The 144,179-nt window shown below is 38.6% G+C and overlaps 1 protein-coding gene and 1 pseudogene across 1 annotated transcript; both read left to right on the forward strand.

Moving 5' to 3' along the window:
• Positions 1-27,888: 27,888 nt before the first annotated feature.
• LOC127413793 (cytosolic 5'-nucleotidase 1A-like) lies at positions 27,889-101,115 on the forward strand. Its single transcript, XM_051651211.1, has 8 exons — positions 27,889-27,976; positions 30,934-30,987; positions 93,749-93,798; positions 93,965-94,069; positions 94,485-94,605; positions 95,281-95,406; positions 99,583-99,764; positions 100,603-101,115. The coding sequence occupies exons 1-8, from the start codon at positions 27,889-27,891 to the stop codon at positions 100,903-100,905; spliced, it is 1,029 nt and encodes a 342-aa protein (XP_051507171.1). The 3' UTR covers positions 100,906-101,115.
• Positions 101,116-105,624: 4,509 nt separating this feature from the next.
• On the forward strand, positions 105,625-113,601 carry LOC127413794 (retinol dehydrogenase 14-like; annotated as a pseudogene).
• Positions 113,602-144,179: the final 30,578 nt, after the last annotated feature.

Raw genomic sequence — 144,179 nt, forward strand, 5'->3', positions numbered from 1 at the left:
TTTTATTTTTTATTTTTTATTTTATTTTTTATTGTCAGTCTTTAGTATGCTAGCTATTGACAGGTTCATCAGAATTTTATGCACCACTTCCTTATCCCATAGGGTACTTACAGTACCAAGACTAAATTTGTAAGACTATATGAGCCTGTGTTAAAATGCAGCAAAGTATATCTACAGAGCAAGAAGCTGAATCAACTGAGATTGAGGTGAGCTTACAAAGAGAATAGTTATCCTACTGAGGCAGTGCCAAAAACATATAGGCTTGTTTGGTCTATTGTAAGGAATATTTAAACATTCTTCTCATAGTTAGACTTAAAATTTGGTTTGTAGGGGTAACCCTTTTCAATAAGGTTGTATACAAAAGGTTGTCTTAATTTTATTTAACCAAATAGTGAACATGAATTAACAATGAGCAATATTTTTTTAGCATATATTAATACTTGTGTTTAAAATATTGATGTTAATTTCCACACCTTTGTAATTTTAAAAGATGTTAACATGTTAACATCAGCTAATGTATTAAATGTACTAACATTTAATAATTGTATTACCTATAGATTAACATTTAACCTTAATTAAAATGGATGGTTCATTGTTAGTTCATTATTTCTAATGCATAAACTAATGCTTACTTTTTTTAAACATATTGTAAAGTTACCATTGTATGTTTTTGAATGTTTGTCTCTGGGTTTAGAGGAAAGATAGACAGCAGACAGGACAGAAGCCAGGGTCAGAAATCTCAGGAGTGAAAACACTCTGTACACAATAGAAACACAGGAATATGTGAAGCCAAACCAGCCAGATCCAAAGTGTATCCCTGTGCAAAGCTTACAAAGAAAGACACTCCACTTCCAGAATAGGTGGTACAAAGACTACACATGGCTCCATTGCAGCCCTGAAGTAAATGGGGTGCTGTGCTTCTATTGTGTCAGAGCATTTGTAATAGTAATCCCCTTTGGCCAATAAGGCTGATAGAGCCTTTATCAGCGAGGGCTTCAACAATTGGCGAAAAGCAATAGTGAAATTGACTCGGCAGGCAAGAAGTCAGGCACATATGCAGGTTGTCACAATTAATGCATATGAAGCAAGACCTATATGCACACGGTTGTCTAATGCAGATCTTGAACAACAGCAAGTTGCTAGACATCCTCTCATAAAAATTGCAGTACAGATGTACAGTATCTTGCATGACAGGGAATAGCCTTCAGAGGTCACTTGTCAGATGAGGGACATTTTTACCAACTTCTGAAGTTTGAGGCACAGAGTGATCCCATTCTTTCTAAGTGGCTTTTCAATAGCCATGATAATATCAGCCTCCAAGTACATAATGAGATTCTGCAAATTCTGGGCAACACAATTATAAGGAACATTGCTGCAGCAATCAAGTCTGTACCTGTGCTTAAATTCAGCATAATAATTGATGGAACACAGGATATATCTGGGAAAGAGCAGGAGTCCATCTTCTTGAGATACGTAGATCATGATTTGCTACCACGAGAAGAATTCACTAGTCTCTACAAAACACCATCAACCACTGGAGAAAGCATTTATATGGTTGAATTAGATGTACTCATAAGACAAGGCCTACCACTATCAGGGCTGAGAGGACAGACATATGATGGGGCAGCTAACATGCCAGGATGCTATTCAGGAGCACAAGCAAATCTCAAAAAACATCAACCATTAGCACTCTATCTTCATTGTGGTGCACACTGTGTCAATTTATTCACATAGGTAGCCTGCACCTCTTGGCCTGTGGTTCGTGACTAATTGCAGTGGGTGCATGAACTTGGTTCACTCTTTGATCAGTCAGGTAAAATCCAAACACTTTTTGAGAGTATAGCAAAAATGGATAAGACTTCTTTTAGAGTGCTCAGACCTCCATACACTCACAGGTGGACTGTTCGCCACAACGCCATCAGTGCTGTCATGAGTCAGTACAGCTCCATACTGACAAGTCTAGAAGAAATGTTTACAGGCTCATCAGACACAGCAGCAAGAGCTAATGTCCTCTTCGAAAAGTTTAGCCAAGGGAAGACCGTCTTAGGCCTTTTGCTAGCATCTGAGGTTATGGGAGAGCTGGAATGCTTGAATACATCACTCCAACACAGGGCACACACAGTTTATGGAATGTGTGCTGCTGTGAAATGCGTACAAGGTACACTTCAGCAAAATAGAACTGATGACATGTATCAAGCCAAATATGAAGCAGCAGCAAAGATGGTGACCTAATTGAAAATTGAGGAAATAAAAATACCTCCCGTCTAAAAGCCCCCTAGATGCCTTGGTGGTGGAACAGACATGTATATTGCAAATTCACCATGTGAATACTTCAGAGAACAGTATTTTCAGTTATTGAACTCAGTAGATACACAGCTGATGAATCGATTTAATCAAGAGAGCATTGTTGTGCTTGAAAATCTTGAGAAAGTTCTTCTCATGACAAGGTAGTTGACACATATCCAGAGTTAAACATGGGTGCACTCAAGATTGAGTTGCCCATGTTTCATTCAAAATACTCATTCAAGTCCTCTGCAGAGGCTGCAGAAATTCTAAGACAAATGCCAGTGGAGGTCAGGGGCCTACTTATGTTGAAGCCCTGGTGAGGTTGCTGCTGGTCATCTTAACTTCCTCTGCTGAAGCTGAGAGAAGTTTTAGTACCCTTTGGAGGATAAACGCATGGCTGCATTCCACAATGTCGCAAAGTAGGCTTAACAATGCAGCTGTTTTTCATGTGCACAAGAATGAACTTGATCTTTTAGATAAAAAGATGGTTTGTGGGGAATTTGTTGTATCCAATGATAGGTGTAAATGTGTTTGGATCGTTAGGCTATTATATGTTTGTTTCAAAGATTGATAGCGATACCTATTAGAACACCATTGTGATAACACTATAATGAGTTGTATGACAAGAGTGAAGTGAGTTTTTATCTGAACTGTTAAGACACTACAGTACAGTCATTTTAAGTGTTCACTTTATGTCAAAAATAACCATTAAATAACAAAGTCCTAATGCAGTATTTATATGCAATATAGCAAAACGGCCCATGTTAATATGATGTAGCTTATGAGGCTACATGTCTCATAAGTGTGTCCCCCACAAAATTCAAATGAAACCTACGCCACTTCGTGTACGTGAGTATGTATGTGTTCATGTGTGCACGCATGTGTGTGTGTGTGTAAGTGTGTGTTAGTGCGCATGTGTGTGTATGTGCGCATGCACAGATCCGAGGCCTTTATGTTTGCAAACACACATGCACATGTGTACACGAACATGTAAAAAAGCATGTAATACTCAAAGAGTTTGTGTGTGTACGTGAGCATGTGTTTGTTCATCTGTGCACGCATGTGTGTGTGTGTTAGTATTCATGTGTGTATGTATGTGCGCATGCACAGATCTGAGGCCTTTATGTTTGCAAGCACACATGCACATACAGTATGTGAACATCAACATTTAAGAAATCATGTAATACTCAAAGAGTTTGTGTGTATACGTGAGCGTGTGTGTTCATGTGTGTGCGCGTGTAATGGGAGCCAGCTGATAGATAGCTGTGCAATGTGTATAAACCTCACTCTCCTGACCTCAAGAGGTGTACTAGCGACTGACGATGAAGGGTGAGTGGAGACACATAGAGAGAGAGAGAGAGAGAGAGAGAGAGAGAGAGAGAGGAGAGAGAGAGAAGAACTTGCTCGCCGGCTCCCAGACGCGCTGTTGCCCGGTCCTCAACCGCTCCTCCACCTTCTGGCGGACGCCAGCTCGCGCCTTCCCCAGCGGACGGCAGCGAGTCCTCCGGCCCCTGGTGGAGGGAACCGCTCCTCCCCTTCTAGGCAGACAGCCGTGGTTCTTCCGGCTCTTGGCGGCTGGCAGTGACCCCCCTGTCCCCAGGCAGACGTCCACGGCTGCTCCCCTGGTGGATGGCAGGGGCGAGGACTCCGCGACAGTGTATCCCTCCTCCCTTTCAGGTTTCGGCACCACTGTAACACATGAAGGATGGGAAAGGAACCGGCTGAACAGTAAACATAAACTTTAATGGTAAACTTAAAACCAACATATACAAACGTGCAGCGCGGCCGCGTGTATCTCTCTCTCTCTCTCTCGAATCAGCATCTCCGGCCACCCCTTATCTCGTTCTCCCACTGATCAGCTGATTCAGTGCCAGCCGTGCTCCATCACTGCCCAGCCATGCCCTCCTCCTTATCACACGGTAAATGCTGTTATGTGTATTTTTTGTTTCATGAATCAATTATGTGTATTTCCACTTTGTTTACACACAAAATTTCACTCAAAGCTTCAGCTCCATACTGGAAAAAATAACATAACATAAAATTAGCATTTAGCTCTGATTCATGAAAATTGTTAGGTTTTCCCACACTCTTAAGTAGTCTTCAAAGCCAAAGGACAACTGGCTCTAACAAGGACAGAAAGAGATGTGGAAGGCCAGATATACAAGACTAAACAAGAGGATAAGTACATAAGAGTCTTGAGTTTGAGAAATAGACGGCTCACATGTCCTCAGCTGACAGCTTCATTGAATTCTACCCGCTCAACACCAGTTTCATTTACAACAGTAAAGAGAAGTCTCAGGGGTGCATGCCTTATGAGAAGAATTGCAAAGAAAAAGCCAATTTTGAAACATAAAAAAAAGAGAAAAGGTTAAACTGGGCAAAGAAACACAGACATTGGACAACAGATAATTGGAAAAAAGTGTTATGGATCATAACCCCATTGAGCTTTTGTGGGATCAGCTAGACTGTAGGTGCGTGAGAAGTGCCCGACAAGACAGCCACATCTATGGCAAGTGCTACAGGAAGCATGAGGTGAAATGTCACCTGAGTATCTGGACATACTGACAGCTAGAATGCCAAGGATCTTCAAAGCTGTCATTGTTGCATGTGGAGGATTTTTTGATGAGAACACTTTGAAGTAGTTTAAAAAGTTCTGAATTTTTTTTTCAAATTGTAATAGTAATTTTTTCACGTTATTAATGTCCTGACTATACATTGTGATCAGCTGAATGCCACTTTGGTGAATTAAAGTACCAATTTCTTTCCATAAGAGCAAAATCTGTACATTAATCTGAAACGAATATATATATATATATATATATATATATATATATATATTCATTTCTTGGTGTTCTCCACAGCTACAATTCACAATGTAATGTAGGCAGACTTATGTAACTGGTCACAAAGAATTTGAGTCGGCATTCCGTGTTTTGGAGCATGTGAAAATATTCCAAAGACATACTATATCAAACAGCACACCATTTGATGTTTTGTTCAGTTGATGTTTGCTCGCCATTTTTTCTCCTCCATTAGAAAATAAGTTAAATCCAACATGAAGAGAGGAATGTGCTGGGTGCTTACAGGAAGACTTTAAAAAATTTTAACAATGGCTGTCAAATATGTCACCATCAAACTTCTAACCAGGCTCTTCTACGTTTATTTGTCTTCTGTCACTCAGGTAGCTCAAAGAATCTTGTTAAGATGGATTGTGATGGAGCAGACGCTGATAATATTTAGTTTCCATAGGTCACCCCTGAGTAAAAAAATGTCGACCCTCCAAAAATACAAATTGTGTGGGTTTCCACTATTTTTTTTCCCCCTAACAAGTAAGTCAAGTAAAATGAATTTAGAAATTTTCCTTTTTCACATTTAGAGAGATTGTTTTTGCTAATTGGCAGCATTAATTTAACATTTTCTATCCAGAAAAATACCTACATTGGGAAGGATACTATAAATGTATAGATATTTTTCCTCATATAGTGCAGAAATACGTCATCAACTGATAAATGTGATGTATAGCTGAATGATAAAAAAAAAAAAAAAAAAAAAAAAAAAAAGAAAGAAAAAAAAACTAGAAGCAGTAGGGGTTCTGTTTATTAAACTTCTGTTTGCTTGTAACATATCCGCACTATTTCTGTTAACACTCTGTACACTGAAGTAACCCCCACTTAGTTTTCTGCTTTATGCTCTTAAGCCCACCAACCAGAGGCCAATGCAACTTCTGCAGGTTGTGAAATCTTTGTATGTGTGTGTTTATTATGTCTCTTAGGGATCTAGTGTGTGCTTGACCGGTATGCAAAGGTTAAGGATACACAATGGTAAGAATCCAATTTATCAGTTCAAAATGGCACGTACTAAAGCCCCCTGACAGAAGTGTGTGAGAGCATGTGTGTGTGTGTGTGTGTGTTTACACAGTAGGATCAATCAGAGCAAGAGAGGGAGTGGATGGTCGGCAGGAGGATTTACTAATTGACCTCTGACAAAAGTAAGCCAGAATCAACCAATCGAGTGTAGCCAAAAAAACACACAAAAACACAAGCTCACACACACACATACCAACATACAATCACCCAGACAACTACACATCACACATGTGTTAACACAGACTCACTTGCACATGCACAAACCACAACTTAAAGTAATTCCCCAAAAGTATTTGGACACTTAAACCACACTTAAAATGTGTGAATGCCTTGAATTAGAAAACAAAATATTGGAACATGTGGCATTTATTTTAAAGAACGATAGCACAAGCATTAATTTCAAGAAGAACATTTTTAAAAAAAAATACGTTTGTTAGGTTTCAAATGATAAAACAACAGTTTTGTAGTATCTGGATACTTTCTGATAGCTACACTTTGTAGAACGTGCATGTGATGAACTACTATTAGTTCTATGCTAGGACACCTGTGTGAACATCCACTAAAAAACACCTTGAGACCAATTGGTTAATAATAATAATAATAATAATAATAATAATAATAAATAGCTGAGAAATATAAATCAGTTCTGAGAAAAGGCCTAACATCTACTATTTGCAGATACATTTTAAATGTGGCATAAGTGTCCAAATAATTTTTGGGGGCACTGTACATAAAAATCACAACACAAGCATACCACAAGCAGACAAACACTGATTAAGATTCACACAAAGAAATTCACACCAAACTCCATTAACGAACACCAGCAAACAAAAACATCCTGCACAGTCATCAGATTCAGTCTCCGACATAAACCTGGCACCGTTTATTCATTTTTTAAATGAAGAAAGCAGTTGAGCAGTAACATGGAGTGGCTTAAACTTTTCCACATGTAAAAATGAGCAGGGTCAGTATTTCTACTTCTGAAGGCACTGATTCTTGCACAGTAGCATGAATGAAACAGTGATTCAAAAGAATGAGGACTAGCTTTATTGTTTTCAGAGCAGTTCACATCCTAGCTCATCTTTTTCCTTGTCCATCAGAGAAATGCACCGAAGACAATGCTCTCATCTAGACAATCATTAAGATTACAGGAATCAGTCAAATATTTTGGGTAGAATTAGCTAAGAATGAATTGCACCTGCTGATAGCATCATTTATTTGCACATGTTGTCTGCCTTGTTTTAGCACCCAATTCACTAAAGGAATTGTGCAAATCGGCTAATGGTGCAAATCTTGCTAGTCAATCTTGAGGATCACTGGTAGGCAAATGGAGTTTTGTTATTAAAATACAATCTTTAATAGGCCTAATCTATATACAGGAGGGCGTGTTTGCACTGAAAACAAATACAATTACTTAATTTAAATATGGCACAGCACTGTTTTAGACCATTTAACTCCTAATTAAAATGAATTGTGTGTTGTTAGTGAATAAGACTATGTGTAAAAGTGGCTGAACTGTCTAATGAATTTGCCTCTATGTCTCTCATTCTATTCTGTTTCTTGTTCCCATGTACAATCGCTTTGTCCCATATCTTTCTCTGTTTGTGTTATTTGTACTATTTGCACTGTGGTAATCTCTCCAGTTTCATTACTGAACTTCACTTTAAACTGAGCGCCTGAAAACTACACAAGCTGATTAGAGTTCTTTAGGTTGCTTAAACACAATTTCTTCTGTTAATAGTCAAAAGAAAATATTTGTGTCTGTGGAGCATTGAAATGCCTTTAACGGTTTAGCTTTGTGCCAAAAACGTCTTGCTTATGCGTGGTATTTCATTATAATAACTAAATTGGCCCACAGTTATCAAAGTGGAATTATTATTTGAACGTATGCCATACTATTTCAATTTGTTAACCATATTTGCTGGTCTGGCCAGGCTGGTCAGCATAACTACTGCAGCTTGCTGTTTTGGAACACTAAATTGACAAATGCTTCTTTGAAAATATTACTCTGACTGCACTAGACTTCCAGAAACATAAGCCAATGCAAACACAACATTTCAAATGTGAAAAATATGAAGATAACAATTATTTATCCTGTTAAATGGGTAGGATAAGAGAGAGAGAGAGAGAGAGAGAGAGAGAGAGAGAGGGAGAGAGAATGAACAAAAAGGGGAGTGCTGAACATCCCTTCTATTTTTTCAAACTCACTGTTACCCTTGGTAGAAGTATAAAAAAATTTAAAAAAAATGTAAGGAGCCAAACATAAACTGTGAGAAAAAGACCTCAATGTATCCCTTACATTTCATGAATTAGCAAGAGGATTCATCTCCTGGCCTATCTCTGGCAGAAATATTTGTGTTTTACAACTGCATCTACCCGAACGCTCATGGAACCAGTGTGTCATCCAGAATGTTTGGCTGCAGACAATTCTGGAGCTAGTGAGTGCTGTCGCATAAGTCACATTACAGAGAGAGATGTGGGAAGCACTGCCGTTTTAGTCCATCTACTGCTGTAAGAAACATTTGATAGAGTGAGTTTACATAAACAGAAACTCTACGTTATACCTGACAGCCATGGTGGTGACATCCAAATACAACACACATAAACAAGGAAGACTTGAGATGAGAGATGACAAATGAGTGGTCAACTGCTTTTTTGCACACTGTAAACACTGGCAACAATAGTTCAAGGGCTATGAGTAATTCCTGTATCCAGAGTATAGCCTCAATAAAATCTACCTACTGTAAATAACATTCTCCTCTCAGTGCTAAGGAGACAACACAACACATAAGAACACAACTGTCAATGGAATTAAAATTTTGTTCCAGAATTCCAAACTTAAAGGGATAGTTCACCCAAAAATGAAAATTATCTCATGATTTACTCACCCTCCTGGCATCCCAGATGTGTATGACTTTCTTTCGTCTGCAGAACACAAATTAAGATTTTTAGAAGTATATTTCTGCTCTTACAATGCAAGTGAATGGGTGCCAAAATACTGAAGCTCCAAAATCCACATAAAGGGAGCATAAAACTAATCCTTATGACACTAGTGGTTAAATCCACATGTTCACGCACGATATGATCAGTGTGGGTGAGAAACAGATCAATATTTAAGTAATTTTTATCATAAATTCTCCTCCCTGCCCAGTACGGTGCGATAAGCGCGAAGAATGGCAATCACCAAAAACAAAAGAAGGAGAAAATGAAAGTGTAGGAAAAGGGACTTAAATATTGATCTGTTTTGCTTCAAATGAGCAATCTACCCTGACTACATAACTCGGATGTCCAACTTTGGGCAGCGTTCCAGTTCAAGTAGGAGGTGGGAATATTCAAAGTTCCGAGTTGTCTGGAACTCACTAATACATTTTCATTTTAGAGCGCATTTGATTGGACAAAAATCTGTTATACAAGATGAGTCATCGATATTTTTGTTCCGTTTTGTTGAAAGAAAAAGACTGCAAATTTTAAGCATGTACTGTATATCTGCAAAAACTTAAAATCTAGAATCTTAAAATCTAACATATAGATTACTCAAAAATTCTGGAATCCAACAACACGCAGTAAACAAATTTTATTTGAATTAAAAAGTAATAAAATAAACCAACATGTTTCGGCATGTAGGCCTTCATCAGTTTTAGAATAAAAGTATAAAACATACAGTAGACTACACATATAAAACAGTTCTGACAAATTACCAATAAAATAGCTCACTTAGACAACCAATCAATTTGAGCCCTGGAATTAAAAAGAGCTGACAGGGACTCCCCTAGTGAATAGGCCCATTTGAGATGAGCAAGTTCTGCGTAGAACCGATCACCGGTGATCACCGGCAGATGCATGCTGGTTAGAAATCTGTGTGACTTGCTGTTATGTCATGGCGATATATGTCAAAAACACTCTCACGAGAGTGAGGTGGCTGCAATTTTATAGCAAGTCGGCGCAGTTGCTATCTACCAGCTGCGCAAACTGCAAGCACAGCGGGAAACGACTTGCTGACGACACAGCTTAATGCATCTATTTCTTCAAAAAAAAAAAAAAAAAAATTTAGTTTTTTTTTTTAACTCTGATATCATGTTTTAATGATGTGTATAGATTATGTGAGAATATTCTCAACATTCTGACAGTGTGACCTCTGTTTGGGATATGTGATTGTTATCATATTTCTATAATATCTAAAATGTGTCTTTCTTAAACTAAAAATGGATGTAAAAGACAGCTTTTGGAGGAAATTATATAACAGGTACATTAGGGTGACTACTTCATCTTATTCATTTAAAAACAACAGAATTTTAAATACATTATCTGCAACAAAGCATATGAACATGAATCACACAATATCTTCCTTTGATCTCGTAGGTGGCTGATCCATTACGAGAAGTGAGAACTGTCTGACTTGACACCAAAAATTTCACTCAAGATGATGTGTTTGGAATCTCAAAAGGGCGTATTATTCATTAATTAATTCAACCAGAAAATCAATCAGACAACCAATCCCAGCATCAAAAATGGTGCTCCAATTAGTCTTTACTTCACAAGTGTACTTCAATAATAGGTAGCAATACAAAAATAGTCACAATAGTAGTCACACCAGAACAATCACACAGTTTTCTGGAATTCTTAACATTCATATACAGTAGCAGAACATTTTAAAACATTCTGGAACATTTCTACAAATCCAGAGCCACACTATCCCCACACTAATCCGTTTGTGTTTGATGACTCTGATTACTTTCAATATACCAACACCACTCTTTTTTAAAGAATGCAGTAATAGAACATTTTCAGAAGTCTCCATTTTCTGTGGAGGAAAACACTGTTCTAGTGTGGATTAGAGGCCTAAACATCGCAAAATTAATGCGTTTTCAAACTAAAATGGATTAGTTTAGATTTAGCCAAGGTATTTCAAATTTTGTCGTTTTGAGAATTTCTGTGGAGACCAGGTTAAGAACAGAAGGGAGAGAGCAAAGGAATGAGAGAAAAAAGAAAGGAACAGAGCACTAAGCTGAACTGAAAACAGGGAAAGCTGGTTTGCTTCACTCAGAAACACCAAAGGTTTTAAACAAAGCAGTAAAAATAATATATATATTCCCATGAGTAGCATCCCTAAACTAGCCCATGTTCATTTCAAAACAAACAGTCAACCATCACAGGCAGTATTGCTAATTGTTTCATATCATGAGCTTGGAGGAGTGTCAGAGGACAACACTCAGGGTGGCATTGGACTCCGTCTCCTATTCTCAAGGCATCTGCCTTTCACAGTTACGCACTTTATTCCCCTCAGTAAAAATTGCCACAGAGCAGAAAGAGAACAATTTTACTTTGGACCTGAATGGATGCTGGAAAGTTCTCGGAATCTCCCCAAATATTTCTTTCTCTGACACAGTCCATCACATATTGGGGTAGGAGTAGGGAGCACAGGGTTGCCAGATCCTGCGATCTATGACAATGAGCCAGATTTACTAAGGCACTTACATTTATTTAGCTTTATGTTTATGTTCTTGGCAGACAACGTCTAACCAAAGTGACTCTTAAGAGAGTGCATGTAATATACATGACAATTACCTAAGCAGGTTGCTAAGGACACAAGTCAAAAGAATTAAGGCCACATCTGAAGTTCCGGTAAGAATGGGAATATAATTGCAAATTCCTAATATTATTACTTCACTATTTTTATTTTTATAATTAATTAAAAAATAATAATTTGTTCAATCAAGACCAGTTTGAATGGACATATTTCAGAACAATACATGTTACTGACTTCTTGTTATTGGCGTCAGTCATAGTTCATGTCCTTTAAAATTGCATTTCAGTGTTTCTCTACAGGAATAGTTCACCAAAAATGAAAATACTGCATAATTTGACCACCATCATCTCATTCCAAACCCGTACGACTTTCTTTCTTCCGTGGAACACAAAAAGAGAAATGTTCTGGCCATTACTTTTCATATAAATAAAGTGAATGGGGATCCACCACTCGAGCTAAAAATGACCACAAAAAATGCACCAAAATAGTTGAATGAAAGTAGTCCATAAGACTCATGAACTTTTGTTTAACTGGAAAAGAATGTACTTTTTTTTTTTTTTTTTTTTTTTTTTTTTACCATTTCTCCTTTTATGTTCCATGTTAGAAAGAAAGTCGAGCAATACGAAAATCAAGTTTGGAGCGACAAGAGGGTGAGTAGGCTAAATTATGACAGAACAGTGTTTGGGTGAACTATTCCTTAAATGGCTGAGATCAGGCGTGGTTTCACACATATTTATTGTAAGGACTGTCCAACATTAATAATCCTGAAATGGAAAAAAACTAAAAACAAATCACATAAACACTATAATACAACATACAATAGGTCTACAAAGTAGTGCACTTATCCAGCAAGCATCTGGTGGTAAACCACCTTGAATGCATACACATAAACACACACACACTGCTTCTCTTTCTCTCTTTGCTCCAGGGTTAAATGCAGCACTGATTGATAAATGCTACAGATTAGATATCTTCTCCAATCTGTTTCCCCCAACTCTTGTTCTCAAGGTCAAGAGATCATAAAGGTCAAGGGTCATTACGAGGCCCACCATCCACTGGACTAGTAGAGCTCAGAAAGAGGATATCCTACAATTATATGATTAAGGCCAATGGCTTTAAATGCTCCTGGAATACCCACATTTTGCCCTCTGTTCTCTCTCTCTTGCTTGTTTCCTTCTTTGCTTTCTCACGAGTGACACATAAGCTACAGTAATGAGTTTGTCTTGTTTGCCTGTATGCTTTTGTTGTACTTTTTCACAGATCATTATCATTCAAACATTTACAGGTGAATCTTGAGCAGGGCATTTACAGCAATTGTACTGTAGCACCACAACAAGTTGTTTTTAAATCTGTTCCTCTCTCTGCCTTTAATGAACAGACCTATGTTCTTCACAAAAAAAAAAAGAAAGAAAGAAAGAAAGAAGAAAAAAAAAGGAACACAGGTGCTTCAATTAGATCCTTAAAGGCTAAATTGTTCCACATTTATTGGTGGTCTTTACTGGTCTTTTTTCCACATAGTTTTTGAACTATTAGTGTGTACTGTCTGCCTAAATGCTACACTGCAGTTGTGCTTAGTGCGGAGCCATCTAGAGGCCACCCACTAAAGTTCATTTATTGCCCAGAAAAATCCTCCTGTGGAAAAGCATGGATCATATACAAAGGGTGATACAAATTTTGAATGCATAATTTGATTTATCATAATTTTTCACAACTCTTGTCAAAACAAAGCAAATACCTCACACCTTGGGTTCAAAGTCATTCATCTTTTCTAAAGTTGGCATGAACCGATCTGACTCCCAATGTGCATATTCACTGATTCAGCAAACACACAGCATGTTAACCCAGAACTGAAAATTATGTCATTATTTTCTCACCCTCATGTTATTCCAAACCCATATGACTTTCTTTTGTGGAACAAATACATTTTTAAGAATGTTAATGCTGCTCTTTCCCATGCAATGAAAGTTGAACAGTGACTGAGACTGTCAGTATCTAACATTATGCATTACATTTACTTTTGTTTTCCACAGAAGAAAGTCTTGCAGGTTTGAAACAGCATGAGGTTGAGTAAATGATGACAGAATTTTCATTATTTTTCTGTCTCTCCTGTTGTCTACTGCTCACTGTCTCTCAACTTGCCATTGAATTTGATCAGTTATTGAACCCATGAATTTAACCAAATATTCCATGGCAGAGGACCAAATGTAAAGACATTTAATGACCTACTGTATAATCTGAATATTGGGGAGGACATGTCCACCTCAGTGTTTATGGAGGTTGGAGCCCTGATTGAGCCAATGAGATTGCAAGCTTTATAATTTCACAGCTACGGCCCACATTTCTTTCTCCTGTACACTCTCTAGATTTTCTAGTCCCATAAAACTGCAGTGTTAATCAGTGTGGCTGCCTGGGGACGCATCAGCCACTAAACCCCTGCTGCTGGGCCCTAAAACACAGTGCCGAAGGACCCCCAGAACACATGTTTAATGGGCTTCATTAAAAACCAGTGAAGCGTTCACATTAGCATAGTTATGGACTGTTGGGTTTTATGCACAGGCTACCTGAGTATGAGCTAGGGCCACAGCAGATCGAGGGAGACACAAATATGAAAAAAAAAAAAAACTAGTCATACCACAGTTTAGACCATCAGAAATTAAAGGTTCATTCTGTATTTTTTCAGGATTATTAGGATTTGATTACAAATCCTCTCGGAATCCATAAATATTGAATTTGTGGAGTTAATCCATATATTTTATTGTATATACTGTATATATAAATACACTGTATATATACCCTCAGTGACCACTATATTAGGTACACCTGTACACCTACTTATTCATGTGACTATCTAATCAGCCAGTCGTGTGGCAGCAGTGCAGTGCATAAAATAATGCAGATATGGGTCTGGAGCTTCAGTTAATGTTCACATCAACCATCAGAATGGGGGGGGGGGGTTGGGGGAAATTGATCTCAGTGATTTGGACCGTGGCATGATTATTGGTGCCAGATGGGCTGGTTTGAGTATTTCTGGAACTGCTGATCTCCTGGGATTTTCACACACAACAGCCTCTAGAATTTACTCAGAATTGTGCCAAAACAAAAAACATCCAATATGGGGCAGTTCTGTGGACGGAAATGCCTTGTTGATGCTAGAGGTCAACAGAGAATGGCCAGACTGTTTCAAACTGGCAAAGTCTAAAGTAACTCAGTGTATCAAAGTTTCAGGTTGGGCAGATAAAGGAGGAAGCATGAACTGGTTTCCACAGTTCACGAGTCCGTTTTATTCACAAATAACCAGAAATCGCTGTACAGCTTCACTCAAAACATAAGATGGCATTTCAGCGTCACTCAAATAGACAGTCCGCTTTCAACTTCACACAACACAAGACTCTCTCTCAGGGGTCAGACACGAAGACTCTGGTCTGACTGTCTCTTTCTCTCTCTGTGAACTGGGCGTCTTTTTATCTTCCCCCGACTCACTGTGCACATAGAGATGGTAATTAGTCACAATTCATCTCAGGTGGACACACACACACACACACACACACACAATACACACACACAGAGAGGGTGAGAGAGAGAGAGAGAGAGAGAGAGAGAGAGAGAGAGAGAGAGAGAGAGAGAGAGGGAGGGAGGGAGGGAGTGACTATAATGTAACTGAAATTACATTACATGTACATTTATCTGCGGTTGTGATGAAGTGATGAAGTATTAAAATTTAGTGGTAGGGTTTGGGTTTAGAGATCTAAAATATCTATAAAATAGTAAAAATGTGACTTTACAAATATATTTATAATTTAAAGTATTCATAAATATTTTTACATTTCTAAGCTGAACATACGTAAAAAAAAAAAAAAATGTAAAAAAAAGAAACTTTAAAAAAAAATTTTAATGCTGTAAATACATCTATTTTGTACATTTCAGCGTCTATCCAAACATACAAAAAGGTATGTTAAAATGTTACGTACAAATAGCAACACATAATAATCAGATCAGGCTGGAAGTATACATCCAAAACAACTGGCATGTCGACCAGTGCCTATTTTTCACTCAAAGAAACCTGTCAGACACACATCCACTGTGTGAAATTACACATATTCCTCCTGAATGATTGCTGAAGCTGAGTGTAATTGAAATGAATTTAATGGGGGGTCACATTCCAGGGTGTTTGGACTGATGAAAGGGAAAACTAATGCATGCAACTGTTTTCTTCACAGCAAAACACAGAGGGAGAGAGAGAAAAGAGAGACATCTTAATTAGATCCCTGTGATTCAGACTTGTTTGCATGGGTCAGGGCTGAGGGAACTGCAGTTGAGGGAAATGATGAGAATAGTCTGGCCACTTTGGAACAGCACAGCTACTGACAGAGTGATTAAACAGAGCAAAAAGAACACAGACAGCCATAGAGGTCACTGTGTGTTATCAATAGCCCTCCACTACTGCCTTAATTAACTTTTAGTGCTCACTTGGATGTTACCACAGACAGCAGTGACCTTAACAGTTGAAGGGCAGCAACTAAACACAAGAAAATTAAGGGGATAGATCACTCAAAAAAGGACAATTCTGTTAACATTTACAAGTCCTCATGTAACATGTAACAGAACACAAAAGGAGATGTTATAGGCAAAAATTTGCTTTAGTCATCATTCACTTTCATTGTATAGAAAATAGATGCAATTAAAGGCAATGGTGACTGAAGCTAACATTCTACCAAACATCTAATTTTGTGTTCCATGGAAGAAAGCAATTCCTATGGGTTTGAAACAACATGAGGGTGAGTAAATGATGACATATTTTCATTTTTGGGTGAACTATCTCTTTAATATCAAGTGACTTACATTTTAGATGTAAGTTATGTTATCTATTTTGTGCTGTGAGACTAAATATCATCACTTGTCCAGTCAGGAACTAATGGTTGTTTTACAGTCAATATATAATTTATCAATAACTAAAATATACTATAGGAGATGTTGTGGGCAGGGTTTTCAGTTCCAGATGTGAAGTCTATCCACACATCCTATAAAGAAAGTTTAGTTATTGCGCTGGTTTCATTGGTGCTGGCTGAGGGCGCACACATTAGTGTTCCGTCTGGAAGACATCAAATCCTGATATATGTAGTCATCCTGGATAACATTATAGATGGTGTGAAAGAGAAAATGTGATGTTTTTTTGTGTTTTAACAGAATTTCCTGTTGTTAAGCTTTGAGAACAATTGAGCACAAAGCAGGGGGTGATATGCAAAGAAGAATGTGAATCACCAAGAAAGGTTTCCAAACTTCTCTTCTTATTGACAAATTCATCCAGATCTGACAAGAGCCCTTAAAGGGATAGTTCACCCAAAAATTAAAATTATTTCATTATTTAATCACCCTCATGCCATCCCAGATGTGTATGACTTTCTTTCATCTGCTGAACTCAAATTAAGATTTTTTGAAGAATTTCTCAGCTCTTTTGGTCCATACAATGCAAATGAATTGGTGCCAACATTTTAAAGCTAAAATAAATCACATAAGTCAGCATAAAAGTTATCCATAAGACTCCAGTTGTTAAATCAATATCTTCAGAAGCAATGTGATAGGTGTGGATGAGAAACAGATCGCTTTGACATTTATTACGGTGAAAACGTGAACAATGCAGGGACATTATATATAATGCCAACTATTTCATAGCTTTTAGTTGTTAGTTCAGTGTAGTTACAGTTTTCAGTGTCGAAATAATTTAGATCATTAGTTCTGTACACAGTACCTCCGCTCCCTAAACGCAGAGTACGCAGCCTGCGTAGGGCACCACGTGCAGAAATGTCTGTTCGCGCTCCAGTTGTCAATTGCATGTTCGGCAGAGCAAAAGGCATTTACACTTAAGGTGGATGTTTAAATGAATTTATACAGTTAACCAGCCCTAAGTAGCTGCAATAGTTCCCATTACTCCTGCAAGGGCGCGGAGTAAATCCGTAAATACTACTCGTGACATGCGGGACGTGGGACAAAGCGCACTGATATATTGCTGCACTGATTTAAAAATGTACACTTAAAAACTGATGTCTCAAGAGCCCAAATTTACAGAATCACCCTGAAAATGACCATCACCATGACACAGAAAAGCCTCTGTTATCATTAGAGCCACAACTTACCTCAGAGTGCTGCCTTAAGTTGGAGCTACAATTTTAATCTTGAAATATCCACTTGTCTTGGTGTTAAATGAAGGCATTGCATGACGAAACTATTATTTTTTCAATGTGCAGAGCGAAGAAAGTGTTTCACATAGTTTGAAGAGCTTGATGCTGCAGCAGTGATGGACTCGGCTTGAGTGACAGTCTGTGACAGCGCACGCAGCTGTGTGGACTTCTGCTGTCGTAAAAGTCCCATTCAATAATCTCTCAATAAATTACGCATTAAATAAAATTAAACCCAGTAATGTAACAACAGGAATGCCACCCATTGTAATGAAGTAAATTTCATTAGAAATGTACTTGAGTGAGAATAAAAAAGTATCCACTTTTTTTCAAAAAAAGTTACTCAAGTAAATGTAATGGAGTAAATGTAGCGTGTTACTACCCACCTCTTACAGCCAGTTTCAATGTGAATAGCAAGGAAGCAAAACACCAATCTTAATCAGAGCACTCTGAATTATTCTGCTGACATATGATTCAATCAGTGTCTAATTAATCTCAATTAATTCCTTCTCGTCACTGCTGCGTTTTTTAATTTTATATATATATATATATATATATATATATATAAAACGACTGCAGTTCATCACACATGGGGCTGGTCAAATACTGTACTGTGTGTTTACAGCCGGATGATCTCCTCTAAAACATGAGGCCATCAGATGAGAAGAACAGAACATCAGGTACATCACCCCACTGTTTTCAGCCCTACCATGCCTTTCATTGGGCTCTGACAAGTTGGGGTAATGGTAGAAGAGAAGCTCAAGAAACAACAAGATGGTTGCTCACTCAAACATCTGCCTGTAGCCTTTTTTTTTTCCTTTGTGATGTCTATAGCACAGAGGAATTTTAAATTAAATACAGTCCTACCCAGCCTGGCAATACACTGCTCTTTGTTTTTGTTTTGTTTTTTGTTTTGTTTTTTTCTTGAATGCAAAATAAGGCCATACATTTTGATTAATATTTGATCAATTGTTGAAATTATCCAAAACTTTTGCATGTCTCGCATTCAGCAAATCCAGATAAAATATTTTTAAGATCTGATGATACGGTTCTATGCAATGACTTCATAATCATGCAAAAGTACTTTTCCAGCTTTATTCTCAATGGCCAAAAACCAAGTCACTGCTGACCTCATAGGTTTCCAATGAGAAATGTACAAAAAACTTTATGATTGATGAGAAAATTTGACATAATTCAGTCCTTGTTTTTCAGCATCTGATTGGATAAGCTGAGCACCTGCGAGATGACTCTTTCACCCAATCGCCATAATTTTGTCTGAACGTGTGGATGACATCACAATGACCCCTGAAATATGTGCTGTTCTTAAAATGCACGATCACTATCAAGATAAATATCTCATTAAAAACACAGTAAAATGTGTTTGAAGTTGGATTTGTTTTAGGCAGGAATGGGGGTTGCGAGCACGTGTGAGTGTGTGTGGTGTTTTCAGGACCAATAGGCTGACATGCTTTCTTTTAACATGTTTCTCGTCCTGTTAAAGGCTCTGCTCTGCCATTTGCATGCCAGAGACACAAACCAAACAAATGACTCCTAGTCATAAAGCATTTGTGCCCAACTATCGCTGCATTCTGTCTGAAATGTATGTTTTCTTTTATCTTTCTTTCTTCTCTCTGTTTTAAAATGTTCATCTACTTGTGTTGTGATGCTGCAATATCCTGTTTTTGTCAAATGCTGATGTTTACGATTACGATTCAAAGGTATGAGCTCGTTTTTTTATTTCTATTAAAGTGTACACTGAAGTCCTTTCGCAGGCTAAAAGTTTTATATATATATATATATATATATATATATATATATATATATATATATATATATATATATATATATATATTCTGACATAATATAAGGAAAAGGATTTGTTTATGAACCTCGGGCTGCAGTACATAGGAGTACACAAGTGTAAATACTGTATATATATATATATATATATATATATATATATATATATATATATATATATATATATATATATGCTTTATATTAGGAATGTCAAAAAAATAGATACAGTGATTGCTGATCAGCATGTTATCTTCTTGGTATGATTCTGAGGCATCGATATGTTAACATTTGCTGACATTTAAATTAGAAGCCTAATTTGTGTGCTTTCCAATTCACTGTCAGTTGGCCTTCCATTTAATGTAGTCTGCCATAATAGCTTTGAGAGATCACAAGTGGTTGATATAACATTTACTGTACTTAAAGGGATAGTTCACCCAAAAATGAGAATTCTCTGATAATTTACTCAGCCTCCTGGCATCCCAGATGTGAATGACTTTGTTTCTTCTGCAGAACACAAATTAAGATTTTTAGAAGAATATTTCAGCTGTGGGTCCTCACAAATAAAATGTGAATGGGTGCCAACATTTTGAAGCTCCAAAATCCTCAAATGATGAGAGAATTTAAATTTTTTGGGTGAACTAACCCTTTAATACTGAAGAACACGTCAATGCGGTGCAGGTGGCAGTCCAGGGTTTGCAATTAACTTTTTGGCTCACCTGCAACTGTGACTAGTAGTTTCCAAGGTAACTAGCCACTCAGCTTTTTTCGCTAGCCAAATAAAAGTGATAAAGTTAACTGGAGACTGTAACTGCATGCATTTTTTTGGACATATTATTTGAACAAGAATGATATTAGTTTAGCAGGACACAGGCTTAATGATTAAAGTCACCTATAGGATATGTGAATGCAAACATGGCCAGTTAGAACAGGAGTAGGATAGAACAGGTCAATAATTTGGCCATAATTCATGGAATCTTTAACCCCTTCATTAAATTTACCATTGTTCTACTCTTGTTTAACAGTGGCATTTGTAAGGCCATTAACACAGGTAAGACCATGGATGGCTCCACATTACTGTGGTTAGGTCAATGTTTATAGCCTTTTCTAAAAAAATAAACTTTAGTATTTGTAATAATATTATTATTTTTCTTTTTTAAATGCTAACAGCCTAAACACATTTAGAAACCATTAACTACAGCTTTCACAGTTGTTATAAAAATAAAAGTCAAATAGTTTTACCCTGATAGATTTAATAAGAATCTGTACAAGTTACCAGTTAGTGTTACAGCAGAAAAAATAAAAATAAATCAACAAAAAAACTTTAGTAAAGATGATGATGTATATTTTAAAAACTGATGATGTGTATCTGTCTCCTCTTTACCTCGTCAGTTCTGCTGATAATGTAGGGGCTGCCTATCAGTTTGAGAGGTTTGACTTTCTCCACATAGAGATTTAGACTAGAATGTTCTCAGTAGAATTCAAATGTGTCACATAAGTTTTGTGGTCTCCGCCTGCCGCTGCAATATTAATTGAAGCCCGACTGAATCACGCAAGTTTCGCTCTGTGCTATCCCAGAGCTCTAGCTCAATCTCTGGAGCACACTTTTGTGCGCTGCGGCTGTCATGTGAAAGCACGCTTCATTCGCCCCACACAGATGCTCATGTAAGTTATGAGAGGCATGAATCCCATTATTTTTGCTTCGGCAGCACGGTTCCAAGTCACTCGTATTTCATAGAAATTTCAATACAGGAAAAACCCTCAAGACGTCACCCGCCAAAGTGGCTAGTAAGAATGATGGAGTAACACGCCACTGCCTATTTGTACCTGCATTTGGCGGGCTGGTGGGTGTTAATTTCAAAACCTGTGGCAGTCCAATGTTGCAAATCTAGTCACCATACACAAAAGGTTACGAAGGTTTTTGTACTTCTTCAAGAATGAATGAAGTGATGATGATCTTTCAGCTTAGTGCATGAATCTGGTGTAACTGTGCAAACTGAACGATTAGAAATGGTGACGTTTATTATGCAATTATTCTGTAGGTAGCCTTGAACAAGTTTCATTTAACCTGTCAACCCTCAAAAAGACATTCTTGCAATTGAGAACACAATATCATCCAGTGATGGTTAGAGTAAATAATCTACGGTATGTCCTTTAATAATGATTTGAGTTGAATTTAATGGAAAACTATGTTAGATGCTCTCCATGGCACTGCAGAATTTTGAGCAGCCTTCGGAGTCGTAGCTGGGCGACCCCAAGGTTTCTACCTTAATAGAAAATTGTATTTACTATTTGAGAAGCCCGGACACATTTCTGATTAAATTAAATAATTAATAGGACAGTTTTGTATTTATAAAGACACTGGCCCCATGGACCTCACATACCTACCCCCCCCCCCATTAATAGCAGGGTTCACTGACCACCGCAGCTCACCGGGTGACTGAGCACTCCAGCATGTGGAATACATTTCCTGACAAACGCCCTCTTTTCCTTCACTAACTTTCTCCTTATTCTACTTTCTCCTTCCTATTCCTTTCTCTATTTAGCTCCTTGTAACAGAAGACCAGGATAATCATGTCTTTGTTTATTAACTAAACAGACAAGCAATTAGTGTAACAGTGTATCAAGAAAAAAACTAAAGTGAAGTCAAAATGAGGTGAGGCAGGGAAAGAACGTACAAGACTCAGGTTGGGTTTAGCGGTAGATGTTCATTGTAATCACCAGCTTCAGGCAGGCAGGGCGGTCTTTCTCTTTCTTTCAACCATGCTCGAACATGTATAGACCTCCTTCCATTAACACTCAGTCAGTTCTTGGCTGTTCTCTGCTGTCTTAACTGTCACAAGCTGTGAGAGATGACAAAAACGTTTGTTTATAAACACAGGAGGAAGTAAGTACACTATTCTGCTCTCTCAAATCTACTCTCAAAGATTTTATAGCTACAGCTACTTACATTACTGTAAGACAGAGATCACCACTAAGCAGACTGCAGGCCAGAACTGGACTGGTGAATTATTTCTCATGGATAAACAAATATACAGTATACTGTAGGCTATAGCAAACAGAAAACAAGAAACACGATGATGGACCCTTTTCACAGACTGTGATGAGGCATTTCCGCCTTTCTTGGTAATGTAAATCTGGCCAATTGTACTTTTTTCCTTTTTTGTAAATTTAGATCTTTATTGTTTGTTATTTTGCCCTGGCATTAATTAACAAAAAAATAAATAAAATAAAAAAAAAAGTAAGAAAGAAAGAAAGAAAAAGAAAGAAAATAAAAACTTGTCACCACTGTTCCAAGTGGGTTTCAAATACAAATACAGCTGCTGAGGGAGTGTCTGTCAGCATACGTCAGAAAGACCCAAGGATACGGTGAAGGAAATAAGTTCAGTTTATTGACAAGCACACAGGGCAAAACAGAATTAATCCACACGAAGATGGCAAGAGGGGAAACAAACAGTCAGTATGAAGATAAAGGTGATGATGCAGATCAACGTGGGCAGGAGTGATGGCTGCTGGAACCAGGAAATTAATCCACAGGTAAACACAGTTCAAATAATAATCCACAAGGTAAAATCCACAGGGTGGAGGTCCACACACTGGTATCTGTGGTGGGAACACACTGGGCAGAGGAAACACAGGTAGAAACAAACTTACAGGACCAACAGGTTGGCAAGAGTGGGATGCGAAACAAATGAACAATCTGGCACAGAGTACGGGAAACACAAGGGTATAAATAGGCAAGAAAACAAGTGTCAGCTGGTGATGATTAACTCATGAGTGGTGCAAATGAGTGTTCCCAAGGAAACGCTAATCACACCACTCACGCGTTGAAGGGAAACACACTTGGAAATACATAAACATGTATACACGCAGGAAAACACCAGGCAGACACATCAGAACCATGACAGATCTTGAGATGATAACCAGACCTTCTGACCACACACGTAAACTGGGGGTTTAAAATGGTGACGGTCCGTCAACGCTTTGTTCCCATTGCCAGCCCTAAGTAAGACTTCTCTGGCGACCCTCCAGGTGTGACTGCATCTCTGGAGGAAGGTGTGCACAGACAGAACAACAGTGTCAGGTTCATGGGAGGGGAACAGAGGGGGCCGGTAGCCTAAATAGCAATGGAAGGGCAACAGACCCGTAGATGACACTGGCAAGGATTTATGTGCATACTCGACCCAGGTGAGTTTGGAACTCCAAGCCGATGGTTCTCGGGCAGCCACGCAGTGTAGAACTTGCTCCAGATCCTGGTTAGCTTGCTCAGCCTGTCCGTTGGTTTGGGGATGGAACCCAGAGGACAAGCTTACAGTCACACCCAGTTGCTGGCAGAAATCTGCCCAAAATCTGTAGACACCCTAGGGTCCCCTATCAGAGACCACGTCTGTTGGGATCCCATGAATGCAAAAGATGTGATCTATGACAGTAGCCACTGTCTCCCATGCTGATGGTAATTTGGGGAGGGGAATAAAATGGACCGCCTTCGAGAACCAGTCCACCACAGTCAGAATGACTATTTTGCCATTAGACGGGGGTAAACCTGTGAAAAAATCCAAGGCAATGTGAAACCAGGGTCTCGAAGAGACCGGCAGCAGCTGAAGGAGCCCTGCAGGAGGCCGACTGGAAGACTTGCTGCAGGCACAAACCAAAAAGGCCAAAACAAACTCACGGACATCCCGCGCCAGTGAAGGCCACTAGAACCACTGCTTAACTAACGCCTGAGTCCTGGGTGGCAGGCAAGATTTGAGGAATGACCCCACTGGAGGGCGTGCGTTCGGACCGACTCAGGAACAAACAACAGGTTCACTGGGCACTCCGTGAGAATTTTGGCATTATGCTTTAGCCTTGACCTCCCAAGATATTACTGCAACCACCATGGAGGATGGGAGAGGACAAGGTGCTCTCGGTTTCAAAAGAGCGTAAAAGTGCGTTGGGGTTACTATTCTTCGAGCCGGGATGATAATATATTTTCTATCAGGAAGACTCGCAGACTTGAGTGAAAATTAAGATGACATTTATTTGATAAATATAAAACAAAAATGTAATGTATCTCTTTGGCCTAAGCCCCGTTTGGCGGTCCAAAGAAATTGTACTCAGAACCGTCATATCCTGTCGGAGATAGGAGGCAGGGGCGAGGAGCCTACCTCCATGCAGGACAGGACTCAACTGGTGATGGTGGGGTGGTGGAGGTTGCCGTGTTAGCACACTGAAACAGCAATGTGATAGATTGTGAGTAGACTTATAAAGCATTGGCTTATATGTGATTGGCTAGGAGTTACCTGGCTAATGGTGCGATGATGTACAGCTGCTAATCTTCCCGCTAGAACTACATTGCGCTTACATGTAAAATCGAACCTTCCAAAGAACAGCATCCAACGAGCCTGCCTGGAATGTAATCGATTCATGGTTTTTATGTATTCAAGGTTATTGTGGTCGGTCCAAACCACGAAGGGAACCCCTGACCCCTCCAACCAATGATGCCACTCCCCCAATGCCAACCTGACAGCCAGCAACTCATGATTACCAATGTCATAATTTCATTCCGCTGGAGAAAGGCAATGAGAAAAGCACAGGGGTGCAACCTCCCATCCGAGGGAGACAAACGCACCCAACCCCGACCTCCGACACGTCAACCTCAGCAACGAACTGGTGAAATGGATCAGGATTAATCAGAATGGGTGCTGAAACGAAGCAGCGCTTAAGTTTTAGAAACACAGCTTGAGCCTGTGTAGACCAAGCGAATTTAGTTTTTGTGGAGGTAAGGCTCGTCAGAGGTGTGGCTATCTGTCTGAAGTTCCAAATTAACTGCCGATAGAAATGGGCGAACCCCAGAAACCACTTGACTGCCTTGCAGGAATCCGGGGTTGGCCAATGCATCACAGCCTTAACATTATCGGGGTCCATTCAGATACCGTCAGGCGAGAGGATGAATTTGGATACTGTCAGGCGAGAGGATGAACCCCAGGAATGAAACCAACTGCCCGTGGAACTTGCACTTCTCCTCCTTGACGAACAGTCGATTCTCTAACAGCCGCTGAAGCACTCGCCTGACATGCTGAACATGGTCATTGATGTTGTGCAAGAATATCAAAATATCTTCTAAATAGATGAACATATCCCGGAGCATGTCATTGATGAGTGCTTGAAAGACGGCCGGGGTGTTGGACAGACCAAAAGGCATGATAAAATACTCTAAGTGCCCAGTGGGTGTGTTGAAGGCCATCTTCCATTTGTCCCCCTCTCTTATCCGAACCAGGTGGTAAGCACTGAGCAGGTCCAACTTCGTGAAGGTGGCCCCCTGCACGAGTTCGAAGGCTGAAGACATCAATGGCAAAGGATAAAGGTTCTTTACCGTGATGTCATTCAGCCCCTGATAATCTATGCAGGGTCTTAAGGAGCCATCCTTCTTCCCACTAAGAAGAATCCCACCAGAGATGAAGAGGGACAAATGTTACCTGCTGCCAGAGAAAAACTGATGTACTTCTCCATGGCCTGCCTCTTAGGTACCGAGAGCGAACAGAGACGGCCTCAAGGTGGAGATGTGCCAGGAAGCAGGTCAATCGTGCAGTCTTACTGGCAGTGCGGAGGCAGAAAAGCAGCCAGGGACTTGCTGAACACCGCCCTCAGGTCGTGGTAAACCTTGGGGAATCCAGTGAGGTCTGCCTCCTGTGACACGGAACAAGACAAGTCAGAGGAGAGAGCAGAGACAAGACATTGTATGAAGAAATAAGGGCTCCAAGACAAAAAAGTATTCTCTGCCCATTTCAAATGTGGATTATACCAACCAAGGGTGCCCAAGCACTATTGGAGCCGAAGGTGACCTGATGACCAGAAAACCTGACCTCTTCCCTGTGATTCCCTGAGATGGTGAGGACGAAGGGAGTGGTGGTGTGCGTGAAAATGGTGAGAGATGTTCCACAGAGGGTGTTGGCAGAGATGGGTTCTTTGAGTGGAGTGAGAGGAATAGACCATTTGGAAACCAGTACAAAGTCCAGGAAATTACCTTTAGCTCCAGAGTCGATTAGGGCAAACACAGAATGGACTTCCCTGTTGAACTGCAGTTGAGCAGGGTGTAAGGTCTTACTTTCTGGGGATTTTACCAAAGATGTTCCGCTCACCAGAAACCCCTCATCTACTGTTGAGCGCAGTCTGTTAACGGACAGGAGTTTACTCTGTGACCAGGTTGAACGCAGTACAGGCAGAGGCCATTTACGAGTCGTTTATGGCATTCTTAGACAGATAGTCAAGCTCTCCCAACCTGCATGGGCCCTTCAGCTGACATGGGTTCAGGTGGACTGGACAGAGAAGGTGCCCAGGCTCACAAAACAGGAACTTCTCTGGAAGAGATCGCCTTGCGAGGCAGACGCCTCACAGCAAGACGGTTGTCCACCCGAATCGCCAAATCCACCAACCCGTCAAGGCTCTTGGGGAGGTCATGAGTGTAGATCTTGTCCTTCACAGAATCCGAGAGCCCATTCAAGAACTGATCCCACTGTGCCTGCTCGTTCCAACCAAACAAGGCTGCCAGGGTACGGAATTCAATGGAATAATTTGTCACAGACAGGTTCCCTTGACACAGTTCTGGCAGCTTTCTGGCTGCTTCCATACCGGTGGCAGCTAGATAAAACACCTTACAAAGTTCTTCAGAGAAAGTGCGGAAGGACGAGCAGTACTGATGTTTATTATCCCAGACCGCCATTCCCCATTCACAAGCATTCCCCCGAGAGGAGAGATACCACATAAACTACTTTGGCCTCCTCATTGGGGAATGAGGTTGGTTGGAGAGAAAATGCCAGTGAGCATTGGGATATAAAGGAGCGGCAGGACTAAGACTCACCAGAATATGGTGTCGGAGGGTTCAGACGGGGCTCATGAAACCTGGCTGGAGTAACAGCTGATGGAGGAATGGCTGTAGGAGGAACGACGGAGGTGGAAGTCATGTTGGTGGGACCAGTGCTGGGAGAGATGTGCAGATGTTGTAGTAGTGAAGTTATCTCAGCTATCCATTCCGCCATTTCCTCTAAAGCATGACTCGTCTGGTTTAGCTGACTCTGTTGATGTCCAAGAATCGCCCTGTTTGATGACAGAATCGTGCAGCAAGATATTCTCAGCTGGGTCCATTTCTGGCCAGATTGTTCTGTCAGCATACGTCAGAAAGACCCAAGGATGCGGTGAATGAAATAAGTTCAGTTTAGTGACAAGCACACAGGGCAAAACAGAATTAATCCACACAAAAATGGTGAGAGGGGGAGCAAACAGTCAATATGAAGATAAAGGTGACAATGCCGATCAATGTGGGCAGGAGCGATGGCAGCTGGAACCAGGTAATTAATCCAAGGGTAAACACAGTTCATATAATAATCCACAAGGTTAAATCCACAGGCAGGAGGTCCACACACCGGTATCTGCGGTGGGAACACACTGGGTAGAGGAAACGCAGGTAGAAATAAACTTACAGGACCAACAGGCTGGTGAGACTGTGATGCGAAACAAATTAACAATCTGGCACAGTGTACGGGAAATGCATGGGTATAAATAGGCAAGGAAAACAAGTGTCAGCTGGTGATGATTAACTCGTGAGCGACGTGAATGAGCGTTCCCAAGGAAACGCTAATCACACCACTCACGCATTAAAGGGAAACACACTAGGAAATACATAAACATGTATACACGCAGGAAAACACCAGGCAGACTCACCAGAACCATGACAGTGACAGAAAATTTAGCATATTTCTCTCTTCTGCCTTAATCCACTGATCTCTATTGTTTTCCCCCTCTCTTAGACAACCATGGAAATGTAATAGTGGATTTTTTTCTAGTGCTGTTGGAGCAATGGGAACACAATGTACCTCCACAGTAGTTTACTCTACTACAGTTTAATTCTGTGTCCAAACCTGGAAATGTGAAAAGGGTCTATTGTCATGACAACCGAGAGCCACTGACACAGTGTTTGCACTGATACAGAATTATGCACCCATTGAAAAAAGCTCCTATAAGTAACAACTGTATCTTTTTACTTTTTACAGTGTATACAGGTCAAAGCAGCAGTTTTGGAGAGACTATTTTGACTATTTAGGATTTATTACATCTTACTTTTACAAAGTAAGAACTATTGCTGCCAACTTGGAAATGTAAAGTATTCCTGAAATGCGCATTTCATTATGTTTATTTAATTTCATGGACATACATACCATATTAGCTACTTGAACAGCGTAGGTTATGATCATCTGGACATTTGCCGAGAAAGAAATGCACTGTAGAGAGTGGGCTTCTTGGAACTTTAAAGAGATGGCTTAACAAATTGTTTTATTTATTTAATAGTTTACTCACCCTCATGTTGTTCTAAACCCATTTAACTCTCTTTGTTGAACAAAAAAGATGTAAGGTAGAATGTTAGCCTCAGTCCCCATTCGCTTTCACTGTATGGAACAAACATGCAATAAAAGTGAATGGGGACTGATGCTAACATTCTGTCTACTGTCTTCTTTTTTTCTTTTTCTTTTTTTTTTAGATAGATAGAGAGAGAGAGAGAGAGAGAGAGAGAGAGAGAGAGAGAGAGAGAGAGAGAGAGAGAGGTGAACCATTCCTTTATTAGAAAACCCTTGTTATAGGATGATATTTTATATCTGGTTTATTTGCCCTAAACACATGCATACTCACTCAAGTCCTGTAACTGCAGTAGGGCTGAACCTCTGAGGTTTGTAAAAGGGCCTGTGTTTGCTGTCTGGATGCCCTCTGCCCTAGCATGGCATAACGAGGGTCTCCTGGGGGTCTTAAAGTGCTCTAAAGTGAGGCCTGTCTCTATTTCTCTCATGCACTCCACACCACTTTAAGACACTGTGTTGAGGAGGAGGGCGTGGCCGTGAGGATGCACACCTGGCGCTGAATTGCCCCAATCAGCAGGAGAGAGTTATAAGGAGGAGCCGAAGACACCAGAGAGAGAGAGAGAGGGAGACACACAGAGCTGTGTGCGTGTGTGTCTATCGATGTGTGTTTTGGTTATGCTGAAAAGCAGTTTTATGTTGTGTTTGGTTTATTAAAAGTATTTTTGGTTGATAACCCAGTTCCCGCTTCCTCCTTTCTGATGAACAAGAGGCTTTTGTCTGCCACAGACACCAGCAAGGAAAAGCACATTTATGACTTTTTTGGCCATTACTATGGTTCAAGATACGTAGGTCTGTTCCCTGTCACGAATACACAGTGTACTCATCAACAGAGAGTACCCACATAATCGTTTGTTATGACTAAAGGAATAGTTCATACAAAAATGAAAATTCTGTAATTATTTACTCCCCTAATCTTATTCCAAACCCATATGACTTTATTTCTTCTGTGAAACACAAAAGAAGATATTTTAAAGAATGCCACGGTCGCCGGTTTACATAAAATAGCAAAAATCAATTATATCATGTCGATAGCATTTAACCTCAATGGAGCATATTGGTTTGGAACAACATGATGGTGAGTAAATGATGATATAATTTTAATTTTTGTGTGAACTTTTCCTTAGCAGATGCTTCTAATAAAAAGTGACTTATCTGTTGACAAGCATTGCTTCATCTGCTGTCTCACCCAGCCGATAAAATATGAATCTAACAACAAATCTGGCCTTGCAATAACTTTCACCTTAGAAACACCAAATGGAATATGTTGTACAGAAGATGAGGCTACATGCAATGGGTCATGGATGGATGACTAAACTAATTCAGCATGCATGTTGTTAAATGGACAACAGTTACACTCACTAGGGTTTCAAAACCACCAGTCAAAGAGGCAAAAATGTCATGTTAAATGAATGCCTAATTAAAAACAAATCACCACAACAGCTGAATTGTGACTCAAACACTTCCTAGAGCCCACAGTTCTCAGCATATGATAGTCTTTTTGGGCTAGGGTCTCACAAAACTTGCCGATCATGTCGCGTTTGGCTTGTACAGTTCATCATGAGGTTCTCCGGGCTGTGGTTGGTTTATGCACACTTTGTAATGGTCAGAAGTGCATTAGTGATGTTTCTGGACAGAGGCAAAGAGACTGTAAGAGTGCAATACAGCTGTTTCTGCTTGGTTTGTTATGTTTGAAGTCTTTATGGCTGGCATTTCTGCCTGGGTTACTGTCAGTGAGATCTGTCAGCCACTGGCCTCGTTGTCCCTGACAACAAAGACTTGTAAACACTCGAGAACCCACCCACACTCTTCTTGAAAGAAAAAAAGAGCAAAGAACAAAGAGAGTTTAGCTCTGTTTTCTGTTACGACCTACTCTTTCTTTTCCATTCTTTGCTCAGGGTTCTCAGAGAGGGGTAATATAAACTTTGGAGGACAGCTTGTTGTCAAGCCAGGTGAGAGAGAGCTTTGTGCTCCAAGAGCTGTTTGTTGGACATTTAAAAAAATTGTAGAGATCTGAGTCCACATCCACACAAATCTGTTTTAGTTTGAAAACACGTTTTCAGTTTTCTAATGTCATTGCTTTACAAAGTATTAACCTTTACAAAAGGCAAATGCCAATCCAGTGTGGACGAGAGGATTAAACGTAGCAAAATCTATATGTTTTCATAGGGAAACCGATTGGGGAAGATCACACTGAACACGCTTTTAAGTTTTCCTATATAATCATGCGCTATATGGGCATCTTCCACTATTGCGTTAAACCTTGCTGTTTTTTCATCATCTCGCACAAGGAATGCCGTGGTTTTTTAGTTCAGTTTTCTGTGGAGGAAAATACTGTTCCAGCATTGATGAAAGGTATACTGTACATGTAGCAAAATCTTATTAGCGGCCATTCACAACGAGCGCATTTTTTTATTTCCGCTTGCTCTATTTTTTTATTGATTTCCTAAGTAAACATGCACTAGTTGGAAGTTTTGGACTGTTGCATCACAGTTTGTTTGTTTTTTTACGCAACCCATGCAGTAGCAGCATCTTTATCTAGAAGCAGTGGCAAGTTTAAAAGAACTTCAGCTGTTAAAAACACACTTTGAGTAACTTTGTTCTGCTTTCATGGTGCTGTGTCTAGCTTTTTAAGCGCAAGGACGTGTTCGGTGTGAATGGTCCCTCTGTGTGGATGTGGCCTGAGTGGACCTTGTTCATGTTGGAAACCTAATGGTGGACAAATGTTCTAATATCCTTCAAGCTGAATGCAAATATGCCATTAGTGGTTCAAGTAAATTTACAATACATTTTGCATTTGGCAGATTCTTTCATCCAATTAAGGGCATACGTTTTTACTCAGTATTTGTGTTTCATGGGAATCGATCCCATGACCTTGCTGCAGCTAGCACCATGCTCGACCAGTTACAGGAACTCATGCAGAGAGTAGATTATGCAATAACAAAAGGTCCAATGGCTGCAAATGCTCTTTATTGTCCTAAAACTGCAAACCAGTGCTGTGAGAAGCAGCACTCCACACTGATCAAGAAAAATGCTTGCAAATTAAGTATGATCATTAGCAGACAGTCTACAGAAGCAATATGCTGCCACTCCATACATTTTATTCACTTTTTTCTCCCTTTCTGAAACCCTTCTATTTCCACAAAAATGGACTATAGTACAGTAGCCTTTAATGAAACTTTTGTCTGCCAATGGATCAAATGAACATCATATGTAAACAAGGACATCATTAATGGTAACAAAAAAGCTCTAATGGAAGAAGAACAGACTAAACAAAAGTGTTCAGATAAATATACACCACTTATGTTGGCTCCTGGCAGACAATGGTCACAAATACCGGTCCCCTGAAAACAAACTTCAACCTCAAGCAAAAGACACAGCTACACTATTGATTCGGAATATGTCGAAGATTTATTTGGCATTGGTTAAGTGGGGTAGACAGATGTTTGCTATTGCAGTGTATGATGCTGCTGAAAGATTTGTCAAGTGTTGAGTTAGTGGTCTGTGTTTGGCTCAGAGTGCCATGTTTACAGTCCAGCATTATTGGTTCTGTTGTCTGGGACTGTAGAAATGTTTCTCGAATCATCCATCAACATGCAGGCCAGAGATTTATGTGAAAGTCTACAGATGCACATCAGGCAATGCCACAAACTGCTCTTGCCAAAAAGTCAATTTTACTGATAAACAAATACAAAATCCATAACGATGGCAACAATGACAGCTTTCTTGTAACATCAGACTCAGAGGGTCTGAAGTTGAGGATCTAAATGCAGCTTCAATATTTTTTTAATCCCCAAATCCCCAAAAACCATGAAACTTAAAACAATGACAATGACTCACCAAACATTTCAGCCAACAAAGAACAAGTATTGGCAAAGACAAAGAGTTTATAGAAAGGTGCTGGGCTGGTTGAAAGCATAGACTCGGGACAGATTATGGTGGTAAATTGGCAACTGGAGCAGATCACGGTGGTGGCTATTGTTTTTTTGCACCAATCACACGAGTCGTAAATGCCATGTGAATACTTACTCTGAAATGGAATTGGGAACCAAGACCTGTCCTTTTTTTTATTTTTTTTTTATATATATATATATATATATATATATATATATATATATATATATATATATATATATATATATATATATATGAGAACCAAATGATTTTCATGACTTTCGGTTTTGTTAGCGGTTCTTGAACATGCATTCTTCTGGACAGGAAACAATGCTAAAATAATCCAACAGGGTTTTTTTAAAAAACATTATTATACCATTCTGTGGCACTGCAACACCAGTATTGAATCAGCAGCATGATGAAGCCAGTTCTTCTGAATCTACACTACAAAACACATTGCCCCACCACCTGAATGAATGACTCTTGTCAGCCAGTTCTTTTTAGCAAATGAAAAACTTACTGAACAACAAGTCATTCATTCGCTATGTCCGAATTGAAAAAAGAATTATTGTGAATTATTATATTTTATGCGTTCTTATGGCTTGTGAGACTTAAATCACAGTAATTACCAGATGGTTGTTGATGTGACAGTGTGTTGTTGATACACACTCTGAGATTTGTTGTAATTAGCGGCATTTGATTAAAAATAATGAATTAATAAAATATCTTAATTAAAAAAGTCTGTGTAAGCATACCTTTAGGAAAAATCTGTTCTGCTAAAATATGAAATTAACTCCTAATTTGGTAAAAGGCTGCTGAGGGCAGTAAATCTAATAATAATTGCATTTCTTATTTCCAAATATTTCATTCTGGTAAGTACTAAAAGAATTATAAATGGAACTATTAAGTTACCAGAATCATTAAATTCCTTACAATTCCAATCCTACATCCTTAGGTCCCGAGGACACTGATAGGCTGATGGAACACAGTCCCAAGTCCTTCAATAGCTCAGACAGGGTATATTTGAATCTTTTAAGAGGCAAAAAGGTCACTGGCACAGCAGTTACTATAATATAATAAAATATTTGCAATTTAAATGTACCTTGCAACAACAACAACAAAATGTCATAATACATGGTTACCTTTGAATGATCATTATCAGTCAAACCCTGACTGCTTGGCTCCAGGATGGATTATGGGAGATTATTTGGCTCAAAGGCATTTGTGGGCCATGACCTGGATGGTGGCTCCAGCTCAGGGGCAGACCTGGATTTAATCGATTTTGCCAAACCAAAATGATAGATTGGCCAATCTTTCCCCAGTCAAAGCAAGTTGGCCAGTTCACAAAATAGTCTGGTGTGTTCCTCTATAAAGTAAGCGCATTGAAAGTTACATTTCCACTGCTTTCAAAGCACTCTGTAACATTGGACTTTGAGAGCAATGATGATTATCTAAATGGAGCTTTCGTATTTATTTTAAAACAAGTTATGAGAACCAAAAAACCATGAAACGTACAAAATGACATTACCTCACCAAACATTACAGCCAACCAAGGACAAGGCCCGACAAAGCCAAGGGCAAATAAGACAGCTATACTGTACATACTGTACAAATATAAGAGTAATTAACAAACAAGAAACACCTGGGTGAAATCAACGGAGGGATCAAGGATGAGACAAAACAAGAACATGGAATCAAGAACTTCAAAATAAGAGCCATTAAATTAAACAGAACAAGAGAAACATGAAAACATTGTAATATGTATTTACTATAAACATGGATAAATCACTCAAGCAAAAGGTTTAAGCAAAACTGACAGAAGTAATCCTCCCTGTATCTGCTCTCCAGAATTCCATTTTTTATTATTATTTCTTTTAAACTCTTCTTTATATATATATATACTTGGGGAAAATGTTGCATGGTGAGGATATCTTCAAAAATAATGCCATAAATAGTTTTCATTTATCAATTAACATCATACAAAGTCCAAATTTAGGCTGTCTCAATTGCTTCTGTCTCTTCTTGTAATCCCAGACTGACTCAATATTCAGTGGGGGACTCTGTGGGGACCATGCCATCTGTTGCAGGGCTCCCTTTCTTCTATTCTATTCTATTCTATTTGCAAAAGAAATATTTGGGAGTCTAAAAAGTATATTTCCTATTGACACACTAAAGCTGGAAATATAAAAAACCATCTTAAGACAAATGTTTTTGTGAAGCATCTTATGTGCCAATGACTTTTGCACAGTACTGTATATATATATACACAGTACTCTGCAAAAGTTTTAGGCACTTGGGGAAAATGTTGCATGGTGAGGATGTCTTCAAAAATACACACTATTTTTTTTTTCTTCACATTTTAGAATAATAGTAAAGTCATCAAAACTATGGAATAACATAAATGGAACTATGGGAATTATGTTGTGACTAAACAAAATCCAAAATAAATCAAACCTGTGTTATATTTTAGCATCTTCAAAGTAGTCACCCTTTGCCTAGAATTTGCAGACATGTACTCTTGACATTTTCTCAACAAACTTCTTGAGGTATCTCCCTGGGATGCTTTTTAAACAGTATTGAAGGAGTTCCCATCTATGTTGGGCACTAATTGGCTGCTTTTCTTTATTATTTGGTCCAAGTCATCAATTTCAATCAAATTTTTTTTATTTTTTCTTTATTAAATTTTAGCTTTATAATGAAATAAATTAATATGATGGCACAAATATATTTATGTCTACAAAATTAATTTCAAACATTTAAGCATACGCCTTCAGATCAAAAGATTTTTAAGATCATGAGAAACATTTCAGTGAAGTGTTTCAAAACTGTTGACCGGTAGTATATATATATTGTAATGAAGAGTCAACGGAGTTGAGATCCATGTGCAGCTTTTAATAATAATAAACGTAATAATACAGACAGGCAGGGGTCAATTATCAGCGGCAGTAATATCAAAGGCAGTCCAGAGGGGTATACAATAAACAGGCAAGCGGTCGGGGCAGGCGACAGACAATCACAGGTTATTTCCAGGTAAACAAGGCAGTAATAGTAGGCATTCAGCAACGGATGGAAAACAGGGTGAAACAGTCCAGGATAATACACAGAAAATACAATAACCTCAGAAAATGCTCATAAATGTCAGCCAGGGCAAAACAAGACTTCGCAATGATAGAGAGTGAGAGTGAGACTTAAATAGCTGAGTAGATGAGAAACAGCTGAGTAGGTAATCAGTGACAGGTTCGGGGATTATGGGAAATGGAGTCCAGAGAGTTGAAGTCAATCCCCAGGTGATGGAGCCCTCTGGGGGTGAGAGGGAGGAACAACAAAGGTGGGATTCATGACAGAGACCCCGCCCCCCCCGCGAGCAGCTCCTGAAGGGAGGAGGCAGGTGACGCCGGGGTCCAAAGAAACCAGGGCAGATCAGGTAGATGACCAGGGAACCCAGAGCAGATCAGGCAGATGGCCAGGAGACCAAGGGAGCCAGATCAGATCAGGCAGACAGCCAGGAGACCAAGGGAGCCAGAGCAGACCAGGCAGATGGCCATGAGACCAGGGATACCAGAGCAGGTCAGGTGGATAGCCAGGAAACCAAGGGAGCCAGAGCAGACCAGGTGGACGGCCATGAGACCAGGGATACCAGAGCAAGTCAGGTGGACGGCCAGGAGACCAAGGGAGCCAGAGCAGACCAGGTGGATGGCCATGAGACCAGGGATACCAGAGCAGGTCAGGTGGACAGCCAGGAAACCAAGGGAGCCAGAGCAGACCAGGCAGATGGCCATGAGACCAGGGATACCAGAGCAGGTCAGGCAGACTGCCAGGAGTCCCAGGAGACCAGAGCAGATCAAGCAGATGGCCAGAAGATCCAGAAGACCAGAACAGATCAAGCGGATGGCCAGGAGACCCAGAAGACCAGAGCGGATCAGGCGGATGGCCATGAGACCAAGGGGACCAGAGCAAATCAGGCAGACGGCCAGGAGACCCAGAAGACCAGAGCAGATCACGTGGACGACCAGGAAACCCAGAAGACCAGAGCGGATCAGGCGGTTGGCCAGGAAACCCAGGAGGCCATCTCAGGGTAGGGAATGGATCAGAAGACCTGGTTGACGACAACAGAGCTGAAAAAGGGTCAGAAGCCCTAGGTGGTGACCCCAGATTGGAGACTGAAGCCATGGAAGACTCTAAGTACTAGCCTCACATATACCTCCCACGTGTAGTCTCCGGAGTCTGGCAATTCCCTCCACTGGCGTGCTGTGAGTCCGATCCAGTATATGGATTTCAGAGCAGCATCATCAAAACCAGTGTGGGTGGCAACGGTGGAAAAGAAATGGGAGTTCACTTGTTTATTGATAAGTTCACCTGGCTTAGTTGAACGAAGAATGCTGCTAGATCCATGGTGTGGTGAATTGTTCTTGATGAGGCCGGGTGTGCCGCTGGGTTCGATGAAGGAGTTGAGACCTCATTGGTTAGCTGAAAAAGCCGCTGGATCAGTTTGTGGTGAAGTCTTCTGTAATGAAGAGTCAACGGAGTTGAGATCCATGTGCAGCTTTTAATAATAATAAACGTAGTAATACAGACAGGCAGGGGTCAATCATCAGTAGTAGTAATATCAAAGGCAGTCCAGAGGGGTATACAATAAACAGGCAAGTGGTCGGAGCAGGCGGCAGACAATGACAGGTTATTTCCAGGTAAACAAGGCAGTAATAGTAGGCAGGAAGCAATGGATCGAAAACAGGGTGAAACAATCCAGGATAATACACAGAAAATACAATAACTTCAGAAAACGCTCAGAAATGTCAGCCAGGGCAAAACAAGACTTCGCAATGATAGAGAGTGAGAGTGAAACTTAAATAGCTGAGTAGATGAGAAACAGCTGAGCAGGTAATCAGTGACAGGTATGGGGATTATGGGAAATGGAGTCCAGAGAGTTAAAGTCAATCCCCAGGTGATGGAGCCCTCTGGTGGTGAGTGGGAGGAACAACAAAGGCGGGATTCATGACATATATATATATATATATATATATATATATATATATATATATATATATATATATATATATATATACACTATATTGCCAAAAGTATTCGCTCACCCATCCAAATAATTGAATTCAGGTGTTCCAATCACTTCCATGGCCACAGGTGTATAAAATGAAGCACCTAGGCATGCAGACTGCTTCTACAAACATTTGTGAAAGAATGGGCCGCTCTCAGGATCTCAGTGAATTCCAGCGTGGTACTGTGATAGGATGCCACCTGTGCTACAAGTCCAGTCGTGAAATTTCCTCGCTACTAAATATTCCACAGTCAACTGTCAGTGGTATTATAACAAAGTGGAAGCGATTGGGAATGACAGCAACTCAGCCACGAAGTGGTAGGCCACGTAAAATTACAGAGCGGGGTCAGCGGATGCTGAGGCGCATAGTGCGCAGAGGTCGCCAACTTTCTGCAGAGTCAATCGCTACAGACCTCCAAAGTTCAAGTGGCCTTCAGATTAGCTCAAGAACAGTGAGTAGAGAGCTTCATGGAATGGGTTTCCATGGCCGAGCAGCTGCATCCAAGCCATACATCACCAAGTGCAATGCAAAGCGTCGGATGCAGTGGTGTAAAGCACGCCGCCACTGGACTCTAGAGCAGTGGAGACGCGTTCTCTGGAGTGACGAATCACACTTCTCCATCTGGCAATCTGATGGACGAGTCTGGGTTTGGCAGTTGCCAGGAGAACGGTACTTGTCTGACTGCATTGTGCCAACTGTGAAGTTTGGTGGAGAGGGGATTATGGTGTGGGGTTGTTTTCAGGAGCTGGGCTTAGCCCCTTAGTTCCAGTGAAAGGAACTCTGAATGCTTCAGCATACCAAGAGATTTTGGACAATTCCATGCTCCCAACTTTGTGGGAACAGTTTGGGGATGGCCCCTTCCTGTTCCAACATGACTGTGCACCAGTGCACAAAGCAAGGTCCATAAAGACATGGATGAGCGAGTTTGGTGTGGAAGAACTTGACTGGCCTGCACAGAGTCCTGACCTCAACCCGATAGAGCAACTTTGGGATGAATTAGAGCGAAGACTGCGAGCCAGGCCTTCTCGTCCAACATCAGTGTCTGACCTCACAAATGCACTTCTGGAAGAATGGTCAAAAATTCCCATAAACACACTCCTAAACCTTGTGGAAAGCCTTTCCAGAAGAGTTGAAGCTGTTATAGGTGCAAAGGGTGGGCCGATGTCATATTAAACCCTATGGATTAAGAATGGGATGTCACTTAAGTTCATATGCGTCTAAAGGCAGATGAGCGAATACTTTTGGCAATATAGTGTATATATGATCATTTTTTGTTTACTTGATTGCAACTTGATCTCAATGCACATGAACAGTTTGCACACATACAGGGAACCTGAGTATTTGGCAGGCATCTAAACATTAATACTGAGTTTTGAAGAAATATTTTCAAAAATATGATGAATCCAAAAGAACAAAAGTAGTTTGTTCCTCAACAAATCTAAACCCATGATGAATAGATCATCTGTTACTCAGAGAAGGCAGAAAGCTTCTGAGCTATGTAAACCTTCCCTCGAAGGCAGCACTTTACTGACAAGAAGAAATTAAGATAAATTACTAAATTAACATTCTAAAAAATAATCACACTATTCTGAAATCCTCAGCAAAAATAAATGAAACAACTGACTACATTCGAAGCTTTTCTCCTTGCAATTTCATCAGGAAAATTGAAAGTGCTTCGTAAATGATGAGAGATCCAATTCCTCGAGCATTTAATCATGGATTAACAGGAAATATTTTCTTCATTTATCATTTTCGGCCGAGGAAAATAAAGGTGCATCTTTGAGGTGAAGGAGGAGAATGCGCTCTCTCCTGAAAACATGCAGTCACTGACAGATGAGCATGCTTCAATTCACATTTCTCTGATCTCGTCAAGCTGTTGATGTGAAACTTTAGACAGCCCGACAGTGTTTTAACGTAATCACCACACTTAGAGAGGTGTAAGTGGCCCCCTCCTCCGCCACTATCCATCAGTCCAAATCTCTCCATCCGTCTCTCTCCTGGGAGGTCGTCCCTACTCCTCTTTCTCTGCTGCCTCCCTACACTCTCTCGTCACCTCATCCATCTCTCTCAGGTAAGCTGATCGCACACTGCCCTGCTCATCTCTCCAGAGTGATGGGGGAGATTGGGGGGGCGTTGAAGGCATATGTTTTTTTTTCTCTTCATATTCATACGGAGGCCACAGCAAGCTGGGCTATTTTCTTAACGCTCCCTTTCAACACTATAAGGATTTACAGTGACACATACACAGTAATTTAGAGAGAGAGCGAGAGAGAGAGAAGAGAAAATGAGTGACATAACGAAAGAGAGAGATTAGGATATGAAATAAAGAGAAAAGAATAAGAGAAAATGCACAAATAGAGCAGAACGCAGGTGTCTCGAGATGCGTTTTTAACAGCTGAAGTTCTTTTTAACTTGACACTGCTTATAAAACATTGTGGTGCTCCTGTGTGAGATGCTGAAGAAACAGTGTGGCATGGCACAACGTTCAAAGACGTCCATCTAGCGCATGTTTACATAGGAAAACAATTGAAAAACAGCCTGAACGTGTAAAAAAAAAAAAAAAATGTCTCGTCTCTGTTCCCATTGTATTATTTGTGTCTGAACCACATTGAACCACAGCTATCCAAAACATACTTTGTGTGCCAAGATGCGAAGAATGAGAGCTGATTTAAGACAAGAGTTTGGAAAACCACTTTCACACCAGCCAAACACACCAAACTATGACATTTAAATGAACTAGGCCACACCAAAAGTTCTAGTGTGAAAAGTCCTTTATAATAACAGGAATCAGGAAAGACATGTTCTGACTGTGTAGAGGAATCATGATGAACGAAAAACATCTAAACTAATCAATTCTTCAGAAAAAAGTTTAATTTAAACTTTCATTACTGAAAGCTATGTTCCAGGTAAAGCAGTTGCCACTGTAACTTTTCCATCAGAATGCAACAGATTTATATATACTTCTTATCTGGGGCTCATGTCTGTTTCATAAACAACAAAAACATTGTCTGTTGTAGATAATACTCTGAATTATTGTATGTTACACATTTATGAGTTTTTGTTTTTATAAAATGGTTTAATTACTCCATGAGATAAGATTATTCCCTGAGGACACAGTAATTTGCAGTAATTGATGGTTTCTCAAACTATGGGAAAGGATGCCCTCAGCTGGTGGTTGGAAAGGACGTGTTCTTAGCACTGCAGCCCACTGTGCACTTACATCAACATCATCAGTTACTTTTAAGCTTTGCACAAAACTAAAAAGGCAAAGCTGGGATGAATAGCCTGATTATACATTTGGTGTTGAAGTTTGATTGATGATAATGACATAAAATGACAGGGAGCAGATTTATAGTGCTGTTAAGATGCTATACCATTGAAAATGCACCACTACGTAGTTGACCTTGACTAACAGGGTGCAGGGGACTCCACACATCCAGCTTTCTCTCTGCATAAATAACTGTTGGCAGCCTGATTTCCTCTATAGATATTAGGGGATTCCAAATATTTGAAGGTGAAGTTTGTGCCGAAATCCCACTCAGCTTCACATAAAAAGAACTTCTATGTTAACTTTGATCTCATCATATCAAAATGGCAAGAACAACATTAAGCGACCATGCCAAGACATACAGGAGTGTGGTCAGTGAAGAGCATGGCCTTCTGTACCAACTTCGACTGGTCATCTACCACCTGTAGGACGCGTTGCCCTCGCGTTGGTCCACGACACTGGAAGCATTTTCCATCCCAACATTCATCTGGTTGATGCCAGGCTCTCTTGGGGTCCATTACAAGCTACATTAACATGCTCATTCACACGGCACCAGCCGCAAGCCTCCACTGAGCCACTGATGCAAGGGAATGCATTAAAAAGAGATACTCATTAAAGAAGCATTACCCCACAACCAGAAGCCTGAAATACCATTGAGAGAGAAAAAGAAAAATGGAGAGAAAGAGTGAGATTGAAAGAAAGAACGAAAGCATGCTACATGCTTCTGTGTGGTGGATACCAGGCGCTGGGGCTCATGCCAGACTGCAAATTTATTAAGATGTTTTAAATGTTTAGGTAAGGGGTGGTGATTCTCCTTGCCCATGCCTCCTTGTTTTTGTCTCCAGTGCCTAGTGTCCAATTTGAGTGCTATTTCAAATACAGGAAAATGTCTACAAGCAATACGAAAAAGAAAATTCTCTCATTATTTACTCACTCTCATGTTATTCCAAATTTTGCTTTCTGTAATCTTGAAGAATCTTCACACAGGTTTTTTTTTTTTTTTTTAGGGCTGTGTATCGATAACAAAAATAACTAATTAACTGTACAGTTTTCTGTGATTAATCGCGATTAATCACGATTAAATTATGCTATATGATACATTACAACAAACATAAAAAAAAAAATCATCAAAAATATATTTGCTTTATACTTTGTCACAAAGAACTTGCATGAAATTGGTTATTTGTTATTTATTTTAATTCTTTAAATATGTACAGGTTTTTTTGAGGTTAGAGTTAATTAGAGAAGAATTATTATACAGTATATGCCATAAAATCAGTGGACATGCTGTAATTACAATTTGGGCAAAATCTTCTGCCGTTTTACAGTGGAATTATTTTTAATAATAGCATCAAATGGGCAGATTCAATTAATATAAAACTTTATTGGCAAGAACTTAAGTGTACGTTGCCAATGCATTATTAGACACTATACATACTGTAAATAATATTATATATATATATAAACCAAAAACATATGAAATGCTGAAGTTTGTTTGCTGAAGTTTAAAATCTCAAAACTATTATTTTCTTTGGCTGCCTTTCAGTCTCTTCAAGTATACTGGCTGCAGCTTGCTGAACGGTCCTGCTCAGTCTCCATAGCACACACACTGGGTCTCTCTTTCGTGGTGTCGCTTTTGACACTGGTTAAGATGAAAGTGAGCATGCTCTTTCGGGCAATGCAATGAGATATGGAAGCTTGCCCATGTCTCTCGCAGGCCTGGTTCGCCGCTTGCGGGTAAAGTCTCCATTCTCTGTACAGTAAATCCGCTCCCGTGTTTATTATGCCTGGGACGCACGTTGCGCGTGATGAAATTTTGAGAGAGAAGAGCCACTTGATTTTGGTCTGTTCCTCACACAAAGCTATGGTATTGTTCAGAAGTCCAGTGTTTACATTTTCAGAAGTGTGACTAGTTAAGCTATTTTCACAATAGGGTTGCTTTTCCAGTAACAACCTACATTTTCCAATGAGTAGTGCTGTGGCATCACAAAACGCTACAACTGTCACATTGTACAGACCATTTCAAGGACGTAAACTATAAAAAAGGAAAAAGAATGCTAATGCACATGTCTTGCTTTGAATCATTTCAGGTAGCGGCATTTTTATAACCCAGAACTGTCAAAATATCATGACTAACGCATACTTTTAGAGTCTAGCTAAAACAGAACAGGAGATATTTGCAAAACTGAAAATAAACAATGTGGTGTCATTACTTTGTCAACAAATTTTCAAGAACATCAAGAAATCAGGGATTGGGCAAAAGCGAGTAAAATAGTATCGCAACCAGACAATGTTTATAAGGTGAATATTAGATGGAGGTTTTATGAGTAAAATGTACATGCCTAACATAAAACTTCAACCTAAACCTAACCCATAGTGTCCAAAAACAAAATGTGAAATGAACAGCACATTTTCTGAAGCAACCACATAATCTTGTATCACTTCTATGACGCTCTCATCTGCATGACGATTCTGTTCCATTGAAATAATAACATAACATATTGGTCTAGAATGATGTACGGGTGAGTAAATAATGACAGAATTTTCATTTTTGGGTGAACTATACTCAAATATATGCCAATCAGAGCCTTCCTCTGACCCGAGTCATACTGAACTTCACAGACTGCTCCTCATCTTCAACATCACTTTTTGAAAAACATGTGAAACACTGTGCTGAAGCCCCTGTTGAACTGGGGACACTTCATATGCCCATCGGGGGCCACAGCTTTTGAAAACACAGCTGCCTAAGAGGACAGACACATGTGGCGTGTGTGTCTCCACAGATTCCCAGGAGACAGAATTCAGCTGCCACACACAGCCCCAGACGGCAACATTGTTTGTGCTGTTTGCTTGCCGATCACAAGGATTCCACATACTGAGACTTCAGAGGACACAACCGAATCGTCTGCTTCTCTGGATCAGCAGATGGGAGAAGCATTTCTTTATTTGCTTACTTTTTTTAATCTGTTCAAGGATGGCATAGTGGGGGGTTTCAAGCCAGCGTCACATGATTGGAATTATCAGAATGGAGGTTGTTGGATCACCAGTCCTGCATTTTCTCCTTCTTTAAAGGGATGGTTTAACCAAAAATGAAAATTCTGTCATCTTTCATTCACTCTCATGTTGTTTCAAATCGGTATGGCTTTCTTTATTCTGTGGAACACAAAAAGGAGATGTTAGGCAGTATGTCTCAGTCACCATTCACTTTCATTGCATCTTTTTCCATTCAATAAAAGGAAATGGTGATTGAAGCTGTTATTCTGCCTAACATCTACTTTTGTGCTCCACAGAAGAAAGTCATACTGTACGGTTTCTGAACATTCCTGAATTTACATTTTTGGGTGAACTATCCTTATAAAGGTAAAGTGTCTAAAATAATTTCTGAGCCATTAGCGTCACCAAATAGAACTGCAAAAATAATGACTCCCATGTCTTTCATTGTTTGGACAAATAGGTAGCCTCCCTACAAACTTACAGCATTGGTTCAGCCAGTGTTGTTAAATCCGGTTCAGTTGGGTCATAAAAACAAATTCAGTTTTATGACGCTAATGGTACAGAAATTGCACACTTCACCTTTAACACTGACTGCCCCTTAAAAACTCAGAATCAACATACCTAACAAATGAACGGTGAAATAAGCAGGGCACGGTTAAGCAAGCACAATGTTCCGGGGAACATGGCAAAGAACCGTTAAAACACACCTGCACTAAGTCATTAATTATGATCCACGTTACTTGATGATCTTTGCTAACTGGCTGTCAGGCTCAAAATCACTCATGATAAATGCATCCCTAGAGCTTCAGTTCTGAAGTCAGGCTATTAGCCATCACACCAGGCGTAAGCTCTAGACTATCAATCAGGGATTTTGTGAGAGAAAAAAAAGCACTTCAGTCAAGGTACATTCTAGTTCAAGTTCATGTTCACAAATGGCTGCAAGAACCCAGCACACACTGAGGTCTATGCAGGAGCAAAAGCCTCCCAGCAGATAATATTAACAAACACAGAGCTGACCCTGTTGACCTCTATGCCCCATGTCACTTCCCTTAGGGAGCAGGAAGTAATTTTTTCCTAATTCATTTACTCACCTGCTTCTGCCTCAACTACGTGATGGCTGTTTTTTTCATTCAACTGAAACAGCAAAGCCAACTCTTAAAACATAAAGTTTATGTTTATTCAGCTTCCCTTCATCGTAGTCGGCCCATGTGAAGTTGCTGTGGCAGTGGGCCACATGATGCCTGAGGCAGAGTGGCACTCAAAGAGGCCCACAGCTGCCAGAGCCCATACCAACCCCCGAACAGGCCCTGCTGGAACGGCAGAGAAAACAACGGTTCCATGGAGAGCAAGGATTAAGAAAACATACACAGAAGATCTTTGAAGTAGTGCGAGTCCTTGCCGATGGGTAGCTATAAGAAAAGAGAGGGAAACATTGTGAAACACATAAAAGACAGTGATGAGTCTAAAAAGTTACATGCATATGGCATGTGGCCTCCAGAGGCACTGCCATCGAATTCAAAAACTTCGCCATTCTCTTTAATCAACAAAACTGAATCAGGAGCCGTCATCACATTTTAGAAAATTCACAACAGAGCCATGCTACATGTGGATGTGAATAATGGACCCAAGAAACTAAATTTGTACCCCATTCTCTATATGATTACGGCAAATAAATGCTGAATTAAGAACTTCTTGAAAAAGCGCATACTGCCATGAAAAGGCAACATAGTAACTACACAATTTGTTGAAATTGGGTTATGAAATTGAAATCGGGTCTCTTAGATTATGATCTGTTTTGTGACAGACGGGTTTGGCTTAAAGGAATATTCTGGGTTCAATACAAGTTGGTTTTGTGTTGATAAATTATTTTGATAATCAAATCATACAAAGGAAATGAACTGTGCAATATTTGGAGGGTTTAAATGCAGAAATGTGAAGCTTACATTAATTTTCTATAAAATCTTGTGTATTATTTGAGCTGTTAAATTGTTTAAATAGATGTTTTTAAGGTCGTTTTAGGGTTTAAAGTTTATAGAATTACGCCATCATGGCAACAAAGGTGTAAAAATGTATATACTGTAGCTTTACACAGAAAGGGTCAATAAGTGATATTATTACAATAAAATAAAAATAGTTTTTTTTTTTCTCAGTTTCAGTTTTGGCGTAGTTTAAGCACTTTCACTTGGTAGTATAGTAAGATATCTCTGTATCAGCAAACAGTATGGGTATTCAAGAGTATTTTCATTTTAGATCCTCACACAGATCACATAATCATAATCAAAAATACCCATGAGTGTCATGCATGGGCCTGTCCATCTCAAAGCCAACACATATTATTCTGTTCAGCAGCCGCTACTGCTAATTTGACTTCCACAAGATGCCCAAGAGAAGTAGGTTGAAATGGTATATGCGTTATAATTTTCCTATATGAATATGAAATATCTTACATGTTCTCTTGCTTTTGTGAAGTTTGTGGTCTCGGTGTGTGTAATGAGCTCTATTAGAGATGATGGATGTTTTGTTTTCGCAGTGTGTTCGTATTTTCCTCGATCAGATCAGGCGTTTTAATTGCCTGCAGTATGTTGTGTGCGGAGGAAATGAATGGAAATATCTGAATGTGGCTGGTTCTGTGTAGATGTCATGGCAACCAGCTGTTTCCAGTTGATCATAATTTGTTCGCTGTTTTGAGTAAGGCTTTGCAAGTTCAGCCTACACCAAAAAATATTTGTTGGGTTGGTGTTTTCAGAGTAAATATAACTTCTTGTAAAGGAGACCATTTCGTTGTTGGAAGTCTCATATGCATGTGTCTTTTGCTCTTTTTTTTTTTTTTTTTTTTTTTTTTTGCTGATGCCTGCCTGTGTGTGCCAAACTCGTTTCCTCTGTAGTTTTAATTGTTCTCAGTTGTGAAATGGTGAACTGGTGGAATAAATGCCTTACATAAACACCACCACACTTTAGTTTGACTTATGGTGGAAAAGATGGTTTGAGATTGTCAGTATTAGAGATGTACCAATATATCGGTTTTGCCGATTAATCGGCACTGATAACAGATTTCTGGAACTTTCAGTTATCAGCAAAAATCCACACCGATAGTTTTCCCCCATTGTGTCTGGTGCTGTAGCGGCTGGGAAGGGTCCGCTGTCATCATACAGTATGAGAGCGCCCTCTAGAGGCGAAATAATAATTTAACTGATTCACTGGTGTTTGTTTTGGCACGTGAGACTACACATTGCATGGAGCGGAAACACTTCAGATGCGGATTTAAAACATCAACAATGAAAAGGTATGTATACAGTACACTACAGTACACATTGTCATTTCATTATAAAGTAATTAATTTTTTGACTAGAAGCTGCATTAGTAGAGAACAGCAGTATGTTTGCCAACAAGGCTGAGAGGACGCTAACATTAAAACTAACCTCAAGCGTTAAGAACAATGTGACAACAATACAGGCAAGTCCTACCCAAATGTTTAAATGTCACGATTGTTACCATCTATTTCCATCTATTTGCATTAGTTTATATCTAGCTGGTCACGTTTATGCATTCGTTAGCCAGCTAAGTTGCATATTTAAAGCTAGTGACGTGAGAAAGCAAATTAATATCTTCATGCAGCCGAGAGAAACAAATCAGAAACGCATCTGATTTCAATTAATTTATTTTATCCTCACTGTACTACGATGACTTCAGATCGATCACATTCTTGTGCTAAAAAAGGCTAGACACAGTGCAACAAATACAGTTTAACAGAAAGCAGGTGACTCAATATAATTTTAAAGTTATTTTTAATTAGAAACAGCATCTAAAAAACAGCGCTCCAGCACGAGATGCTGAATAAACAAAATGAAAGGGAAACAAAGACATTCGTCTAGCACGTGTTTACATAGAAAAACAAATGGATGGTTGCAAAAGGGTTCAGTGTGAACAGCCCCTAACAGATGGTGGAGGTCTTTGGCCATTGCATCTAGCTCTCTTATAAGCGTTTCTCAGATTAAATAATGAGTTGTTTAAATGCTTTGTCAGGAAAGATGTTCAACTTGTAAGATGTCTATTGAAGCGTTTACCCCCCTCATTTTACTTTTGACTTAACATTTGAGAATATGGACCGACTAAAACATTTTATTTATTTATTTTATTCACATTAGTTGAAAATTAAATGCTATTTTTTAACAGCCAGGATAGAAATGTTCTATGCAATAATATAACGGTGCTGAATGGTTTATGTATTTATTGTGCCCTCTTGTGGACTAAGGAAACAACGTCAATTTAAAAATCAGCATATTTTAAAATTAGAATATTAGTTCCTATATATTAATATTTATATATTTACATTTTCATGGTTCAGTCAGTACTGTTTATTTTTGTAATAAAGTTCAGCACTATTTTACTTTGAGTGTTATTCTTTCATTCAGTATCAATTTTAAAAACTATCGGTTGATTAATCTGTTATCGGCAGGTACTGCCCAATTTAGTTATTGGTAAAATCCACTATCAGTTGAACTCTAGTCAATATCCCCAAGAGACCTGAACAAAACACATCAGAGTGCACTCCTAGATAAACACATCTCCCTTGTTCTCACTCAGAGGCAAAGTCATATTTTTGTGAGAGTACTGTCCTAAAAAAATCTGCCAATATTTTCCCATAACTCTACATAAAACTTGAATCAATCAATCCATCCATCCATCCGTCTATTCTTTCCATCCATCTGTCTATTCTTTCCATCACATCTATCTATCTATCTATCTATCTATCTATCTATCTATCTATCTGTCTATCTGTCTATCTGTCTATGTACAGTTGAAGTCAGAAGTTTACATACTCCACAGATTTAATATTAGCAAACTATAGTTTTGGCAAGTCGTTTAGGACATCTACTTTGTGCATGACACGAGTAATTTTTCCAACAATTGTTTACAGACAGATTGTTTCACTTTTAATTGACTATATCACAATTCCAGTGGGTCAGACGTTTACATACACTAAGTTAACTGTGCCTTTAAGCAGCTTGGAAAAATCCAGACAATTATGTCAAGCCTCTATACAATTAGCCAATTAGCCTCTGATAGGAGGTGTACCTGTGGATGTATTTTAAGGCCTACCTTCAGTGCCTCTTTGCTTGACATAATGGGAAAATCAAAAGAAATCAGCCAAGACCTTAGAAAACAAATTAAAAAATAAAAATAACTTGTGGACCTCCACAAGTCCCAGTTTCCAAATGCCTGAAGGTACCACGTACATCTGTACAAACAATAGTACGCAAGTATAAACACCATGGTACCACGCAGCCATCATACTGCTCAGGAGGGAGTCGAATTCTGTCTCCTAGAGATGAACGTAGTTTGGTTTGAAAAGTGCAAATCAATCCCAGAACAACAGCAAAGGATCTTGTGAAATAGGTAGACAAGTACCTATATCCACAGTAAACCAAGTCTTATATCGACATAAACTGAAAGGCTGCTCAGCAAGGAAGAAGCCACTGCTCCAAAACTGCCATAAAAATGCCAGACTACAGTTTGCAAGTGCACATGGGGACAAAGATCTTACTTTTTGGAGAAATGTCCTCTGGTCTAATGAAACAAAAATGTAACTGTTTGGCCATAATGACCATTGTTATGTTTAGAGGACAAAGGGTATGGCTTGCAAGCCAAAGAACACCAACCAACCGTGAAGCATGGGGGGTGGCAGCATCATGTTGTGGGGGTGCTTTGCTGCAGGAGGGACTGGTGCACTTCACAAAATAGATGGCATCATGAGGAAATGACTTTGACATGGGCACTGAACCATGAGACAGAGGCTCATCAGATGCGACATTACACATTAGAAACTAATACAGGCCTCCCAAACCACAGGGCAGCTTGGCTTGACCCGCAGAATGATCACTTTCTCTAAACTCGATCGAGGCAGATTGAGTTGAATGGACTCATTTGGTCGCAATACAGTCTAGGAGCTGAGCAATTAAGAAACCTATGCAGAATAGCAGCATGATCGTTTCAATCAAACTTCTAAAAAAAAAAATAATAATGGCTATTACAAATATTAAACAGTATTGTTTTTTTTATGACAGTTTTAGAGTTAGAATGAATGGCAGCATAAATAGTGTCAAATTAACTAAAACACCACTTCATTTTCTTTATTTGTGGATGGGTAATCTATTTCCCCATTTCCCATCTTTAATAGCAATCAATTGCCCCTACCAAACCTTCAGCTACACAGAAGCTGTAATTATGGGGTATTTGTGGCTGACATGGCCACTGTGTGCCAGCTTTGCCTGATTTGAGAGACAGTTTCACAGAGTATCGCTAAGGAGTGATGGCTTACTAGTTGAACTCTTTACAGTTTTATAGGATCTCAGATGTGCTAAATGAGTTTCAGATGTGAGTTGGTCTCAATCAGAGTCCATCATTGTCACTCTCTCCCTCTGACTTGCAGAGGAAGGGTGATTTTGTTCTGACAGTCTCAGTCCCTGGTATTATGTTCACTTCTTGGAGACACTTTGATGGGGGATGTCAGTTGAGTCTTAAGACTACATATAACAGTCTATCTTGGCTTTGTGCTTCCTGTCTGCAGTTTAGCAGAGATATAAATTCCCTGTAGATCTGTTAGAAAAGCCCAGGGCTTTCTCTGCATTATGTTGTCTGGCTACTTTTGCTTGGATCTGTTAATTTAATTGGACAGTTCAACCTGATTTGTCACCTATTACTTGATTACCACTAGCTATCAAGGACATACTGTAGGTTTAGACAAATATAAGATACAGAAATATGTGGCGCTTAAAACATTAATGCGTCCAGTCTGAAACTTTGTCGCATTACAGAATGACTGAAAAAAAAAATTATTATACATTTTGCTGCTTTTACAAAAATCACGAAAAAAAGAAAAAAAAAACACATTTCAGGCAGGAAGCGCTATTTGTAGAGTACACAAACTATAACAGTCTATATCAAAGACTATAAAAATTGCAAATGGACCTTTTAACTGAAAGGCAGGACTTCCATTCTTAGCCACCATATTTCTTTCTTCCATTAATTTTTGTACGAGTTGTCCGCCTTCCCCTTACATTGTCGCTGGTATTGTCTTGTCATGTGAAACAAGATTTCAACAACATTTGAGACTGTTAGTGAATTGGCCTTTTAGAGGCCCAGGAGTAATTTTGGTCTATATCTCCTTACACAAATAGAGGATTACAAGAAAACGTCTAACTGCTTTTGGAGGCCAAAGTAATCCCTGGCAACAACATATAAAGTGTGAGATTCCACTGTATCAGCTGAAAGAATTCCTAATTCCCTAGACTTAAAGGATCAGGGGAAGACCTCTTCCACCAGCACTCTCTAAACATCCACAGCGTTTACATGAACTCAGAGGACTCAATGAAAAATGTGGTGGCTCCTCTCATGAATCGTGAGGCTGAAATGAGTGGGAACAGTCTGGCTGATGTAAACAGGTTGAGGACGAGGGAGCTCATCAGCAGCGGTAGCAGCACAGTTGTTTTTAATATCACTGACGCATGTTATTACATGTCCAAGCTGTTGCAGTGGACTTCTTCTGAACAGTAGCCAGGCAACGTTATACACCAATATCTCACTTTTCCTCCTCTTACCCCAATCTAGTGCCTGATTTTTTTCTTTTCTTTTTTTTTTCTTTTCTGTTTTTGAAAGGTAAAGTATATTCAATATTTCATAAGTGTAACTCTCCGCAGAATAAAGCATATCTTCTACAGTATGTCATCATACCTCTTCCATCCACATTTTTCCCCAAACTTTCCCCAAACTACATTTTCCAAAATTATACATCTGCAGTTTGAAAGAAACTCATTTTCTCCATCACAAATATGTTCCATGGCATTGATAAATTCTTCCATGTTAGGTGCTTTGGGCAGTAACCATTTCTTTGTAAAAGTTTTAATTTTTTTTATTTATTTTTTACATGCAGTCAACAATATCCTAAATACAGATTTTATTTTGTATTTTCAACTATATATATATATATATATATATGAATACAGGTGCATCTCAATAAATTAGAATGTCGTGGAAAAGTTCATTTATTTCAGTAATTCAACTCAAAATGTGAAACTCGTGTATTAAATAAATTCAATGCACACAGACTGAAGTAGTTTAAGTCTTTGGTTCTTTTAATTGTGATGATTTTGGCTCACATTTAACAAAAACCCACCAATTCACTATCTCAAAAAATTAGAATACATCATAAGACCAATAAAAAAAACATTTTTAGTGAATTGTTGGCCTTCTGGAAGTATGTTCATTTACTGTATATGTACTCAATACTTGGTAGGGGCTCATTTTATTTTAATTACAGCCTCAATTCAGCGTGGCATGGAGGTGATCAGTTTGTGGCACTGCTGAGGTGGTATGGAAGCCCAGGTTTCTTTGACAGTGGCCTTCAGCTCATCTGCATTTTTTGGTCTCTTGTTTCTCATTTTCCTCTTGACAATACCCCATTGATTCTCTATGGGGTTCAGGTCTGGTGAGTTTGCTGGCCAGTCAAGCACACCAACACCATGGACATTTAACCAACTTTTGGTGCTTTTGGCAGTGTGGGCAGGTGCCAAATCCTGCTGGAAAATGAAATCAGCATCTTTAAAAAGCTGGTCAGCAGAAGGAAGCATGAAGTGCTCCAAAATTTCTTGGTAAACGGGTGCAGTGACTTTGGTTTTCAAAAAACACAATGGACCAACACCAGCAGATGACATTGCACCCCAAATCATCACAGACTGTGGAAACTTAACACTGGACTTCAAGCAACTTGGGCTATGAGCTTCTCCACTCTTCCTCCAGACTCTAGGACCTTGGTTTCCAAATGAAATACAAAACTTGCTCTCATCTGAAAAGAGGACTTTGGACCACTGGGCAACAGTCCAGTTCTTCTTCTCCTTAGCCCAAGTAAGACGCCTCTGACATTGTCTGTGGTTCAGGAGTGGCTTAACAAGAGGAATACGACAACTGTAGCCAAATTCCTTGACACGTCTGTGTGTGGTGGCTCTTGATGCCTTGACCCCAGCCTCAGTCCATTCCTTGTGAAGTTCACCCAAATTCTTGAATCGATTTTGCTTGACAATCCTCATAAGGCTGCGGTTCTCTCAGTTGGTTGTGCATCTTTTTCTTCCACTCAACTTTCTGTTAACATGCTTGGATACAGCACTCTGTGAACAGCCAGCTTCTTTGGCAATGAATGTTTGTGGCTTACCCTCCTTGTGAAGGGTGTCAATGATTGTCTTCTGGACAACTGTCAGATCAGCAGTCTTCCCCATGATTGTGTAGCCTAGTGAACCAAACTGAGAGACCATTTTGAAGGCTCAGGAAAGCTTTGCAGGTGTTTTGAGTTGATTAGCTGATTGACATGTCACCATATTCTAATTTTTTGAGATAGTGAATTGGTGGGTTTTTGTTAAATGTGAGCCAAAATCATCACAATTAAAAGAACCAAAGACTTAAACTACTTCAGTCTGTGTGCATTGAATTTATTTAATACACGAGTTTCACAATTTGAGTTGAATTACTGAAATAAATGAACTTTTCCACGACATTCTAATTTATTGAGATGCACCTGTATATACACACACACTGGCGGCCAAAAGTTTGGAATAATGTACAGATTTTGCTGTTTCGGAAGGAAATTGGTAATTGAATACTTAAAATGTAATGTATATATATATATATATATATATATATATATATATATATATATATATATATATATATATATATATATTATATATATAATTATTTATTTGTATAGAATTTTCCAATATTTTTTTTTTTTTTTTTATTGGCATCCAGACTGGCCTTTTTTTTTTTTTTTTTTTTTTTTTTTTTTTATAAAACAGTATTATTTCCAGACAACATCAGCAAATAGTAAATGCCTACAGCTCAAAACTTAATTTGTTTTCCATTCTAGACTGACTGTCTCAAGTCAAGTTGCTGTTCATGCAATGCAAAAATGTCTTTTTACACTTTCAGGCCTCCATCGAAGAATCAGATAAGAGTTATCAGCAAATTTGTCTTAAACATAGAAACAGTAAAAGATGTGATCAACCATGCAAAGTGGTGGTTTCCATGAATGAACCCTACAAGAGATGGTTGAATTCTGGTTAATCTCAAGTCAATCTAGGTGGCAAGATTACAACACCTCAACACATTTACAGTGCTGAGACAGAGGCAGCTGAAATATCACTCCATCTCCAAACAGCCTGCAAGCAATTAAATGATGGCTATTTTTTAATTTTGCAATTACAGCGATTGTATTTTTCTAAAGCCGCAAAATTGCAATTACCTAGAACAACACCACAACAGTCGTAGAAGAGTTATGTATTCTCTTTTTTTTTCTCTCTCTGAATTGGTGAAGCAATTCCTTGCTCGCTGCCAAGAAAATGAGAAACATTTGTGCTGAGAGGTGGACAGAAACTTAATGCTATAGAAGTCTGAGTAGTACAGCCAAGCTGAATATCCATCTTAGCAGATTCATTTATGTGCATACGTTCCCTCTCAAATGTATGCTTTATGGAAACAAAAACAGCAACAATCACCCCTCCGGTCAGATGAGAATCTCAACTGTGACAGAATCTCAATTCATTTACACACGCCGGCTCTCAGTGTACATAAACAACATCACTCTTTCTAATGTTCTTTCCACTTGGAGCTTGGTAAACCTTGTCTTTGGTGTGCTTGCTAAACTTGCTCCTTGGTTACATATGATTTATGTGTCTTTCGGTCCAAAATGACTATAAAAGTCTATGATTTAAAGCATTTACAGTCTTCTAACTGCGTGCTCGGATCCATGTAAGATCTTGTCATCTCCTAGACATTCTTTTTATTTAAACCAAATTTAATTCCACTCTTTGACCGTGTCACTGTACACAGACTAATATCGTCCAATTGTTCAATCTTGTATCATGAACTTATGTAAGAGTGAACTAACTTGACCCTGAATTATTACAAAATGTACATCCTTTTATGAAATTATTTTATATTTTTTTTGTAAAAATTGCATCTACCCTGCTGAAGAAAAAAAAACTGCTTAGACCAGCATGAATTTCCTTGCTAGTCTAATCTGTTTAATGCTAGTTACATTGAAAAAAATGTTGTTTTTTCTTTACACTATTCAGAATAGAAAGGTTGAGGACAACTAAAGAGGTGTGAGCATAATAACTAAAAACAAATGGATGAGATACAGGGGGTGGAATGAGGGGTGGAATTCTTCACAAAAGACCCAAAGTATGCATTATAGGGTTTATCATAAATCTAACAAAATTTAAAGTCTTACTATCTCACACAATCTTGCTTTTTAAGCAAAAGTACAGTACCTTATTTTAAGAATGTTTCTATAATTTAACAGGAAAAAAAGTCAAAAACACTAAGACCATTATTTTTTGCAGCAGAGTGTGGGTTGGTACTGGTCTAGCTTGTTAACCATCTTAGCCAAGATGTTCCTCTTAGCTTGTTTAGCTGGTCAACCAGCTTAATCCTTCTCATGAAGCTGGTTGATTAAGGAAGCATTGCTGGTTATGCTTGTTACGAAGCCTGGTGAGGGCACCAGCATCCAAAACAAAACATACTGGATGCTGGTGACCAGCAAAGCAAGCCTGCTGCTCACTTTTACTGAGAACAGATAGTTCATGTCAACAGTTAATGTATACCGAGCACTCCAGTTCACATCCATACATCTAAACACAGAGGACATTATTATAGGGAAGAGTAGCTCAAGTTATGAACCAGATGGCCTCCATCTGTCCTACACCTTTGGATGGATGACCAGCAGTCGAGATTTTCTCTCACACTTCAGATGCCTCAGGGCTAATGGTAGTGGTTTGGTTTGAAGTGGATACATTTAGCCTCAATGTGCTTTCACACACTCCCACAAACACCTTTCCATACGGCAAACTCTTATCAAGTTTCCCGCCAGGCACTTCAAACACTCTGTATATTTTTAGTGGGGTGAGAGGAATCGCCTTCAGTTCTTTGGTTCAGAGTTCAGAGTCAGAGCGCTTTATTTATGTTTAGACGAGATTCTTGTTGTAAAGTGATGAATTTGTCACACTAGATGTATGCCGTTGTAACGAGCTTTGCGATGAGTGTGTTAAAAGTGATAGGGCCTACAGTTGTTTTGGGCCTGTTAAGTTGTTAAAGGATTAGTTCTTCCAAAAATTAATTCACTCACCCTAATGTTGTTCCAAACTCATATGACTTTATATCTTTTGAGAAACAAAATCAAAATTTTTCATGCAATCATAATGAATTTATCTATTAGAGCTTTCAAGCTTCAAAGTGAAAGAAAAAGCATAATACACATCATAAAAGTAGTCCATTCGATTTGTGGGCTATATTCCAAGTCTTCTGTAGTCATATGATATTGTTGTGTGACAAACACACTGAAATTAAATTCATTATTCAATAATAGTCATCCTTCGAGAGTGAGCTCTGTGACTGCATCATAGAGTAAGCGAATTGAATAATTGAAATGAATCATACAGAGCAGTTTTGTGAACTGATCAACCGATTAATTGATCAAATCAAAAGAACTGACTCAACAGAACGATTTGTTTGCGAATTGAACATTGCTACTTCTCTCATTAACTCTCATGAAGGCTCCAAGGAGAGCTAAGATTTTCAGTGAATAATGACATAATGATGGAATACAGCGTATAAGTTGAATGGACTTTTGTATGGTACTTTGAAGTTTGAAAGCCTCAGTTCATATTCATTGTGATTGCATAAAAAGTGTCTTTTACCGTACAATTCTTCAAAATCTTCAGTTTGTGTTCCACTGAAGAAAGTCATATGGATTTTTCACAATATTAGGGCTCATACATAATGACAGAACTATTTCTTTAAAAGACTCTTTTACAAAACCAGATTCATCTTTTCAGTTCCAAAACCAGAAGGATTCACAGAATCCACTCATCACACCACAGGCTTGTCCCATCTGGGGAAAGCCCAGAGCTTGGGGAATTGGGGAATTGGCCCAGAGTATCAAGGTTAGAATGAGTCACTGTGTGAGAGAGACAAACGGAGGGCCTCCCTGCTTGGCTGTCATGATGGGGAGATGGAAAAGAAGAATCGGAGAGCTGAGCCACGGTCTGTCAGATCCCGTTCAGGAACGATCTTGATGGGTTCACTCAGAGTGCCATGGCAGGATCATTTGCTTCAGCTTCCCGTTTCTGTTCCTACCAGGCCAAAACCAAAAGCAAAATGGTAGATACGGTACTGCGCTGCACATACAATACCTTTTTATTCCACAGTGTCTCCAAAACCCCCACTATAGACTCTATTTGTCAAATGAACTTCACATTTTAATAATGTAAAGCCCATTTCAAAAATTAAAAGGAAAAAGACATCTTAAAGGTTGGGTTTGATTTCAGCATTGTCTTCCAGCTAATGTGGAGAGTCTTGATTGAGATGTACTCTATGTGAAATGGCCAGGAATGAATACCCTGAAAATGAAGCAAAAGCTATTTTCTCAAGTGCAATGTTTCATTCACTCGATTTTCATTCCACGGTTTTCCAAAAATATAATGTAATGTAATGTAAAGCTGTTGTGAGGTCAAAAGTGGCCACAACAGGAAAACAATATAAACTTTCAGCATATACCCAAAAATATATGGACACTTAAGCCTAGTGGTCGACCAATATGTTTTTTTCAGGGCCAATACCAATAACGATTATTAGTAATCAAGGAGATTGATAACCGATATTTGGGGCCGATGTACATTTGCAGTAAAAATGAAAATCTTAGTGTCAAAATTTTCACTAACACAAACTCCAACACAAAATGTCCTTTAAATGCCTATGAACATGTGTTTAATGAAATACTGCAAAACAGAACATTTCAATATTATCTTTTGAAAAATACTGGAAAACAACATATCAACATTATTTAATTTAAAAAATAAAGTGGAGGGAGCTCCTAGCAGCATTTCTTTTGAACGAAACTTTAAATATAGGAATGTTATGAATGATTCAATTCTATTAATGTTATGTATTAACATTTTTATATTTTTCTTAAAATGCAAATCTACCAAAAACAAACAATGTACATCAAAATAGTGCAGTTTATAAATTATCCTTGCTACAGTTAAGTATAAATGGGCTGATTATCAAATAATGGAAATGTTTTTTTCTGCATATCGCTGCCCCCTTCGGCATATCGCAACGCCATTTTGTGGCCCGTTCTGCATAACATGGCAGATCATTTCAGCTTATCGTGGCCCGTTCGGCCCATTTCGCGGCTGGCCCACCGGCCTGCCCGGTTCTCCCAATGGCCAGTCCACCAATGATCGGCCCCAAAGTGTGTCGGCCCACCAGGAAAATGCCCGGTATGCCAGATTACCAATCCAGCCCTGTCACAGGCCGGGGGAGAATGGCAACGTGTGGAGTGTGAAAGGGCATTAATGAAGCGTGTTCGGTGCTAGAGAAAAATATTCAAGGATATAGTGCTGAAAGATCAGTGCTATCTACGCCCCGGAGCGCTTGCAGTGTACACAGCTCCGTTGTTTTGTCGCGCTGCTAATCTAAAGTGTAGAAACGGTGACCTGGTCTGTGGTCTGCTAATTGGTGATCGCTGACAGAGAATTGTGATGTTTATTGCAACTTCAGTATCTGCATTCTTAACTTTGAAAACAGCTTGTCCTCTCAGTGATACATCTTTCTCTTGCTGCTTTCTGCTTTCCTCTTTGAAAAATTATTATTATCAGATCCGATTATCGGCCAGGCTGATAATTGGTCGGCCCCTACTTAAGTCACATTTTGAAATGTACTAATGTCTTTGCCCTGGTTTTATATTTTATTATATAATGCATTTACGTTAAAGAAAGATGGCACAAGAACACTTTTTAAGCAAAATATTTCTCAAAAAGAAATTTGTTATGTTTAAAATTATAAAAAGTAAATGTATTGATCAAAATTAACATGATAACAATAAAACAAGAACATAGGCAATTACTAGAAAATTATAAGCTCTCCATATCTTTATACTACATATGGTATTTTCCTACCTGAAGCTCTTTCATCCATTCAACCAATAGTATCAGTTCTTGCTGGATATCAGTTCTTGCTGGATCTTCCGTGATCTTTCCCCACTGTCAAGTGAAACATCCAATGTTTCGTCTCTCACAGCCCACTCTCCCATTTATTTGGCCATGAGGTGATAAAATATGGTAGAGGCTGTGTCCACTATAATACAGAACACAATTCTAATCCCTTATATACTGGATGATACAGATGGTTGGCAACTCTTATGTGACACCTGACTGAAAGTTTATTAATCGATATACGGACCTGCCAGCCCAAATTTTGAGCGGTCCACTGGGAATTCTCCTGGTCTTCCCAATTAGCCACTCCGGCCCTGCCTTTAGACCAGCTGGTTAAAAGCAATTACAAAAATGGCTGTTAGTTAATTCCAGAAAAAAAAAATGGTCTAGCATCATTTGTTTGCTGGTGCCACTTGCTTTGATATTTTTTTGTTTTTGTTTTTGTTTTTTTATTTCTAAGTGTGGTTTAAATGTCCAAATACTTTTTAGGGCTGCTGTTCCATTATAAAAAAACTTTAACATACAGCATAAGTTTAAGACAATGACCAAAGCCATTTGAGGGGTATAGAAGAAACTATTCTTTATGCACTTCTATATTTATAATTTTCAATTACCATCTCAAAATTGCAGTAGCATATGCTGTAGCACATATGCCTAAATCAAAGTACAAAAGAAACCAACAATTACAACTGAAGGGAAGAAAAAGTTCTGATTTGAAGCAAAGGAAAAAGTGCTCCTTGGGAGGTAATATTTACATGGCCAAAAGTATTCTCAAGATTTCTCAACATTCTAATTAATAAAGTGACTAATTTGCAAATTAATAATGAAGACTTAATGAAGGATAGTGAGATGAATGCATTGCTAATTACAAATTGTGCAAGGCACTCCAGATGATGAACTTCTGATGGGACAGATGGGTAGAGGCTAAGAACACCCTTACCAGATGTAGCTTTGGGAGCTGGAAACTGCTCACAACTAATTCAAATATCTGAAGGCTTTCTTTACGCTGAATACATGTCCAACTGGCAGAGGAAGAAAAGACAGGACAAATATAAAGGAAAAGAGAGCATGTGTGTTTGATACAGATGTGATCTGTTCGGTTTTGCCTTTGTCTGTGTTAATAAGAGGAAATGGACTCCTTAAAGCTCTGACCCTTGGAGAGTAGGACCTGTGTTACTGTTTAGTTTTTGCTAGAGACACTTGTTTGAGGTAGTAACTCAAAGGCAATGGCGTCAATGTGAATGCACCTTGGTGTGGTCTGCAGCTGGTGACCTCCCAGTCTCCGCATCAGGGAGGCAGAAGAAATCAAACAACACTGCATTTAGGCGCAACACAGCTGCCTATGCATGTGTGTGAGAGACATTTCAGTTTTTCATTTCCTTTATGAGTATATTCCTTGAGTTAATAACATTTGCTGGATATTTGTAGTAAGTAACAGAATTCAGAATGTAAAATGAGACTTAACCATAAATAAAAGTCAGAAAATGAAAAATAAAAAATAGGAAATCTGCTGTCAAAGCTTTTATATGAAGTGCATTCTTAGATGATTATTATCATTATTTGCTCATCCTTATATCATTCCAAAACCTGCATACTGTTATGTTTTCAGTAGGACACAAAAGTAGAGATTTTTTAAGAATCATTACGCAGGGGGGCCTGGGTAGCTCAGCGAGTATTGATGCTGACTACCACCCCTGGAGTCGTGAGTTAGTATCCAGGGCATGCTGAGTGACTCCAGCCAGGTCTCCTAAGTAACCAAATTGGGAGGGTAGAGTCACATGGGGTAACCTCCTCGTGGTCGCGATTAGTGGTTCTCGCCCCCAATGGGATGCGTGGTAAGTTGTGCGTGGATCGCAGAGAATAGCATGAGCCTCCACATGCTGTGAGTCTCCGCGGTGTCATGCACGATGAGCCACGTGATAAGATGCGCGGATTGACTGTCTCAGAAGCGGAGGCAACAGAGACTTGTAACCGCACCACCACGAGGACCTACTAAGTAGTGGTCATTTAGATACTATGAAAATGACCTAGTTTACTTAATATAGCAGATGTTGTCAAGACCATCTTACTGAACACTATTTGAAAATGCCTTGCTCTAAGACACAAAGATGACAGAATAGAAATGGTATCAAAAAATTATGGGTCAACAACTTCATTGCACTTCTGTGCAGTCAGTCAAGCCATTACCTTAACCAATAGACACCCAGTAATTGTTCACTTTTTACACGACCTGCAGTGTCACTTAAAGGAATAGTTCACCCAAAACTAAAATTCTCTCATCATTTACTCACCCTGATGCCATCCCAGATGTGTATGAATTTCTTTCTTCTGCTGAACACTAAGATTTTTAGAAGAATATTTCAGCTCTGTTGGTCCATACAATGCAAGTCATCAGGGTCCAAAACTTTGAAGCTCAAAAAAGCATATAAGGGCAACATAAAAGTAATCCATACTACTCTAGCGGTTAAATCCATGTCTTCAGAAGTAATATGATAGGTGTGGGTGAGAAACAGAGCAATATTTAAGTCCTTTTTTACTATAAATTCTCCTCCCTGCCCAGTAGGTGAGGATATGCACGAAGAATGTGAATCGCCAAAAACAAAAGAAGTAGAACTCTTAGGAGAGATAAGCCCTTAGGATGGCTATATGAAAGGGGAGATTTATACTTAAAAAAGGACAGCCACACCTACCATATCGCTCCTTAATACATGGATTTAACTAGAGTCATATTGATTACTTTTATGCTGCTTTAATATGCTTTTTAAACTTCAAAGTTTTGGACCCTGTTGAGTTGCATTGAACGGACCAACAAAGATGAGATATTCTTCTAAAAATCTGTGTTTGTATTCAGCAGAAAAAAAAGTAATGCATGTCTGGGATGGCTTGAGGGTGACTAAATGATGAGAGAATCTTAATTTTTGGGTGAACTATTCCTTTAATGTGGCACTGCTGGTAAATTAACATTAAATGCTTTGTACGTAATTAAACAGATCATGAGGTAAAAATCTTACACCCCCCCACCCCCCCCATTTGTTCATACCTTTTTTCGCCATCCATTCTGCTTTTTTCAACTTAAAATATGCACTCCTTTTTTTCTTTCTTTCTCTTTGTTATCTTTCATCAAACGAGTTACGACAACAAAAATTTGTGCACTCTATCTGAACTGAGCCTCAATCAAAGAGAGTCTGAGGAAAACATAAACTACGCCATCGCTGTCAAAGGTCAACTTTCAACCCCACATTACATCTCAGAATGGCCGACCTCTACCTGACCTCTTTACCTTTAATCACAACCACAGGGAAAACCATTACACGACTCTCAGCTCACAAATATCTATAATATCTCTGTAATTGTGTGAAACCGTTCAAACAGACTGATGGGCATGCAAAAGAGTGGAATGTGGAGTATTTTCATTGTTTGAAGCACTTGCTCAAGTTTGCCTCTGACTCTTGTGGTTGAACATGCCTTAATGTGCAATAATGTCTCTCTCTTAAGTCTATTTCTGGTAGATTTGAGATGGAGGGCCATATATCAGTGTGCCCAGCACTGAGGTAGCAATGCTTATTTGGCAATGGCTCCCGCTGTCTGTGTGTGTATGATATTTAGCCCTCCTGCACGACCTAGGACTTTCAAACATATTTCAAAGGGATTTACACACCCGATAACAACCCTCTGTCATGTTACACTGAAAAGCAAATATGAAAACTGACACAGTGGCTTGTGAATGCTGTTGTTTTAACGGTGCATTCCACCTCTGTGTTTTTAGAGCAAACATACTTTGCAGGTTCTCAAGCTATTTAGGTGGGCAAAAGGAAAATACATTATACGCGTTTAGCAGGGTTTGTTCAAATGCCATTTTGCTGAGTTGTATTGCGCTGTTCACAGAAAATCTGAGTCCTTCAGGCGGACTTTCCAGAACCTTGGCCCCCACAGAAATAAGCAAATAGTCCAAATTGATGCTGTTGTTCCTTAAACAAGTGTGATTTATCATGTTAAATGTTTCCATTTCTCGAACAGGTTGCCTTGTGGATGCCTCCGTTGCCTTGGCGATGGAGGTGATGACATGTCACATCTTTGCTCGTCACTTAAAAAAAAGCAACGGGTCCGGAAATGCAGGAAGGAAACACTGAGTGTGTTTAAGATGTCTGGGCAGTAAAACAGCTCTGAGTGGGCCAGCAGGACCATCTGCATCAGATCAAAGCCAGATCCTGTGTGTTCTCCACTCTTTCCCTAAACCTGGCACACACACCTACCACCAGACGGACACAAGCGGTTTCTGAACCCTCGCTGCATGCATGGAGTGGGGATTGGATAACAGAGATGTGTGTTTGTGTGGACAGTGGAAAACAGGAAAAGACAAGGGTATTGTTGCAGTAAACGAAGCCTGCGGTCTGAGGTTTAGCATGGAGATTCTCTGTTGCAGTTAGAAGGTGTGTTCAAACCAGTGGGTGGGTAGATGGTCTGTGTTTGAGTGTTTATGGCACACTTTCACAAGCGAGACGGGCTTTGATTAAGATGGGCTGCACGCTCCACTGGACAGAGCTGCATAATGTCCAGCTTTATCAAACATAGAACTTCCGCGCAATTTTGTATTTGAACATATTTATCAGTTTCCAGAGTACTTGCTAATGAATTTAAAGGGATAGTTCATCTGAAAATATCAATTGTCATCATTTACTCATCCTTATGTAGTTTCAAACCCATTTAACTTTGCTTTCCCACAGAACACAGGAAGAGAAATTTAGAAGAATGTTCTGTTGAAGCTGCTCTTTTTTTTTTTTCTTTTCTCCATACAATGAAAGTGAATGGGGACTGAGGCTGTCAGCCTATAACATTCTGCCTAACATCTCATTTTGTCTTCAACGGAAGAAAAATCACACAATAAATTAAGTAAATAATGGGGCCTGGGTAGCTCAGCGAGTACTGACGCTGACTACCACCCCTGGAGTCGCGAGTTCAAATCCAGGGCGTGCTGAGTGAATCCAGCCAGGTCTCCTAAACAACCAAATTGGCCCAGTTGCTAGGGAGGGTAGAGTCACATGGGGTATGGTCGTGATTAGTGGTTCTCTCTCTCAATGGGGCACATGGTAAGTTGTGCGTGGATCGCAGAGAATAGCATGAGCCTCCACATTCTGTGAGTCTCCGCAGTGTCATGCACAACAAGCCACATGATAAGATGCATGGATTGGTGGTCTCAGAAGCAGAGGCAACTGAGACTTGTCCTCTGCCACCCGGATTGAGGTGAGTAACCGCGCCACTACAAGGACCTACTAATTAGTGGACAATGGACATTCCAAATTGGGAGAGAAGGGGATAAAAAAAACAAAAACATAATGAGTAAATAATAACAGAATAAAAATTGTGGTGAATTATTCCTTTAAGAAGTATAAAAAGCTGCTTTCACACATCCAACCAAAAGTGTCTAGGTGAACTTTCAGAAGCAGTAACTAAAAGAGTTTGTCAACACATTTTTTACTCACAACAGTGAGCTTTTTCAGGTTAATTAATTTTCCAACACACCAGCCTGATAGAAAGTTAAGATCAGGTCTGATACATTCAGGGTGGTAATAAGGAGGGTGAGCAGATAGAGATCTATCCATGGCTTTTCAGAGTAAATTTTACACACTGCCTGGTGGGATTTCCTTCCATTGAGAACAAGCAAGCACGAAACCGTGACTAATCATAACATTTCTTTAAACTCCAGCAGTAATAATGTGAAAGCTGGTTATGAGGAAACGGCAGACGCCAGAGTGGTTCACGGTACATTTTTATCCAGCTTAGATTAAAGGTACAGTTCAACAGCCACCCACTGCAGGAATAATTGTGAAATGCATGAGTTTTGAGTTGGTGGCTAAAGGGGGCCCCACAGAATTTACATGGTCTCAGAATAGTTTATATTTATGCCTTTGTCATGGTCAACTCTAGGGGGCAGCAATGTAAAATTATTCAAGATCTCATAGTTGTCTCTCTGTAGGGTTCCTTTGAAAAATTTTCCTGTTTAGTTTTCCCTTTTCAATAAAGCCCACACGAGTAAAAAAACAGAATGCCACATCTCAAGTTTTGGATCACCCTTATGTTGTGACAAGGCCTGTACGTAAACCCTCAGCCTCACTCTTCTTATGGCCCATTCCTTACTCCAGTCAGGCCAAAGACCTTTTTCAACCTGAAATTCTAAGCAGAACTGATAATTTTTGTATTGTATTACTGGCAAACACTGAAGCACTGTTCATCTATAATGATTTTACACTTAAGGCTGAAACATACTGTAGTGTAAGGCCTGGGTGGACGTGGAAATGAAGAGGAGACTGAGCGTTGCATGTTTGCTGATTCAAGAACAGCACTTTATTTTACACAACTTAAAGAATAGTCTTACCATTCAACAAGCCAGGCCCCAGCTAAACCAAACACCCCAGTATTCTCAGTCATGGAACCCACCCCCGAAAATAAAAACACCTCTTTTCAACCCCAGTATAACAGAACATAAAACATATCCCTATTTACTGAATTTCTTCCTAAACACACCTTATTTAACAATTAACTGTTTACTTTAACACATTTCAGCCCTACGCTGAGCATTCTGGGAAATGGAAATCCCCCGCACAAATTCAAACACACACCACACATTACGTCACAGTACTTTATGCAAGTATGTGAACGCAGAGGCTTGTAGGTAAGCAAACTTGATTTAATGCATTGTTGTGTTCCAAAATGTGTCAGATGGCAAATCATAAGTTAACATAACCCAAGTACGCATTATGCAAGTACGCACTGCCTTCTCAACATTGCTGCAAGGGGCAATATAGAAGACATTAGTGTGAACTATTCTCTTCAACAGTGAATTTTCTCTCTCAAGTCAACTAGGCAGTGGTGGCTCAGTGGATAAGGCTCTGGGTTACTGATCAGAAGTTCGGGGGTTCAAGCCCCAGCACTGCCAAGATGCCACTTGGGCCCTTGAGCAAGGCCCTTGACCCTATCTGCTCCAGGGGTGCTGTATCATGGCTGACCCTGCACTCTGACCCCAGCTTAGCTGGGATATGTGAAAAAAATGTTTTTACTGTATATGTATAATGTGTGAAAAATAAATATAATTATTATTATTCATGGCGTACCAACAGTTTGAAGAGAATATTGCTGAGCAAGTAGGTTAAAGTAAATGTATTTGTAACAACTTTCCTGAATAATAAGTTTAATGGCACAGACTTGTGAAGGTAACTCTATCATCCTATTGAGTACTAAAATTTGTTACTGCCACAGTAATACAGAGGTTCAGGTAAGTTTTTCAAGCATCACTTTGCGTCAGGTCGGTTTTGGGTATTGCGCATTAATGCATGGGCTTACAAGGGCTGAAGCCTAGGGGCCCACAACTCCCAGGTGGAGTGGCATCCACCACCCCATTCTCCCCCGTCAACGTTCGCAGGAGGAGCGCATCTAAACACTTTCAGCGGGACACGTTGTTGTAAACACAGAGACGGCACGCAACCACGAAAGTTGTCCATGTAGCGTATGTTCTTAGAACAGCAGTTCCCCACCCTACCCCCCGCTCAGCGACTGTCAGGGGGGCCCCGTGGAACAGAGAGCCCATGGGCCCAGAGGTACCTTAATGTGCCCCTGTTCGTGTCTGTAAATAACGGAAAAAAAATAGGCCTACCTAACTTAGGTGGTTTTCACACTAGGCACGTTTGCTGCGATCCGAATCCATGAGCAATTGTTCCCTGCGGCACCCCTGCCCCACCCCCACAGCGTTGATCTGGTTTCAGACTCCCCTATGATTCTGTCAAACCCTGGTGCTTTTCTGTCATTAACTTGTGTCATCACAAACATGCACATAATGGAGAACACAACATAGGTCACTTTGCGAGCTCCGACATAACATTGTAGTTTTTTGTTTGTTTTGTTTACAATTCTTATGTTTTTTGTCTTGGATGTTGTCTGCCTTATTGTCTATGACAGACAAACACTTTTGGACATTGGTTCTGCAACTACACACCATAAACCAGACTTCAAATTCCTCAATGCCGACCCGCTGTTTACAAACACTCCGGAGCCCTTTTTCTGGGCAGCCCGGCCACGGAAACGCAAAAGAAAAAGGGGAAACAGAGCCGGCATTCTCATCAGAGTAAGACGTCGCGCAAATCGACCCCCACTATCCAGTATTCTACTGGCAAATGTTCAGTCTCTGGATAACAAGCTCTGCGAGCTGAGAGTGTGGATCTCTTTCCAACGAGAGACGAGGGACTGCTGCATTATCTGCCTTACAGAAACTTGGATGTCTGCGGAGATTCCAGACTCAGCCATTGAACCTGCGGGGTTCTCCATGCACTGAGTGGACAGAGCGAAAGACCTCTCAGGTAAAAGCAGAGGTGGTGGTGTATGTTTTATGATCAACAAATCCTGGTGTGATCAGAAGAATGTATATTCTATCAAGTCTTTCTGCTCTCCTGATCTGGAATTTCTCATGCTTCTGTGTCGACCATTCTGGCTACCGAGGGAATTCACAGTGGTCATTATCACTGCTGTGTACATCCCGCCACAAGCCGACACAGACCAGGCACTCAAGGAACTGTACAGGATTATAAGCAAGCAGGAAACCGCGCACCCTGAGGCCGTGTTCATTGTGACCGGGGACTTTAACAAAGCCAATCTCAAATCAGTCGCACCAAAATACCACCAACACATTAGTTTTAACACACGAGGGGACCGGGTTTTGGACCATTGCTACTTTCCCTTCTGGGATGGCTACAAATCCCTCCCCTGCCCACCTTTTGGCAAATCTGACCACTCTTCCATTCTGCTTCTGCCCGCTTACAGGCAGAAACTGAAACAGGAAGCACCCACCCTCAGAACAATCAGCCTCTGATGATGACATCGAGCTTTACACTGATAGCGTAACGTGTTTCATCAGAAAGTGCGTAGAGGACGTTGTTCCGACCAAAACAATACGGATCTACCCGAACCAGAAACCTTGGATTAATAGCGATGTTCGCGCGGCATTTGATGCACGGATCTCCGCTTTTAATTCCGGGAATGCGGAGGAGCATAAACAAGCCAGTTATGCCCTCCGAAAATCAGAACAGCAAAACGTCAGTACAGGAACAAGATTGAAGGACAGTTCAACACCACCAACTCTAGAAGCATGTGGCAGGGACTTAACATCATCACGGACTTTAAAGGGAATAAAAACTCCGCCGTGAACACCGCTGCCTCTCTCCCGGATGAGCTAAATACTTTTTATATTCGTTTCGAGGGAAATAACACACGCCCTCGCGGAGAGAGCTCTCGCAGCCGAAGCTACAGAGGTTAGTGCACTCTCCGTTTCTGTAGCGGATGTAACCCGATCCTTCCGACGGGTGAATATCCGCAAAGCCGCGGGTCCAGACGGCATTCCGTGCCATGTCATCAGAGCGTGTGCGAACCAACTGTCTGGTGTTTTTATGGACATTTTCAACCTTTCCCTCTCCTCGTCTGTGGTCCCCACATGCTTTAAAACGTCCACCATTGTGCCTGTTCCAAAGCAATCAAAAATAACTTGCTTAAATGACTGGCGTCCTGATGCTCTGACCCCCATCATCAGCAAATGCTTTGAGAGACTAATCAGAGATTACATCTGCTCTGTGCTGCCTCCATCACTGGACCCATTGCAGTTTGCTTACCGCAACAACCGCTCCACTGATGATGCCATTGCATCCACAATACACACTGCTCTCTCCCATCTGGAAAAAAAGAACACTTATGTGAGAATGTTGTTTGTAGACTACAGCTCAGCATTCAACACCATAGTGCCCACCAAGCTTTATGTGAAACTCCGGGCTCTGGGCTTAAACAGCTCGCTGTGCAGGATCCTGGACTTCCTGTCAAGCAGATGCCAGGTGGTTAGAATGGGCAGCAACATCTCCTCATCACTGACGCTCAACACTGGAGTCCTGCAAGGCTGTGTTCTCAGCCCACTCCTGTATTCTCTGTACACACATGACTGTGTGGCAACACACAGCTCCAATGCCATCATTAAGTTTGCTGATGATACGAAGGTGGTAGGTCTGATCACTGACAATGATGAAACAGCCTACAGAGAGGAGGTGCACACTCTGACACACTGGTGATGGTATATGTCTCATCACTGTCACGACTACTATGTTGCTCGGAACTGCACCCAAGAATTTCACACACTATTGCACTTGTGTATATGGTTGTGTGACAATAAAAGTGATTTGATTTGATTTTGATTTGTGTTTTTTATTAATTTAGTGTCATTATGAACACCAGAGTTAACAACACTTGCGCATCGTATGCCTTAATTCAGCAGATATGCGTGTCCAGGAGAAGCGACTATATTTGATGCTCCCAAGCAATTTTTTTTTAGGACGCAGCTGTTTGCACGTTCACTCACGCATATATATATATATATATATATATATATATATAAAAAAATGCACCTCACCTCCTCTGTGTCCCACAGTGATCCTCTGCCACTTATGATGCACGTCTGTGTTTGTTTTTGTGCAACTGATGATGTCATCATATTTAAATCGGCAAAAACGCATGCACAAGTTATTTTACTACCTGAACAAGTGCGGACCCGTGTACAGGTTGTTTTCTCACTCATGGGAACCATGCCACAGTTCCATTACAACCGAGCTCAAACAAACTGTGTATGTTTACTGCTACGAATGTTGCCTATGATTTTTACATAAAATACAGCCTTTTACAACAAATTTACTCACTTGGGGAAGAAATTATAATGAGAGTGAGCAATTTTGGGTTTAGGCTTAAAATCTGACAGGACTGGTCAGGTCACACGGTTTCAGGTATATTTTCAGGCCCGTGCAGGCATCTACTGTAATGCAAGAACACACATTAAGCATGTTCAACCAGACCATGCACTGGCAATGTGTTGGCCAACCGCTCACATATGCGTACATGTACTTGCACAAAATATGTTTCTGGCTTTACAGTGCCTTGCTTTTGGGCATCAACTACTGTAGGCCTCTCAGCTCGAGGTCCCTAGAGGTCAGAGGTTTTGGGGCACTGTCCCCCACTGGCTTGGTCCATAGTCCATACTTGTTACCAAATCTTTATTCAGCTCAACACGCACTCAGGTTTCAAATTCTATGCCTGTATGTATGACCAAAACATTGCCAAAGCATCAACCTGGACAGTAAAGCAGCTCAAACTGAATAAACATGGTCCCATAATTTGGTTGTTTTAGACTCTGAGCCATTAAATCATGTACTTAATTCCTCAGAAGGTTTGGCAAGCAGAATGACATGAAGAACGCGAGGGAGCATTTGTCTGGGTCAACTGAATGGGTCTTGCTCCAAGGAAAACAAATACACAGCAAGGTGAATCTACTCACAGGGAAATAAATGGTGTCTGCTTATTTCACCTCAGAAATCCTTTGAGCCCTGGCATCTGCCCAAGGATTTCACGAAGACATGGCACAAACTAACTCTGCACAAAGGTTGTGCACAGCAGGGCTCCGATGCCCATCTGCCCATCACAACGTTTTAAATGAATTACTTAATACAAGGGTTCAGAGTTATTGTGTAGTCATTCTTGACAAAACATAAATGTATATTTGTCTTTACATTTAAATGGTAGGTGAAAAATGAAATTTCTATCATCATTTAATAACCATCACGTCATTCCAAACCACTTTCTTTTCTTCTGTGATGGAATTTAAAAGGATGGAGTTTTAAAGTAAGTCTCATACGAAGATTTCAATACATTGGCAGTTGATAGTGACTCATTTTAAAGGCTAAAAAAGGATCCAAATGTGTCATGAAAATCTTGAGTGAAAAGCAAAAGCAATAAGCATTGTTTTTGCTTTCACTTTTTACTCATGAATGTGCAAAGGAGAGTTACAGGTGGAAGTCAAGATTTCCACAGTAAAATAACACATTTAAGGCTTCTTAAATAACATAGCAAATTTCATGCCTTCAGAAGACTTGGTATATGATGCATGAATCACATGGACTACTTTTGAGTCCTTTTTTAAGAAACAAATTGAGTTACTATCAACCAGTGTTGGGGAGTAGCTAACTACAAGTAGTGACGCTACTAACTTATCTACATTTTTCAGTAGCTTGACAGTAGCTAAGCTGCTTTTAAAACAGTGTAGCTTTTCCAGAAGCAAACTACTTTTTCCAGCAAGTAGCTGTGTAGTGCAACCAAACACTACATCATGTTTTGGTTTGATTCTAACTAATAGCCTTCTTTATTTCATAGAAACCAAACTTCTACTGGCAAAACGTCTGACGAACTTGAAGCATATTCTGGCTGCTGCTCAGAATCAGACAGCGTTTTTCTTCTTCTTCTTTTGTTACTGCAGATCACAAACTAAAATAGTGCATTACCACCACCTACTGGCAGCTTATTAGGGCTCGCGATAAAAAGAGATTGATGATTATGTAAAGCGACCCACCACAGTTTGTTACTTTTACAAGGTGTACAGTGGCAGATAAATCTGAAAATGATAAAAGAACATGATTCTATTCTATGAAACAAAGAAAGACACTTTTAACAGCAAATTTACTTACACTTTTTTAAATAAAATAATTAAAAATGATTATTTTTATTAAAGTTATTATTGCATTTTGAGGGATTTTTTTTCCTGTTCTGAATGTTTATTTTGCTTCTCATTGCTTCTCCCGTTATTGGGAGTAGCGAGAGAAATAATTCCTATTATGTTTCTCCATTACTTAGCATTAACTATTATTTTCATGTAAAGAAATATAATTTTTGGTAAAATAAATAATTTACAATGGCATGTATTATTATGTGACAATCTGTTATAGGGTGACCTCTTTTTCCTGAACATGTCCTCTTTTTTTTGGACCTGAATAAAATGTCCTGCCGAGATTTCAAAATTGCCTCTAAATGTCCAGGAGATTTTTGTAGAGCAACCTCTGTATGTGACCTGTAAAGCTGGCACTTGTGCATCAATGGCAAAAAAGTCAGAAAATACAATTAACATGCACACAGGTGACTGGAGAAACAATCCCTTAGTCTCTATGCACATATTATCCATACTCAATATTATGTGATAAGCACAAAACGTCAGAGTTTGTCATAAAAATTTGATCTTTAGGGAAGTAGGCTACACCTGAGCACAGCAAGAGTACTGAAAAGTGTGAAGTGTAGTATTAAAAATATTTTTTTACTGCTGTCTGATCTTTTCTGTTTATATTTTATGGCCATTATTAACTGTATTAATGTTACTATTCATTAAATGAATTAAATACTGTAAACTTAATGTATTTAAATATATTAAATGTATTTAATTAATACATGTATTAATAAATAAATGTTATTAGTGTAAATTTAGTTGTTAATATTATTGGTTTGATAGAAACATTGTAAAAAATATATATATTACCTCATTAAGTAGCTTCAATGTAGCTAGCTACTTTTTGATAGTAACTTGTAGTGTATCTAACTACTTTTTCAAATGGGTAGCTTGACTGTAGCTTAACTACTTTAAATTATCAGTTTGTTGCTTGTCAAACTACATTTCAAAGTAGCTTCCCCAACACCTGGCATGGTATTGACATCAGCAAACGGGACATCCTATAAAATTCTCCCTTGTATGCTTTGCAGAGGAAAAGTCATACAGGTTTGGAATGACTTTGAGGGTGAGTAAATAATGACAGAATGTTGGATGAACTATTACTTTAATGTAAATTGTTTTCCTGAATACTGTAACTGAGCTCTTATATGCAAATATGACATAACTCAGTGGATGTCATGAGCATGGATTTGATCTGGTCCATCCAAAGGAAAATCCTTTAATGAAATTCTGAGGTAAGCTTTACTGTATTGCACTACATCATGCTGTCAATTACATAATTTAACCACAGAAACCACCACCAACATCGTATTTGCTCCATCCACAACCCGCTTAACAAATGCTGTTTACTTTGAAAAAGTGACACATTGGTCAGAAGTCAGGCATAAAAATAAATGGTGTGGTCACATTTAATCAGTTAGATCTCATAAAGGGCTGTGTTAGGTGCTCAGGGCCTGTCGAAGGCCGTGGGGTTAAGAGAAGCAAAACCCAACAGGAAAACCCCAAATTTCACAGCCTGCCAGCTGTAGGACATGATTATGGAAGGTTTGGTTACTCTTTCTCATTTCATCAACTAAACTTGTCAATTCTCTCTCTCTCTCTCTCTCTCTCTCTCTCTCTCTACTTTATCTCACACTTTCCACTGGAATTTCCATTTGCTGATCTGACACATTACTACAGAGATTCCCAAGCCTGACCGCCAGTATGCCCCCTCACATTTCAGCAGAAGTCCTAACAGATGTAATTTGTGCCACACTTTTTTAATGACTGGAATGCCCATGTGCCTTTAACAGAGTAACTGAGCGTACTGTATATGCTGGATGAATAAATATGTACATTTAAGTCTGAGCTGTTTTCAGAGTATTTGTAATGTTTCAGCTGCAGTTTTGTGAAGCAGACAAGGAGAGTGCTTTGTGTGAAAGGGTCAGTCTTAAACAGGAAATGCTAGTGCATGGCAGCTGACACAGATTAATCACAGAACACTTAGCCATGTTAGGTGAAAAGGGTTATTTTTGTTTGTCCAGCTTTGCCCGTTGTTATGAAGGATTTTTCTGCTGGTATGATATTTGTATATGTGGGTTAACTTTATGTACCCAACAGAAAGAAATATTTAAAAAAGCGCAGTTTGTGAAAGTAAATTGCAGAAAGCCAGTGTTTGTAAGTGTGCTGGGGCAAGAAATGTGGAAAATCCACAGATTTATTTTTCATTGTGTCCGTCCATCTGTTTCTCTGCATCTTTGTCTGTCTCTCTGTCCACCTCATCTATTATTCATCTATGATTTGTGTTTGTCTGTCATCTATGAGGGATGAAAGTACCGCGTCTTTTTAAACATGAGAGGTATGTATGTCAACTATGTCGTGAGTGTGCAGTGGTTTGGGTTTGCTGGCTGACAGGCCTCCACATGTCTCCTGTATGACTGAATGTTTAGTTTGGTTCGTACACATCCTCGAAACATCTACTTCAGTGTTTCCTGTCTCAAATATAAGCCAGGTGCCGTGCCAGAGCTGGAAAGCACAAAAACCCTGCACTCATTCACCAACATTACCACCTCCCATGCTTCTCTCTCACTCACATACACACAGACACACACACACAGCTGCAGATGGGGCAGGGGGTGGACTGGTTCGAAGATAAAACATTTAGTGTTTATTATGAGAAGAGAGATGGAGAGAGGGAAAGAGGGAAAAGACGAGAGGGCAAGATAAAAGATGTGAGGATTGACAACAAAAGAAAACGCTCAGTTTGCAGTATAAGAAAAGTGAATGAATGACAGTGAAGACGACATTAATACTGTATGTATACAGCATATATACAGTGGCCCCAAAAATGGTTTGGACTTTTGGACACATAATTTTAAACCAAGTGGCTTCTGCAAACAAATGATGATAAATCCATTGTTTCTATTACTTTTAAATGACTGGTGTCAAGGTGATTTTTAGTACAGTACATGTATGAAGTTAGTTCCTCTCAAGTTCACACACGTGCCATAAGAAAGTAACCACAGGTGTAGTTCATCACATTAAATATGATGTTCCACAAAATGTCTAAAAAAAAATACTTTTTGTCTCAATTTAAAGCAATAAATGTTTTATCATTTGAAACCGACTTCTTTTTGTGAAATATTTTGCTTGAAAATTATGTTTGTGCTATCATGTCTTCAAAATAAATGCCATTGGCTTGATGATTTGTTGCATAATAAAAATACCTTCTTTTTAAAGGAATCGTTCACCCAAAAATGAACATTATGCCATTATTTACTCACCCTTGTCACTTCAAACCCATGACTTTCTTTATTCACTAACAGAATTATTATTATTATTATTATTTTAAATCTTAGCATGTCTTTTTGCCATAAAATTAATGTGAATAGTGACTATGGGCTGTCAAGCTCCATAAAGGACAAAAAAAAAAAAAAAAAAAAAAAAATCCATAAAACCACACTAAACATAGTCAATATGACTTAAGCACTAGGGTATGTACATTTTTGGGTGAACTATTCCTTTAAGTGTGGCATAAAGGAATACTCAGGGTTCAATACAAGTTAAGTTCAGTTGACAAGATGTGGCATAATGTTGATTACCACAAATACTAATTATGACTCATCCCTCCTTTTCTTTAAAAAAAGCAAAAAAAATGAGGTTACAGAAGGGCACTTACAATAGAAGTGAATGGGGCCAATTTTTGGATGTTTAAAAGGCAGAAATGTGAACTATTTTATAAAAGACTAATGTTAATTACAAAGAAAAACACATTTTTCGCACTAAAATCATGTTAACACACAAACCGTTTATGTCTTGTTGATATACTTTTTAAACAGTATTTTAACATTTATGGATTGGCCCCATTCACATCCATTGTATAGTAAGTGCCTCACTGTAATCTAGACTTTTGCTCTTTTTTTTTTTTTTTTTTTTTTATTTAAGAAAAGGAGGGCCAAGCTGAAATAATTTGGTAATGAACAGTATGCCACAAATGCTGCTGATTGAGCTTAAAGGAATATTCCAGGTTCAATTCAACCAAAAGCATGTGGCATAATGTTCATTACCACAAAAATGTATTTCAACTCATCCTTCCGTTTCTTTACAAAAGCAGAAATCGGGGTTACAGTGAGACACTTACAATGGAAGTGAATGAGGCCAATTTTTGGAGGATTTAAAGTTAGTAATATGAAGTTTATAATTTTATAAAAGCACATATTAATTCTTCTGTTAAAACTCATGTATTATTTGAGCTGTAAAGTTGTTTAAATTTTTACAGTCATTTTAGGGTTTGTTGACATTACATCGTCATGGCAACAAAGTTGTAAAATTGGCTATAACTTTACACATAAAAGGTTAGTAATGATTTTATCACAATAAAATCCTGTTAAAACGCTCATTGTTTATGTCTTGTGGCTATACTTTTGAAACAGAGAGTATTTTACAGTTCAAAAATTGGTCCCATTCTCTTCCAGTGCCTCACTGTAACCCAGATTTTAATTTTTACTTTTTATTTTTTTAACAGGAGGGACAAGTCAAAATTATTTTTTGTTGTAATCAATACTATGCCTCAAATGCTGTTAATTGAGTTTTACTTGTAATGAACCCAGAATATTCCTTTAACTTGTATTGAACCTAGAATATTCCTTTAAGTGCTCAAATACTTTTTGAGTCCACTGTATGTTTATGTTCATGTGAGACAAATCTGGGAAAGAGACACAAATTAGATGAAGAAAAGAAGAGAACAGAGAGTGTCTGGCGAGAGACAGCAGGTGTAAAACAACATCTTATTTCTGACCTCTGAGTCTGAGCCTGGATCTCTATTATAACACTTCTGTCCTCAATTGAGCTTTTTACCTGTGCAGATGTCATTTTTCAACACACGCATACATCTTTAGACACACTCACACAATAATAAAAACTATAATTCATCTCTCTTCATAACCAAATAGCACAGTGATGACGTACAGGTTAATCTTGATTAACAGACCACTGAGCAAGTGCACACAGAGGAAATTATGTTCTGAAGCTGATGGACCTTATAACTATTCCCAGACATCCCCAGACTCTCCCAAACCTTAAAAAAAGAAAAAAACCTTTACCTTTATAAAAATAACATTTCATGAAGAAAAGAGCTTGATTCCTGTTGTTCTGACCAACATCACAGCCCTAAAATTATTTGGACACTTTTGGACACTATCAGGCCCGTAGCTAGTGGGGTGAAAGGTGGTAACAATTCTATGGGCTCACAGGCCCAGGGGGGCCCCACAACCAATTCTAAACTGTATTTTTAACAGGAAAGGGGCCCTGTGAAATATACAGTCATGGGGCCTATATACAAAACAGTGGCGACAGCTTTAAGACAACAAGGGAAGCATGGCTTCCTTAAAATTTAATTAAATTTCACAATGACATGTTTATCAATTTGCATTTAATCTCTCTATAATTCATATAATTATTGTGTTAATTATTGTTATTTAACACTTTCGCAATGTTCGTTCCATTGATGCTATCTGAATGAAGGACGAACGGCTCATAGAACCCCATTGAAGGTGTGCTTCAGTATAAGTCTAAGGTAGATAAGTGTCCCACTGATTTCAGTGGAGCAAAAGATTGATGTTCATTGGATAAGATGCTCTAAAAGCATCATTTTGGGTTCTGCCCGGGTGCCTTTTTTTGACCAACATCTGTGCTTCCCCTCTTTTGAAAAGTACCAGCCACCACTGATACAAAACATCAAACCAAGTCACATCTGCAAACAAATTATGTTAGACCTTTTCTCATTTGCTTTCAATCATTTTTTTTATTTTTTTTATGTATTAAGTCATTTCCCCTCAAGTTCACACAGGTGTTGTAGCAGAGTAACCACAGGTGTAGTTCATCACATTAACTATGGACATGTTCCATGAATTTTGACAACCATATTCATTTTAGCCTTAATTTGGAACCATGCTGTTTCATAATTCAAACCTAACAAACTTATCTTTGTGAAATGTTTTGCTTGGAAAGTGAGTTAATTTGTGCCATATTTCTTAAAATAAATGCCACTTGGGCTGATATTTTTTTATACAATGCAAACCATCATACATTTTAAAATGTGGCTTAAGTGTCCAGATACTTATTGGGGACACCGTTTGTTGTGTTTTGGATGCAAGTCCCCAGAAGGTGGTGCTGGTGTAGTGGATGACCTCACCAGGCTTCTTAACTGGCTTAACCAGCAAGACTTCCTTGATCAACCAGTTTCACCAGAAAGACCAATCTAGGTGACCAGCTTCACCGCTTATGTGGTTAACAAAATGGCTATGCTGGTCCACAAGCAAGACCCGCCTGGAACATCATGAAAAATCATGCTGGTTTAATAAATTATTTTCAGCTGGGTTGTTTGTGTGTCTCTAGATATATATTTTATTTAGCTAAAAAAAAATAATCCTCCTGTAGCTTTGTGCACACTTACACAAATATAGAGTCTGTCGCCCCCCTGTGGCTGAAGACATGATTTACTGAATTTAGTAGAACTTTTATGTTCAACTGGTATAGACACTAATTACTTTTTTGACAGCCTTTGATAGGGAGAGACCTGCTTGTTGATTATATTTGGATTGACAATGCTTTGACTATAAAAACCAAATCTAAGGAAAAACAGTCAAGTCTGGTAATAGACTTCTGTTTCCCCAGGAAGGATGGAGGGAAAGTGGTTGTAGGGGGCATGAATATTTCCTCTCTTACTTAAATAGCTGCTCAGATTGCTTACATCACTGTTTTGGCTGTAGCTTGCACAGTAGGGGATCGTGAGATGGTGAGATTGTGGCTACATCATGCTTGCTTAAATTCATCTCTCTCTCTCTCTCTCTCTCTCTCTCTCTCTCTCTCTCTCTATCCAATGGATAAACAATTAGAGTAAGGCACACCACACTCATTCCCTTCAGCCCTGCAACCAGAGAGAGGAAATAAACAGAAGAATTCGGGACTGTTTGTATTGAAATAAGATGAGTGAGAATCAAATTTGGTGCTGCTACATAAAGTACCTTACCGCTGCTCTGCTTGGATCATCTATCAAACCTACTAAAGCTGGAAAAATAGGGGGATGTTTATGTTGGAGAGAGAGAGCCGAGTGCAGGTGTAGCATTATGTCAGAAATACAGAGCAAATGATGAAAGCAGAGGTATGTGATTGAGATGAGATTTTTTTCCATCACAATTACTTAATACATCCTCAAAGTCTCCATCTCAAATCTACACACACACACACACACACACACACAGAGAGAGAGAGAGAGAGAGAGAGAGAGAGTCGTTCTTCACATTTGACATATGCATGTATTTGAATCCCTACACTTTTTAGTGTAGAGCATGACCCAGCTACAGTTGGCATGTCTGAGACATGTACATGTTGTTTGAGATATACTGTAGGCACTCAATTTTTGATATGCTGCAAAAATACGACTCAAAATCAGTTTAGTTGCTTGTTGTCTGAACAACAAAAACATTACATTAAATATTTATTTTTTATTTTTTTATTTTTTTATTTTTTTTACAAACCCACATCCAAATAACATCTAAAATCTGATTAAATCAGCTTAAGTCTGAACAATCAGATTGGATTCAATAGTTTTTTTCTCATTCAGGACACAATATTAAATGTAACGGTAACATGTATGTCTATCTACACCATACCAATCAGTTAGTGTATTGAAACACCACAGCAGGACTGAGCTCTTTGCAAAGTTTTGTACATGTTTTAAATACCATCTGAACCTTGACTGCCTCTGGTATTTGAGAACTATCAATAATCCCATTGAATTAAATGTTCAAAAAAGAGCACTTGGGTCTTCCCTAGAGACCATCTTAGACCACTAAGAATTTTCATGCTGGTCCAGGCTGGTTTATGCTGACTTTTGGTAGTTTGGTGATGGTCTGGCTCATAGAACGTAGCTATAACATTCAGTAGTAAAATCTTGGAGATTAAACTGGTTAACCAAGGTAGGCCTTCTAGTTAAGAAGCCTTAACGGAAAACCAGCACACTAGCATCCTTTCTTGGGGACCAACATCCAAAACACAACATATGATGGTCTTCTTAGCTTACCTTTACTATGGTTCCTGGAGTCATATTGTACATTGGACCTTAGTCAGAGTAGTGTCATATTTCATTTTTGCTGGGAATGACAATGAGGCTGTGAGGGATAGGAGTAGTCTGTTGAATGGCTTGGACTGTTTACATGTTGATTGCTCAGCTGACAAAACATTCAGTCAACTGAATCCATACATCCACTGACACCGTAAATTCCATTTAACAGACAGTACAATTATCCCTCACAGCCTTGTTTTCAAATGTGAAAATTAGATATGGGTCTATGACACAGTAGATGTGCAAGTGCCCAATCTGATGCAGTCGTGTTTCTCCTCTAATCAGTCTGGTGTGAATAAGGTCTACAACTTTTTCTGTAAATAATAGTTTATTCGTTGGTTGAATTAAAGCAGGGGAAGCACACACTCATACTGTATAGGCTCTGCAACATAGACTCCTGGAAGAAATATTTTCCACGTCTTCTTTTCTTTAGACCTCCCTGCTCTCAGGAACCAGGAGTACGGTTCTGCACGATCACCTTTGTATTCCATCTGCAGATCTGACTGCCTCAAGAGGATGTAAATATGCACACATATATGTATATACACACTCCAGTAGGTTTTTGCTATTGCCTCTGAGTCCCACAAAAACTGATGAGCTCCTGGCAGCATCTTCTCAGTCCAAAAGCCAAGAGGCAATCAGCAGAACAGACCATGACACATTAAGCTTAGATTCCTGAGCCACACACACACACACACATACACACACACTAACAAATGGACTTAGTGTTACAGGCTGATGAGCTTCTGTACTGACAGGTAATGGATGGGAGCAGAATGATGCAGTATCGAATGATTACATTTAAATAAATAAATGTACACATTTGGCAGACACTTTTATCCAAGTAACTTACAGTGCATTTAAGGTATGCATTTTTTTTCTGTAAGTGTGTTCCCTGGGAATTTAACCCAAACCCTTGGTGTTCAAAACAAGCAATTTAGAACAGGAGTAGAGTGGTGATTTTTCAGACTCCTCTTTCACAGGCATGGTATAGTTTTTCTTGCTGCATTTCCACCCTATATCTAAGGCTGGATTATGGGGTGAAGACATTTGCTGGAATGGGGGTGAGGGTGCAGTTTTGTATGCAGTGATTGCCTTGATATTTCCATTGTATGACTCAAAGTCCTTTTAGAGAGGTCAGTGCACTCGTCCACCATCTTGGCCCCAGAATAGAGCAGTTCAGCCATCAATTTTTAGGCAAATCCAGAAGGTTATAGTTTTGTCTTGAATTTCCTCTTTTTTTTTTTAAATGGGGTTTTTCAATATATGTAAACATTATTAGAAGATCTACAACATAAATGACATGCAGTCATACCTAAAACACGAATTTATGTTGCTAATAAGTTGCCAAATAAGGACTACAACTACCACAAGCACGTGAGTTTAGGCTACATGCCTGACGAAATGGAAGACCCTTGTGGTTCTTATTTAGCAACTTGTTTGCAACGTACTTTATATAAAAAAAAATATTTAAAAAAATAAAAACATGACTGTTTAAAAAAAAAACATGACTGGATTTGATTTTCAGGAGCATTTTTTACATTTATGAGGTTTTTTTTTTTCTAAACATATAAAAAATACATTGTAATATAAAATACTTGAATAAAATACTTATATTCAAATACTTCAATTTAATCAATTAATTTACATAAGTTTTCAATCTGAAAACAAGAATGAGAATATTTTACCTCCTACCCATAAAATTAAATTAACATCAAATCTTATTTTAGCTGATGATGTACAGTATTTAACTAGGCTTAGAATCTGAGGGCGTTTTGGGCCCTGGAGAAGTTTTGACATGCCTTGACATTTGTGCTTTTTTCAGTTGCTTAAAAACATATTAATGGCTAAAGTCTGATAACACTGTATTCAGCACAAACTGGGCTACAATAATATGTGAGCAACATGTATGTACATGTTTGTATTTTTGAGAAAATAACGTTTATGCGTGGTTTTTGAAAAAACAAAAAATTTAAGTCACTGAAATAAGGCCATATAACACATACTCAACATTTGTTCACAAGACTTTTGAGGACTGGATCTTGTAGCCTAGAGTTGTTTGCTACAAAAATGATGTGAAACCATCCTGATCACTCATTCATACAAAACAATATAGTCATTTAACTTTTGTAAGACACTTTTAGCGTTAGAAAGGCCATATGCGAGGAGGCGTGGATGATCATGAATACTGATGTGATTCACACCTGAGGAGACAAAGACCGCTCCCTGAGAGAGAATGAATGTTAGGAGACTTAATGATTGAACGTTTTATCTGACTATACATTTTCTTTACATAAAGACTTTACTTTAGACCTACACTACCGTTTAAAATTGTAGATAAGTAAGATTTTTTAATGTTTTTAAAAGAAGTCTCTTCTGCTCACAAAGGCTGCATTAATTTGATCCCAAATACAGCAAAAACAGTGATATTATGAAATATTTTTACAATTTAAAATAACTGTTTTCTATTTGAATATATTGTAAAATGCAGTTTATTCCTGTGATCAAAGCTGAATTTTCAGCATCATTACTGCAGTCTTCAGTGTCACATGATCCTTCAGAAATCATTCTAATATACTGATTTTCTAATATGGGCATATTTACAGCACATTTTACACATTTACACCCGAACAGATATTTTCAAGCACAAGCTTTGTTGATGATAATGAGGCAGCATAAACACTAGTTAAAATATAATCAAAACATTTATATTATTTTTATATCATATTACATATCATATTTATATCATATAGCATACAATTTAAATACCTGCTTTAGCCGAAACAACATTTAAATGTAACTAAAACTTGCCTATTAGGACATATTTCAAATTTCAATACTTTGAATACTGGCTGGCAAGTCTAGAAATAGTCCAACTAGTAAACTATGTACATGTTTATATAAAATAGCATGTCAACTAATGTAAGTAAAGACTTACTTATCCGGAATTGTATCCTCGGCTGGATCAAGACGCTCTTCAAAATGCAAACGTTCCTCGTCGGAGTCCCGCTCTTCTTCTGAGGAAAATGTGAACTCTTCCTCACTATCCAGGACCATCTGTAGAGCTTCCTCACCTGTGTAGCGTGCCATCTTCCAAACGCGCAGGAAAGCGAATGAATCTGATGATGAACTTGATGTTTTTTAAGGCATTGTTGGGGGCGTTTACCGTTTGCATTGATCGCCTCAGCACATTACCGTATGAATAGCGCGCTCTGCTGGTGGATGTGATCTCATTAGGGATAATGAGCTGAGCCAGGAGAAACTGTACATCGCTTTGTTTCATACAGATTACATTACAGGAGAATATTTGTTTTAAATTTTAATTGTTTTATTTAAAAGTAGACATTTTAAGCTTTCTTTAGACATATGTTTCATGTTTGTGTGATCAGTATTCGCAGAGTTTCACTTCATTTTTGTGACGTGTTTCAGAAAGATGCTCGTGGAGACAGAGACGGCTGAAAGCGCACCCTGTTTATTTTCTTTATTTTACAAAAGCACAAAGTTTTGATGTTATTGTGAGTGTACACAAATAAAAGTAGACCCTTTATAGTTTCTAATGATGTCTTACACTTATCTGTATGCCCAAAAATGAGTAAAAGAAGAGTATTTTAAGTTGTCCAGCAGGACGCGCCGGCGCACCCGTCCACCCCAGAGGGTTAAGTATTTAAGATGTTATAAAAATTACAAAAATTACAGGGCCAGAGTTGCTTGTCACTTTTGGTGGTATTTTTGACCCAAGCCCCCCTTAAAGGTGTCATGCATTGAGAAATCTAATTTTCCTTGATCTTCTGACATATAAGAGGTCATAGTATTATGAAAACATACTGTAAGTTTCAGAACTCAAAACTTATGTTAGTCCAAAAAAAAGGCTTTATTGAAACCAGTTCACAAAAACGACAGTTTTTTTGTTTTTGTTTTTTACTTCCTCATCTGTATTACGTAATAGAGATGAATATATCAGCACAAGTCTGCCTCAGCATAAACTGGTCAGCGCCTACGTACTTCTTCATCATCGCCTCTTTGGCACCCACAGGAAACACAGGGATTATTGGAGCAACAAGAGGTTCGAGATGCCTGCAAAGTTTTCAAAACATTGTGCAGTGCCAGGTTGTGGAAAAATAGACTCTTTGCATTTGATTCCTAATGATCCTAACATTAGGAAAAGTGGCTGATGTTTAATTATATGAAGTCCCGGATCAGGTCAGTAAGACAGTGTTTGTTTGTTCGCTTCATTTTACTGTGGATTCTTTTTCAAATAAGACACAGTTCGACGCAGCCTTTGCAGAGAGACTTAAATGAAAAGTTGATGCAGTGCCAAGTCTATTGGACCCAACAGTAATGTCGCAACAGACAAGTGTGAGTATACATGTTAATTCTACTGCTTCATATGTTACAGACTGTTAGATATGTACTGAGTATTTAAATGTTTTCACCAAAATTTCCAAGCTTAATACTAGAACTGTTCATGCGAAAGTATTCGCTGAATTTATGTTTTCTTTTGATTTGATCCTAGTGATTTCAGTCGAACATGTGTATTAGTTTTAATGCATGCTTCGCGTATCTTGTCGCATCCAGCTTTCAATAATAATTGCCCATAGCATGTTCTCATTGTTTTACTTGAATATTGCTTTCAGAGTGCATCATTTCAGCATCCCTATATGAAAGATGTAGGCTTTGTGATTTATGGCCGTAGGACTTATAACTCGGATGCATGTAAGCAAGCACAGACTTTCTGCACTGTGTACATTCCACAGGGATCTCTAAGCAGCATATATTTTCTTGTTCTGTTGGCATGATGGCACAATTGCCACAGATGCACCTATAGAGTATTGATAGCAATCTATTTAGACAATCTCTTTCCTTTTTAATGAAAACACAACTCATTGTAATGAACAACGTATGCGTTTGTCACTACACTGAATATATGATTAACGATGAATATATGAAGAACGACAGTGCGACAAACACCGGTAAGTTTTCTCCTGTATACGTTTACATGTTGCACCGTAAGTAAGTCCTTTGATAGTTATAAATGCATTAGCATCGAGTATTTAAGTTTTGGTTGGCACTGTCATGCGTTACAAAGCATTTGTAAAAAACGGAAATGTTTCACCGTTGCAAAATGCCCCAACTATTTAACAAGATAAACACTGTTATGTTGCGTCTTGTTTAAACGAGAATAAAAATAATACCTATTACACAAATAGACAAGGAATAAATATAAATTTGAGTGATTACTTACCATGCTGCCACAGACTGCAGTATCCGTGGAGTTTGTGGAGGGGGTTCATTTTCTTCAGATTTAGGATCAGACTCTGGCTCAAACATGTATGGCTGAATTCCTCCAGTTGCCATTTTTAACCATTCGAACTCTTCAAAACAATTCCACACGTGTAAAGGCGGGGGCATTGACACTTATTTCATATGCAGAGATGTTACCCAATCATAGCAGTGGGTGTTTACATTGAAGTCTTAAAGGAGACACGACCCGAAAATGGAGCATTTTAATCAGAAGGCCAAAAACAGGATAGAAAAAGGCCAATTATTTCTAAATTATGACTATTTTTTATGAAAAAATCTTACTAACATTATAAGTGGACCTCAGGGAACATTATAAAATAAAATAAAAAAATCAATGCATGACACCTTTAATTTCTTATGCTGCCTCTGTCCTTATTTTACTCATTAACACAAAACTGCTATTATAAAAACCCATAGGAAAATCCAGAGGGAACCCATGGTTTGAAAATCCTAATTCTCTTCCAGGTTTTTGGGCTACAACCTGAAGATCTCTTTAGGCAAAAGGCATGAAACAGCTCCTATCTACTTGAATGGGAAACAAACAATATGTATCAATAACATATTTCAAATCACAAGTAAAATCTGACACAAATCCTATCATATATTTTGCTTCTTTAGTTAAAATTAGGCAAAAAACAAAAACAAAAACAAAAAAACTATTTTTCAGGCTGGTCCAGCCAACGTGCATACATGGTCTGGAGCACTAAGGCAATGCTTTTACCAGTAAAGGTCTTTTATCTAGAAGGCAGTCCTTCTTTACCTGCATCTGCCTTAATTAATGATGCAATTTATTTCATATATTTTTCTATATGTGGTCCATCTCCACCATATACTGTCTCTGATAATGTTGAAAACATAGTCCAAAGCTAGCCAGCAATCTTCAGGCCTTATTGAGGTTCACTTTATAAGTCTGCATCTCACCAGTTCACACAAACATCCAAGTTCAATAAACCATTCAACACGAAGCCTCCAGTCTCCAGTGGACATTAAAGACAACAGAGGATGGGGTGTTAACAGGGTTACTGTTGATCCTCATCAGTACTGAGCTCATACCTGTCAAGGGTCCACTCTGGATCTGAAATTAGCTCCCAGTTGTCTGTATGATTATATTTGTCAGGACACAAACAGAAAAACTCTTGATGTTAGACCAGAACTCTTCACCTTGAGAAGTTTAATAGGAGCACAGAACTCCGAGCAGAAGTGAGGAGAGGGTTAGCAAACCACCAAACAGCGTCATTAATCACAGCTCAGCTCCGGCCAGTCACTGACAGTACATGACTGCTTCAGTCAGGGAGCCCATTTGTTAAATCCGCTAAAGCTGCATTTTATTAGCTACATGACAAACCGATTTTTAACTGTTTTACGTTTTCAGTCCTCAGGGGAGAAGATCGGGCAGATCGTGGGAACCGTGCAGGTTTCAAATGGTTCTTTAAATGTCATGAATTTTCAGTTCTGTTAATTTTACTGATCACAATTAGTTTCAATTAAAAATGTATTCAATTTTTGTTTACATAATGTGATTAAGTGGAAAAACACAAAGGTTTTCTACAAATTATTATGAAGCCCAACTACGTTCTCTGAATATATCACAAGCATATCTAAATATCTCAAAAGCAGCCACTTGTGACTTGGATGGGACTTGAAACCTGAGCATCTTACACACACACACACACACACACCCACACACACACTCAAAAACTTGACCTTCTATCAACAATCTTACTGATGTTTCAAATGCAAATATCTATTGATCGTTAGATTGATGAACAGATAGACAGACTTGTTCCATACTTTTATGGAAGTCCATTCTCAGCCTCATTCTCAGGTCAACTTAAAGAACAGCCCTTCTATCTTTGCATCCACTGCAAATCATAATTTCTGTGGCCTTAGTCACAAGTTAAATAAATGGTGGTTATTGGCCACGGTGCAGAGGGTGTTATGTATCAGGAAAGAGAATCAGGACTGATGACAGAAATCTGCCCCCATTCATATGTAAGTGATCCCCAGGTGTGCGAGATGCCCCCCAGGATTATGTGTAATTATTACATCATTGTTCTGAGTCTGAGAAAGAAGTGAGGTGAGAACAACACATTTTACACATTTTAGCTGAGAGGAAAGCTTAAAATCCTTTTGAAGTGTGTGTGTGTGTGTGTGTGTGTGTGTGTGTGTGTGTGTGTGTGTGTGTGTGTGTGTGTGTGTGTGTTCTTTACATGTTCTGAAGATATTAACCAGATGTGGGGACACTGGTACTTTACGTTCATAAACTATGTATAAAAACTTTCCAAACCCACACACACTAGTATGGGTTTGACATGAAAAGTACCAGCACTGGGGGCCAGTGTGTTTGCAAAACCCTGGGTATGTTTTATTTGGCCATCAAGTGCCAATAAAGTGTTCTATTTATTTTTAGTAAGATCAGGCTAACCACCGCTGAAGTAGAAAAAGTGTAATGTAAAAAAAAAAAAAAAAAAAAAAGAGTTGAGAAGAGAGCGAAAGAGAGAGAAGTGCTAAATGTTTTAACGGCAGAATTAAAAGTGGATTACCACCTTGACACTATAAACTACGTGTCCCTGAGAGACATAATTTACCTCATTATTGGCCATGCCATTAATTTCTATCATCCTATCCTGTGGTGAATAAAGAAGCCATATGATATAAACATACTATACATCTTGGCATAGAACTCTCTCTGTTGTAACTGTAATGTCCCTCTCTCATTCTGTCTGTCACACAGAAATGGAATAGTCATGACCCTTTCTTGACTTCTGTGCAGCTTTGTTATACAGTCTTTACTGTGTCATCACACAGTCCAGTGGTGCAAAATCAAATTTATCTAAAAAAATAAAATAAAATCTGGAAAAGGTGCTGCCAGGCTGGGATAATGAACACTATACCAGATTTAGTGCAAATGTATTTATGATGTGTAGGTCACTCAGTGTGTTGCCGGAGCTAGGCACCAGCAAGTCCAAAAATGCAACTGTGCTCTGGAAATAAGTAAAAAAAAAAAAAAACCCCGCAACCACCCATATTTATTGGCGACGTCATGATAAAAACAAGCCCATGGCAACACTGGATGGATACCAGCATTTTTTCACTGAAAACACAATGCAGAGAAAAAGAATGAACCAAGTGAAACTACAGATTCTGGAAAGAGTACTGATTTTTATTTATTTTTTTATTTTTTTATTATTCTTTTTTTTATACTTAAGTAAAAATACTGCTACTGAAGAAATTATCCACTTGAGTACAAGTACTAAGAAATATTATGACTCAAGTAAGAGTAAATAAGTAGTTTGCCGAAATACTACTCAAGTAATTATGTTACAAGTTACTTTCTGAAAATGATATTATTTATAGTATATGCGCTTCCATTTTTAAAACACAAAGACATTTTTCCTTTCACCAAGGTTGCATTAAATTGATCAAAAATACTGTCAAAATCATGAATTGGCAATATTATTACGGTTTGAAATAACTGTTTTAATTGGTATCTATTACATTCTTTTCTTTACCCATGATGCCAAACATATACTGTGTCACCTATTCCTTACAAAAGCATTCTAAAGTGCTAATTTGGTACTCAAGAAAATTTTCTTATTATTAGAACAATTGAAAATGGTTGCGCAGTGTTTTTGCCCCCCCCCCCCCATTTTCTGAGATATTGAGTTCTTACAAGTTATTTTACACTTGCAAGTCAAATTTTGGATTTAAAAATAGGCAAAAAGAAACACATTTCTCCTGAAATTCTATTTTCTCCTAAAGTCTATTGTTTTAGAGAGATGAAGTCTGTTCCATGCATTACTGTTTTGAAAAAAATAATCTCTAACCAGGATAGAGAGGGAAGTGGACGGCCAGATGCACAACAAAAATACAAGTAAATCAAAGTCTCTTGTTTGAGAAACAGACTCCTCACAGGTCCTAAACTAGCAGCTTCTAAATGCCAAAGACCTGCATTGCTGCAAGAGGATTCTTGGACAAACAGAACATTTTAAGAATACAACATTTATTTAAGTAGAAATAGCCATTTTTAACATTCTAAATGTTTCTAAATCGTCTCTAAACTACATAATGTGCATTGTGACTGAAACACATTCCTATTTTAGGTTTATTCTCATTCATGTATATCCAAGTATTTTGGCTATTAAGTTAACATTCTGTACAAAACTAATATAATGCAATATCGTAGCGGAGGAAATTTATACTCTATGATATTGCAGCAATTATCCAGATATGGAATGAGATTATTAAGCAAACTGTCATCAACTCCTACTTGCCAACTGAATAAAATAATGCAAAAATAAACAGTGTTACTAATGTTTAGTGAGAGATATGACTGATTCAAACACTAAAAATGTCTGTTCTGTATATGTATTATTGATTTACAGTTATAATAATAAAGTCTTAATTAACATTATGGTTATTTAACATATTGAGATATTATTAAGCACATGGTAGCATTTGGTTACATTATGTTTTGTGAGTTCTCATACCATCTTTATATAACATCCATCCCTTGCACACTTTTGGCCTCTAGCAGGTGAGACAGGGCAGGTAAGTACAGTACAGCACGTGAGTGAGAGTGTTACCCGCTAGGACAGTTTATTTTGAACAAGAGGGGCGAACGGTTACAGAATTTAATGTGGGAGTACAATACCGAACTGATGCGGATTGATAGAAGGGAGAGCCCGTCTGTGGGTGCGATGGTGCGAGGAACCAGACAGCGGGAAAAAAAAATAATGTTCAGTGAAAAGTCAAAAGAAGATCGCAATGTATGTAATTGTAACTATTTCAGATATTATTAATAAAACACAGGAACTCGTTGCGTGGGCATTTTTTGACCCCATATTTTGAATTTCAGGGATTTTTTTGTCAATTTCGGTGGCATTTTTGCTCTGAGTCCCCATTAATTTCCGACACTATTAGCATTGTATCTTTCTAAGATATTTAATTTTGTTTTAGACATATAGTAGCAAGTAAACAAGATATCCCAACATATATGCCAAACTACATTGTGTTAATGTTTGACAAAGTTAAAACATGTACTACCTTACAAACAAGTGAAGTTTGATCAGTGGTTAAACATGTTCAGATGGTGTTTATTTAGAGTCCCACAGACACACTACATTAATCCCTACCCCTATACCTAGCCCTAACCTTACCTTGGAAAAAATAACCTTGGTTTTACTACAGTAACTAGTTTCACCATGGTATTTTGTTGCAGTAACCTCAAAATTAACCATGGTTACTATATTAACAACATATTACTGTTCTAACACCATGGTTTATTGCATTAAAATTATGGTTTCTACCAAAAAACATGGTTACTACAATATTACTACAGTAATACAGTGATGCAATCTACACAAAAGCGATGCCGAGCCGTGGGAAAGAGTGCGATCAACAGACCCCGCCTCCGGATCAAACCCTTCTCTGCACTCATCAACATTCACCGTGACCAAATCACTGCAATGAAATCAAAATTTATATTCATTTTTATCTATTATGTTAAGTAGTATTAAAGGAAATATTAAGAGTGGAAACGGGAAATCAGATGGGGAAAAGAGTGGGACAAAAGGCAGATTCGAACCGAGGTCGCTAGGAAACACCATGCACATTTGCACTGTCTTTACACCCCACACCACAGCAGCAACATCTATTGTCTAGTTTGATGTATATTCCTGATTTCACTAGACAGACTATCGGGGTGCAAATAGCTGCACAGTGTGGTAGATGCTATTTACACCAGGGTGCAAATAGTCACTCCGATTAAAATTTGGATTTGTTTGTTATTGGTAGATAATCACATTAGGAAAAAATGTCAAAATTCAGACTTTTATATTTAGTTTTACAAGTTTCACCCCTTGACCCCCATACAACATATGCCCATTACATTACATCTCTATATTTTAAAATATTGTGGCTGAATAATATATTTAAAAAGCACTGAAACACATATACTGGACTGCTCATGCAGTTTCAAAAATAGTAGAACATTAGAAGATTCCTCAGACCCCACTACTGTGGTTCTCTGGGCTATTTTTATTACTTCAAATAATAATAATAATAATAATAATAATAATAATAATAATAAACATAGTTTATACAGCAACTTTATACGGCAAGACTAAGGTTGTTTTATTTTTTTTATCTTGTGGAATCAGCTTCCTTCACAATCTTTAGATGCCTCTAACAACAATACTGCCTTTCAAAAAAAATTATAACTAAGATGTACTAGTTTTATACACAGTACCTTTCTATTCTTGTTAGATAAAAATTCAGAACTCAAAAGTTCACATTCTCTTTGTTTACTATGGCAATCTCACAAAGAAAAAAAAATACTTTTTGCTCTGGAAAACTGCCAATTATTTACTGTAAGAGTAAATAGGATAAACTGATATATCTATCTGATATACTGTAGCTGGTTATTTATACAATCTATGTGAAAATAAATATTGCATTTAGAAGCATTAATATGCTTTACTTACTGTGATCAAAACAGAACATACTTAAATCTTATTTATCTTTTTACTTATTTAAAGGAATGCCTCTTGGTCAATGTTTATGCTGTCATGCTTATGGAAATTCTGTGACCTGCACATAAACATAACCAAATTAAAGGAATAGTTCACCCAAAAATGAAAATTCTCTCATCATTTACTCAACCTCATGCCATCCGAGATGTGTATGACTGTCTTTCTTCAGCAAAACACAAACAAAGATTTTTGGAAGAATATTTCAGCTCTTTAGGTCCATAAAATGCAAGTGAATGAGTGCCAAATTTAGTTATTTATTTGAAGCTCCAAAAAGCACATATAGCAAACATTATATAATCATAAAAGTAATCAATAAAACTCCAGTGGATCAATTGATGTCTTCTAAAGTTAAACACTAGGTGTAAGGAATTTTCATTTTTGGGTGAACTGTTCCTTTAAGGTTTAAGCAAATGTTGGGGCTCTATTTTTGTGAGCATGCAAAACAAAGCTCTATGTGCAACAAGTTTTATAAAGCTCTAATTCTAAGAGCAATATTCGTGCCTACAAGCCCAAGTGGACGTGGGTGGGAGTGTTTGCGCTATATGCGGATGTATGCGTGAAACTGTGGACGTATATAGGAGGAGGAGAACCTCTGAATTAAATTGCACTTGACCTAGCCCATTAGCGCTTTTCATGTGCATTTTCGGCATTTTACTGACAACCAGTCTGTTCTCTATCTGTCCACATACTTACCTGCACCTGATGCACGTGAAATGAGCTGGCTGAAGGTAAAAGCACAATTGTGTGACTAATGACATATGAATATACTATCTCCAAAGGGAGTTTTTGTTGTGCAGACATTCCCTTGCAGGGCAGGACTCAAACACAAAGCATGACTGCTTGAGAAACTCAAGCAAGAATACTGTCAGTTTATCTTTTGTCATCAGGTATATATACTTTCACTTCTTTAGAAAATTCCGTGACCTATCCTTTTTTGGGTTTGCCTAAATAAAAGCAAGTACAATAAGTAGAAGAATGCTGGTTTCATTTTCTATTTTGCTTAAAGGAATAGATCAGTAAAACATGAAAATTGATTCTCTTTTCCGTGGAACATAGAAGCATAAATTTTGAAGAATGTCCATGCTGCTCTTTCCCATACACCACAAGCATACAGTGACCAGGGGCCATCAAACCCCAAAAAGCACCATTACCTAGTCCATATGACTAATTTGCTTTAAGTTTACTGAAGCTTTAGCCTACCTATCATTTGCATAAGGAACAGACTAAAAATATGTTATTCTCTGACAGAGAATTGAGAGCTAAGGCAAACGGAACAATTTTCAGTTAAATCAGACTTAAATTTGGGTCTGTTCCTCACACAAAGATATCACAAAGCTGCTTAGAGTACTTGGAATAAAATGCACTGTCATTTGGATAACTTTTATGGTACTTTTTTATGGTACTGTACCTTTCTGGAGCTTGACAGCCCATGGTCACTGTCTTATATTGTATGGAAAAGAGCAGTATGAACATTCTTCAAAATGCCTCCTTTATGTTCAAATGTGTGATTTTGGGGTGAACTACATTGTGAGACATACACTGGCAGCCAAAAGTTTGGAAGAATGTACAGATTTTGCTCATGAAACATGAAAAAATTACTATTACAATTTGAAAAGAAATGTTCAGAACTTCTAACATACCTCTAACATAAACTCTTGCCAGTGTGTGATTGTTTTATGAGTTTTGCTATTAGTAGTTACTGTTTAAGTATTTATTTATTATTTTTAGGAATATTGTGACAAAAATGTAAGTGTTGTGCCATTATCTAAACCAATTTTATTTGTAGGAATGCTGTCAATTTTTTGTTTTTATTTTTATCTTTTTTTCATCAGGTATTTATGTTTTAAATTCTTTAGAAAAATCAGTGACCTATCCTTATGCAAATCAAGGTTTACATAACAGAGTTGGGATGTACTGGGTGTACACCTACCAGTACAACTACCATTTAAAAACCTTTAGCAATTGTTTTGCTGCCCACAAACAGAGAACACATCAGTCAAAAACCAAGAGTAAGAAAGAAAAAAATTAGGAAAACAACAAACTCTTCTGAGAACTCTGAATTATGTTGTGTGTTCCAGTTTCCTAATGCCTTGTTATAACACATTGTTACTTTCAGATTTAACCTTTTATTAAATAGTTTTCGTCTTTCTTTAACACTGTATCTTTGTTTTTCAGATGTCATCATTCACCATTGCTGTGTCATCATGTGCATTATTCAAACCGGAGGATGGGGATACAGGAGTATACAGAGATAAAGGAGCTGCTTTTCCATTTGTCCAGGTACCAGGAAATCAGTGATGTGATTTACTCTATATAAACACCATATTCTCTATATTTAATCAATAATGCATAAAAATGTAACCTGTAGATCCAGATTGGGAATGAAAAGTGGTCATTTGGAATTCAATAGTACTATTATTAAAGAATTCAGCAGAGAGAAAAATGCTTTTTTTGTATTAATTTTGTTTCTATGTGTTAGTTAAAGTGCAGTGTGCATATTGTATGCAATCTGTCTGAATTTTTAATATTTTACCTTTATTTATGGATTTTGTCTGAAATATTTTTTACAGTATTTTCTTGCTCAGAGGGTAATTACCATTAACCAAGAAATACAAGAATAGGCGTGTATGTAAGATTGCTGTCCTCAGTCTGGACAGTAAAAAAAGACAGTATTTTTTTGGTGACTCTTCACTAGGCTCTACAAATGGTGAACCAACATTTGGAAGACCAGAGCCAAGCCCCTGAGAATCGGTTTAAAATTGTGTTGATAACTACCAATGGTCAGGACATGGCATGGCTAAATAAAAGCGAGTACAGTAAGTAAAGTAATGCTGGTTTAATTTTCTATTTTGCTTAAAGGAATAGATCAGTAAAACATGAAAATTGACTCTCTCTTTTCCGTGGAACACAAAAGCATACATTTTGAAAAATGTTCATGCTGCTCTTTCCCATACGCCGCAAGCAAACAGTGACCAGGGGCCATCAAACTCCAAAAAGCATTATTAACTGGTCCATACGACTAATTTGCTTTAAGTTTATTGAAGCTTTAGCCTACCTATCATTTACGTAAGGAACAGACTGAAATTTTTATTCTCTGACAGAGAATTGAGAGCTAAGGCAAAAGGAGCAATTTACAGTTAAATCAGACAACTTAAATTTGGGTCTGTTCCCCACACAAAGATATCACAAAGCTGCTTAGAGCACTTGGAATAAATGCACCTGTCATTTGGATAACTTTTATGGTACTTTTTTTTTATGGTACTGTACCTTTCTGGAGCTTGACAGCCCATGGTCACTGTCTTATATTGTATGGAAAAGAGCAGCATGAACGTTCTTTCTTTTGTGTTCAAATGTGTGATTTTGGGGTGAAGTATTCCTTTAACCCAATACAGAACCTGAAACATCTCATTTTATTATACAAAATAAAATTTAAGCCATGATTCCAAAAATATTATACTAAACAGTTTAATGATGTGATGTTGTCTGTGCAGATCTCAACATTGCCCAAATCTGTAAGGTTACAAAAGAAAAAACTGTTCTTGATCATCTTAAAGACATCAAGCCTATTCTCTACCTGTCCACAAACCAACAGAATGTGAGAGAGGCCATTAATGCAGGTGAAGGTTCAAGTATATTCACTTTTCTTAAAGCATACGTACATTAAGTCTACATTTATGCCACAGAGCTGTTCCGCTGACTTACCTTTAGCCTTATAACACACGACTGCTTGGGTCCTGCTTACCATTTCCTGACAGCACCATGTTTCCAATATTACTGCATTATGAATTCATTATTATCAGAGCATTACTATTTGAAATGCATATTTCAAATAGTAGCAAATTCCACTTATTAAGCCAATTAAACAGGAGACTACATATTTCAAAACAGTGTTTTGCATATGGTAGACTGTTGAACACATTGTGCTCCTTAAACCCAAACAAATCTAAACATAATTTATGATACAGTGGCCCTTTTTTGTGATTAAAGAGAGAGAGAGAGAGAGAGAGAGAGAGAGAGAGAGAGAGAGAGAGAGAGAGAAAAGTAAGGCTTTATGTTTATTACATCAGGGTACAAAAGCAACAAGGCAGGCTGCAAATCTGGCTTCAAATTTAAATGAATTTCAATCAGTGAGTCCCACCTGTGTTAAATGACAGTTCGCAATTTTACCTTTACCTGATGTTCGTGCACAAGATCATCAGACAAGTTATGAACACTTCGAGTGGGAGCTTTCTCTCACAGGAGTGCAGCTTTTCTGTATCAGAGTCAGGCACTGAAGTTTTATTATGCAAGCTTTATTTCTAAATATATAATCTATAACCCTCATTTTGAATCTTCATTTGTTCATAATCCAAACACCAAGTAGATTTTAATGCATGCGCCCGTCAACTTGTTCGGAGCATCCCTTCTTGCTCCCTAAAATGGACTCTGCCTAGGTAAAATCAACTAGCGCCTTTAAGAATTACCATCCATAATCAAATTAGCAGCAAGTTCACTGAATGGCGACCCAACCAGACTTTATTTAGCATTTGTCAATCAGAATGAAGAAGGTATGCCAGTAACAATACCTTCAATACAACAAAACTTTAAAAAGGATGAGATTTGTATGATGTACGATTCTTATGCCAGTAGCCAGGTAGCCGATAACGAGCTAACAGTTGCTAACTGGTTAAGTTACACATGAGCTGACCAAATATCTGGATTCATCATTATCCGTTTATAATTTGCAGTAGGGATGTGCACAGTTACATTTTTTACCATTTGGTTACCACGAGGTTTCACAAACGGTTATTCAGGTTTTCATTGGGAGTCTGAATGTGGGAATAAAAAGTGTTTATTGCAATGGAATTACCTCAAACCTAACTCAGAATATCAACATAGTGAGCTATGAGCCTAAATAGCACAATACATAGGTCTTAAAATGATAAAATCTAACATTAAAGTCAAACAAAATTGATCCAAAAACTGGTTTACATTTCAATGTCATGTGTAAGGAGTTAAACTGCTGCATTTAAATAGCCTCTTTGGAGTGCTTTGATTTTTAAATAGTTTAAAATCAGATGGCATTGAACTCGTCTAATTATTGTATTTAAGTCTGCACACCAAAGCAAAAGGGGAAAAAACACTGTCTTGCCGTTAGTTGAAACTTTGTTAAAAACAATCTGGAATCATGTTTAATGGTGTAAAGTCATGAAACCCAATGCAGGTGTTTTGAGATACGTTTATAAAACGTAAAGTTATTTTTTAACTTTACTCAGTGATCCCACAATGCCGTTTTATTGCCACATTAAATCAAATTACAAATTAAGATTTCGAGATTGAAGTCGTAATATTTTGCGAATGAAGTAAAAATTACAAGAATAAAGTTGTAGCATTATGAGATTAAATTCATATGAGATGAATATATAAATCAAAATTATTAGAATATAGTTTTATCATTTTGAGATTATAGGCATAATATTTTGAGAAAAGAAAAAATTACGAGAATAAAGTCGTGGTATTGTGAGAATAAAGTAGCATATTGTGTGAATAAAGAAATATTTAAATATTAGGCCAAAAAGAACATCATTACCACAACGATAGAACGGATGTCGAGCCAGCAGCTTCATTAATGCTTGAGATGGATGTGGAGGATGTAATCATATTTAGAATAGGATTTAGCAATAAATAAATCCTTGGTCTTTTGGCGCATCAGCACAGAGTTATTATTAGTTTCTGGACACTGCAGCGGTTAGGTAGGAAATTTAATTTATTCAGGAGAAAAAACCAGACAGACCTTCGTGCAGTCCTGCTAAGTGTTGGTGATGCTTGGTCTGCCTTTTTGTTGGGTTTTCCTCTCTAAACAATCCACCTTTTTCCTGACTTTTCCATGGGCTGCGCCATTGCGGCGAGAGACTTCCACTTGGATGCTCCACACTTCCGCTTAGTTGTTGCTATCAGCTAGCTAGACTAACGTTACTGGTGATGGCAAGAAGCTAAGGGTCTGGATAATTATGCGCTGTTATAGGGTGTTATAAAAACTACAGGTGGCTAAAAAACTACTGGAAAATGAATGTAACAACGATAAGCCCCCCAAAAGCTGCAATGTTGAAACATTCCGTGTCGAACCAGATGTAAAAATCAAAGGTTGCATTAAACTAATTCTCCATCACTTGCATTTATTTTAAAACATTGACAGATTATACTGTCCGTCATTTTGTAAGATAAAGATTAAAAACATTTAAACCAAGCCTTTGTTTTATTAATCGTCTTTACGAGGTTAATATCTCATGTCACGCTGTGAGTGTATGTGAATGAGGGAGAGACCAAGTTGTTCTCGGCAGATTGCGTGAGAAGGTGGCACTTTTTAATACAGAAATAATGCAATGGTACGTGCCTCAAATCTGAAGATTTTTAATTGGAACCTATTATGACCATATGTCCTCTTTTCATGCATGTTTCCTCTTTTTTTAAACCTTAAAAAGTGACCAGTCAGGATTTCTAGATTCCCTAAATGTCCGCGATTTGGCTGTTTTCATATTGAACTGTTAAACAAAAAACTTAATTAAATCTAGTGCATCATATACGTGAATTATCTCTCTCTCTGCGTGCTGTATGTCTGTCTCTCTCTTTCACACACACACACATACAGGGCACGTGCAGAAAGTGCTAGAGCCCAGTGTGACTGTGTACTTATCTATTCAGGGATTGCATTCGAAACTAAGAGTCCACATGTGGCCTTTAGTGAGAAAGGGGTTTACGTTAAGTAAATACAGATGGTTTACTCGATTTTGACTGTTGTTAGTGATATTTCAGTGCTTGGTAATGGGAATAAGCTGTGAAGCGGAAGTCTGTAGCATCCACATTGGAAGAACACGCTAAGCATAATGGGTAATTTCGTTGCCTGTGAAAAAGGTGGATACTGTAACTGAGGGGCTGTTACCACATACAATGTCTTGAAATGGGCCTATATAATTCACAGCAGTTCCAATAATTTTTCCAATAATCCTCCATTGACAGGCGCCCACAGATTCAATACTCCTGTACTAATGCACACCTCATTCATTAACAGAGAGCTTGCAAAAACTTCCCACAAATTCAGCTTGGTTATCTCCCTGGTTAGTGGTGTTGTATGTATAGACCCAGACGCTCCGCTTTGTTTTTGTCCACCACATCACTTTGATGTTACTTTCCTTTCGATTTATTCTCAAAATATTTCGACTTTAATCTCAGAATGCTTCAACTTTATTCTCGTAATTTTTACTTTATTCTCAAAATATTATGATAAATGACAATTGCCAATTTAAATTGTTAAATTACTTTTATTTTTTTGTTAGCATTAGTTTCTGCACAATGAACCGTGAGCAGACAAGTTCTCGCTTTGATCCGCAATTTAAATTAAAATCATGTTTGATCCGTTTATTGTGCGCCTGACGTTTGCTCATATAAAGTTCTGAACCAGTGTCAGTGTTGCGCTTAATATAATAATTATTTGACAGGTAGGGTGGTCATTTTTTAAATCATGGAAGGAAGGATTCCTCTTATTTTTATATTATAATATTGCCTGTGGGCTAAGCCCCCAGATGACAGAAGTCTAGCAATGCCCGAGTAAGACTGGTGACATGGACACAAGGGTTTCAAAATTTATGAGAAAAAAGTCACACTCTGTGCAAATGATGGGGCTGGGGGGGGGGATGAGGCAAAAAGACGCTAAACTCTTCATTACATAAATTCCATTACTGTACTGAGAGAGAGGCCATCAAGTACATGTTGGTACTGGAGAATGAAATCTGTCTTCACTTTTCAAATGTTTTCAGGATATGGAGCAGCCACCATGTTTCAGGGAAAATACCTTGAGCAAAGTAATGAAATGTTACGTGTGGCCTTTGATGGAGATGGAGTCCTGTTTTCAGATGAATCAGAGAGAGTCTTCAAAGAGCAAGGTCTAGAAGGTTTCATTCAAAATGAGCGCACTTTGGAGGACACATTGCTGGAACTGGTGAGATATTGGTCTAAACTTGTTAGTACAGCCGAATCTTAGAGGGCAGAGTTAAAGTTAAAACTGCGTTCTAGTAATTCATTAATTAGATCTAAGAACTATATTATATCTGGAAGCATTAAAAGTGTTTTAACAGGTTTACAATCTATACAATAACGGTTAAATATAAATTGAAAGTTTAAATTATTGTCTGTGGTAAGTAATCAATGCCACAAATGCTGTATAGACATTAGGTTTAAAATAAACAAGAACATTCCTTTAAAGGTTTTGGACCAAACATTTAGTTTTTGATTCAACAAATTCAACAATTAAAAGGAATATTCTAGGTTCAAAACAAGTTAAGCTCAATCGACAGCATTTCTGGCATATTGTTGACTACCACAAAAAATTATTTAGTCTCGTCCCTCCTTTAAAAAAAAATCTAATATTGAGGTTACAGTGAGGCACTTTCAATGGAAGTAAATGAGGTCAAATTAAAGCACGTACATTAATTCTTCTGTTAAAACTCGTGTATCATTTGAGTTGTAAAGTTGTTTAAATCAATTTTTTTTTTCAGCTGTTTTAAGGTTTTAGGGTTTACAGTGTTTCATTGTCATGGCAACAAAGTTGCAAATTTGGATATAATTTTACACAGTCAAGGTTAGTTAGTGATTTTTTAGCACTAAAATCATGTTAACACGTGTCTTGTGGCTATACTTGAGTGTTTTAACATTTACTTACTGGCCCCATTCACTTCCACTACCGATTAAGCTCAACTTGTATTGAACCCGGAATATTTCTTTAACTCTCTAAAAAGTTCTGGATTCCAATAACATCTGAGTGTTTAATTATTTTGCAGGGCCCTCTAAAGGATTTTGCTGGAGCATTAGTAAACTTCCAGTTACTCCAGCAAAATTGTCCAATCCGTACCTACCTCATAACATCACGTGGCACTAACAGTCCTGGAATCAGAGCCCTAAAGACTCTTCAGAAGAATTTAGAAATCAATGAGGCAGTCTTTCTCTCTGGTGCTCCAAAAGAACCAGTGCTGATGGCAATCAACCCTCACATCTTCTTTGATGACAAAATGGAACATGTACAAGAAGCCCGAAATAATATGGTCATTGCTGCTCATGTACCTTTTGGGGTGAGGAATGAGTAAGAACATTCTAGTTTGTAAAGATCTGATATGGCCTGTCCTGTAAGTGATCCGGCCACACATCCTCTTCTATGATTCCTAATAGGGAAGCTCCAACTTTGGCAATCATTTCTGCTATTGTTATTAAAGGGTTAAAAGAGTGAATGAATAATGAATCCCAAAGAAAATTGTGATTATAATTAAATGGTGAAATTAAACAGATTAATATATTATCATCCAAATGTCTGAAAATGTTTCTTTGTTCCAGTTTAACTGTTGTTAAAACAGTAATGTAGGACACACCACATATTCTCTGCACATCTCTTTCTAACCCCAGTCCATAGTGTTTTTCTGATAACATACCTAAGCCTCGCCTAGAGAGAAACTTCAAACTCTATAGCAGGAGAACCAATGGCTCCACACTGTTTAAAAAATAATTTCACCAATAATAATAATAATAACATTATTACAATAAAAGCACAACACCACACTGAGAACAACCCAGTGAATGTTATGAGGGGATATGTTCTGTAGTACACTAAAAAAAAAAAAAAATGGAACAGTTCATGAGTCACCCAAGTAGGGTTTAAACCAGTAATCTTCTGATTCCTAGTCAACTGCACATCCACTGTACTACACTGCAACAACTTTGTCAGTCGCTAAAGACACATGCCAAGCAAAGAGTCAACACTGTCAAGCATAGTGGAGAACATGTTGTTACTGCTACAGCATTGTTTAAAAACCAAAAATAATCCATTTGATTTGTTTTGTCAGGCCAGTCTTTAAATCATCTGAGCCTAATTTGGAGAGAATTAGATAAAATTTAAAAAAAAAAAAAAAAAAAAAAAAACAATTTACTTGGAGTTCCAGTACCCTAGGATCAGCCACATAATGCTGACTCACCAGCAAGCACCACCTCCTATCAGATATTTTTGAATCAGCTCTAACATGTAAACCATCCCCTCTGGTGCGACCAGAATCGTGTTGCATCAGCAGACCTGGTTCGGATCCCATGTTGAAACCATGATGTTATCGTATTCAGTAACGAGTGTGATTTTGAAGTTGCATTTTTCTTTCTAACATTACATTTTTACTCCATTGATGGTTAAGTTCAGTTTTGGGGGTTGGGTTGGTAGTAGAATTTATAAAATAAGAATTCCTCTTCACTGTATTACAGCCTGCTCAGCTGAAAACAAATCGCTTCACAACTTGCTTTTGGCACACCTCCGTGGACATTTCACCCAGAAAATGGAGCTTACACGTGCTCACCAGTTACCGCTTTGACCACTGGGGGAAGAGTTTTGCATATCGTTAAGCACAGACCAATTTCAGCTAATGAAAAGTCAACCTACTTTTTCCAAATTCACTGTGATAAGTAAACACTAGGTCACCCTAAGTACATAATGCTAAAGACCCCTACAAAGTTTAATTTTAATACACCGAATTATTGGCATGATACAGCTTGACCTCCTGTTTTGTGCTGACATGGTTTAATTAAGGGGTATCTTGGTAGTGGTGGTGAATATAAAAATCTCTGAATAAATAAAAAAATAATAATAATAACTCACACATAGTCATTTCTGTGAGTCAATTTTGTTTAAGATTGGACAAATGTTCTAATAGGAACAGCAAAAGAAAAAAAAACTCCTATATAATTCAAAATGTAATATGGCTGTAAACAACACATGAGGAATTGATGGAATCCACATACTGTACCATGGTATCGGTACAGCCGACTATTTTTTATATTTCATTACCAAAAATTACCAAACACAGAATGGCACAGTACTACCCACATTTGATGGGTGCACAGGTTTGATGTTTCAAGAAAGAAAGTCACAAGGGTTTGAAAGCAAATTTGGGATGATAAATAATGATAGACTCATTCTATTAATGGAACTATTCCATTAATTGGTTTAAGATTCAGTTTGAATCATTCGGACCACTCACTCATGCACTGAATTGTTTGGAGCAGATTCTCACTCAGTAAAATGGTAACATGATATTTTAGAACACTGAGAACAAGCAGAGTGCTGGATGAAGTGGAATATTTACCTACAATCAATTTAAACTAAATCCTATCGTTTACCAGTGATGAAGAATGTCTTTATTTAGTTCCAGACTTGTATGTGCAGCTCTTTTTTCAAACAAAAGACCACCATAAAACAATGAAAGCACTAACAGTGCAAGAAAACACAAAAAGTATCATGACATTACCATGGCTTGGATATTATGTAAATGAAATTAATATAATAATAATTCAGTGCCAAGGTATAGGCCTATTATCAAGCAATAATATTACTGTACCATAGTACCATTATACCTTCATATTCATCAAAAATATGAAGTAGTTTAAATTTAGTAAGCTATTTTTGCCATATAGCTTGTAGTGTAACTTCTCTAAAGTGCAGCACTCAGCTAAGCAAATTTTTCTGTAGAGCAGTTAGCTGTGGTGCTGCCACCCTTTGCCACCTCCTTCGGTGTTTGGCCCCTAATAGCCTATTGTTACATGTGTTATACTGTATATGATGGGAAAAGTATTCTTCTACACCATAGACTCTACACAGGCATACATTGGCTGCATCCGAAAACGTAGGCAGCTGGCTTGCTGCCTAATCAGTTAATGGCTTAACGGACAGCATTTTTGAATGAATGGAACTCTTAAAGGAATAGTTCACCCAAAAATGAAAATTCACTCAACATTTACTCACCCTCATGCCATCCAAGATGTGTATGACTTTCTTTCATCTGCTGAACACAAACAAAGAATATTTCAGCAAGTGAATGGAGATTCCTCTTTTGAAGCTCCAAAAATTACAGTCAGCATAAACATCATCCATACGACACCAGCTGTTTAATTAATGTCTTCTAAAGCGACACAATCGCTTTGGTGTGAAAAAGATAAATATTTAAGTACTTTTTTAAACTCTAAATCATGCTTCCGTTCTGCAGCGGTATGGGCGTGTGACTAAATCGCATTGGCATTTAAAACACACGAGGCAAGTGCGTCACAGCTGGAAGAGCAGCGCTGTGAGTTGGAGGAATGCTGTGCAAAAGCTTTGTTGGTTTTGGTTTAGATCTGTATTTATCTACTTCTTTCCTTACAATGGTGCATTTGTGTGCTTATCCTGGATGTATCAACCGAGTGGAGAACGTGCAATTACCTCTGTATAATGGCAACACGAATACATAACACGAGAGACTGCTTGGAATCTACCTTCTTGTGAAGCCTAATGGAAGCAATGGTTTATAGATAAAAAGTACTTAAATATTTATCTTTTTTGCACCAAAGCGATCATGTCGCTTTAGAAGACTTAATTTAATTTAGCAGCTGGTGTCGTATGGATGATGTTTATGCTGACTGTAATTTTTGGAGCTTCAAAAATAGAAATCTCCATTCACTTGCATTTTAAGAAATTACTGAGCTAATATAGATTTATATTCTTCTTCAAATGTGTTATGGTGAGGAAAGAAAGTAATACACACCTGGGATATCATGAGAGTGAGTAAATAATGAGAGAATTTCATTTTTGGGTGAACTATCCCTTTAAGTGGGGTGTATAGATTTGTGATGAAGAATGTTCAAAGTGGGCTCACATTGACTGGTCTAATCACAATGGAGATTAATTTGTTTACAGAATACTTGGAGATGTTATGAAATGTCAAATATGATTGGAATTAACAAGAAATGATGCACCCTTTTCTGAAGTAGTTATTTTGAATAAGCATCATCTTAATTTGTTACTCAAAAAATCATCTTGCTGTCTCAAAAGTATTTGCATACATTGTGCCCTATAACAATTGCCCCGGTATGTACACTACATCAATATAAACCCCTGGGGACCTTTTAAACCAGGTGTGGGGTAAAATGCACCCTCGCCACCTTTTTTTTTTTTTTTTTTATAAAATTATTCAAAACATATTTCTGTTGTTATTTCTTTTCACACAAGTTATGTTGCTCCATCAATATTCAATAAAAATAAATGTAGGCTATTTGTTGAATCTTGAAACACTTTTTTACCAGAAAAAAAAATAAATAAATAAAAAAAAAATATATATATATATATATATATATATATATATATATATACATATACATATATATATATATATATTTTTTTTTTTTTTTCATTAAGGTGTGCCTTTAGCCCGTTTGACTCTATTAGTCCATCCAATGGATTTATTTATTTATTTATTTTAATTATTAAAATTCTGTATTATTTATTATATATGTTGTATGTCAGTGTAAACCAAATGACAACATAATGACCCTGATTTGGTGAATCGTTCATAAATCCGGTTGAAGCTTGTTGAATCAGTCTATCAAATAAGTGTTTAGTTCAAATGCTCTAGTGCTTAAAATATATTTAGTGTGCAGTGAATTTAGAATGACACTTTGCAAACACTGTTAAATGAGAATGGGTAACGATCTGACACTTGCACAGGGCTGGTGACATCGGTGTTTCGTGCTTATGCTGAGACGCAGTTTAACTAACATTGGTAAACTCAATTCGGTCCTCTCACAAAAACAACAACAATATGAGAAAACTTAAAGGCAACGAGAGAGGGAAAAGACTGGGCAGCTGTCAAAGCAGTTGATGCGTCGCCTTGTTCGATTGAAGTGTAGGGGCCGTTCAAACCGAACTCGTCCTTGCTATTATAAACATTTGCCTTATTTGCCTTCTGCAGCCCAAACCAAGGAACACTGTGACGATTGCAGTGTCCTCGCGTACACTGTTTAACATGGTTAAGGAGAGGAAGGTGTTTGAAGAGGAGGGAATGGAGAGGTATGTTGCGCACCAGCTGGAGAGGGAGGATCAGCCTTTCACCCCTAGGGGTCTTGTTTCCTTTCGTTAAGGTAACGACAGGTCTAAGCGCTATGAATGATGTTTCAAACCCCATTTGGATTGATGAAACAATTTCAAATCTGCCTGATCATAATACCCCCATCACCATCACCACCTTGTCAGGAACATGTTGCCATTCAGTAAACCAACCATACACTCACACTACATACACATTGTCATATCACTACTACAAACCCTCTAATATGCACATAATGCTGGTTGAAGGTTAAAACATTATTTGCAACTTTCTTGACATATGAACAGGCCTGTGTCACCAGATGGAATTTCCATTTCCATTTATTCATTTAGTAGATGCATTTATCCAAAGCGACTTACAAATGATGTATAGCCTACAGAAAAAGCGAATCATCGTATGGAGGCAATAATATTAGAAGAATATCATTGCTGGAATAGAAAGTTTTAAATTTGCTCAGAGAGGTACAAGCAGGGAGGAATGTGAGAGACAGTGGTGAAAGAAGGAAGACAGTTTGTTCATTAGTAGAACTGGGTCAACAGATGAGATGCACCTTTAGATGTTTTATTAGAAACGGCACTCATTTTATTAAAACTGCACTGATGCAAATCTGATGAAAGATCTGCCAGCAATATGCTAGAAAATAAATGTGCCATTATTTCTGTCCACGGGCAGACTTTGTCCATAATTTTATTGTACACACACATTCCACTGCAGGGCAGGACTCAAATGCAGACCGTTATTATGCATTTACGATAAGGAGGTCCATCTAATTGTTTGTTTTTTACAAATCAGAGATCACAACCTTAATGTTGGTCCATACACTCAAACAAAAAAGCCCCAACCTTGCATTTAATTCTGTGGATTTTTTATGATTTATCAGTTAGTTACAGTTACTGAGGAATAGTCCTGTGTGTGGCTTATGAACATGCCAAAAATGGCCCAAATTAAAGAACATATTAGCTACTCAATTTTGAAATCATATTTCCAGATCCAAGCCATAGTTCCTATTTGTTCTTATTTCTGTTTTTCTAGTTAACAGGCACTGTTGAATGTAAATGCTCATCTGAGAGAACTGTACTCAGACAGTGAGGAGTTGTTTGATATTGTACTGATGACTAATAATCACGCCAAGGTCGGAGTTCGTCTCATCAAAAACATTAATCACTATGGTATGGAAAGAAAACATTAAGGTCCTTACTCTGCAGAGCTATGAATCCATGTAAAAGAGACACTGAAACTATTCAACCAAACAGAATTATTTGATAGACTACAATTTAGACTTTGATGGTGATCAGTTACACTCTTCAAAAGATGTAGGCCAGCTTCTTAGAAAGACATAGATTAAAGGTGCAATATGTAAAAATGTTAATGTAATATTCGCCTTTTTTTTTTGCCAATGTGTGAACAGCTTGTAACACAACTCAAAAAATGAGCCCTTCCCGGACTTCCTAGGTTGCCTATTAAAGCCTGTAGACTGCTTTTCATGCGAAGGGAGCGGGTCGTATTTGCCAAGATAATCCAAAGGATATGAAGTTTATGCATGCTCCCCATAGTTTACATACTTTAATCTTATTACATACTCTTAGCATACTTTTCATGTTGGTTATTAAACAGTTGCACCATTCTCCCCTAGGGCCCTCTGAAATGCTTTCTGGAAGCACTTGGTAAACTCCAGTGCAAGTTCTATGCAAAGAACCAGCGTATCAACTGCCCCATTCGCACGTACCTGGTAACAGCTCGAAGTGCTGCCAGCGCTGGGGCCCGTGTCCTGAAGACCCTATGAAGCTGGGGACTGGAGGTAGACGAAGCCCTCTTTCTAGCTGGGGCTCCTAAGGGGCCTCTCCTACAGAAGATCAGGCCTCACATCTTCTTCGACGATCAGACGTTTCATATTGAAGGAGCCCAGGAGCTGGGTACCATCGCCGCTCATGTGCCTTATGGGATTGGACAGAAGTACAATAAGGGGAAATGCATTGAAACAAGTAATGCAGAAAAATAAGGAAAATATTTGATGAGTATCAAATGCAAATGTCCAAGTCCCATCTTTTTAGATACCTCAACATCCATATAGTGTCTAAATTATGTTTAATCTAAACAATACCTCAAATATAAACGTTTACTTATATTAATAATGAGTTGGGATTGACGCACAAGTGAAAGTAATGAATGAAGGGCACAGCAAATTCAAGAGATTATATATTTTTAATCTCTTCAGATGGTTGATGGATTGCTTTCAATCAGACGAATTATAAACACAAAGAGCCCACTGTGCTAAAAATGCACACAGGAAGTGGATTACCTAGTACGTTATGTACAGACCTAAACCATCAGAATGGTAAATACAAACAACACTTCATCCCTTTCTTTTTAAAAATTAGAAAGTTCAATAAGACAATTTATCTGCCTTTACACCTTGTTCACTAATATTTTTATCATATTTAATCAGAATTTAAATAGCTATTGAATTTTATCTCAGGGAATACACATCTTTTTTAAATATTTTATTTATAGTGTCATATTTTATTATTGGATGTAAATTCTGCAAATTTGTTTTGTTCCATGTAGTTCACTGCTCTATTTTGGATACCAATGTTTCCTGGCAGACTTTACCACAGTAATAATAAATGAACTGTGCTCTGAATAAATGCTGGAAGATAAGGGTGTGAAGAAACCATGTATTATGTATTAGACCCTATACTGAGTTTCCCATGAGGTGTTCAAAATGTAGATATAACCACATTCAAATTTGTTAAGCTTTGTTATAAAACACTGGATTTATTTTTTTATGATGATACATTACATTTTTGATCTTATTTAGTATATGGTTTATCTTTCACGTCTAAAGATAGCATACTTCATTTCAGTACATAATGTTTAGCAGCAAAGCCCTTTTCGGTCTAGATAAAAACAAGACAAATGCGCGTTTTAAACCGTCGACTTATGGGTATTGCAGTTCAATAACATTCCAGGGACGTTGTTGATGGCCCCAGACAGATCAGCAGTGAAGCAGAGCACATTCCTCAATATAAACATTTTGATGAATGCGTCGACATATTGCGGGGCAAAACCATTATCGTGACGGGGGCAAACAGTGGCATTGGAAAAGCCACGACAGTGGAGCTGCTCCGGCGTCAGGGCCGGGTGATCATGGCATGTAGGGACCGAGAGCGGGCAGAGAAAGCAGCCCAGAAGATCCAACAGCTAGGAGGCCGGACCGGAGCCAGGGGAGATAGTGATCAAGCTCTTGGACCTGGCATCACTTAAATCTGTCCGTAGCTTTTGCGAAGAGAAGGTACGATCATTTCGATTCGGGAGGCGGCTGCACCAGGTCAGTGCCTTATTTCTCTTGCTAAATACAGGCCACAAATACTAGCAAATGACCTAATTGTTTACAAAAAGTGTGGGTGAACAATACCGTCAAAGGGTAGGCGAGTGTTACGCACTTCTATGAATGAATGCACGCTCGAGAAGTTTGAGAAGCGCATGTGAACTTGACAGCGCCTCAAATTCGAGCGGAAATGATTGTCCTGCAGAGAAAAGATGTTTTATGTTGCGAGCTTTTAAGGCATTGTGACTGTTCTCATGAATAAAGAGATATGAGTAGATTTATTTTTGATTGCAAAAAAAAAAAAAAAAAAAAAAAAAAAAACAACATCATCAAGGTTAGGACTGAAGACCTAATTCTGTATATTTCTATTTTAAACACATTGGTTTACAGTGTGCAAAACTTCAACACCAGTTAATTCTGCCTGTTTCTTTTTTCTTTTTTTTTTTTTTTTTACTACTTCTGCTACTACTACATATAGATAAAATGATCAGAACTGATCATCAGCCTGAAACAGAATTGTATATCAAAATTATTAAATACTGTATATTTATTATGGCAGCTAAACAATCCACTGGTGTTAACTCAATTAGTGTAATATTGTTCCACTGATTAATGACCCATGTCAGAATAGATGTGCAAATTAAACATTTCATTGTGTATATCTGATATTTCTACTGTTACATCTACACTCCATTTTCCATACTCTTTAAAGTAATGTGTATAAAGGAAAGAAGAATACAAAAAAAAGAGATGATGATATGTAAATGTGATCTATGCAATTTTTCAATGTTATGCAGACTACGAGAAGTATGCCATTTGTAAGTTAATTCCCCGAAAAGTTTAAACTTTGTTTGAAAATCCAGACCAGTGTAGCAACATCAGCTCAACCAATGCCATGAGTTTGGGGCTGGACTATCTGTTTGGTCTACCAATGGAAGACAGGGGAGTGTTTGGGAAGCCTATAGAGCGCAACACCTTGGTTCCGGAATTAAAAATCCCATTGATTTTTTCCATAGACTAATTGATTTTCAATGGTAAGTTATAAACCTTTAAAGACAGTTTAAAGACTCAGACTACCTTGAGCTCCGAGGTTGATCATCAATGGCATATGCTTCCGTTGAAGCCAGCAGTCTGCATTATTTTAATTTCCTTGTTTAAAAATCATGTTTGATAGCGAATTGCGGATGATGTAGTCGAGTTGGTCTCCCTTCACCTTTAAACTACTTATTTATTTGGATATATTGGAATTTTTAGCAATAAACATAAACTATATTGTTTCTATACTTATAATCAACAAACTAAAATCAATGGTTTTATATATTCCCATAATTTTGTATTCAGTTACATTCGCAATGCTTCACGGGATTGTAGTTTGTGCCCTTGTGAAAGATGGTAAGTACACAGCCTTTTACCTTTGTCTTTTTGTCTGATTTTCAAATACTTTTTTGCCTCAAAACAAACTTTGTAATGTGGTAATTCACCTCGGAGCTGTTTGGTTTGGTTCATGGCTTTCAACTCTTTTATGGAGTATTTTATGAAATACTTCCATAACCCAGACGGCCGGAAAAGTGGGCGGGTACTGTTTCGCTGTATTTGAAAACAGTCATTCATTTTGGCAATTACGTTTAGAGATTCTACTGTAGTAGTGCACTTCACCTTTAAATTAGTGCAGGATCAAATTTTAGAGATGTTTTCTTGGTTATTTTATTTTTCCATTCCTCTGTTTTTAAAGGAATATTCTGGGTTCAATACAAGTTAAGCTCAATCGACAGCGTTTGTGGCATAATATTGATTACTACATAAATTAATTTTGGCTCGTCCCTTCTTTACAGTGAGGCACTTACAATGGAAGTTAATGGGGTCAATTTTTTGAGGGTTTAAAGGCAAAAATGAAAACTTTATAATTTTGTATAAGTACTGTGCAGAAGTCTTAGGTACATAAGATGTTTCGCAAAAACATTTGTCTTAAGATGTTTATTTATATCTTCAGCTTTATTGTGTCAATAGGAAATATAAATGTTAGACTTACAAACATTACTTTTGCAAATAGAAAAGATTAGAATAGAAGAACAGGGAGCCCTGTAACAGATGCCATGGTCCCCACAAAGCCTCCCACTGAACATCGAGTCAGTCTGAGATTACATAAAGAGACAGAAGCAATTGAGACAGCCTAAACAGATAGAAGAACTGTGGTGAATTCTCCAAGAAGCTTGGAACATCCTATCTGCCAACAACTAAGAAAAACTGTGTCCAGGTGTACCTAGGAGAATTGGTGCTGTTTTAAAGGCATAGGTGGTCACACTGAATATTGATTTAGCTTTTTTATGTTTACTGGACTTTGTATGACATTAAGTGATAAATGAAAACTATTTATGTCATTATTTTTCAAGACATCCTCACTATGCAATATTTTTCACAAATGCCTAAAACTTTTGCACAGTACTGTACATTAATTTTTTTTCTGTTAAAACTTGTGCATTATTTGGGCTAAGTTGTTTACATTGTCATATTTGCAGGATTACAACGTTTACACAGCATTATGTTGTCATGGAAACAAAGTTGTAAAATTGGATAAAACTTTACACAGAAAAGGTTAGTAAGTTTATCACACTAAAATAATGCTTGCATGCATATTGTTGACGATCTTATGGCTATTGCTTTGAAACAGTGAGTATTTTAACGTTTATGGATTGGCCTCATTCACTTCCATTGTAAGTGCCTCGCTGGAACCTAGATTTTTGCTTTTTTTGTTTGTTTTTGTTCTTTTTTTTTTTAAGAAAATGATGGACATGTTAAAATAGTTTTTATATATAAATAATCAACATAATGCCACAAATGCTGTCAATTTAACTTAACTTGTATTGCACCCGGAATATTCCTTTAAATATTGCTGCATTTGAATACGAAAACATACCCAAACATTTACAGTTTGTCAAATCTGTTGCATCTCAAACAGGATGTGCCAAGGATTGACGTCCTGATCAACAATGCTGGCATCTACCAGTGTCCTTTCACTAAAACAGATGATGGATTTGAGATGCAGTTCGCTGTCAATCATTTGGGCCACTTCTTGCTCACTAACCTCCTCTTGGACCTCCTCAAGCGCTGTCCCCTAGCTGCATCATTGTGGTGTCCACCAGCCTCTACAAGTATGGTGACATTAACTTTGATGACTTGAACAGTGAGCAGAGCTATGACAAAGCTTTTGCTTATGCACGGAGCAAACTAGCCAATCTTCTTTTCACACTGGAGCTCTCCCACAAACTAGAGGAGACAGGAGTAACAGTAAACGCTCTTACCCCAGGGATCGTTAGGACTAACCTGGGCAGGCATGTCCACATTCCGCTGCTGGTGAAGCCTCAGTTTAACCTAGCTTCCTGAGCCTTCTTCAAGTCCCCCGAGGAGGGAGTGCAGACATTCATCTACCTGGCCTGCTCCCCAGATGTGGAGGGCATTCAGGGGAAGTGCTTTGCTAACTGCCAGGAGGAGCAATTGTTAGGGAAGGCCACAGATAAAGAGGTGGCCAATAAACTGTGGGACATCAGTGAAGTGATGGTGGGCATCATGACCTGAAGGAAGGAAAGACAGAAAAGAAGACCTTATCACAATGTCCATGATTCTTTCAAAATTGCTAAATGCAAGTGATGCATATAGTTACTCTTTATGTGAAACATAACACTCTTCCTGATACCTTCCTGATAAGAGTTTTTTTTTTTTTTTCATGTACCACCAAGGGTTTAATTGGGTTGACTTCATCTTGGAAGACAAACATGCCAATAAACTTGAGCAAAGTGTACTCATCTTTACCTGAGGAGGGAGCTGTTTTTTTTTTTTTTTTTTTGCCATTCTTATACACTTGCAGTATGCATTAGCAATGTGTATTTCTGTTGGGCTTTTCCCACTTAAAATTGTTAACCAGAGGGTCATTTTAACTCTAGATTAACATAAAACTGGGTTATATTGTTTCATGTTTCAGACTGTTTATACTTCTGAATAAGTTCATCTGTGGAAACGTAATGTAAATGTAAAGTAAATCCACTCTGGTTGCCTCAAGTCTTCCGAAATACACAACAAAAAGTACTATTGTAATTTCATCACTCCAGTTTAAAAATGTTTTAACTGTTTGTCTCCTTCAGACCAGACCCTGGAACAAAGTGCATTATATGTATGATTATATGTATGATTATATGTATTATTATACAAAGTGCATGAATGAGTAGCGATTGGATATCTGTCGCTAAACAACTCGCAGGAACATTCTGGCACAAAGCCTGGCAAACCCTCTGGAACATGGTTTTTTAACCCAAGGTTAAAAGTGGCCTTAGCCTGGAGTTTCAAAGACGTTAATCCAGGGTTAAGCATTGTGTGAAAAGCCGTTGTGGTGACAGCATCAATGCATTTTCCACTGACTCAGTGAATCACCACTGACAATGTGGTTGAGACTAGATGAATTTAAGTGGAGATTTGTCACAAATAGTTTAGCGTAGGACTAATATCTTCTGTGACTGGGCACTTGGTGATGGTCGTGATATTATGTCTAATTCCCACTTCACAGATTGTTAAATGTGTTTGCTGCTAGCAGTGTGACTTTACACACTGCATTTAATTTGCACTTACTCAGGAGAAAATAAATCTCAGAGGTACACAATAAAAATGCATTAAAGCACTATATTAAAAGTACAGATCTATTTTGATTATTAAATATATGCATCATACGTATTAATTATGCATTCAGGATGACGGTGTGAAAATGGCTTATTTTGCTTTTTTGGCGAGATGGATAGTAATGTACTTATCTTCACTTTTAAAGTGTAACTATACAAAAAAGGCTTGTAACCTCAGGTAAACTATTTTGTTGATGCGTGCACAGTTAAAGCAGTTTATATATATATATATATATATATATATATATATATATATATATATATATATATATATATATACTTACAGTAAATTGTTATTTCTGAGTTGCCTAACAGTAGGTGTTAAACTACTACTTCCAATTATAAATTGTCTTCCTGTTAAAGGTGCTATATGTAAGATTGACAACAAGCATTTGAAATTGGTACTGCATTCCAAATTCAAAATATTGGAGAGTTGTCTGCCCCGCCCCAGACTCGAAGCTCATGCGGGTTGCCAGAATGTTGACACACAAATTAGTCAACTCAGCATCCATTTTAAAGGATTTCTGGGCTTTAAGCTGTCTCCATCTTCCAAAGGCATCTCCAATATTTATCCTTGTTTTACTACGCCTCTGGTCATGGTGGTTTTTAGATGGATGGCGAGGCTTTTTAGGTCGGGTGGAATCTGTTATCTCTGATCCAGCTTCCATGGCAGCAGCACGCAGTGTTGTTTGCCAGCAAACTTGTTCAAATCTGGCAACCCGGCGGTGTCGAAATACTATTGGTGAGTGGGCAGTGGGTGGGATCACACAGGCCAAAACATAAACAGAAATTCCAGCCCGGAATGGAAACTTCGAAGTAGAATAAACTGGCTGAAGCATTGTTACTGGAGAAGCCAGTATTTCAACTTAGCATGTTTCCTAATTCTCTAATGACATATTATGGACATTTTATGATTTAGTGCAGTAAAAATATTACATATAGCACCTTTAATCATTCTTAATTCTGGGTGTTTTTTCATGGTTTAATGTTGCAGTATTTTTCTGTTTTTCTTTGAAAAAGGAAATGCTTTGGGGGGCCTAATTAGCCTAATAAAAAGTTCTGTACAAATTACATAGTTAAGATTTTAACTACAGCACAAGGTTCATATAATGGAAAAATAGTCTGATGGTTGTTTTTGAGGGGCTCATTAGCAGAACAATTTCGGAATTAGAGCAATAAGCCGCTCTGCTTTCAGAGTTCACTTACAGTCTAATTAACCGTTCTAGGAGCTGTTACAGTACAATTCAACTGCTTGACTTCACGCAGACTCGCATACAAAAAGTGCACACTCATCTAACTGTGTCTCTCGCTTCCTCTACATCATGATTGCTTTGAATATTTTCTCTTAGCGTTTGCTGTCTCTGTTAGCCCTTTTCCACCAAAATTGCGATGGTTCTCGTGCCGAGCCTGTGCCCCACTGGTTCATGGCTGGGGCAATCTGGAGCCTATCGTAAACCGGCCGTGCTTTTCCACTGATCCGAACGGTGACGTAACGGTTTACTGTCTACGTGGTAGTTTCACGTGACTACCTCAAACATAAACAAACATGGCGTGTCACAGTGTGTTTGTACACAGCTTTCACTCTTGTTTTTGTGGACATATTTAAACATACGGATTAATGCAATCCATCGTTATTCCATTGCTCAACAAGATTGTCAGAGACAACAACTACACTAAAGTACACTACACTATTACGACAGGTAATGTAATTACATTATATTGTATGAACTATGACATAACTTGCTAAGTTCTATAAACTGTTACAGTGGAATCATTATTAACATTGGTGTATTAGATGGTTGTATTTGGATTTTTGCCATAGCATATAATATTATTGATTGAGAATCCCACCATTTTACATAACAGAAAGCCGCAATCTTCCAAACTTAGTGAGTAGCTTGTCAAAAATCCCCTTACAGAACAAAACATTGCACAAAATAAGATGACAACAGTGTAAGTAAAGCTAACAAAGTTGGCAAATATAACAACTTACTGAGATCAACTGCAAAGGACACCGGCGATTCACTGTTTATCACGAGCATTACTGGCTGAATTCAATGCTCGGTTAGTTAGCAGGCTGGTTAGTGTCCGAGTCCAAAACATCATTGCTCTGTCCACTGTCGCTTTTCGTTATGTCGTTCTTATGGTCCCTGTATTCCCTTAAATGTTTTTTCAATTTGTTTATGATTTGGTCAATTGTCTGACTGAAGGTGGCGTGCATCATTTTGTGCTGTATCTTCAGAGTATTTTTTCCTTTGCGATCTCTCTAGTTTATATCGGATCTTCATAAAGACCATATCGCAAGTAGAGCACTCAATTTCATCGTGTCACCTGAACGGTTTTGATGTCTGATAATTTTGTGGGTTTTTTATTGTTGTTACAGAGTGAAGAAGTATTCCTTGCTGTAGACCGTAGCTACAACTTTACCATGGTGACGAAACTTTATCACGACCTCCGTCCCCTGACATAATCGGTTCCTGTGTAGAGACCAGCAAGCTTTTGAGGCTGGTGCGGAACCACGTTTTCAGCCCCGGAACAGACTTTTCTGTGGTGGAAATGCACAGAACAGTTCGAGAATTCGCACCGGCCCAGGAACCTGCACCCGAACCATCTCGGTGGAAAAGAGCTATGTGAGAATAGTAGCAGCCCTAATGGGCTCCTAATGCTTTTCCCACCTGTGTTTGCCATTAGAACTTTTTTAGAATCATTTGGTGAATATTCTGATCAGCCAAAGAGCCCCTAAGATATCCCAATGTTCATATGATCTAGCTCCCTGTGAAACTGTAGGTCTCTGGGCACTTGGCTGTGGAACCTGGAGACTGTTTGTTTTTTTAAATAAAGAAAATTGGGGAAATTACAAAAATTTATAGCTTTAATGAAGTGTTTAGAAATGGTGCCACATCAGCGACATAATGTCAAGCTGCTAAACAGAGTGATGCATTGATTATAATCACATGAAGCTGTTTTGCCTCCATTTTTTTTTTCGATTTCATCTTGTGTTTTCCTTCTTCAAGCAGACAAAATATCACTCAAGGATCCCCAAAGGTGTTTAGGAATTCATGGTAAAGCCATTGTATCTTATCTAGTGGTTTGGCATAAGGTAACGCATTTCATCGGTTGTGTAGCTTTGCTCACTTCAGCTCTGAGTGCAGACCAGCATCGTTTCCCACTGATTTTGCTAGACATCCCATCCAACTTAAACAGAACTCCCCTCTCGTTTCTTATCCTGCGTTTTTGTTTTCCATGAGAGGGGAATGGAAGGGAGATATGAACGCAGCTTATTATTCACAGTAAAGAGAGTTTCCATCATAGAGTTTAACTGAACTCTATCAATGATAAAATATAATCCAGATGATAAAGTGTAACTTGCTGTTCCATAAGAGATGTTCTCCGCAAAGGAATCAAACTTCAGTTACTCTTACAGTTACCTGAAAAAGTCCCCTCCATCTCCATGGATTTCTTTCACTTGGCAGACCAACCAAATACAATCATTTGTGTGATATTTAAAATCTATTCCAAGCAATAACAACTATAATGGATAGATGGTCGCTGCATGGCTATCAAGGTAAAGGTGTCCTGAGAAACCCTATACATGTAAAGGGAGGTGATTTATCAGACCAAGTCAAAGGAGAATCAACTGCTGCCCTGCGGAGTTCAGAGAAGTCCAGATGAGGAGAACCATCCCAAATATATTTACAAACTGAGAACATAGTGCCTTGAATATAATCAATGTTATATCTCTAAACAATTGCATTTACAGAGAAGAACAGTTTTTAAAATGAGAATCCTAGGCCACATCTACACTAATATATTTTCTTTTGAATACGCATTAATTTTGCTACATGTATGCCTCTTATGCACACTGCAATCATGTTGCAATCTTGATTTTGCATATGCCTATGTTACTATGGTTTCTGTAGTCTGAAATAATTGACTCCTTAAAATTATTGGCAACCTATTTTGCTATTTGCTATGGCTGACTTCTGGAGAATGCTCTGGGGCGAATTCACTAAATAGTTGCACCAATTTTGTGTGTGATATTTCAGTGCAAAAAAACTGCATCTTATTCACTTTCCACAATCAGAGGCAGGACCCAAACTCAGAGTTAAAAATCAAAAGGATTTATTTATACAAAATAAACAAAACCAAACAAAAACTACCCCATAGGGGAAAAACAGTCCAGGTCATCAAAATAGATAACGGGCTGGGGGCAGATGAACTGTGTGCAGGATCGACTGGAACCAACTAGGAACAGGGACATGAACAACACCGGCATGGACACGAAACAAGCACAAGGCGAACTGGCACTGGACAGCACACACAAGGAGACTAAAATAGGGAAGGAAATCAAACAGGATAATGGGCAGGGCAGGTATAACAAATTAACTAATAATGGGCAAACAAGGAGGCGGGGTATGACGCAAGACTGAGAGACACGTGGCAACACAGAAACAAAACAAAGCCACGTGTTCTCACAAGATGTTGCGCTGTGCACCCGGGTCAGGAGCTGTCTTCACGTTGTGCTGAGGTTCGGTCACTTTGGTCTGAACTCTCGCACAGGTGTCCTGTCTCATTTTGTCGCCTGTTGCGTGCATCGCATGGCATTTGCCTCGCAATGTACGCTCAGGTTTTGTCTAGTGTGGTCATTGCTCGTCTTGTCTGTCGGTTCTCACAAGAAACAAACACCCGAATGGCATGAGCGTATATTGCCTTATTGTCTTGGCGTATATATCGCCATGCGATGCACGCAACAGGCGACAAAATGAGACAGGACACCTGTGCGAGAGTTCAGACCAAAGTGACCGAACCTAAGCACAACGTGAAGACAGCTCCTGACCCGGGCGCGCAGCGCAACGCGTAGCGTGTCCATGGTCAGGAGAGACAGATATAAACGATTGACATGAGTGCATGCCGCAAAGATGACATAAGTGCAATGCAACCACACCAATAACAGACAGAACATGTAGCATGAATGTCCGGATCACAACACAGACCGAAGCCGAACTAGACAGGGAAGTCAGGATCCAGACACCATGCTCCCAACATGAAACAAGACCAACCGAAGAGGGAAACAGGGAAACTACAACCGAAGCCGTGCACTCATAAAGATAGAAGACAGAACACAAGACACAGAAAAATGATGTCACAATCCTGCCACACAAAAACCCAGAATTACAGAGTGACTGGACTGTGACACAATCTAGTTTAAATTGGTGCAATCATCACAGAAAAAGCACTGCATCTTGAGTATTTAAATCAAGTCATTGTCATTTTTTCCACACAAACGCCTCTTTTCTATGTAAATTGAGCTCAGTATAGATTGCGTTTTATTAGCAAAAGCTGTGCTATTTGCAGGGCATAATTACAGTAACATTACAGGCAACAAACTGAATTTAATTCAAAAGAGATGTGTACATTTTCTATTGCTAATGGAAGCAGTAATTAATCAAATAATGATCAAATGATGGAGATGAGCATTATAACCTGGGAAATATCCAGATGCATGCTGTATTCAAGCACATATTTGGCATGTTAAAGAGATGATTCAGGTGTCTGGATCACATAGTGGCGTAATTGCTGTACAGTCCCACCGGAGTGTCTCAGATCACAGTGATTTTTTTGGGCACATTTGCAATGCTGCCTAACATGCATAATTACTTGGGCACTAAACCAGCACAGACATGTGCAAATAAACTGCGCTTTTACCAGATGCCATTCATTCTTAATGAATTTTCCCCTCTGTCTTTAGTAAATACTCTCAATTATTGTCCATGCTGGTTTCTCTACTAGGCTAAGTTCCCCAACACATAACAGCAATGACCGAATGGTAACCTGGGATTACATACCTAGCTCAAGGGCACAATGATAACATAAGGCTTGTGATTCTGGTAGTTTCCATCTTTTAGGTTCACCCCAACCTAAGATTGACTCTGTGACCTTTGTGTTTTCAGCCCAGCCTGAAGCATTCCTCAGATTGATTTTACAAGTACTTTCAAAACTTGAGCAAAAACACTTTCTAGAGAACAAATACAGATCTGCTGGCACAGAAGCTGAGTGAGCCGTGAATGAAAACATCTTTTCAATTTATTTATTATTCTTTATTTTAGCAGGAAATTTGATTGATTGCTTGGTCTTCTGGAGCAGTGACCTGGCCATGGGTTCTGTGTGTTCAGAGGCATGGTAAAGTCTTTCCCCTGAGGTGGAGCTCTATGTTTTGACACACTCTTCAAAACAAAAAGAGTTTTTCTCTGGGTTTGGGGAAATATTTTGGTCTTTATCACTATAAGGAAAACATTTCAGCATTTTTCAGCATTATTCGATCACATTATTCACACATGGAAATGATTCCTAAGGTGTAAATCTCTTCATGGGAAATGTGTAGATTTCCTGAAGTATGAAAATTCAGCACTGCCAAAGTTAAGCTGATAACTCGTTTCTTAGACAAATCACAGATTGCACTAGCAGTACATTTTGGAGAGTTTCCTGGTGTGTGAGTGTGTATTTATCTACATGCTGACCAGACTGATAAATCCAAGAGTCTCTTGACACGAACAATGTAAGGTTCAAACTCTCCCTTAGGAGGGCGACTGACATTAAACAACATTATTTTAAATGCAGCTCCTGAAAAAGGTCACCTGTTTGACTTCAGCTTGCTGATATATTTGGGTGCCATGCATGATACTAATGTTAATTGCAGATTTGTTATCTTGACAGGTCACCCTGAAAATCAGAGTTCTGATTCTCCCTTAGTTTAAAAATGATTGGGAATTAACATAATCTTGCTTTGAAGTTTAAAGAAAAAGAAAATGTTTGTTGTCCTCTGTGATTTAATAATGCATCAAAGAGTTAAAACAGAGTGGAAGTCACCAATGACTGTATTTGTAGAACTTGTATCTAATAAAGTAGAGCAAATCATGAATAATTATAGTTTTTATGACCTTATGAGAGACAACTAAGGCATCACTACAGCAGAGACCTCTCAGCTTGATTACTTTCTACATGAACACTCATTAGCATCCAAACCATTTGGATGCTGGGATCCCACTCAACTGGGATGATTATAATTCAGCATTGTGGGCATATAAGTGTAAAGACGTGTAAAGAACTGCTATAGATGCAGACCTCTAAGCTAAGAATGTGTGAAAGGGAAAAAATAGACGATGTAAACATTTTACAGGAAACTCTTAATATTGGACGATCAAGTGCTTTTTAAGTGAGATCCGAGCAGTTAATGTGACCTCTGGGGCATCATTTTGTCATGATTTACAAATCATTGCTGCAGATAGAGATGTAGAAGGCAGGAGAGGTAGGTTTTGTCCAAATGCTTGTCTGAGAGTAAAAACAAATTAGCCTCCAACACAAGCACAACCTAGGCTTTAAATCTCAGTGTGAGAATGGCTCAAGCAGACCATGAGAATGAAAAAAATATTTTTGTGATCTGTATTCAGTTTTTGAGTGCTACGAATAAGATTGCATTGCAGATAAAAGACACCAGCTATGACACAACACCCCTTTGGCTTTGCACATTTTGACATGATCTAATAACAATAATCTGACTAGCATCATTTGATGACATGTAAGTAGCTTCTACTAATTGTTTTATCTGAAGGCAGGGCCCCAAGTTAGGACCACATTATATCCCATTATTCAAGATGGTCATTTCTTTGCCATTTTTTTCTGACTAAAAGTTGTTCACTCTAAAATGTCAGGCTTTGCAGGTGTTTTCCTTTATACTTTAGTTAGTGGGAACTAACTGCATACACTTCACGCTGTATTTACAGCCTTTTTATGCTCTTAAAGACCCAGAGATTTCATTTAAAAATGCAGTTTTCTTTTCTGTGGTGACTTTTTTCCTATATATATATGTTTTCCTGTCCTAAAACGGAAGAAGTTTGGGTGAAACATATCAATAGGCTTTAGTTACATCGCAGCCAGGGACTAAAAACGGTTCAAGGAATGAAAATTAAAACCGAAAACAAATTACATTTTTTGCATAACGTAACCAAAAAAGGGAACAAAGTGATTTTCAATTGTTTCAAAGTGAAAATTTTATTTTTAAATGCTAGTAAGGGTTTATCACAGTAAATATTTGGAACTGCACCTAGAAAAAAATTCAACATGAGCTTTGATGCTGAAGGAAACTGCTACATCATACATTTCTTTACCTAACTGTCCACTGTGGGTGTCGCATTCTGTGAATGAAGAACTTTTTAACATCTACTGTATGTATAATTACTACATATACATGTACAGCTAATCCAGAAACAAGGAAAACATTATTAGAGTTAAAAAGTACATTTCTCAGTTGTTTCCAAGTCTTGACCGAATTATTGTTAGATATGATGCATTAATACAGACTTGATGCTGCCAGGTTTTGACTGAGAAGCAGATCTGTAAATAAAATTATACTTCAATGTTAATTAACTGTATGCTTGTTATAATTTCTATGCTGATATATCCACCACACAGGAAACAAATTTAATTGCTTTTTTTGCTTATTTTGGTGAGGCAAGTGGCTTATTTTGGGCTTGTTTTTCCAGACCTGGTTGCTTGTTTCTCTTGCAAGATCTGGCAACACTGCAATTGGTATTTCAGTCAACCCTTAGCACAGGGTACTCTCACTTTAAAAAAGAACATAATTAACCGTTCTTTTAAACTGTTCTAACCGGTAACCATTTGGAAAGGAGGCTGCGGAACTTCTTAACCGGAATTAAAAAATACAGTTTTTGCTCAGAACGAACCAAAATGAAAAACATTTCATTTTTAGTCCCAGGTCACAGCAATGAACCATGATTTTCCACTTGGTAGTTGGCTGCAAGTGGTATGAGGGTGAGGGAAATTTTCGTTCTAGAGAGCATTTTATTAGACAAAAATCTGATTAGTAAAAGATGAAACATCAGTATGTTTGGTCTATTTTCTCGTAAGAGAAAACCTGTAAATTTTAAATGTGTAGGCCCTACTGTATGTAACTTTTATTTTTGTCCAGATCTATGAAGTTATTCAAAAATACATAAAATATTCAAATCACACAAAACGATTATGTGAAGACTCCCCTTCTGTGAGAAACATTTTTTCAATTACTGAACTTCAAGTCATTTTATATATATATATATATATATATATATATATATATATATATATATATATATATATATAGACTTAAAATACAAAAAATGTCATGTTTAAAAAGAAAATACTAAATAATTTGACATTTTTAGGAAAAGGCATATTTTGTTCATGTCATATGGAGTAACCCTGAGTAAACTTCTTGATAGTCTTGACTCAAAAATGTATGATATTCCAAACAATTATTTATTTTATTTTTTTATTTTTACCTTGAAAGTATGTTTGAAAACTTTTCTAAAAATTAATGATCAACTTGTGAACACTCATGTATTCAAGGTGCAAATGAAATATTTTAATATGTTTTATTTGATGGTTAAACCACTTGACATTTTTTAAATCATTAAATAATATTTATCACCTCAGACAACTTTATTTTTTTATTACTCAAATGTTACTTAACTTCTATGAGTACACTAGCACAAAGATGCTTCAAATCTATTAGATGTTGGGCCTCATGTATTCAGATAGAAGACAAAGGCAGGCCTAACACAGTCGTAAAACCTAACTCAGGCCCCCATACCAAGTCATAAATCTTACTGATAAAAACCACACCAAAATCAAACAAAGGGAGTCCAAAACAGACTACAAATCCCATGAAGCCTTGCTCACTAAAGGATCAAACTCTCAACTCCTATTGGATGAGGCACACGACAGAACGCACCTCAACCATGACATCATCAGGAGTAGAAATACCTCTGAAATGCTTCCGGGATTTGCTTCCAGCAACTTTGCTCACCGTGTGTAGACACAGCTCATCGCTGCTCTCAGGTGTAGCCACGTGGCACAAGGAAGTAACGTACAACTTGAAACTGTGGCCATACAATCTCCATCTTGCTGGACGAGTTGAGATTACTCTGTGTTCCACCAAACACTCTAATGGATCCGAAGGAGACCACCGAGCAATCTGCATCTTCATCCGTTTGCCTGCAGAAGTGAAGAGAAAAGATTTCTCTTCCATCTTCAATCAAGTCAACGTCGCTGATTTCTCCGCCAGCCCGCCGAGAATCAGCAGCCGTACCGACCACCAACAGAGCGAGGAAACAGCCTCCCGTCATCACCCGAGCCTCGAGGAACCGAGTCTGAGTTAAAGGATGGATGAACACACATTCTGCATCCTCATGCGATTCAAGTAAGAGGTTTACGTCTGGGCAGAGATAGAATATTATAGTGTATTATTCTTGTGTACTAAGGTTATTGCTTGTACAGTTTACGGACCGCCATGTCCGCTCATTATTAATACTCAGGGTATTAATTATCACGAATTTGATTTGCTGTATGGTGGTCCAACCACATTGGGCTGTTGTGAATTTCCGCCATTGCGGGTGAGACCGGCAAACTGAGTTTATCCATTAAAGAATCAAAGAACGCGGGACGGTTTCGAGCCATCCACCGCGTCTCTGAGTGATAAACTAACAGCTGCTTTCTCTCCCACGATCGCGAAATCGGCTTTGGGGCCGTCACTTAATTCTCTCTCTCTCTCTCGTACTAACCACACACACACACGTGCACGCACGATCCCTCACAAACATTCTCGGACACATTTTTGGCTAGTAGATAGCTTCGTGATAAAGCTCAGCTTTGTCCCTAAGCTATCGTACAAGCGGATACACGCGGTGACTGGTAGACGCCATTGACTGGTTTCTCTCCGCCCACATTCGCGGCCATATTCTCTGGACGGAAGTCTCGCGTGACATACTTTCCATGAGAGTCACGTCCGCCATTTTGTTCGCGTCCCTCCTTACACACACACACACACACACACTCCCTCATGTGTTATAGGATTATTTTGATTTCCATATCTAATCATATCACTGTTTAGTTTGTAGTTGTAAGTCGGAAGTTTATTGACTGCATTGTATTAATTATTAATTGATATTATTGCATAAATAAACTTTGTTATATTTCAAAGAGAAGTGTTTTGGTTTGTTTTGCATACACCTGTGTCACATGCTGACGGGATGTCAGTGCTCGGATGCAAGCCTTCATTCATTGTTTTTTTTTTTCCGAAAATCGATATTCTTCGGATGTCGCTTTTCCTAAGAAAACAATCTAATATTGAGACTGTTATACTATCTGGTTATTGGTCCCTGATTCCAGTGTGGTGCCCCAGCAATATTAATCCTTATTAATATTCTGTTGATTTTTGATAATTGATCATTATCTTTGATGATTGTTGAATTTGAAGGATCAATAAGCTAGTGTTAATTTTAATTAATGTTTCATCGATGTTAATGATTAGTGATTATTTTTGATAACTGTTGATTTAAAGGATTAAAAAAGCTAACATTGATTCAAATCAATGTTCTATTGATTTTAATAATTGATAATTATCTTTGATAGTTATTAATTATTGCTAATAACCAAACCAAATAACCAAAATGTAGCGCACTACATTTACTGGAGCCCCATATGAGGTTTTAATGAGTTAGATTCAATTAATTAATTTAAATATGAATTAATAACTAAATAAATAATTACCAATTATTTCTGATAGTAACACTGATCTAAACAACCAGTAAAGCCCTACATAGACATGGATTAACAGCCACAAAACTCCCATTTTGACGTCATTGAATCTTTAATGAATTGTCTTCCCTTCTTTAGATCTGTGGTACTATACTTCCTACGACTTTTTCATTATTCAAACCAATGTCACCACCTTAAAGATTTGTAGGCTGCATATTTTACTTGACATCAAAAATCTCTTAAATCACACCTTAATCCATACATCTGGATACATATAGATATTGTTCCTTAATATGTGAGTTGGAGGCCAGAGATAAATGAATCAGACAACTATAAAACTCTGAACACTATTACAACCAACAGTATTTTTCCATCACATCAATGGACTGTAGTTTTTTCACCGTTCTGTTTGACAACCTACTCCCATCATCCCTTTGGGGTACTGTAACAAAACACGGCTCCTACCACACCACTTCCCAGGCTGACTACTAGAGTGACTGTGACATTTTGGGTCAAAGTAGCAGATGACATGCTTCAGCAGGCATTCACTCTAGCTGTAATGAACGCTACTCATCCTAAGCATGGCAATGCACACATCTCTCAACAGGACACAAAACAGAGACACATCAAATCCCAGGCATGATCCTGGACATGACCGCAGTTGCTTTGGGAATGAGGCCTGACATGGGATAATTACAAACGGTGATGAAAAGCCTAATGGAGTGCTGCTTATTGCAAAGATTTAAAGCACAACTCATGAAAGCAGGCCTGAGAAGAGTCCCAAGTGCACTTCACAGGGAACCGGACATTTTAGAACATACTGGGATTTATTTGAATGTTCTAGCACAAAGTGCCAAGGACGTTTTAGAGCACCTATGCACAAAACCAAGCCCTGATGGAGCATTTGACAGATAGGAATGCAAAATGTTAATTTTAAAGAAATAATTCACCCAAAAATGAAACGTTTCTTCATTTCTTCGGTAGCACTTTTTTTTTTTTACAGGACTGTTCTACATTAACTTACTATATAATTACAACAACTACAGTAATTACTAGGTACTAACCCTAAACCTAATCTTAACCTTAACCCATATTAAGTACATGTAGTTACCTAATACTACTCAGTACTTTCTTGGGTAAGTACACTGTAAATATCCTGAAAGTACACGTACTGTAAAATAAAGTGCAACCATTTCTTCTGTGGAACACAAAAGTGTTGACAGTTTATTCACCATAAGTGAATTGTGATTGCTGTCTGTCAAGCTTAAAAAAAGGGAAAAAACACCATAGAGCCACTGTAAAAGTAGTCAGTATCTCTTCTGAAGCAATGCAATCACTTTGTGCGATGAACAGAACAAAGTTTATGTCATTCTTCACTCTCACATAAAATAGTAAAAAAAAAACGAAATCAAAGTAAAGCACTTAAATATAGCTACGCCGATAACATCAAACCTTGTTGGTTCTGATCGTGTCTTGGTACTTAACGTCATGACGTAGAGTGAATTGGATTTATGAAAGCACAATTGGACACACCCCTCTCTAATTCTCATAGGTCAATGTATGACTTCGTCGAGTATGTTATAGCAAAATGTTCCCAACTTTTGGTCATATGATGGATGATCACTTTCGAAAAACTTGCAGTCATTACAATGCACCTTGCCTTTGAAATTCACATAAATGGATTTGCAATATTCTTTGATGCAATGTAAACTTTAGTGTGTAGGAACCCTTAAGCTTAATGGTACTTCACAATGTACAATTAAAATAAAAAACAAACATTCTGTCACACTGACAGAAAAGACCATAGTATGATTTTATTCTCTTCAGTATATGTATATTTATCACTGTTTTTTACGTCTAAACTGCATTAAAAAACTCGATCCGGGCCCAACAGGACCCAAGAAACCACAAGGTTTTGGGTCAGTTTTTTTAAGTTTGACCTTGGGTTCAAGTTCTGGTTTGTAATTATAATGGAAAAATAAACAGGCCTACCTAAAATGTTTTGCAGGTGCGCTCTCACTCACAGACATATATAACAAGTTAGGGGCCGTTCACATCGAACGTGTTTTTGCGTGCATCTGCTCTGTTTTTCCATTGTATTCCTATTTAAACACATGCTGGATGGATGTCTTTGACTATTGCTTTATAGGGTCTCGCTGTTTCTTCAGCATCTCGCATCCCATTTTTTTGACACCGTGTCAAGTTAAAAAGACATGTCGAGACACCTGTGTTCTGTTTCATTCATTGCATTGCATCTAGCTTGTTTTTAGTGCAGGTATCGCAAAGATTTAATGTTCTGAACAAGTTCAGGCTGCAAAGAGGTGGCTGTTACATTGTTTCACATTATTCCAGATTGTTCTGCACCAAGCAAAGTTTCGCTGCTTGATAAATGGTAGGCCAAAGGTTTTTTTCCTTCTGCTCTAGTGTGCTGAGGGGCCGCCGTGCCTTGTTAAAACTCTGTATTTTTACTATACTGTTATGAATGTTGCCTACAATGCTTCCAAAAAATAAAGCCTATTGCAACAGTACTTTCTTGGAGAAGTAATTATAAGGAGACTAAGCAATTTGGGTTGGGTTCGGACTTAAAATCTGACAGTACCGTTCAGCTGGGTAGGGTCAGGTCACACTGTAGGACGGGTTCGTGTTTCATTCTAAGGCCCAACCTACCAAGAATGGCAAACTTATAATCTTGTCCAGGGAAGTTTGAGGATTTGCCGATTAACAGTCATCAGGGTCTGGATTCCCCCTTTTGTGAAAAACAGTTGGAACCAGTAATGAAACAACATTGCAGTTCAGTATCTCAAAATAACTGCATGAAATAGGCTCATAGACCAACAGACTCCTCTGAAAACCACAGAGTCTCTGAAAAGAACTAATATCTAAGAACAACTCAATGTGTGTGGCTTATCATACTGCGAGCTGCTACATACTGCCAGACAGAATCCACGTTCCACTGAAATCATGAATAACACCATCAGAGAAGCCAGAGGTGGTCATAGCGGCAGATTAGAAGCAAAATTGGTAGCAGGTTTAAGGAAACATTCCCAAATACTGGCAATTGTTCAACTGTGGGTGGCCATGTGTTTCTCTGTTGAGTTGCACTGTACTACCTCAAATTATTTGTGTTGTGCAAACTGTTTAGTATTGTGCTGTTCAAAACTGTCAGATAATCTCTGTTACGGGGGTCATTTGTTGTTGTTGCTTCTGTTGTCTTCAATGGACCAGATCTCCGTCATTCTACAGAAGAATCTCTCACATCTTCTTCATTCACACATTTTCTAACTTCCCACTGTTTCTCTACTGACTTGTTTGGACTCTTTCTCTCTCTCTCTTTCTATGATTAATGTACTGGTTATTTATCTCTGTCTGTCATCATCTTTCTTAATGTGTCCTGGCTGTATGCCAGATCCACCATGAGCAGAGCAAAAGAGAGACAGCCGAGCATGTTTGGTTTGGCCCCCTGTCCTCCTTCTTGTCCACCATCTCTCTCTGGAGCACCCAGAATATTCTCCCGTCTGAACTCCTCGACCCTTGGCCGTGTTCACGACAAATTACCCCTCTCTGCCGTTCCTCATGTGCTTATTGCAACTCAGTGTTGGTTGGTCATTAATAAAAATAAGGGTTAAAGTGGACTTCTTGCTGAGTGATAGGAGCACTAAAGCCCAGATCAGCTTGAAGAGGAGTAGTCCACATCCTACAGAGGCACGCGGACACACAACCACACATTCAATCATAAACACACACTCATTTACACAGATACATAGAGATGCGCTCAAGGGCAATGATTGCAGCGACAACAAATGTGTCACAGAAATGCCAGTTAAAAAGGCTATTGGTTCTTTTAACTGAAAGGCAGAACTTACCTACAGCCACCATTTTGAGCATTGCAATTTCTCCTATACATCTTTCTACAGGTGGTCTCTGTCTCCTCTTCAGTTTACTGTTTCTGATTCTGTTCAAAACACTTAAATTATTCCAAATACAGCAGATAGGCAGCATATATAACAATATGGGTCCATTCCATTCAGAACTGATCATCCCTAAACCCTATTCCCTTCGAAAACCTTTCCATCCACTGTGAGAGTATCAGAGTGCTAAAAACAGTGGGGCTCAAAAATAACGGTATTTGGAATTCACTTTTAAAGTAATTTTTATTAGAAATTCTGTTTGGAATGACCTTATAGCATATCAGTAACGACTGTTCTCCCTTCGAAGTGTCCTCCGAAGGCATCATTAAGGCCATTTGGAATGCAGGGTACAAGTAATTTTTATGCCAAATTGCATGTGTATTTTACTTCAAGTTTTTTCTTCACTTTTAAATATTTGTATTGTTTTGAAACATGGGGGAAAAGTTATCACAGAGAAACTGTGGATGTGGATGTACAGTTGGGGTTTTCACTTTTCATTCCATAACTTTATATCTCTCTTTACATAAGTACATACTGTATTGTGGACAAAAAAAGTATTTGGACACTTTTGAATATTTAGACAGTCACACTCATATTTATCTCTGAATGTCACTGCATTGCATGAAGACAAAATATCAAACTAAATGGCATGTGCAAACAAATGATGCTAGATCTTTTCTACTACAATGTTTTTTGTGGATGTATGATGTCCAAATACTTTTTTGTCTTGATTTTTAATCAATATATCTATTGTTTTAACATTTGAAATCTAACAGACTTCTTTTGTGAAATGTTTTGCATGGAAAATGCATGAATATTTGTATGTCTTTAAGTGTGGCTTAAGTATCTAAATCAGTGGTCTGCAACACGGTGCCCACGGGCTCATTGTAGCCCACATGGAGCAGACTTTTTGGTATTTTTGGGGCCACTGATATACTGTATGTGCATGCATTTATCCTGAAACACACACTAACACTTAAAGTATATTATACTGCTGTGTCGTTTGTACTCTCCAGAAATGCACATATGCATTAATCTTCATCTTCCTGCTGTAAGGTCTCCTTACCATCCTGATGCACTAATGTGCAAGGCTAATGTTTAAAGGAGAACAGAGGAGAGACCATGTCGCTTTCCCTGATCACTAGAATTAATCAGCTCGAGGAAACAAAAAGCAGAAAACACAGAGAGTCCTCTGGGAACACAACAACAGACCAGATGCCATCAGAGTCACTTATGATGGGACTAAGAAGTTCTGAGAACAGCAGGATGAGAGAATGTGTGTTTGGAGAGAGCGGGCAGTCTTTGGATTCGTTCACACTGCACATAAATCCAATTTGTTTTTCATATCTGATCTTTAGGACTGACTATTCACACTCAGTTTGTTTACATGCACAGTTCATGCTACAGCGCGTTTTTGCTTTGTCAAGCTATAGTCTTTGTTAGTCTGTCCAAGTATGACACATTGCATAAACGAGTATTTGAGGCAAGGACGACAAATACGCTGGGTTAAATACACGTCACGAGTCACCTGTCTTTCAGAGTACCCATGTGCAAACGCAGGGGCCATTTGTGGTTCAGTTTATGTATACATGCTGGATGAAGTTGAGCTACAATCACATTATCTAGGTCTGTTAGTCCGATTTCGTGCTGTGCCGATTTTGTGCCGATTTCATTCGAAATCGACTGTTAGTCCAATTTCGTGCTTTTGGTATGATTTCAGTCTAAACTAAACTAAAACATAGTGTATGTGTGGCCTGAGATGCATTCCAAAAAACAAAAACAAAGAAAAAACAGATTTTACACCACATATGGATGTGGTTTGGATCAAGTTTGTTCATTTATTTATTTTTTATTTTTTTACAGATATAATTTGCTTTTTTGCTGTTCAGACTTCAAAACATTAAACTATCGGATACGCCACAAAATGTGGATTTTTGCTGCCTGACTGAACTAAGCCTTTGATCCAACACATCAGCAGCAACAAGCACTTGGACAGTGCATTATTCGTCTGTCTCTCTCTCTCTCTCTCTGTGTACACTGAAGCCACAGGATAAACAGGTTTTTTTGCCCCTTATGGAGCAGGACACAGCTGTTAGCTGCAGGTCTTACTGTTTCAAACTGAGCTGCACTCACTGCTTATTTATCAATAATACTGCAGCTTCATCCTCTCTGTCACACTGAGCATCACTGAAACAGTATTTATTATTATTCACCGTCAGTTTCAGTCTGTCAGGGGGCCTGACTTTACTAAACCACAGCAGCCTGTTTAGTGTCTCTGGCCCCAGAACACTGCACAGAGGAGCCAGAACTCCATACATCACAGGAGTCAGACAAGAGGGTAGGGAGGGGTGCTCGCTTTTTAAAAGTTTAAAGGAATAGTTCACCCAAAAATGAAAGTTCTTTCATCATTTACTCACACTCATGCCATCCCGGATGTTGAGCCATGGCTGAAAATTAGTCTTTGGTCTTATCACACACACAAAATATTGCACATACTTCACTCCAGCTACAGTATGAAGAATACAGTATTACATGCGCAGCATGAAATAATCAAACATAAGAGCATATAAAAAATTAAAAAACATACAGTAGAGCATAAATATATTCAAACATGATACATAAAAGTATATTAAAGCCATTAAATGTATAGTAAAAAAGGACTTTTATATTGATCTGTTTCTCACCCACACCTATTATATCACTTCAGAAGACATGGATTTAACCACTGGAGTTTTATGGATTAATTTGATGCTGCCATTGTGATTTTTAGAAGTTCTGGCCCACCATTCACTTGCTTTGTACAGACCTACAGAGCTGATATATTCTTCTAAAAAACTTAATTTGTGCTCTGCAGAAGAAAGAAAATCATACACATCTTGGATGGCATGAGGGTGAGTAAATGATGAGAGAATTTTCATTTTTGGGTGAACTATCCCTTTAACTAATAGTAAACGTGTACTTGTATTTATTTGTATTTTTTCATTTATACTACCTGTACAGTTGCCTCAAAATGTATTTGGACACTTAGGCTGCACATAATGATGTAAGAATGTCATTGCAGTAGATTACAAAATACCAAATTAAATAGCAAGTGGCATTTAAGTGGCACCAAGAGTGTCACATTGAGCACGTATACATGCATGATCTTACACAATTATGCTTAATAAGCAGACGTGTGTGTGGTCATGTAAACGCCTTAAACAACTTTCCTTTGTCAAGGTAAGGTCATAAACAGTTTAATTTGTGCTGCATGTTAACACCTTTACTGACTTTCTTTCCAGTTTATCCAGTTTGTGCAGGTGTTATATTCATTTACATTTTGACATCAATAGCAGAGAATAATCAGATGATTTCAAAATGTCATGTAAATGTGGCTTTCTTGTGTTGTTGGATTTTTTTTTAATAAGCTGATTTTTGGTTGTTATTAGCATACTTCTGTGATAATAACGCAAGTGTCGCAGCTATGGGCCAATTGTTCTAAGCTGTTTGAAATGTATACAGCCTGAGTTCTCTACAGTCACAACTGCGCTGTAATGGGGGGTGTAAAAGGTTTTCGCAGAGCTTAAACCTCATACTCAGGAGACCTTTAAACCACAATGATTTTGGTCTAGCCAAACTGAGCTGAGATGTGTTCATTACTCAAGGTACATATACAATGATATATGCTTCAGTCTGAAGATTGTGCTGTGTGGTTTTGTTATGGAAACATCAATGAGCGGCTAATAAACCCTTGGCCATGGCCTGTAAAAGGCTAACTTTACACTGAAATAGTCCCATCTACAAACCCTTAATTCACAGAATCTTTTTACACATGCAAAGCTGTGGAGAAAACATTCTAAATAGACATAACAGTCATGTTATTGAAATAACATGGTGAAAACATAAAATCTACACCAGTTAAAGGCTTGCATAATTTAAGCTGCACCTAATCTTGATTATCTTGAGAATCTGATTGATGTTTTATTCTAGAACTTAACTCACACCAAGGTTAATTTACTGACACAGGTTGTCAAGACTTGAATATATATATATTGCTAGTTATCAAAGTCTAAGCGATTTTTCACCTGTAATCACCACTTTTAATCCTTCAAATCACTCTTATTGACAGCCGTGTATCCTAAATCACAGATACCGTAGTTACCTCTCCTCTCGTCTTGCTTATCTTTGAAGATTTATGTTGTGTTCTTTTCTACTCTGCCTGTAACACTTCTCCATTGACTCCTGCAGATGTTTCCAGTTTACGGAACAGAGGGTGGGCACAGTGTCGGGCAGCAGGCTGACCTCCCACCTGCAGCTCTGACCTTTGCCCTTTGCCCTTTGCAGCTCTCAAAGAGAGCTGGAACACCTGATGACCAGACCTCTGTGCAAGCATGACAGGCAGTGACGTCATGATTACAGTAGAAGCTGGAGGGAGTAACTGGAGTCTGTTTGATCTTTGAGAGCATATTTACTGTACACACACACACACACACACATACAAACTCACTCTTCTTTTCTGTTTAAATCTAAGCATATGGCTCCCTCTGCAGGGTACAGAAATGAACAGCGAAATATCGAATCAAGAATGAGTGGAAAAGGCACACTAAGGGGGAGAGGATGGATTCATGGTACAGCATTTGAATTAATCAGTGAATGAATTTGGAAAGGAGGAATATAGAGAGGAATATATAAATGTATGTGTACAATCAAACAAGTGGTCAGGGTTTGGCTGGTTAGCAATTGTCCAGTTAGACCCAGCTGGTAGATGTCATAACTACGCTATTTGGACCCAAAAAGTAGATTTCTACACTAAAGGCCGTTAAAATATTGCAGTAAATGTTGTTTAAACTATTTTTGTATTATTATTATTATTGCAAGTAACATTTTAATTGCAAATATTTCATTATATTATAGCAGATGATTAACCAGTTCCCAAAAGTTTTGGGAGGGCTCTTAAAAGCATGAAACAGACTTTTTCCCCTGTCTGCTGCTTCAAGTGCTTTAATCTAAAAGATAGCTTTCTCTAGGTAGTATTGACCTCCTTGCATCAAATGACTGCAGTTGTATTGTGTCTCAAATGGTGAGAAATAAAAGAGACAAAGAGAAACAAGGAAAATGCCTGGTGTGTTCAATAAAAAAAATAGTGAAGTAGTCTCAGCTCCATTTAACGTCCATTTAATGTATAAATCCGCGAAATTCCGCAGAGTCCTTGTATGGACCTACAGAGCTGAAATATTCTTCTAAAAATCATAATATGTGTTCTGCAGAAGAAATAAACTCATACACATCTGGGATATCAGGAGGGTGAGTAAATCATGAGAGAATTTTCATTTTTGGGTGAACTATCCCTTTAACCAGACCTTGAGGGATTTAAAGAAAAAAAATCTTCTGCCTGAGGAATGAAAATCGGATCGTGTAGATGGAAAGAAACACCTAATTTTTTCCATGAAATCATCACTCCGAGACGTGCCAGAGAATTTTGATTATTTGTTTATGACAAGAACAAGAACAAGACTCGGCAACTTGGCATGTTGTCGAGTAAATATGTGGTCTAATAAAGAACAGAATGACTCTGAATTTGAATTTGGCTGTAATGCAATGTCTGCTGGTCTGACACTATTTTAACTGTCTCTGATGTTATAGTAAATATTCACATTTCAGCAAGTGGAACTGGTCCTAGACCAGTGTAAACATGATGTCTCGCTCCTAACAGGTTAGAATGGGGCTCCAGGCCAATAGTATTGGCATTAAAGTGCCTGTAAAAGGACATGCTAGTCTAATGGCCTGGATTTGGACCAGTGCACCTGCAAAAGTGTACATAAACACACAGAGACACACACACACTTACATATAATTAAACACACTAAACCTGCAAAAACCCTGCCACGTCTTTGGAACACTCAAGGTCTGGTATGTTCTAGCCGGTGTTGTGTTGTTTTTCTTGCAAAACTGGTCAACATACACACACACAAATACACTACAATATACCCAGGGTTGGGAGGGTTACTTTTGAAATGTATTCCACTATAGATTACAGAATTCATGCTGTAAAATGTCATTTGTAACATATTCCGTTAGATTACTCAAGGTCAGTAACGTATTCTAAATACTTCACATTTCTTCTTCAGCACTGGTAGATTTTTTCACTTGTTTTGACTATAAAAACCTGCCAGTACAGTAAGACAAAATACACATGTTAAAAATACATTCTCTGAAAAACCTAAATAACTTATGCTGTGTTGTTTCTAAAACAAGATAAATCAAATTGATCTTGTTTTAAGGATTTTTTGATATTTTTACAGGAAAACAATACAAAAATTATTATCAAGAATAAGATTTTTGCCCTAATATCAAAGCTCTTACTAGAAAAAAAGAAATTATGATCCAACGTGAATTTTCTTGGTAAAAAAATATGATTGTGCCTGGTAACTGTCACGGATCCTTCTGACCCACCTGCCACTTTTACTCAACCCTCTCACTCCCCTGAGTACTGATCACCCTCACCTGCCTCCAATCATCGCGTCAATCAGCTCCTTTATTTAAACCTCACTCCTCTTCCATTCTGTGTCTGGTCTCAACTTTGTGTACAGACTCACTTACCTGTATCTCCAGCGTTTACTCCAATACAATTCCTTTCCACTCCAGCGACTCCTCTACTCCAAACGATTCCTCTCCAGCGACTCCTGTTTCCCTTCTCCTCAGCGTAAGCATTGTTGTTGTATACCCACCACCTCAAGGAAAATCACCACCTTTATCAGCATCAATCTTCATCACGTAATCTATCTACACTTCAGCCCAGAACTGTTACGTCATCACCTACCTGCTGTCTCTGTTTGTGTTTTTGTCTTGTGTGTCAATACACACCTGCTTGGGTTCAAACCTCATCATCAAGTCTGAGTATACATTACAGAAGACCAGACCGACAAGAATCGTGAACCCAGCAAGTCCGGATCCCATCCAGGAGCTGGTTGATGCATTATGGCGTGCACTCACTCAACCCTCTAATCCCTCAGCTTCACCCACTCCCAGCACTTCTGCAATTCCATCGCCGGTCTACTCCGCCAGTCCCGTGGTCAATCCAGCGCCCTTCTCAGGATCGGAGGAGGACTGCGGCGGTTTCCTGCTCCAATGTTCGCTCGCCCTTGAGATACAGCCGCATCGATTCCCCATTGAGCGGTCGAAGGTGGCCTACATCATCTCCTTGCTGTCCAGAAGAGCACTTCAATGGGCCAGTTCACTCTGGGTACAGAAATGCCCAGTAATACAGTCTCTTGATAGCTTCGTCTAGCACTTTAAGGAGGTGTTTGGAAGCCCTGAGGGTGACACATCAGCTGCTGAACAACTTCACAAACTTCGTCAAGGTCAGTACTCTATTAATGACTATGCTCTAAAGTTCCGTACTCTGGCAGCATCTAGTGTCTGGAATGAGTCCGCTCTACTGACCACCTATCACCTTGGACTCGATCCCAAGCTGTGACTGCATCTCTCATCATACGAAGACACCATGGGGCTGGAGCGCTTCATTCAACTCTCCATCAGAGCAGCCAGATGAAGAGCTGCCTCAACGAATTGCCCGCCATACAGTCCCTGACTTTCCCTTCACCGAGGTCCTCTCTCCACTCTCCAGAACCTAACAGTGAGCCCATGCAGCTGGGTCATGAACCAGGGTCTGTGCCTGTACTGTGGTGGTAAGGGACACAATCTCTGCGTGTCCCACTCAACCTCCCCATCCTCAGATGAGCCACCTGACCACTACTATGGTCAGTACTTCTCCTTTAGTAACCAGTGTGACGCTCACAACTCCTGATTTCTCTCTTTCAGTACCCGCACTACTCCACTCTAGCTCAGCCGGCAACTTCATCTCGGACGCGCTCTGCCACCAACTCCAGCTCCAAAAACGACCCTGCGAACACAAGCTTCAAATCCACTCCATAATTGGCAAGCCCTTAGGAAGAGGTATCATTCATCACTGCGTGGGCCCTGTTAAACTCCAAGTGGGATGGCTGCATAATGAAGACATCACCCTGCTGGTTCTGGAGAGTTCCACCGTAGACATCGTATTAGGGCATCCCTGGCTTATACAACATTCTGCAGTCATCTCCTGGGCTTCCGGTGTTGTCCTGAAATGGGGGCCCCAGTGTTTCCCTTCCTGCTTCTCTAACCGTCTCACTCTCAGAACCAGCGTGCCCGTCATAAACTCTTCCCCTCTCAATATCAACACTACCATGATCGAGAGCCCTGCCAGTTCTACCCCTCCGGAGATCCCTTCCTGCTATTCCCACTTCCAGGACCTCTTCTGCCCTTTACGTGCCTCTCAGCTACCACCTCATCGACCATGGGACTGCGTGATAGACCTCATCCCAGGTGAGCCAAAGCCCTGTGGCAAAGTCTACCCACTTTCCATTCCTAAGCAGGAGGCCATGGAGGATTATATCAAGGAGGCTTTCAGTCAAGGTTACATCCAACCTTCCACTTCCCCTGCTGCTTCGAGTTTCTTCTTCGTGGCCAAGAAGGACGGAGGCCTACACCCATGTATCGATTACCGCTCCCTCAACAGGATCATGGTTATGTTCCGGTATCCACTTCCCCTTGTCCCAGCTGCCTTGGAACTGTTGTGAGGAGCCACAGTTTTCACCAAGCTGGATCTTCGCAGCATGTACAACCTCATTTGAATACGGAAGGGAGACGAGTGGAAGACAGCCTTCGTGACTCCTACAGGCCACTACGAGTACTGGGTGATGCCTTATGGCCTGGTCAATGCCCCCTCCATGTTCCAAGGCTTCATGAATGAGGTTTTACATGAGTATCTCCAGCGATTCTTCTTACTCATCTACATTGACGACATACTGGTATACTCTCGGAATGAGACCAACCATCGTCATCATGTAGCGCTTGTTTTGGAAAAGCTGAGGGAATTCCACCTGTACCTCAAGGCTGAGAAGTGTTCTTTGCACCAGACATCCTTCTCCAGGAAACTCTCCTCAGTGGAGCAGAACTATGACATCAGGAACCGAGAGCTTTTGGCAATTAAACTGGCCTTGGAGGAGTGGCGGCATTGGCTGGAGGGGGCTCAAGATCCATTCCTGGTGCTGACAGACCATAAGAACCTCAAGTATCTCCGAGAGGCTCGTCGCTTAAACCCCCGCCAGGCAAGATGGGCCCTCTTCTTTACTCGCTTTAACTTTACCATCTTCTATCGTTCAGGTGGCAAGAACTCCAAGGCAGATGCCCTTTCCTGTCTCTTTGCTCCAGAGGAAGGCTCCAAGGAACCAAATACCATTCTACCCCCTCACGTCATAGTAAGTCCAATCCAATGGTCCCTGGATGATAGCATCCTCGAAGCCGCCGCCACTGAACCAGCTCCATCAGGATGCCCTACCAACAAGACCCATGTACCCTCAACGTCTTACACTCATCGACTCCATTCACTCCTCCTTGGGGACTGGCCACCCTGGGACCAATAGGACCCTCTCGCTGATCCAGGACTGGTTCTGGTGGCCCCACATGATTCGAGATGTCAGAAGGTTCGTCAAAGGATGCCCAGAATGTGCTATGTCCAGAACACCACGACAACTACCGGCTGACAAACTCCTTCCACTGCCCGTTCCTCGCCGACCCTGGTCACATCTAGGTGTCAACTATATCACAGACCTTCCTCCCTCTGAGGGTTACACCTACGTGCTGGTAGCTATAGACCGTTTCTCCAAGGCCTGCAAACTGATCCCCCTCAAGGGTCTGCCCACTGCTCTGGAGACCGCAGAGTCCCTCTTCAACCACGTGTTTCGGAACTATGGGATCCCTGAAGACATTGTTTCCGACTGTGGTCCCCAATTCATTTCCAGAGTCTGGAAAGCCTTCTCTCTCTTGGGAATGTCCATCAGCCTCTCATCTGGTTATCACCTGCAGAGTAATGGGCAGACTGAGAGGAAGATTCAGGAGGTAAGCCGTTTCCTTCGAACCTTCTGGCATCGCCACCATAACCGCTGGAGTCTCTTCCTGTCCTGGGCCGTGTATGCACAGAACTCCCTTCGTCAACCCTCCACCAACCTCACACCCTTCCAGTGTATACTCGGCTACCAACCTCCTCTTCCCCTGGTCCGGCGAACCGTCAGACGTCCCAGCAGTCCACCATTGGTTCAGAAAAAGCGAGAGGGTCTGGGAGAGGGTCACCACCACCTGCAACGGGCAGTGCGCCACCAGAAATTCCACGCCGATGCCCGAAGATCTTCACCTCCCATCTACCAGCATGGGCAGAAGGTGTGGCTCTCCACAAGGGACATCAGGCTGCGTCTCCCCTGCAAAAAGCAAGTCCCCATTACATTGGTGCAGAAAGCAAGTCCCCATTACATTGGTCCCTTCACAATCACCACACAGATCAACCCAGTCACTTACCAGCTCCAACTCCCTCCCCAATATTGCATATATCCCACCTTCCACGTTTCACTGTTAAAACCTTACTACCCGTCTCTCTCTCCTCACTCTTCAGAACCTGATCCAGTTGATGACGTAATCGATCTACACTTCAGCCCAGAACTGTTACGTCATCACTTACCTGCTGTCTCTGTTTGAGTTTTTGTCTTGTGTGTCAAACAGCTGCTTGGGTTAAAACATCATCATCGAGTCTGAGTATACGTTACAGTAACATGTGCATGTAAAAGGGATAGAAATAGCATTTTGGCTTAGTGTAAAGCTGACAATTTACACAAGGTTTATTTCTATTTTCTGCTCCAAACTTACTTCTCTGTCTGCTCGTATGAATGTAACACATCATAAGAAAGCGTTTCACCGCTGTTCAAATGCACTTTGGATCGCATCATTTATGTATACATTTTTCCGTCTAAAAGGACTAAATATTAAATGAAACAAATGACAAAATGCAAAGTAATCTCTTCAGTAATCAAAATACTTTTTGAATGTAACTGTATTCTAATTACCAATTATTTAAATTGTAACTGTAGTGGAATACAGTTACTTATATTTTGTATTTTATATACGTAATCCCGTTACATGTATTCCGTTACTCCCCAACCCTGAATATACCCAACAGCACTAGCTGAATTGGCCAATTCATGCCAATACCATTGACACATTTACTGTCCGTAAAAGAGTTTGAGTAGTTCCCTGTCAACACAATGCTGTGTGTGTTTTATAGTGTTATCGCCATGAAAAAATGGTTTCACACCACTGACTGTCTATCAGTCTCCATCTTTCTCTCTCCCTTTCCGTGTCTCATTTATTTTCTGTTTTCACAAGCAGAAAATCAGGGCCATCGGTTGTTACACTCTACTACTGCCAAACATTTAAACTCACAACATATGTTGCTAAATAGGACCCTTCCCCTTACTGTACACTACACACATACACAAATATTCAACCATGGACACACAGACACACACTCACTTCACTAGAAAAAGAATGTAAGATCTTTACTGCCAGGATGTTTTGTCCACTGTTACCGATTTTATGATTTAATATTTAAATGTTTTTTTAATGTTTTTTAAATTTAAAGTTCGGATAAAATGCTACGCCTGCCTGAAAGATGCATTATCAGACAGAGTGGTGTAATACAGCACAATGCTTGTAATATTAGAGGGAATGTCTGAATTATCAGACAAAGGCAGAGCAGCCGGAAGAAAGGGGGTTTGTATCACTTTGCAGTGATTTTCTATTTTTGATTGGCAGTGCAGATGCTATAAGCTTAGCACATTTCCTTCCTGTCTCTATTCCTGCAGGACTGAGGAATGAGCCTGTATGTAACAGTTAAAGTGATCAGTCAGGAAGGGCAATGAGAAACAGAGAAAGAGAGATGAAGAATCTATAGCAGTACATGTTTTTCTTATTGATGGCATCCTTAAGATGCTCATAGGAAGCACTAAAGTGTCTTCTCTGTTATTAATCTGGCAGTGGCCCTACGGCCTGACCATGTTTCACAGTGCTGTACTGTCATCTAGTGGATGTTCGTGAGACAAATTACAGAATGAGTTGATACGGATACTGTAGATGTGACTTTGGTTATACTGTATGTGCCTGGATATGTTATCTTAAGCTTATAGCTAGACACACATGGAATCTGCAGACTTTTTAACGAATTGTCAGCACTGATTTTGGGGGCAAATTTGCTGAGTTTTATAAATGATGTAATGTTAGCTGAAAGAACTATTAAATTATCCAAAATGTTTAAAAAATGAACAAGCAAGGAGCCGGGGATGTGTAAAACTTCAGGAATGAAGGGCGTTCCGAATCTGCAGAGAGTTTTCTGCTGAATTCTGTGGGTGTAGATTCCATGTGGGCCTGCTTATGGTTTTGCTTTAATTCAGAATCCTCTCCCCTCTGCTGGGAGAACAGCTTTCCTGCTCTGGTTACATGCGCAATCATTCCATTGATTTGTGGAGAATAACTGTTTTGACTTGTGCTTCTGACACAGTACCCACAAAAAGATGGAAATTTACCTTATGAATTTGTTATATACTGTACATTACCAGTTAAATGTTGGGAAACACTTGACTGTATTTACTGTATGTTTCTCATGATCTTAAAATGTTTTCGATCTAAAGGGTTCTGCTTAAATTCTTAAAAATTGTTTGTAGACAAATATAAATTGCTCCTATGTATGGATTTCTTTACAAAACTTGAAAAAAAAAAAATTCTCTTATCATTTACTCACCCTCATGATTTCGCAGGTGTGTATAACTTTCTTCAGCAGAACACATTTGAAGAAAAAGAGAAAAATATCTTAGCTCAGTATGTCCTTACAATGTACTGTAAGTGGATGGTGATCAGATCTTTGAAGCTCCAAAAATCACAGACAGTCAACATAAGCGTCATCCATACGACTCCAGCAGTTAAATTAATGTCTTCTAAAGTGACACGATCGCTGCTGGTGTGAAAAAGATCAATATTTAAGTACCGATTAACTATAAACAATCGCTTCCGGTCAGCAGTGGTATGTGCATGCGATGTAATCACGTTGGCTTGTGAGACATGCGAGAACTGACCCATGTGTGACATACCCGGAAGAGCAGCACTGTTTACAACTGAGTAGAAGGAACACTGTACAGAAGCTTAGTTGGTTTTGGTTTAGATCTGTATTTGTATCTGATTTTTTACTCAAAATTGTGCATTTGTATGCTTATCCTGGATGTCTCAACCAAGAGAAGAACGTGAGATTACATCCATAACATGTCAACGGAAATTCGTCACTCGAGAGGCCACATGACCACAGCACTCTTGTGAATGTGTATGCTGCTGCTTACCAGAAGCGATGGTTAATAGCACTGTGTAACAAATTTTTTTTAATTTTTATTTATTTTATTTTTTTGTTCCTGGGTAGTAAGTGTTATTTCCTAATTGCTTATGCCTCAAAAGTATAGAAAATGGCTATTATTCCCAACAAACTGTGCTTTTGTGACCAGGACAGTGATATTTTGAAATGTACCTATTTTCAATGAGAAAACGGGCAAATTTGTGTCTTTTCGTTCACATAAAGTCAGAAAAAAACAACATATAAATCCAAATTAACATGTATTTATACTAAAGTAATATTCAAAGCCATGCTGGTCCATAATGGTAACAAGCACCTGTCTCTTCCCCTGGCTCACTCGGTGCACCTCAAAGAGGATTACAACAGCATCAAGACCTTGCTGGACGCTTTGAAGTATGATGAATACGGCTGGGAGATCATTGGAGACTTCAAAATGGTGGCATTCCTGATGGGTCTCCAAGGTGGTTTTATCAAGTTTCCCTGCTATCTTTGCCATTGGGACAGCAGGGACACCAAGGCGCACTACCACAGGTGGGACTGGCCACAGCGGACCGAGTTCTCTGTGGGAAGGAACAACGTTAATTGGGAGCCACTGGTAGACCCCCGGAAGGTGCTGATGCCACCACTGCACATCAAATTGGGCCTTATGAAACAATTTGTTAGAGCTCTAGATAAGGAGTTGGCAGCCTTCAAGTACCTTCAAGACTTCTTCCCTAAGCTGTCTGAGGCAAAGGTCAAAGCCGGTGTCTTCGTCGGACCACAGATAAAGAAGGATTTTGGATTCATATGTTGTTTTTTCGGACTTTATGTGAACGAAAAGAAACAAATTCACCCGTTTTCTCATTGGAAATAGGTACGTTTCAAAATATCACTGGCCTGGTCAAAAAAGCAAAGTTTTGGGGAATAAAAGACATTTTCTATAAACAATTAAGAAATAACACTTACTACCCAGGAACAAAAACTGTATTAAATAGTGTAGTTAAATAGTACTTAAATATTAATCTTTTTCGCACAAAAAAACGATCATATCGCTTAAGACATTAATTTAACCGCTGGAGTTGTTAGGATGGCGTTTATGCTGACTGTCTGTGATTTTTGGAGCTTCTAAGGTCTAATCACCATCCACTTGCATTTTAAGGACCTACTGAGCTAAGATATTTTTCTATTTTTCCTCAAATATGCTTTGCTGAAGAAAGTCATACACACCTGGGATATCATGAGGGTGAGTAAATGATAAGAGAAATTTAATTTTTGGTTAAACTATCCCTTTAAATTTGATTTTATTTATTTTTGTATGGTAAGTTGGACCTGCTTGTGAAGGAAAAGCACCAAGCTCCAAATGGGAGCTCCTTCAATAATGTTTGTGTAGAGTGTGTAGAGCTGTTATTGAGGCAATTGGCATTTCACGAGTTTACCAGTTCGCTTGTACATATTGTCCTGGAGTGTATTAAGGTAAACTTACACTCACCGAGCACTTTATTAGGAGCACCTGTACACCTGCTTATTCATGCCATTACCAATTGTGTGGCAGCAGAGCAATGCATAAAATCATGCATGGTTCTGGAGCTTCAGTTGATGTTCACATCAACCACAAGAATGAGGAAAAATGTGATCTCAGTGATTTCGACCGTGGCATGATTGTTGGAGCCAGACAGGCTGGTTTAAGTATTTCTGTAACTGCTGTTCTCCTGGTATTTTCACACACAACAGTCTCTAGGGTTCACTCAGAATGGTGCCAGAAA

This window comes from Myxocyprinus asiaticus, chromosome 23, assembly GCF_019703515.2.
Source record: "Myxocyprinus asiaticus isolate MX2 ecotype Aquarium Trade chromosome 23, UBuf_Myxa_2, whole genome shotgun sequence".
NCBI lineage: Eukaryota > Metazoa > Chordata > Actinopteri > Cypriniformes > Catostomidae > Myxocyprinus > Myxocyprinus asiaticus.

What these genes read in the sequence shown, in the direction of transcription:
- LOC127413793 (XM_051651211.1), top strand. Translation starts at nt 27,889, where the DNA reads ATGGTGAGAGGGGGAGCAAACAGTCAATATGAAGATAAAGGTGACAAT. An exon ending in ACAGCTTGTTGTCAAGCCAG is followed by an intron (nt 30,988 to 93,748) that starts GTGAGAGAGAGC and finishes AAAAACCTTTAG; the next exon opens with CAATTGTTTTGCTGCCCACA. An exon ending in AGGACACATTGCTGGAACTG is followed by an intron (nt 99,765 to 100,602) that starts GTGAGATATTGG and finishes ATTATTTTGCAG; the next exon opens with GGCCCTCTAAAGGATTTTGC.